At 43.9% G+C, this 111,583-nt stretch overlaps 4 protein-coding genes across 13 annotated transcripts; 2 read left to right on the top strand and 2 right to left on the bottom strand.

Moving 5' to 3' along the window:
* The first annotated feature begins 234 nt into the window (after positions 1-234).
* PARL (presenilin associated rhomboid like) lies at positions 235-12,326 on the top strand. 2 transcript variants are annotated; one of them, XM_086618396.1, is made up of 10 exons: positions 235-281; positions 374-575; positions 804-944; positions 3,148-3,196; positions 4,739-4,834; positions 6,278-6,427; positions 6,899-6,969; positions 8,295-8,396; positions 9,477-9,574; positions 11,407-12,326. In XM_086618396.1, exons 1-10 carry the CDS (start codon positions 235-237, stop codon positions 11,522-11,524), a joined length of 1,074 nt encoding a protein of 357 aa, XP_086474522.1. In that variant the 3' UTR covers positions 11,525-12,326. The 2 variants fall into 2 exon arrangements, with proteins under 2 accessions (XP_086474522.1, XP_086474521.1); XM_086618395.1 differs by having other exon boundaries at positions 235-296.
* A 4,306-nt stretch (positions 12,327-16,632) lies between these two features.
* MAP6D1 (MAP6 domain containing 1) lies at positions 16,633-29,315 on the top strand. The gene is made up of 3 exons (XM_086618526.1): positions 16,633-17,135; positions 26,889-27,006; positions 29,238-29,315. Exons 1-3 carry the CDS (start codon positions 16,633-16,635, stop codon positions 29,313-29,315), a joined length of 699 nt encoding a protein of 232 aa, XP_086474652.1.
* Positions 29,316-32,241: 2,926 nt separating this feature from the next.
* On the bottom strand, positions 32,242-83,765 carry YEATS2 (YEATS domain containing 2). Of its 6 annotated transcripts, XM_086618302.1 has the most exons (31): positions 83,660-83,765; positions 80,456-80,553; positions 80,255-80,347; positions 76,933-77,175; positions 74,595-74,710; positions 73,252-73,413; positions 71,459-71,570; positions 69,818-69,862; positions 68,404-68,590; positions 67,468-67,470; positions 66,484-66,723; positions 64,437-64,595; positions 61,883-61,986; positions 59,208-59,315; positions 57,980-58,153; positions 56,507-56,765; positions 55,555-55,716; positions 53,893-54,005; positions 52,656-52,811; positions 51,762-51,935; positions 50,199-50,397; positions 47,056-47,187; positions 46,707-46,805; positions 45,574-45,685; positions 44,454-44,527; positions 43,270-43,349; positions 42,114-42,315; positions 40,470-40,696; positions 39,210-39,284; positions 37,702-37,775; positions 35,511-36,827 (listed from the first exon to the last, which is right to left on the bottom strand). In XM_086618302.1, the coding sequence occupies exons 1-31, from the start codon at positions 83,757-83,759 to the stop codon at positions 36,719-36,721; spliced, it is 4,191 nt and encodes a 1,396-aa protein (XP_086474428.1). In that variant the 5' UTR covers positions 83,760-83,765; the 3' UTR covers positions 35,511-36,718. The 6 variants fall into 6 exon arrangements, with proteins under 6 accessions (XP_086474429.1, XP_086474428.1, XP_009985682.2 ...); XM_086618303.1 differs by lacking the exons at positions 35,511-36,827; positions 67,468-67,470 and adding an exon at positions 32,242-32,444; XM_009987380.2 differs by lacking the exon at positions 67,468-67,470.
* A 7,059-nt stretch (positions 83,766-90,824) lies between these two features.
* On the bottom strand, positions 90,825-109,617 carry KLHL24 (kelch like family member 24). 4 transcript variants are annotated; one of them, XM_086618685.1, is made up of 9 exons: positions 109,595-109,617; positions 106,789-106,895; positions 105,204-105,287; positions 102,285-103,272; positions 96,976-97,160; positions 95,706-95,824; positions 94,396-94,584; positions 93,785-93,973; positions 90,825-92,577 (listed from the first exon to the last, which is right to left on the bottom strand). In XM_086618685.1, the coding sequence occupies exons 4-9, from the start codon at positions 103,202-103,204 to the stop codon at positions 92,377-92,379; spliced, it is 1,803 nt and encodes a 600-aa protein (XP_086474811.1). In that variant the 5' UTR covers positions 103,205-103,272; positions 105,204-105,287; positions 106,789-106,895; positions 109,595-109,617; the 3' UTR covers positions 90,825-92,376. The 4 variants fall into 4 exon arrangements, with proteins under 4 accessions (XP_086474811.1, XP_086474808.1, XP_086474809.1 ...); XM_086618682.1 differs by lacking the exon at positions 105,204-105,287; XM_086618683.1 differs by lacking the exons at positions 105,204-105,287; positions 109,595-109,617 and adding an exon at positions 107,880-108,302.
* Between the last annotated feature and the right edge of the window lie 1,966 nt (positions 109,618-111,583).

The following is a 111,583-nucleotide window of genomic DNA, read 5'->3' as shown; positions in this document are numbered from 1 at the left end:
GCGGAAACGTGGGTGGATTCAACCCGGCGGCCGGCAGCAGTCGCGGCGCTGCTGGGAATGCCCCCCTCGGCACGGTGGCGGGAGCCCCATGGGCGCCCACCGTGCGAAGCCGTTGTGCGGCGCCGGGACCGAGCGGGCAGCGCCCCGCGTCCCGCCGCCGGGCACCCAGCGCCGCGCCCGCAAAATGGCGGCCGGCTGCCCCGGAAGCGCTCGGCGCTCGGGGAGGCGCCCAACATGGCGTGGTGGTGCTGGGCCAGCGCCGGGGGCCCGCGGCCGCACAGGTACCGTCGGGCCGGGCTGGGCCGCGAAGAGGGCGGCTGCGGGGGGGCGGGCGGGCGCGGTGGTGCTGACGGTCCGCGTCTCTCCCCCGCAGGCTGACGGTGCTGCTGGAGCAGCGACAGGGTTTCCGCCGGGCGCGGCCGCGGCCCGAGGAGCCCTCCGGTGCCGCCGCCGCCGCCGAGGCGCGGCCCGGCCCGCCTCCCCCGCGCCGCAGCCTCTGCCCGCCGCCGCCGCCGGCCCGCACGGGCCGCCCCTCGCCGCGCCGCCTGGTCAAGCCGTTCCTCTTCGCGGTGGGGGTGAGTGGCTCTCGCGGGCCGAGGGGGGAAGCGGCTGGGCGGCGGGCGAGCGGCTGCGTGGCGGGACCCCCGCCGGTCAGCGGTGAGTTCATTGCCGTTTAACGTGCGTTGCTCGGGGCCGAGCGCCAGGGAATGGCGTGTAAGGTGAGCCCGGGGCGGACCCGGCCTCCGAAGCCGAGGCCAGGCGGGAACGGTGCGTTCGTTTTGAGTTTTTCCCGTATCGCCCAGTTCACAGGCTCTGCCTTCGGATCGGCCGCCATCTGGCAGTATGAGTCGCTCAAGTCGCGGGTCCAGACCTACTTCGAGGCAGCTCGAGCAGACTGGTTGGATAAGATTCGGCCGCAGAAGAGGGGCGACTTCCGAAAGCAGGTACAGTCCCGGCCCACCCACGCGGGTGGGTCCCCGCGGGAGCGGAAAACAGGACAGCGCCTTTCCTCCGGTGCAGGCACAGCTGTGAGCACCGTTTGTACAACAGATATCCTGATTTTTACCTTGGAGAAGTAACAGGTTCTCCGCAAACGACAGTAGATACATTTCCTTACAAGAAAAACTGATAGAATTAGTTCTAGAAGACTAACTCACAATATCACTGCAAAAGCTGTACTGGAGAATACCATCTTCACCCTTAAATGCAGAGAGATCAGTAGTAGTAGTTTGTATATCTAAACTAGGTACCTTTTGGGTTTTCACTATAAAAAAAAAAAATCTATTCTTGCTATGTCTAAGTGTTCTCAAAAGTGAACATGAACTCTGGAAGAGGACAGAGCTAGCTTAAATTCTGAACCTTATGCACAAATTTTTTTAATGCTCTGGCTTCTGAAATGCATTTGTATTTTGAACCTTTACTTCACAAATATGAGGGTTGAGGGCTTTTTTCCTTCAAGAGCTAACATTTCTGTACAAATACTTTGGAGTTTGGGCTGTAAGAATAGCGTTAAGTACTGCAAGACTTGTTATACATTTAGTTAACATTCCAAAAGTATCAGTCATTTTTTGTTTTCAATTAAGCATATTTAAAACTAAACTAAACATGCATTTGTGTTTTACGTTTGTTTCAAGGTTACTACTGTGGCTTGTGATAGACCAGGCTTGATTATCCTTTCAGGTCTGCTTGTCCAAGGGAAGTAGGGCTGAGTGTGGAGCTGGAGAAGGATGAGGTCCTGGGTGGGACACAGGAGCTGTTTTTTTAACATGTATTGTATGCATTGTGGTACTTGTTTTGAACTGAGTGTGTATTGTGGGTTCACCTTGGTGGGCAGCTAAGTACCACACAACTGTTTCCCCCACGAACCTGCAGCAGGAGAGGGGAAGAGGAAGGGAAGAATAAAAGCAAGAAAACTTGGGGGTAAAGATAAAACAGCTAAAAAATTGTTTAATAAGTGAAGGATAAGCAGGAGAAGAGAGAGGAAAACAAAACAAGTGACCCAAAGGTGGTCACTCACCATCTCCTGTGGGTAGACCAATGCTCAACCAGTTCATGAGCAAAAGATGTCTAAACCTCCTAAAATTCCCTCTTTTTCCTTTTGTTGCTGAGCGTGACGTTATATGGTAGGGAATATCTCTTTGGTTAGACTGGGTCCTCCGTCCTCCGCCCGGTTGTGTCCCCTCCCAGCCGACTGCGCACCCCCGGTCTATTCACTGCAGGGGCAGAGTGACAAACGGGAAATGCCTTGATGCTGTGCAAATACTGTTTGGCAAAAGCTAGAACATTAGTGTGTTATCAGTACTGTTTTGGTCAAAAATCTAAAACACAGCACCATGTATGAGCTGCTTTATATATTTTCTTTATAGAAAATTAACTCTGTCCTAGCCAGGCCCAGTACAGCACGCTTTCTTGCTCAGTATACGTGAACTGCAGATGAGATTGTGATTGCTGCTTGTTATTTTAAATAATTTTGGTTTGATGCTTTTGGTTGGAAGGTCAATGAGCTATCAATAAAATATTTGTCCAAAATGATTATGAACTCTGAGGAAGGGAAAGGGGAGCGGAATTTGTTTGTGGGCTGACTGCGCTCAAAATAAACTTTTTCAGGGGTTTTAAGCTTGGAGGAGGGCTGGGTGAGCTGGACGCAAGGGGGAATGGATTCCACATCTTGTGAGCCACCTCTGCAAAAGTGACCCTGGCACAAAAGTGGAATCTCTCAAAGGTGGGTGGTGTGATGTTAGAGAGCATTAGAGCGAGGCTTAGTCGAGGTGGGGTTTATGCTAACTTTGGCTAATCTGCTAAAGTGAGCATTATGGGGGTTAGGTCCTTGTTTAGTACAAGCAGAGGTAAACCTGTGGAGTTGCTCAAAAGGGTATAACTCCATTCTTTTTGAAGAAAATCATCGACGGTGGGATGATTTACAAAAAGGAGAGTGGATAACTAATTCTTGAGCAAGGAAATTCCAACTTCAAAATCTAAACCAGTGAGAAAAAGAAAAGCTTGAAGCCAATTTACTTAGCAGATTTCAAACAAGTGCTTTCTGTTCTTAAAAAGGTAGAACTTTCTTAAAAAGGTAGAACTTTACATGGTTGTTTTTGAAATTGCAAATACTCTATAGTGGCATTGATAGAAACAATTCCATTTCAGGTTAACAGCTGGTGGAATAACCTGACTGAGGGTCAGCGGACTGTGACAGGTTTGTGTTAGCTTACAAGTATTAGACATTCACAGGAAGAGAAGTATGGCAAACAGGTACAGTATGTTAAAACAGATGGTTTTCATACCACATTTAGGTTGTTAGGCACAAAGTATATGTAAACTTACACCTGCACATACACCATTTCTGCTACGCTTCCTTCTCACAAACTGTTTTTTGTATGTGTTAAAAAAATGCCTATGCATCTGTGTGAGCGATTGTGGAGGATTGGCTAGAGTCCTCTCCCGGCAACATTTTTCTCAGGAACTGTGAAAAACAGTCAACGTTTTTAGAAGGAACAGGAGTATATGTTCCACTGGTATGTGGAAGTAAAATTTTTTAGTAGTTGCTTCTTGTTTGTGACATGATGTATGTAAAATAGCAAAAAACTATCCTGTGAGCTTTCCTTTGGTTGTGATGTAGTTTTGATTGGTTAACCTAACATCACCAAAATTCCCAAGGTAAACAATGTGTGGAGAGAAATTGATGAGAACTTGATTCAAATCCAAGTAAAGTAGCTGAGCCATATCTGCTGTTATGTATTGTATGTTAAGTATTTACTGAATCTGTATTAGCAGGTTATTAGCATAAAGTTACGTAAATGCTATTTCTATGTCATTTACTTTTCTACAGAAACATTTTAGAAAAAAAAAATTCAACCAACTAACTCTTTGAAGAATTGCCTGTCAGTCTAAGAATAGATTGTACAAGTGTTGAATGTTTTGGTCAAAAATAATCTCAGGCTACTAAATTAACAAGTCCTGGCAAGAAGTTTTGTACAATGCTTTGAATTGTTCTTCAACATGCAAGCCAGGTTGTGATATGGATACAAATATCATGTTGGGATGGGAAGAGGATGGTAAAGATTCTTATTCTGTAGTCTCTAGAGCACCCCTCAACATCTAGTTAATCTAACAAGCAACACAAATTCTAGTTGGTAGACTAACCCTTGATTGCCATAACAAGGTTGGGCTTACTGTACTGAAATTGTTGACAGTTCTGTAACGTCTTGGTTTAGCATGCAGGGAAAATATTTCCTCTAATAAAAGAGCATAGTGGAATAGTACAGAGTGTCAAAAGAAGAGATGTATTGAAAATTTGGGTTTAGAATTTATATATAATGGTTTTTCACAGTTCGTACGTTTTGTTGCAGACTTCAAATAGAGAATATTATGCGACATTTACCATTATGTAAAGGAAGCACAATTATTTTCCCTTTTAATATTTGTAGCTATTATAAAACATTTTAAATACCTAAATGCTTGGATAGAAATAGAGGAGGCACTTTAAACAAGAAAATAAATTTGCATCATTATGTTTCTAAACATTTACATTCTTGTTTAAAGTAAGATTGCAATAAACATCTGTGAAGTAACAAGCTGAGCGTTTGCTCTTTCTGAACTCTATAAATACTGCTTTTAATGGAATACTGAAGAAAAAGTATGATTCTTGTAAATTTACTTTTGAATGCTTGTTTACAGTAAGCATTATGGTGTGTTACATTCATAGTTTGCTTTTATACTTTTTTTTCCCTGTTAATAGGTATTATAGCTGCAAATGTCTTTGTATTCTGTTTATGGAGGCTGCCTGGCATGCGACGGATTATGTTTACATATTTCACCTCAGATCCATCCTCCAGTAAGTGAACAGTAATTTGAATGACTTTTCCACATTGGGATGTAATAGAACCTCTGATCATGCTGCAGAAGCTTGCGATGGCATGTAGCTTGGTTGTAGCTCCATCACCCACAAGCAATCTCAGTCATGCCCAAACACATCATTCTGTCTAGACAGGAAATGGTTTGAGGGGAAAAAAGTTAGAAGTAATGGATCTGATTTTTTTAAAACAAGCAAAACACTGGTGCTTTTCTAAATAGCGTAATGTCAAAACCGTTGCCTATGATCTGGCCTTTTAGTGCATTCAGTAGGATGCAGCTCCTGCCTGTCTAAGGGTGAAGAGCCACTTCCTTCCAGTGATACCAGCCCCTACTGCTCTCCTGGACAGAACGCGAACCATGCCACTCTTTGGGAAGGAGGAAGATAAATTGTGCTATGTACTGCCATTCAAAAACTAGACTCAAATGTTTGTGGGTTTTTTTTTTTTTTCCCTTTTTCCTTTAATGTTCCGTGGGATGCGGATAGAACAGTCATCAGTCACACCCATGTACGCTTTTGTCACTAGAGAGTCATTATCTGTATGTTATGTATGGGGTCCTTGTTTCAAAGCTGTCCTTTGGGTCACATCAAAAAAACAACAGAAAGAAAACAGCCCACAAACTTGATTTTCACTGAGTGAAATGTTTTGAAGAGGTTAACTCAGGAAAGCAAGTTACTAGTATTTAATGGCAGAACAGTTAGTTTTCTGCAGTAAAGAATTAAAAGGATGAGACAAACATGCATTAGATGACTTTCTGCTATCCTCTTAATTTCTGCTGCAAAAATGGAAACTCAGCCAGTTCCCCACACACGTCTTTCCAAAACGAAAGATAACTATTATCCAGAAGTGAGCATCAGTCACCCCAGACACTCCTGTTTGAAATAATGTTTGGACCTTCAGACCTGCTAATTGGCCTTCTTACATTTGCAAGGCTGCTGTTTCAGTGAGGAAAGCTAGTAGCTTTCTGAAAAGCAAACTAGTTGTTCTCTGTGAGTCCATCTCTGTCACAAAATAATTTCATATAGATGCTCATATAATACATTAAAAATATTTCACCATATACATATATAGATAAAATATCCTTTTTCCTTCCCAAAGCATAGGAGACATGTCATAAGATAAATGTTATATATGAAACATTCCCCAGTAGGTAATTAAGAGTTTCTGAAGTAGCTGGTTTTGTACTGTTTGCATATCTCTAAGGTATATGTTCTACCTTTCAAAAGGTGTTGCATGGAATTTGAAGTTTGTTGCATTGCTGGGTTTATTACATAGCTTGTATCTCAGAATTCTAAGCATAGTTAGCCTATAGTATGTCTTAATAAATTTCTAGTCTGCATGACATGTGAGTTGAAGCAAATTAAAACACAGAAGTGTTTTGGTGGTTTGTTTTTTTTTTCATTAATTGTTCTTCTCTTTTGTAGGAGCCCTGTGTTCTCCCATGCTGCTCTCTACATTTAGTCACTTCTCTCTATTCCACATGGCAGCAAATATGTATGTTTTATGGAGTTTTTCCAGCAGCATTGTCTCTCTTCTGGGATGTGAGCAGTTCATTGCAGTGTATCTTTCTGCTGGTAATGTTAAATATTTATGTTTACAACACTTAAAAAATATAAATATGTGTTCATGCAAGTAAAGTGTGTGCATGGTTAATAGAGGTGGGATGACAGATGGCCATTGTTCAGTCCCACACATTGCTCTGTACTAACTGCAGTACTTATTTGCCATCATACAGAATTTTGATGGGTTTAGGACATAGGGCTTCAAAATATCATGACAATACAAGTACTGGTTTTAACTCATGCTTAGCTACCAAAGTAAAATAGCTCTTAATACAGACTCGTGGAAGCTTCGTGAGAAGAGATGAGAGTTAATTCAAGTTAAAAAAAAAAAAAAACCCACACACAAAAAAACCCCAAACCAAATAAAAAAATTACACTGCCTACACTAGCTTCTTTAGGAAAGTGTTCAGATAACGTTGTTGTAGTTTCTCATGCTTGTCTGTGTTGCTGGTATTGTTTCCAATAGTCATTTTTCCTTTCTAGGGGTTATCTCCACTTTTGTCAGCTATGTTGCTAAAATGGCCACAGGACGGTTTGAACCATCCCTTGGAGCTGTAAGTATCGTGGAATATAGGAGACCTTACAATGATCTCTGAAGCCATTTTCAAAGCCTGCTGTGTTCTTTAACCTGCTTAAAAGCTAAGAGTGTATTTGGGGTAGTGGAAACTAGGAAAGTTTAGCAAAACCAAGAAACCAGGCTGTGATTCCTTTGTAAGAACTTGCCTGTTCTTCAAATATGTTAAGTCCTTTCAGCAGCAGCCCAGAACTAATGCCACTTAATGCTAATGACTTGTAAATGAGTACTTAACAGCAGGACCTCTTGTCACTGATCAGGTAGTTCAGTTCTGTAACTTACTTCATAATGTTATTGCATAATTGTGTATCAAAGTCTTCTCTAATTGAAAATAGAACACTTCAGAAAGAGATAATGAGATAATCAAAATCAGCATGCGGTACTAGTGGAGGTTGTAGGGAACATTGCAGAAAGAGCAGCACTCTTGCTGGAAGTCTCAGATAGGAGAGGCAGGCTCAGGGAGAGTTGTGGTTGTCTGGTTTTTACAAGCATTTTTAGTAGGAGAGTGTTTTAAAACACCTAATTCGCCATAAGTTTGAGGTGAACCTAACCATTTGCCAGATTTTAAAGGCTTCTTAACTTACTTTACTAAATAATTTTGGTAAGAGCCAAGTCAGATTCTTATTTCCAATTGGAATGAAAAAAAATTTGTTGAACTGTCCCAAAGTTAGAATTTTTAGTAGTGCTGTCTATGTATTGTCGCTTTATCTTGTGAATAAACTATAACTGGAGCAAGTTAATTTTCCATTAGTGTTATTGATCTGAACTTACTGAAATTGCCACCCATTGCACTAGTTTACTGTATTCACAGCCTTTCCATTGAGGTATTTCATGGATACAAAAGCCCATGGTCAATTTAGTACAGACCAGGGAATTGCTTGTTTCATTGACAAAAGGTTTCTTGTCCCTGTCCATCTGTTATTGTCCTTGTTTTGGTACAAGCTTTGGAATGATTCCCTTCATCTGAGATGTCTGTGTTTGATTAATATATGTTAGATTTCTAGGGTTTACTGGGGGGAAAAAAGCACATTCACATAAATTGCTATCTTAAAAATCAGGAGGTGTATTTCTTATTTACATAAGAGCATCTGAGGGGTATTTTTTTTTCCCCAGTATTTATAATTTCAGCTATTGACATTAAATAGTGTCTTCTTTTATTTTTATTCTGAACTTTACTGTGGTGCTTTGTACTTTACCACAGGGCTGCATTTGAAAATGACAGCCAAAAGGAAACACATGCAGAAAAATAAATCTTACCTTATGTAACATCTCGGCTTACTTTCATGTATTTTATTGTATTTACAGTCAGGAGCTATAATGACTGTCCTTGCAGCTGTATGTACAAAGATGCCTGAAGCAAAATTAGCCATCATATTTCTTCCAATGTTCACATTTACAGCAGGAAATGTAAGTGCCTTTGAACTTCAAAGACATCCTACTCATAAAACGTTTTCCCTATGCTTCTCCATTATCTGAGCATGTGTCCTCTTCGTTTGTGTTTCTAAGCTGTTACATTTATTTTGAAAGAGAATACAGATCATGGAAGTCCTGGAGACAGATTCTGAACTGTTGCAGCCTAGCATGGTCATTACACAAGTGTGTAGTGAATTTATAATGATCCTAAATTCCGTTCTCCATAGGTCTGTTTCGAATCTGATACTAAGAGGTGAAAGAAGTGTAGAGGGTCTCAGGTTCACCTGTCTGAGGAAACACGCATACACGTACTGTTCTTTCTGATGGGTGATTTTTTTTTTTATAGCAGTACTTGATACAGGCTAATCTAATACAGATTTTTTTTTTTTTCCTAACGTTAAGTCTGTTGGTCTTTTTGGAATGAGAGGTGTAGTAAAATGTTGCTTAGTTACAGTTATAGTGGTTTATATCTCCTGAGGATGGTATGCTGTAGCTTGTGCTGGTTTTGGCCGTGGAGTTGTTCACTATCATCCTGATTTTCTGCCTTCCAACAGATGTTTTTCAGGGGAGCACAGTGATCAATATATAATCAGATAAGATGACAGGGATGCTGCCTCACATGTTCCATCCACTAGAGGGTTGCATTTGGGAGGACAGATGCACATAAGTCTAAGCTATGTCAGAATTAGTGAATGAGAATGCTGCAATTCCATATTTTATGGTGTCTTTTATAGCATGTACTCTTTCAGGTAACTTCCTCTTTGGTTTTTTTTCCTGACCTGAGTTTGGAATGTGTGTGTAGCTTTAGAAACGAAGATTGGAAGAAGCCGAGTATTTGAAAAGGACACATTCCTACCCTGCATTATTCTGTAGCTGCTCCTGTCTATATTTTGACAGCACAGTGCAGCTAAGGACTGGCTCTGTTGTTTTAAAACACTTATTTTTTTAGTGATAGTTTTGATATAAAATTTATGGGATTTTTTGATACCAAGTGCCACAATATGAAACTTTGTTATCAGTGGCCATTATATGCTGTGACTGATCCTGTCCATTCCATGTTCTGTTCCTTTCCAGGCTTTAAAAGCCATAATTGCATTTGACACTGCAGGGCTTGTTCTAGGCTGGAGACTTTTTGACCATGCTGCACATCTTGGGGGAGCTCTCTTTGGAATGTAAGTCTGTATTTACTAACTTCAGTTTGTTTAGTATTTAAATTCATCCTGTATTTTTCCTCTTATCTCTGAAGCTTGATTTTTTTTTTTTGGAAAGTTGTCTTAGGTAGCATTGAAGACAACTCACCGTTTTCCTTGTAGTACTGTAAAGTTGCGTGGAAAATACTGTTAACAGCTGCTTAGAACTGAAAGAAATTGAGCTGAACTGCCTTAGAATGATAGATTAGATGTCAGATTTTCCTGTCACCATAACCTAGGCTGGCTGTCTCTGTCCTGCTCTTCCCAGCACATTGAAGAGTCAGAAGGCAGAAAAGATTCTCACAAAACAGAGCATGCACAAACTAAAGTAACTTTAGAATGAAACAGCTAAGAAAATTCCTTTGTCTCTGTTTTTCTCTAATTACCAATTTAGAGAGAGCTACAGAGTTAGTATAAGCTCAGGCCAGAGGCCTTTGAGCAGCCTCTACTGCTGTTTCTCAGTGTTGCTGCATTGTCTTTGTGTGCAGCCTTCCTAATTGGGAATAACTGCTAGAAACCAGCTTGTAGGAAACAGTTCTGCATTGTTCCATGTTTGAACTACATTACCTAATGAATTCTTCCCTCCTACCCAGTTGCAATGTTGTCTTAATTTGCACACTTATTGCTGACACCATTTTTAAACATTTTTCATAGGCATTATAAAGGCCTACCTGACAGTTTCCTAGGCCAGATAAAAAACAGGTGGAGGACACTTTTTTTTTAGTCTACAAACTGGTTTGCCTTTGCTCCATTCTTGGCTTTGGTGTCAGTAAGTTCAGTGCTACACAGTCTCCTTGTCTCCCTTTCTCTGGCGTCACAAAACGCGTTTGATGTAGTGTTGCCAATTCATAACTCCTTTCTGCCATGATGTATCTATACCAGCTTGTTCGTTATGATTGATTCACATATTATTAAAACAGGCTAGCAGTTGCAGTAAAAACTGTCTTGAGTTGACAAATATCTGTCCTTTTCACCTACATGTGTTCTACATATCTGTTCTACTCTGTGATCATTTTGGTCCCTTTGTCCTGAAACAGAATGTCCTATGTAGGACATATATTGAATGGACAAAGTATTTTCTATAGCTTACAGGCAATTGTCCACTTCAGAAAGTGGCTGTATGATTTGGTGGAATGGCCAGTTTACTTAGCACTGGCTGATGGCTCATATAAAAGTGCTTTTGTTACTGAGGCCTCAGTTGTGAAGTTAGGCCTGTGGGAGAACCTTCAGCCTGTTTTCATGCAATTGTTTCCCCTCCCATCTCTCCACCATAACTTCCCTTGATTAATTGCTTATGTCCATATCCATATATCAGCATATATAGTTCTCTGTGTATATAAGTTAAGCTAGAACACTTCAGTAGATTAAATGTTCATTTACATGTTTATAGAAGATAATTCACTTTGAATGGGATGTGGCTGTTGATTATGGGGCAGTCCTATTTACAGAGGAGGAAAATACTTTTACTTGGTGTTGTCAGTAAGGATTAGCACAAGCAACGGTGCTGTTTTAACAGTCTCTTAAATAGAAATAGGTTTTTGCATCTTTAAGGACAAATCAGGAGAGCATGAGATTTAAGGCTTGAAAACCATTTGTTCTCAGGACTGAGACAAGCAAGAGCACAAAGAAGGTAACTATTGGGAGTCAAGAGAACAAGTGGCTTACCTGCCACTTCCCAGGAATGTTGTTCTTTCTGCCTCAGTGTATTTTGTTTCCTATATTAAGCATTTGAGTTACTTAATTTTAGTGGTCAGCCTGTTCCTCAAATACAGAGAAAAGTTGCACTTAGTTTTAACTAGTATTTTCCTTCTCAGGTGGTACGTGACTTATGGCCATGAGCTCATATGGAAGAACAGAGAACCACTGGTGAAAGCTTGGCATGAAATGAGAACAAAGAACACCGGAAAAGGAGGCGGCGGAAGATCTAACTGATCCTAATCCTACAGATTCCTTGTGCCCAAGTGGTGCATTACTTGAAGACATGCAATTGAATTGAAGGTTTTTTGCTACTCCACATTAAGCCTCTAAGGAGCTGAAGTTTCTAATGTAAACTACAGTTACAGAAATGCATATCAATAGAAAATGAACTCTGACAAAGGTGGAACAATAAAGGTTTTTATCCTGTTGCTCTTGGAGGTAACAGTCTGCATTACATTTTTTTAAAGGAGGAATTAAAAAAAAAAATGCTTTCCAATGAAGTGACCAAAAGCTCTGTCCAAAAAACTTCAAGCTGAGATACAACTGGGTAGTACTTAGGAAGACAAACATTTTTGAAATTGAGGAAGTTAATGGATCACACATCCCCTAATGTCTGCCAAACAGCACTAGGTGCTTTCCGAGAAGGCACACTTCAGACAGATTGGACTCAACATAGGGCTAATGTGATAAGTTCAGTGGTCTTTATTGTGGAAAAGATTGTATGAGACAAGCCGAGGGTCTCTTTTTATCTTAAACTTGAAATACATGACGCGATAGTGGATTGTTTGCCAAAGCTTACATACTGGTTGATGGTCCAGCTTTATTTGTCAGCTGTGGCTTATTCAACCTGTGTTTTCATTTCTATTTGCTTCCAAGATGCTGTCACATCTTGTTGGAATTTATTACAATGATAGCTTTTTTTCTGTAATAATTGCGTGCAGTGGAAGAATGACACAACCTGTGGGTTTGGCTATTTTACAGAGAGTTGTACTGCTTTCTGTATTCTTTCACTGCATTAGCGTTTGTTTTTTTTTTTGGGGGGGGGTTGGCTTTTTTTAAGTTGTGCTGTATTGCTAGTTTTCTTTAAGGTTTTTCTAAGAATTTTAAAACAGTAACATTTGGTTCAGGATGTGCCAGTTGTAGAAAAATAAGCAGCTTCAGCAAATATAGATGAGGTGCCCGAGATCAGCAACACTGTAACCAGAAGTAACTACTAAAGTAAACCCGAGGGTAGTACCATGACCAATGTTCCTATTATACAAATAAAAATAAAAAATTGCATTTTGGCTATGCTCATACTCTGTGCCTGTCCTGCAAAGATGATTACCAAACCCTTCACAAGGGGCTGAGTAGTCTGCTCAGGTAGGAGCTGGTGGGTTCAAACCCTTAACTCTTCCCTGTAGGCCAGATTAGTCATTCCAGATGGACTGACTCACCACAGATCACATTGTGTTGGTAAGAAGCAACTTGTGCCTTTTTACTTTACAACAGTGCGTTTCAGAAAACACATTTCCTGTAGGGATAAACAATACATAATGCTAAATGGCACCAGTTGTAATAAACGATGGAGTACAAAATTGCTGTAAACTCCCTTACTGCCACAGGCCAGTGCTCAAGTCTAAATTTTTTTTCTCCCTTGAAAAATGAGACACTTCAGGATTTGTTTCTTTAAGTGCCTGGAGATATTAAACGATTAAAAATGAAAGACTTTGGAGTATCTAATATTCCTTTGCTCCATTCCAGAACCTTTCGGTTTCTAATCTGTCACTTCTCTGGTACTCAGGACAAGCGTGCCAGTTGTTAGGGCTTCGGCTGCCAGGCAGCCCTGCCTGCAGCAGAGGGCAGCCCTGCCTGCACTTACCTATTGCCTTTTTCCTTTTATTTTTTCCCTTTCTCTCCCTTGCATTACCTCTTAAACACTCAACAACTTGCTGAGTCTCTTCAGCTCTTTTGCTGAGGGTTTTTTAGAGATCCCAGCTGAAAGCAGCAGGGAGTAATATTGCAGGAAATGCAGAGTATAAACCCTGAAGGACATCATATTTTACAGGTCTAGAAGAATAAGCTGAGGTTACAGTTAAGTTCTTCACCATAGCAGCTAGTGCCTACCTCAAAGTTTGAAAGTCACGCCCCAGTACCGCTTGCAGCGCCTGGAGTCCCACTCTCATGGTCTGTTAGACCTGCTGAGGGAACATCGTATTGCTGCTCCCTTTTGGCTTGCAGGACAGGAGCAGATGAGCACAGAGATGTTTTTTGGGCTGACCCTTCAGAGGCAGTGCCCGCGCTTCTGCTGGATTCTCAAGAGTTGCAGGGGCTCAAAGCTCCTGAAAAGCCAGCCTGGAACCGCCAGGGAAGTTTGGAAGTCACCATCTTTTCAGTCAGTGGCTATGGTTTGAGGATCTCATGCCTAAGCTTTAAGTTAACTTTAGGCCTAACAGCATTCAGCCTGCTAATGTCTGTTCAATACCCGAATCACCCTCATTTGCAGAAACCCTAGAGGCATTTCACATAGGTAAGGTTGTATAAAAACATTCATGTGGCCAAGCAGCAGGTTTCATATCACTTTGCACCTGAGCAAGCAGCATTGTCTGCCAAAGGTAAAGTATCTTCCCTAGTCCAAAATGACTTTCAAACTGCAATTATAAAGTCAATACTCAAGTCAGACAAGGAGTGGCCTGGAGTTACAACAGCTCACTAGAATAAATAAGATAAATTTCTGGCAAGCAAATACCCTTCTTCAAAACCTGGCATCAGTAAATGCCAGTATCTCAGTATTTAGTCACACCTTTGAATGGCAAAGAAATTAGATAATAATGATAAAAAAAAGCACAACAGAAAAAACAACAGAAAGAATCAACCACCTAAACCAAAACTAGCCACATGGAAAGACTTTCTTCCTCCCGTTTTCAAAGAGCTTAGTATTGTGAATAAAAATACAATGTGGCAATTATGTGGATGCTTGGCAGGGACACTCGGCTAGTGTTTGTGTAGGAAAATAGCAGTAAGTGTAAGTCATGGTTAATCATGTAGAGACACAATCTTTCATCCCCTTTCAATGGCTGTACGAAAGTCTGCTGTGACCTTGCCATGTTTAAAGAGTATTTTCCTTCAGCGTAGTGATCTGCTCTATTGAAGTTTCATTTCAGTATTAGAACAAACTGTCTGAGCTTTCAGCCCCCAACCCTGGCAGCAACAGCTGTTTTGCTTTCTGATTAGATGGCTTGCTTTGTCTTACTGTTGCAGCATTTCCCTCCTCCCTCCCCCCCCCACTCCTTTAATCACAATAAATCTCTTCTAAATGCAGACAACTTTTAAATCTCATCCAGCTTCTTCTGGTTTCCCTGTCTGAGATAGCCTTTGTGCCAATTTCATCCTACAAGCTAGGATGAGCAGCTGCTCAAAGCACTCCCTGATGCTGTAGGTGGGCTCCGAGACGCGCAGTGCCAGAGCTGAACTCAGTACTAGGAAGTGGCAGGCACAGGGAGAGCAGAGACATCCGATTTATTCTCTGATGTATTTTGCCAAGTCAGGCCTAGGAATAAGGATGAGAGCGTCATTTGTACTGTGCCAGGGATAACAGATGATAAAGCAGATGTTCTGTTTTCTCCCATGACTGTAAAATCCATTTCTCTTTACTAAGGTGGTGTTATACATTTCACCCAAATGTGATTTATTTTTAAAAATTACTATGTAGAGCAGAGTAGTTCCAGAAGAGAAGAGCAGCAGAAAACTAAGAAATGTCTCCCTGCATATTCCTAAAAGTAAAATTATGTTGGTGGGTTTTTCAGACAACAAATGAAATGCAGCATCCAATATCCCATATGTTACCATATCAAGACTCCCGTGAGGGACCAAAGTGTTGTTACCTGAAATGTCTGGGTCTGCTTGCCCTAACTGACATGTGTAGGGGACATGAAATCAAAACCCCTATAAGCACTAGCAAGTCACAGATCAGATATTTAGGACAACAGGATCATCTGGAAAGGAATTCCATTCTATCCCTTGATGACTGTGCTTCACAGAGAAGCCAAACACTGAAGGAGAGGTTCCACCTCAGTCCAGATCCACATTTCTAGCCCTCTTCCCCACCAGAAGCATACACGAATCTGGACTGAGGTTGCTAATCTACTACAGGTATAAACTGCTCAGCTGAAGTAAAGCAGTAAATCTTAGCTTTTCGAGTTTCATCACATAATTAATTTCTTATTAGATCTTATCGGATAACCACCTGTAACTAGATTATTACATCCTAAAATGAGCTCCCTGTCTAGTTAGAATATCACCCATTTAAAGGCTAATAGGTGGTGTCTCAGTTTATCTGCATTCTGCACTTGTACAGCCTTATATTTCATAGTTTGGTGACCTGTTGGGAGGTTCAGCTTCTTCTGTAATAACACACTGAATGGAGAATTGTGGAGAAGCATTATGGCCTGTAGCCACTTATTACATAAGATGTCAAATTTCAAAAGCCAGACTTATCCACGATGTAATTCTGTCAGCTTCAGTGGTTTGCAACAGGACTGTTTGGTTTTGAACGTACAAAGAAAAGCTGTGGTTTCCAGTCTCTGGCAAACAGTAAATGATGTGAATCATATACTAAATATATAATAGATGCTTGGATTTCTGTCGATAGGTAGTATGTTAAAAAGTGAAATGGTTAAATTGCTGATGTAAATGGAAGCAGGGGTTAAGGGAGGTTTTGGTTTTTGTTTGTTTTGGGTTTTTTTAACAGCTATGGGAAGCTAACATTGCAAAGCTGCTATTTCTCATCAAGATCACTTATTTTATAAATATCAGGTTTCGTATGCAAATGTTTTCTCTAACTATAAATGGTTACGGCTAACTTGAAATTGTAAGTAAGCGGTCCTAGCCAGCTAGAGCAGAGCAACATTCCCTGCTGGGCCGATGCCTGCGATTGGGTGCGCTACGGAGCTTCCCGGCAACAGGGAGAGAGAGGATCCTAACGCGCTAGAACAGATGCGAAAGGCGCAGGGAGAGCCGGTACCTCTTCGAAAGCGCCCCAGCGCCGGGAAGGCAGCCGGGGCGGCGCGGCACGGCAGCCGCCGCACCGCAGCATCCCTCGGGAGCAGCCTGCCGGCGGGCGGCCCCCCGCAGGGTCGGCACCGGCAGCCCCCGCCGGCACCGGCAGCCGCACGGAGCTCCTGCCGGCAGCCCGGGTCACGTGTGCGGGCCGTAATCCCGGAGAGGGGGTGTCATTACCGGGGGAAGGGGGCGGCGGGAGGAGGGGCTGCCGCCGATGAGGGCTGAAGCCGGGTGCGCGGCCGGCTGCGGGCGGCGGAGCCGCGGGCGCCGCTGCGGGCGAGGCGGGGGCTGCAGCCGCGGCCATGGCCTGGCCCTGCATCAGCCGGGTGTGCTGCCTGGCCCGCTTCTGGAGCCAGCTGGACAAGTCCGACCTCTCCGTGCCGCTCACCATCCACAACTACTCGGACATCGAGGAGCAGGAGGACGGGGCGCCCCAGCGCGGCGGGCCCCCCCCGCGGAGCAGCGCCCGCCCGCCCGCCCCGGCCCCCCGCCCGCGGGACGCCGCCGCCGGGAAGCCGGGCGGCCGCAGGAAGGGCCGGGCGGTCGCCGCCGGAGAGCCCTTCGCGGCGGAGACCCAGTACCGGCGGGACTTCAGAGCGTGGCCCCTCCCGAGGAGGGACGCCTTCCCCTGGGTCAGCGCCAGCAGCGGCGGCGGGAGGGACGGGGCCGCCCCCCAGCCCGCCCCGGGCCGCGCCGCCTGCGCCCTGCCCGGCGGCGGCGGGCGGCCGGCGGCCGACGGCTGCGGCGGCCCCGAGCAGCTCCGGCCGCGCTCGCAGGCAGACGGCGGCCACACCACCTCCTACAGGTAACCGGGCCCAGGCGACCGCCCCGCTCCCCGCCCCGAGCCCCGGGGAGGGTCCCCTGCCGCGGCCGAGGGATGCTCCTCCGCAGCGCGGGGCGGGGAAGCTGTAACCAAGGGGAGGAGGGAGAGGGGGAGACGGGCTGCCGCCTCGCCATCGGGCTCAACCTGTCGCCAAAGCCGCGTTTGCTTTTGGAAGTGCGGTCCCTAAAAGCGTCGCTCGCTCCCCAGGCGGGAGCCGGAGCCCGGCCCGGCCCGCACGCCTTTGCGGCGCAGCCCGCCTCGGTGCGCGCCCTGCCCGGCCTCGCTCCGGCCGCGGCCAAGGGAGAGCCGGGGTGGGATCCATGATGCCGTCCCTAGCGCGGCGGTGCTTTGCCTACCCGCTGCTGGGAGACGCGGGACTTTGACAGCTGGAACTGCCCAGGACCCGTCCGTACCCGACAGTCGCACCGAGCTGCGCGCTCCCCGAACCTGCCAGTGCCATCATCTTATTCCCTTTAAGGCTCCTGGAATGCCGCGTTCAAGCTGTGCCAAATTACTGCCGCAAAGACTAGTCAGACTCAAAGAGATAGGGGATATACCCTCAAAAATATGCCAGTATGGGTGACAGGAAAAATTGTCAAAAACCACCATTTCCAAAGAGCTTTTAAAAACGATTAGGGGACTTCTATGTTACTGATGCCTTCCCTTCCCTGTGATCAGTACGACTGATTACAGACACTTATCTTCTGGAACAAGCAATCAAGTGGGATGCACCTAAATTCAGCCCCTGTTCTCTTTGAGAATCCAGCATGGGAGGAGAGGGGATTTCAGCTCCTACAAGGCTGCTGTTGAATATTGTACCACTTTCACGTTGTTACCACATGCTCCCTAATAATGATGTTTGGCAGGTTTTAATATACCTATGAGGTATATTAATAGAGTAATTATTTTTATTCCAGTAGAATTCCAAGTATTTAGACACTTATTATCTGTTATGTACCTAGGAGACATTTTTCCTCATAATTGCAGTTCATTAGATTATTTATCACAGCACTTTTAAGACAAACACACCAGGGGCCCTGGGCAGGATTACAGCCCTGTGTGAGAGACCGTATTGCTTATCCCACTCTTCCTCACACAGGCAGCCTCCCTGGTACCAGTGCCATTAACATGCAGACTCTGGAAGGGCTAACCACAGTGTTTGAATTTATGCACTGTTTTATCCTTTGTCACACCTCACAGGGACAATCACAGTGAAAAAGAAAAGCACTTTCCGTTTTCCAAGCAGCACAGGAATCACTTCAACAGAGAGACCTGCCTAGAACAAGACTAGCAAGGTTCATCTTTCAGAAACGCATCCATCTTCACACTGTTGTTGAAGCCTTCCCTACTTCTTCAGCCTGACCCCAGAGGAAGGGCACGTTAGCCTGAATTAGAGCCACAGCTTCCCTCCAGCTGTTGCAGCTCTCAGCAGAGTCACTTCTCACACCTTTCTGCCCTCTGACTCACCTGTTCTTACACAGGGCTCTCAACCACTGTCACAAAACAGCAGAAAGTTTGCAGATCACAGGATAAAACATTGGCAGTGGTGAGATACCAACACACAAATCAAAACAAGTTTTAGAAAAAAGTAAGACTTCAAAGCATTTGGGGAACTCCTCAGGGATGATGAGAGGAGCAGGGCAGGAGAAGGACAGACAGACAAGCTGAGGCAGCCATACCAGGACACAGTTCTCACGTAACCCCTTTGAGCTGTTTGAAGGCTGAGTGCTACATGGTACAACTAATGCAGACAGGGCTACGCAAGTCAAACCACCTTTGTCCTATTCCAGTAGTTCCCACAGTTTCTGTGAATTATCAGACAGTGCAACATTGCAAATTTAAGAAATCCCCATATCACTGAACACACACTAGAAAAGTCAGAGGAGTCACAACAAGCAACAGGAGGAAAGTCCACAATAGCATCACAGGCTGTAAGAATCTATTTGGATTTTTTGCCTTTTTTTTTAAAAAAAAAAAGAGAAAGACTAAGCAGAAACGGAGTGGATGGCACTTAGCAGTTATTCACACTCATTTTCAGTGACGCTTGGGGCACTGCAAACCCCTACGCTTGGGTTTGTATTTCAGTCAGCCAAAGCCACAAGAGTGCTCCACTGGTCTGAGGCAGGGAAGGAGCAATCCGCGGCACAGCCACCCTTCAGGAGCTGAGCACCCGCAACCACAAAGAGATTTTTACTACCACCACTACCATTCAGTTCTCTTTTCCTCTTACCTTAGTATTTTCCAACGGCAGCATTGCAGTCTGGAAACATTGATCTCATCTTCAGGCAGCAGCTAAACAGCACTGTTGAGGGTTGATGGTCTTCATCTTTCTAACAAAGGACAGAAAAACCCTGCCTGTGCATTAAGCTGTCCCTTGGCAGCCACGCACAGCTCTGCTAACCTCTAGCAGCAGGGACCTGCCCCACTTGTAGGCTGCACCCACCCACAGGTGAGGAGATGGGAAAGGCAGATGAGCTGTGGTAGAGGCAGAGCAAGGGGGCTTGTTATTGGATACAGCTGGAAGGTGCTGGGTGATAATTACATAATGCCTTTAGGGGGGCTGGGAAAAAGGGAGAGAGTGTCCTGCACAGGGACATGCAGGCAGGGACTACTGCAGGCAGGTTAGAGAGGAACAAAGGTGTGGAAGATGCATTTTTAGTCAGGCCCTTGCATTTTCTTCTAGGGAGAACCTTGGGGAGATTCCCCCTTTTCTGCTGTTGCACAAACATCAGTCCTTCCCTTCGGCTGTGCCATTTGAGCAGACCTGAGGACTGGGCTCTATGTGCGGGAGCTGTGTCTGCTCTCAGAAGAAATGGGTCACTTGAGTGCTATGTGGTAGAGGTGCTTCAGCAGGCTCTGCACCTAGCTGGCTCAGGCATGCACCACAAGGCTCTTGCCTGTAGGATCACCTCCTGCAGCATGGACACTGCCAGTCAGCAGCTTCCAGCTGTGTTTTGTGACTGCCAGGTCTCAGCAGCTGTCTGGGCTTGCTTAAGGTGCCAGAGAAAAGATCAGTGTGCTGCTTCTGTGAGACTTCACTGTGCAGGCTCCTGCTCCTTCTTTCTCTCTGCACTCTTTTTAAGCACAGAAGAAACCTCAGCTGCATGCAAAACCGGCTGTACGTGGTGCAGCCACTTAGCCTGACCTGGTGTTTATCAGAACAATATAAACACACCCCCAGGATCAGTGATCAAGCCAAAAAGACCAGTCCCATTCCTAGTAGAAGGAATTCCTCCTCTGGGGGAGCCTTTCTATGGCCAAAAAAAGAAAAAAAGATAAAGGTGGAGGGGGTGTTGGAAGAATACCTGTACCTCTGAGGAAGCAAATATATTTCTAATTTTGAAAGAATAACTCTCTATAAATGGTGGAAGGACAGCACAGCTGTCTGCCCTCCAAACTGTTGCCCCATATCCCCAGATCTTTTGGGCAGCTCCTGTCTCCAGTCCCCAGATTTCAGCTGGAGATCTGCAGGGTCTGTACAAAGTCAAACTCCAACTAGGCTATGTGGGGGGAGCTCAGGCACACAGGCCGAGGCAGATCAATACAAGCTGCACTTGAAAGGCTAAAATGGGATGTGCTCCAACTGTGAAAAGATCCCAGGGACTGCTGCAGAGGGTTGCGGTAGATTACACCTTACTGGTGCTAGGGGAGGCAGAAGGAAGTGCTGTGGGGCCCCCTCTGCACATTCCCAAGAGTTTGTCCTTAGGGGTCATGGAAGTGGCTTCTCCCTTTCAGCAGTAAGTTGCAGGTGCTGTGTACTTCTGGTTTTGCACACAATTAATTGTCGTACTAGGTCTTGATTGCATTTAGCAGACATTTTAGAAATAGGTAAGTGCTTTTCTTAGCTCCCTTCTACAGTGGGTGAGAGAAGCTGGTGCTGTCAGCAGGTATCTCCAGCTGGGTCTGTTTTCTGGATGTCATCTTCTTACTTTGTTAGAAGCCAATTGGGATGAAGGCACAACCTCTCTGCTGGGGCTGGTATTGCTAGGAGGAGAACTCTGTTCAAGGCTCAGCTGTATTTCTTTAAGTCACTTCAGACCTCCGTTTCCACTTCGGTAACCTGCCAGCTTTTGGAAAACACTTCAAATGTGTAAGTGAAAATGTTGTATCAGAGCTGTGAGCAACCGTTTTGCCTCTTCTTCCTCCACCTATCAACTTTGCTTGTCTTAGCACTCGGGGAAGGCGAAGGATGACTGTGAATTTCTGTACACACACACACACGTAACACCAGCCCCGAGCACAGCCTAATCTCTGCAGTTGGTGTTTCGGCACTATAGGTGTTTTGAGCAGGTGTGAGAGTTAAGGTGCTTGTTCACAGGTGGGAGGCACAGCAGTAAAGCAGACCAAAATGGAGGCCTTGAGATCAGCAGGGTTTCCTGCTCACCCAGAGGGAGCAATTTTGTTTTGACAAAAAGAAAATACGTAAAGAGCCAGGGTCATTAAGGGGAAAGGACCTGATATGCCATTGCTAATGATTTTGGGAATAGCAGGGTGGAAGATCTATCAGCAAACTGAGCTCCCACCTTCTCATGCGAGTGTTCAGCATGTGCCGTTGGTTGCACTGTGACCAGATATCCTCCTCACCAGGGGAGATGCCACAGAATGAAGGGGAATGACACTTATCCCCGTAACTATGATTGCAGTCACAAAGCATGTTACTTGGCTGTCTCTACTATTCACCCACCTTCAAACAGCTGTGGTGCAGAAAGACAAGGTGAACTGTGGTGACTGCTTCACCTTGAAAAGCATCTTATTTCAGCTGTGCAGAAGAAAACGGAGAAAATACCTGCACTTGTGTTCAACGATGTCTGGGATCACAGCACACACCTGAGCTGGCAGGGTTAATAGTACTGTGTATAAGGAACTCTATCCTTGATCCAGCAAGATATTTAAACGCATGCTTATCCTTAACAATAGGAGTAAAGCTTTTATAATTGAGGCTTACAGTTATCTTTACATTCTTAAGTATCTTGCTGCTTGGGGAAATTAATACTGAAGCCCCTGATTTTTATGCTATTTAAGAAGTAAGCTTGCTTGGTGCAGGTGTTGGAATGGATCCAGAGAGACTCCCTGTGCACTACATAGCCTGGCTGGGGGAAAGGAGGGCTTGGAGGGGGACAGAGCCATGGGAGCTGGAAATAGTGGCTCAAGAGAGGACATCTGTTGCGCAAAGTACGCTGCAGAACTGAAATGGGGAAGATTCAAAGCTGTTGCATAAAGGTAGGAGGAATTTCTTCCACTTGAAGTACACCCAAACTTACGTTATAGGAAAAGAGGAAAGAATGGGAAGTGGGATAATGACAGAGGTCAAGACCCTAAGACCTCTCCACAAATGCCCATTCACACAGCTCTGAGAAGAGGGAAGCAGCTGCCTGTCCTATCACACCACTCTGAGTGCTCCTTCCTTGGGGATCTGTCTGGGAGCAGCGCAAGCCCCCAAAACTCACCCTAAGACAACAGCTGAAGGCCTTTTTTTCCCGGCCCTGCAGTCCAGTCTTTTGCTGTTGCTTCTTTTCTGTGAGTTATGAGCAGCTACAAGTACTGCCTGACCTTACTACAGGTGAGAGCTGAGACAGGAAGCAGCCAGTTGTCTTCTGCTTTCCTCCTCTCCAATTCCTGTGTGCTGGTTCCTCTACCCCTCTATTTTTTTCCATAATTATAATTATGCGAAGCAAACCATGACATAAAGATGAGGGTCTAAAACGACAACTGTGATGGCATTGGTAGTACACTACGAGGCAAAGGAATATTATAAATGCTGAAGGTAAATCTGGCTGGAAATGGCAGCCCTAGCATTGCAAACAGCATGGTCAGTATTTCTATCCTCTGCCTCCCCATGCCCAACAGAAATGTCCTCTATCTCAGTGAAATTAAAACCTTTCTAGCTTAGACTTTCACTAGGTCAGTGAAATAAAAAGGATTTCGCAGGCAGCTTTCTCTGCAAGGCCAGAAAATACTTGTGGAGCACACGAAACAGGGGAAGAGCTGGAGACAGCACACGGGCTGGCAGCCGTGTGGCTCGCAGGACCCAGCAGCTTGAGCTGCTGTGTCTGGAAGGAACAGAAGGACCAATCCTGAACCCATCATTCCCAAATCATGCCCTGAAGTCTGCGAGGCTACCTGGGGAATCATGATGGGAGCATCCCCCCCACCTGACCCCCTGTCTAGGCTGTTTGACAGCCCTGGTACAGGTGGTCCTGCTCACCTGTGAGGGAGATGGCACACAACCACCAGCCCACTGAACAGCTCTCTTCAAAGCTGGGCTTTGTAGTAACCCCCTGGTAGTTAATAGCCCAACACTTTTTATTTGTTTCTAGCATTACATTAGCTGTACTCCCACTTGCTCCATTTCCCCTCACCACTGGGAGGTTAAACTGCCCCAGCAGGCCAGTAGCCTCCAACTCTCCACACTGCATTGATCCAAACCTTGCCCTTGACGCATCCCGACACATTACAAAAGAAATGCCTTTCCCCAGGCTCTATTAACCAATTAGGAGAAAGAGCAGAGAAACAATTGACGAAGCAGTGATTTATATGATCAAAGCAGTTCCACAGAGTAACGGGGCAACCGCCTGCAAAACCCTGCTGCTTATTCCTTCCTAGAGTGAGTCGGAGGTAAAGAAACAGCAGTACAGAAAAAGGTGCCCTTCCCTTTTTATCTCTACTGTTTTAAAGCCTCTGTTCAACTCAGGAGGCCTTTTTCTTTCACAACCCCAGTGCTTTAGTACTTATAAGTACCAGTGGGTCATTTCTATTTATGGAGATCAAAAATCTCACCTCTAAGGTGCAACAATGCAGAACAAAACGGAACCTAAGGAGAGCCTGGACACTGAGTTTCGGGCCTGGAGGCTATTTCCCCTCCACTGCAGGTCCTTGCAGCCCCGAAGTAACCTGACAACTGCTGCTGTCTAGGGACAAGGGGAGGAGGAGGAGAAGGGGTACAGCCCAAAGGATGAAGATGACTGTTTCCAGCAGCAACAGTCAATGTCTCTCGTGTTCGTCCCCAGCAGCAGCTGGATGTCACACCACACAGGGCTCTCCCTTTCTTCATGCCATTTCTGTAATTTCTTCTCCCACTGTGCTGTTCTCTTGCTAACAACTGCTATTTGTGTGATCTTGGACTAGACACCACCTGCGGTGACAGACATGGGGAAGGGAGGGATAGGTGATGCACTGGCTGAGCTGGACGTGTTGGCTTCCTCAAGCACAGGCAGCAAATGTTGCACCAGGGAGTACAAGGAGGAGAAAGACAGTCACTAAATCTTGACACTTGACATCTTAAATTGTTACTTTAAAACCAGGTCGTTCCTCTTCCCCAGACTCTGAGTAGCTCATGCATTTTGACTCAACTCATGGCTCCAAGATTGATTTCTAGCCAAGTCAGCAAACTGGTATTTGGGCTCATGTTCCTTCTGCCTCTTGGCTATACAGCCAGAGACGGGTGCATGTGCCCTGCAAGCTGAAAGGCAGAGCGAATTTAGTTAGCTGTACTTTCTGGACCAAAGGTTATGATTTTCATTTCTTGTTTTGCTTCAAGTACCCCAGCTTGCAGAAGAGAAGTCATCTTCATTTTGCCCAGTCCTTCCTTGTGGCTCAGAGTCCTGGGTTCCCCCAGGGGAAGAACCAGATTCCAAATAAGAAATGCTGCTGTGGGTCTGAGCCGTGCCTGCATCTGCCCTCACGTTTCTCTTTCCATGGGTGAAGGCAGAGCATTTCCTCATGGCATGTAGGTGCCTCAAAAATAGTTTTGGCTATCCAGGCTGAGAGGAGAACGGTTTGGCTTCCGGCCAAAACGAGGGTCCTGTCATCCAAAAGGGCTGTGTTTGGGGGCCTGCCAAATCAGCAAATGATCTGCTGCAAAGCAGCGAGACAGAGCTGGCTGCAGAGACAGGCGGCACAGTCATTCATTGAAAGCTGGGGGACACACTCCATTGCAGTGTAATGCAGTGGGAGACCAGCTGGCACGAGGATGAATGGGTAGGAATCGATGGCACCAGTATTCTTGAGGCAATCTGGCTTTATACGGGGCGGTAGGTTCCAGTTCCTGGAAACTGCTGGGATGTAATTGATGGCTTTGTACCATTTTGCTGGGATTTTGCCCAGTAGCCCTGTGTCCTCCCTCCGGCTGCACAGCAGAGCAGGGCTCAGATTTAACTCGGCATTCACACATGCCTGGGATTCCCCGTTGAAAGGCTGTCTTCTTGGGGCATCGCTTGGCCAAAATCACCTTTCTGCAAAGGTGCTTCCTTTTCCCTGAGGTGCCAAAGCAGCAGGAACCGCACCACCAACACTGGGAGAGCTGCGCAGGCACTTACCTGCTGCCTGAGCGAGCCTCAACAGCAAGATGCAGAGAAGGCAGAAGGTGGCAGCTCAGAACAGCGAGAGCAAATCAACTACAGACAAAATTTGCAGTGCACACAGGACAGCCCTGACAGGGGCCTGAGTCTATGTTTAGAAATCAAGCATAAACCAGGCAGTGGATATTTTGGTAATATATACTAAAAGGATCAAGACCAAAGTATACATTGTGAAGTAATACTCCACACTTATAAACTTTAAATAAGATTTTTAAAAGAGGAATTCACAGCTACTATCAATACAGCAAATAGCATGCTTGGGAAAAAGGAAAATCAGAAAGGCTGCGGTCAAAGCTAAGCTCGGCACGTTGAAACTCAGCCTATTTCCCTAGTCTGGACATGGCTCAGGACTCAGTCTTACCCCTTGATCCTGCGTATAAAGCAGCTAGTAAAATGCAGTTATTATTTACATATGCCAAGGTATGAACATAAAATTGTCACATCTTGGTTAGCTGCCTCTTCTTTGGCTACAGAAGCTATTTGAATTGGTTGCCAGAGATAAGTACTCAAACAGAGCAGACTTCTGTCTTCTCCTGAGAGCAAACAAGCCAGCATCCAGAAAATCCTAATGGGGAGGGCATTAGTGAAGCCTGGTTGTGACGCGGTACAGAGAAGCAGAAGGAAGGCTGCAGAAGGCAGCTGACAGCCAGGCTAAGCCAGACCCTGCCATACAGTTCCTCACTGCTCTTGAAACATCTGCTGCCCCTCTCTCAGTGTGCACCCATTTCTCAGATGTCATTGCTCCAAGAATATGTCAGCCAAGTGCCTTCTTCTCAGACATCGTCATGCAAAGTCAAAGCACTTGCCTCCATCTGAAGGAAAATCATCAGCACAAGCATCTTCCAGCTGTGATGGTGTCTCCCTTCGGATGCACTTCAGACCGAGTTGCCACAGAAGCACAGCACACATTGGCAAAGATGCCTGCTGTTGAGAGAGCTAAAGTCAGGTGAGGGAACATCAGCAGCCTTCTCCACACACGTGAGGGCTAGGCACCCGCAGCCCCAGACCAAGATGTTTTACATTGTAAGTGGTCAATGAGCTATTCAAGCAAAAACTCACCCTAACTTTTTCTTATCCAGGAGGAAAGCACCAAGCACCTCTGGGAGAGAGCACATTTTGCCAAGGATGAAAGAAGGGTTAAGTCAGGGCAGCCAGTTAGCCCAGCCTATGCCCTGATGCATCTTTCAGCCTGAGCTTTCTGAGAGGCAGACCTTTAGGCTCAGTTCTTCTTGTATTCTCAGTATGCCTTAGACAAGTTCAATCTTACAAGCTGACTGTAACCAGCCTTGCCTTCTGGCTTTGCAACCACTCTGAGCAGAAGTCCCCTGTGAGTATGTTGTGTTTTATGGGTTCTTCTGTCTTGACATTCTCATTTCAGACAAGAGTATCGCCCATGGACTGGAGCAAAACCATCCAAGCCTATAAAGACAAAGCAAGGCTTCGTTATCCCAGAAGACCATTTTGTTCAAGAGACAAGCTACAAGGCAGATTTTAAGGTAATTAACATTTTTTAAAATCCCAAAGTCAATGTCAGTAAAGCCTAAAGTATGCATCAGGAACTCCCGATTTGTCATCAGTGTGGTGCGTGTAGAATAAAGCCATGTCCTCATTGATGACTCTTTCATCACTGCCCGTTAGGTAACGTGGCCATCCCTTGCTTTCAGAGAGACTTGCTAGAGAATGCCACACCGTACTTACAATTCAACCCAAGACCAAGATTTTAAACTGCATGACAGTCAGGAAGTTCAAGCTTTGCCAAGCCCCACAGCTCTTGGGCCTCTGAAACTTGCTTGTGAATTTCCTGCGAGTTTCTGCAACCCTCCACAGCAGCGTTAAGATAGTTTTCTTGGTGAAATACATCTAAGTGGTACTGAAAATCCCAGGAGGAAACGTTCTCTCTGTACTCAGTGTTTTCCCTGGCCAGGCCCCACACGCTCCCCGTCCCCATGAGGAACGAACGCGCACACCGACCAGGCTCTGGTTTAGCTGGTTTTGGCATTAGACCACCGAAGAGAACAGCACTTCACAACCAACCACAAACACCATTCACAGGCTGCAGAATGACTCGGAAAGCAGAGGCGAGGCCAGGGCTGAATTCCCCAGCCGCAGCGTGCCGTGCCGTTAGAGGAAATAGCAGCTACTCCAGGGCCACACGTAAAAAGTAAATCTTTGCCTTGGAGGAGACGAGGAAGAAGTGTTTAATCAGCAGTCAAGTGCCTCCTCCACAGAGGATTGCCGGCACACTGCTGCGACAAGGCACACGGGGTATATATCCAGCTCCACTGAAAGTGGGACAGTGACCTCAGGCAAAACAGAATTTGCAAACCTCACCAAAACTTCCTCCTTGGAAGGAGGAATGGAAAAATCTGAAAAGTCTAGGCTGCTTACTCAGGTGCAGCAATGAGGATAGAGGGTATTCAACCCTTAAATCTTGTATTTTGACCCTTGTACTTCGACCCTGGAAGGGCAAAATACAGTCTTGCAGACAGCGTGGGAAAGGTCTAGTCTGAAGATGGTGCCAAGGAGCCACCAGTTCAAACAGAAGTCAGACTCTGCCCGGTCTACACTTGGCCGTTTGGACTTTCCCTCTTGCCTGAAACCCATAGCTTTGTTGGACACGTGGGAGTTAGGTTTACATTGTGTCCTGACAGCCTCCACGTAGGACTCAAGACTGCTGGTTCTCCCCAGCTACTGAGCTGCGCACAGGCTGTTGGTGACACTCCTCTTGTTCCTTAGCGTGCCAGATGCATCCCCAGAGGAATGGAAAAATCAGAACAATGCAACAACAAACAGATCGATAGCTTTCCCTACACTCTCTTTGCCTATGGTCTTGCTCTTCTTTCTCTACTCAGCTGGTGCCATCAGAATGCTCAGCATCCAGCAAAGCTTTCCACCTTGTCATGTTTTATGGCCAGGTTCACCCAGAGTCCTATGCTGGACACATGACAGTGCCAGTCCAGTTTCAAATCCTTTGGGTTTTAAGCATTAGGGAAGACTGAGCATCCAGGCGTCCTTCATGCTTCAGTACAGCCTAACAGCTACATATTGCATGGAATTCTGACTCCACAGACATCGGAGAGAGGAACCTCTGTTATATCTACCTTTCCTCCAGGCCTGGGGAGTTTGCATCTTTATCAAAGTCCTTGCAGTTTCAGAGCCTGGCATGGCCAGTAACCAATTTTTCTCCTTCAGGTACTCCAGGTCTGTGCTTCTGCTCACAGCACACATAGCTTGTGGCCCCATAAAGCACTACAGTGGAGCATTTTGATGGAGCCTGGATGGCATTATCCAAAAGGTTAAGGACTAGACACAAACTACTGTTAATTCCTTTCACTTAAATCCAACACCAGCCCAGCAGTGAATTTGTTGTGATGTCTGTAGAGTGTGTGCCAGTGGGCCTTTGTGAGGAGGGCAGCTCTTTATCTCGCAGAGGCTGGCTCCTGCCAAGGCCTGCCCAGCCATGGTTACTCCCCATCGCACCACACACCTCAAGGTCCAAGGGTTGGGTAACAACAAAGCCCCTCCTCAGTGGTGCAGCATCAAACTTGCCCTTGAACCGCCCGGTACACCGAGGCCAGTCTCATCAACGCCCAGCCAAGAGCTAACGCTTGTCAGGTGGTGGCACATTACAGGGGAGAGCAGATAGGTGGTCACAACACTCCAGACCCCTCAAACTCTCCACACAGTTGCACCCTGTGTCGCACTAACATTTCTCTCATCCCACTAGATCCCAGAGGTGAAGACCAGGTTCTCCCCCAACCCTTCTGCTGTTTTCCAGGCGCCGTCACGGATCCTCAACGTGTGAACCTGGACCCTCATCACACCCAGGCAGCTTAAACGCGGCGTTTCTGTTAAGATGTATCACTATGCAATTTTCATGAGGAGTGTTAAGATCAAAGAGCCGGTATTATCAAAAGCAGCTCCAGTGATTAATGACATGCACACACGCTTTCTGTTAACACAACAAACGGCGAAGCGCTTGGTTCGGAACTGGCAAAACACGCTGCGAGGAGCGACCTAGTTTTTCCACAGGAGCAGGTTCCTTGCTATGCCAGCTGGCGTCACGTTAGGAGATTGACTTTGGGCAGCAAAGGTGGCATTGCAGGCAACAGCCCTACGCTTAACCACACAGGGTGGGAGGGAAAACAATCACAAGCGAGATGGATAATTAAAACCAAAAAGAGTTTTATTTAGCAGCACCCTCTAAGTAGGCCACTGAAAGACAGGGAGTGTCTGGCTGACTTCTGAACTTCTTGAGGGGTTTTGGAAATAGGACTTAAAATGGCATCACCAGAAAGCATAGCACCAAAGGGGATGGTCTGAACCACCAGGGTTGGTTTAGAAGCTGGAGGAAGCCAGCATCACTGAACTCTAAAATAAAACTGGCACATGCAGCGTCTTGGGGCTTTAAGGCTGGAAAGCTGGATGTTGCCAAAATTGGTGGGCTGACGCAGGAGCAAGGAGGGACTGAACGTCAGGGGACAGCCCTGACAGCAACACACTGGCCCAGTTCAGAGGGATTGCATGGACAGAGTCAGCTAGGCACCTACCAGACTCCAGAGGATGTAAGATATTTATGTAATTTGTATAGCTGTTAGGGTGAGTGTAAATATTGTACATGGATTTTACCTAAAGCAATTTCGGATCCTTTAATGAAAAGGACACGCTTGTACTCCGAATAAATGTTAACTCTTTGCATATGCAAGGTGGAAAATATTGCCTTGAAACTCCTTAATTATTGCCTGTATATTGGTAATGCTAATGCTAGGAACAACCAGAAGTGAATGTTACTTATAAATTCTTCTTAAAGAAAAATGTAACGTAGAATGTAAGACATCCTTCATTTTTAAGATAGGCCATTTCAAGCGTCACTGTTCTGAAGCTCATTTTTTTAGACTGGTGTGCATTTAACTTTTGCTGAGGTACATGTGTTTTAAGAAACCATTTTTCAGCCTTTGCCCATCGAGGCTGTAGTGGGTTTACAGTTTCTATCTCAACAACTTATGCAATATAATTAGTCTACTACTTATTTAATGGTTTTACTAATTATTTTGAGGAAAAAAAAATTAAAAATAATTTATGTGTTTGCAACACACAAATGTGTTGGCTAGAACAGAAGGAAACTCAGTGACTGGATATTCATTTGTTTGTAATGAAACAGACTTTAACACGGGGATTTTTTTCTGAACCTTCCTACTAGCTGTAGTCTAAGGCAAATTTAACGAACTTTGGGGACTCTGCAAACACGTATGCATTGCTGACAATTCCCATAAGAACAATTTTTGAACTGTTGGCATGTGGATTGCATTTGGAATACATGCAGACAGCATCTTCTCACTGCATTATGTGAGAATTTAATGGTGCCACCTCTGTTTGCTCCACTAGCGGCACCGAACACAACCACGAGAACAGGTAACATCTGCAGTAAGTGGCTGGCAGGGACAAGGGATGGCACTTCCCACACTCATCCTTGGACCCAGAGGAACATACAGTAATACCAGTGCTTGCCAAAATAATTTTTCGGGACATTCATTTTTCAGGAAATCCATTTGAAACATTCAAACTGTACTAAAGGTTTTGCATGTTAGATGTTTCTAAGAATTCAATCTGCTTGTTTAATCTCTTTATAATGTTTTTAACAGTTTTGTTCAAACAGTTTAAGTTCATTTCAATTCTGGGCTTTATTAACAGCAAAAAGAAAAAAAAAAGAAAAAAGGATAAATTGTCTATTCAGCCTCTCTTCTTAATTCACTGTATTTCTTAAAAAAAAAATCAACCCAGTTCTAAACAAACTGGTAATATAATAAGCTTGTATTTTATCAAATGGACTGGATTTAATTTAATAAATTAAAATGTATTTTGGCTATTGGTTCTTTCTCAATTTTTTTTTACATAAACCTTGGGTATTCAACCTTGCAGGACAATTTGTCACTGCATTTGTCTCTCACACAGCTGCACGTGCCGGACAGCATGGCACATGGGACACCAAGCAAGGTGTCACAGAGATGCCCAGCTGCATTCACAGCCGTCAGCAGTCAATTCCTCACTCCTCAAGCTTATCTGCAGGCACAGCCCCCCGGCCAGAATGGCTTCCAAGGCACATTGCAAGCTGTAGGTGATTGGAAAGCGCAACTGCTTTCCAAAGGAAAGCTGCTGCTCTGCAGAATTCATAATCACTTAAGGGATTTTTCCCAGCCATTTTCAAAGGGAAAGCAAACTATTCGGCAAACAGTCCATCAACATGAAGGAGAAAAGGGGATGAGCCAATGATACCAGTTGAATGCATTCACCATCAGACACATGGAGGCTAGATCTACCCCGAGGCAGGTGCCACGCTCTCAAGGCCTCCTTTAGTGGTGCCCACAGTGCACCTCGTTAAGAGAAAGGTGCAAGCAACTCGTGTTTCACCTCAGTTTCACCCTGCCATCTCACACAGATCACGAGAAAATGGTGCTAGCTTTGAATTTTAACACAGACCATCGCTTTACAGTTGCTCCCAAGAACATTTTAATGAGTAAAGGTGCCAAAGGTACAACCAGCTTCCCGACAATGCGATGCCAGCTCTCCTAGCTATGCCTCAGAAGACTTCCAGGAGAAAGCCAAAGGCTCATGAGCTGTTGCCTGGCTCCAACTATGGGAGTGACAAACGGAAGGAAAATCAAGCAGGTACTTACCCCCGCAAGGGACAGCGCGATGCAACTGGCCGCTGACGTCTCCAACATACCTGATTTTGCACGGAAAGTGCCTGCCTCAAGCAAATTGAAAGGTATCACACCAAGTTCCTCTGAAGAAGGCGAACCTGCAAGGTTTTGCAGGCTCCAGGGAGGCACGATGCCAGGACTGCTTCCAACATCACGCTCACAGTAGTATTTATCTTCCCACTTCCTCTGGGTTCACGTCCAAGTCCATAAAGGCTTTCCCACTGTGAATCACACTGCAAACAAGGGTTATGTGACACATAAAGAAATGTCCTTTAAAAGGAAGGTTTTATACCTGAAGCATTGTAATTTACTACCTATAGAGTGATACTGTTTCATTCCATCTTGCTGACACCTGGCCTGCTGGGATGCTGAAAGGGAGTTTTGTGCCAGCTGCATCCACTATGCCAAGGAGCTGCGAACACCTGCGCTTCCACATGCTCAGGTGAAGCTCCGGTGTGGGGAATACTCCACTGCTCAGGACCGTTCTCGTTACCTGAACTTGCAAAGTTCACAAGCAGCACATCAATGATTTGCCTGCTTTCATGAACTGCACGTTTCTCTCTGCATTGCACTAATATTTTGGCGGGTGAACAATCAGATGCAAACCCATCACCTCTGCCTTGTTCATGCTGATTTTCTCTATCTTGGCCACTGAAGTAATGTACGATCCTCAGGACCAACGTGGTTCACCACAAATGGATGTTGGTGCCATGTAGCCCCAAGAGGCTGTGTTTCAGGGCTGTGCTTCATTTCAGGGCAGAGATGGCACAGAAGGGATGGAGGAGCCAGGGTGCCTCTGTGACAGAAAGGGAGGGGGAAGGACTGGCAAAGGGACTGCCAAGGGCAGCCCTCCATTCCCCTGAGCCGATTGCCGGTGGAGAGGAGGTGGGAATGAAGGGCTGAAGTCCAGTTCGAGGAAAAAAGGGGTGGGGGGAAAGGTGGTTTATTTGTTTTCTCTTTGTTTCTCACCATCCCACTCTATTCTAATGGGCATAAGTTCAAGTAATTTTCCCTGAGTTGAGTTAGTTTTGCCCACGATGTTAACTGGCACGCGATGTCCCTGGTTTTACCTTGACCCATCAGCTTCTTCACTTTGTTTTCTCCCCCTGCTCTGCTGAAGGGGAGTGACAGAGAAGCTGGGAGGGCAGCTGGCAGCCAGCCGACACCAACCCACCACACTGTCCAATCTTCCACGCAAACCAACTACTTGATGTTTAAACCGGCTGCTCTGGAGGATGGAAAGCTGGAGGAGCTAAGCTTGCTGAGCTCCTGGCTTCCCTTCCCATAACCTCCAAAACCAAGAGTTTTTTTTTAAATTACTAGAAAAGGGAAAAATTACCTTTTCCTTCAGATGAATTTCACCACTACCAATTTTTATCCAGAACGCACAAAATTTTTATACAGAGCGCACAAAAGTCTATGGATTTGGAGAAACTTCTCTGAGTGACAGGTGACAGTCAAGACAATCCTATCACAGCTAATAAAAGAATTTATTGTAAACATACGTATCTTACACAATTATACAGTATAATACAGATAACATGAAGGATTTAAACACTCAGCATTACAAATAGGCGCAATATTTGTAAAGAGATCTTTAACTTGTATCAAGACTCTTTAGAAAGCCAGAGAAATATACCGTAACATTTCCACACACCGTATCGTCTGTAGTGTTCCACACACCTGAACGGGTGCGTGAAATCCCACAACCTCTAACTTATCTCCAAGCAATTCCCACAGGAACTTCTCGCCAACAAATTTTTCTCCCACCACTTTTCAAAATTCAAAGAACTTCTTGCAAACGTTTCCTACATTTGAAGGACTAAACAAATGTGTTATTTTCTATCTGCTTTTAACAGATTTTATTTTTCTTCAGCAAACTTTATATATTATTAATAAAGCATCTCCTAGGAGAATAACCTGTGGTTGCTCAGAAATGTAGCAATAGACCTCCACTGCAAGAATACCGTTGAGAAGACAGGGCATTTACCTGCCTGCTTCAGGGCCAGGTTCAGGACTCATTCTGAAACTCCATTCCTCACAGAAAAGCAGGACACAGGCAAGGAAGCCACAATTTGCAGACAGATGCCCAAAGACGAGCTCCTGTATCCTCAAGAGCTGCTCTGGGTGTACCAAAATCCCAGAAACTAAGCCCACAAGAGACGGGGGCTGGAAACACATGTGTCATCGCAGAAGATCACAGCACGACTGAGTCTGCCCAAAAGGCTGTTCCCACACAACCTGCAGGCTGTCATAGCGATAGTGACAGATATCTTGAAAATGCCCTTCTCTTTTGTAAAAGCTGTGTACAGAGGTGCCTGAAAGCAGTATGGACTTGGAGTTCACAACAGCCGACAAACAAGGTGCGGGGCCTGCAGTTCCCCAGCTACCTGGATTCCTCCCGACTCTCAACGCTGAGCTCCAACACAATCACCACTGCTTGACTCCTGCACACCGACCTCAGCTGAAAATCTCATGTCAGGGCTAAGCTGTGCACTCGTGCAGGCAATCCTGCACTCAGCTCACCCGAACAAGCCAGGATTATCTTTTGAATTCAGAGCCTCTGAAACGCCCTTTCTAGGGGGCATTTAAGTCCTTCTCTGAATGCTGTTTGGATTTCATCCATTGGTCCCATTTCCTAGATTGAAGAGCCAGGTTCTGCCACTCTGATTCAAGTGAACTGTAACTCCCTGTTAGCTCTGATGAACTGAGAGGGGTTTATCTGCAGACTGAGTTTTATTTAAGGTGGAGAAGACAGGCGGCACCCCGTCTGAGCTACATAGTACCTTCCTCAGTTTAAGAACTGCATCGAACCTCTGCCACTCTCCTTGGAAGCCTGAAACCAGTCTCTAACCAAACCATCTTTCCACAGTTCCTGCACACTACTGGAGATACCATCACCTGTCTTCTAGCCCAAAAGAGCACCAAAGGGTAACATTTTTAAGATTTCTGTTCCTACCCCAGGCCAGAAAAGACAACTGTAGTTTAATGTTTATAAAAGGCTTTGTATTGTCAAAGCACGGCACCAGTAAGAGCGAGGCCTCAGCACACCCCAGTGAGGTAGGTATCCTGCTCCCCATGCTCAGAGATGGGGAAACTGAGGCACAGAGTGATTAAATCAAAGGCCATGCAGCAGATCAGAGACCCAGTTGAGATCAGCATGTTGGAGGTTCTGGCTGTTTGACCCATGCTCCACCCACGTGACAGCACTGCCTCACAAAACAAGCACCTTGAAAGCATGACAGCCCAACAGGAGTCCCACCAACTTTACAATGGCTTATTCACACTACTAGCAAGCACCCATGGGTCAGGACAGAAAGGTGATGGATATGAGATGGGTCAGGGTGTTGTCAGTGAAGCCTTCCTCAGTGAGGTGTTGATAGCCAGGCTGCAGACGTGTCTCCTACACCAGCGACGTTCCTGAGACAGTTAAGTGCTGGGGTTAGTAGCAGAACTTCTTTCTGCAGTCAAGACATCAGAGGAGCTCCCTGCAAGCAGCACATCTCTGAATTTTTGATCCTATCGAGCAGAGCTTAAGCTAAAGTGGTGCTGCTCCCACAGCACTTCACAATCCAAGCTGATCATTAGGGAATGCTGCCAAAACATTAAGACTTGTACAACAGAGCTAGTCACCTGCCCTCCAGCACACTCCAGAACTTCTGGCAGCCTGGGGAGGCACTTGCTGGGCAAGCAAAGGGTTTCAGCCAGTCCAAGCCCACCAACACTGAATACTGTCCTTGCTCCTCTTCCTTCCCATGCAGGACAAGTGGTCAGTCAAATCTTGCCAAGCCTGACCACGGCTTATTCATCTTGATTGAGCATGTGCCAGTCCACCCTTTCTGAGGTGACTAAGAAAGGTGACATCTGACATCTGATGTAGAGAGGCAAGGAATTTGGTTAGGTTACACTTAGCTGAATAAGCTAATGACAAGCCTACCCAGCTGTGTTCTCAGTCACATACATCGTGCTCAGCAGGACTGGCAGAATTTGCAGCCATCAACCTTCTGCTCCTCCACACCCAAACTTAAACAACAAACCCTCCCATCTACTCTAATGACCCATCTTTAAAGGTTGCCTTTGACTTTTCTCATATTCAGTTCCAAAGATACTGTTCTGCCCACTGCATGGGGAAACCAACTCATATGTAGACTGCATCAAAAAGCATAATTTCTTTTTTTTTTTTTTTTTAAAATGTTCAATCTCAACAATACAGCTGTCATCAGAGGGACCAGGCTTGTGGAGTCTCTCACAGCTAGCACGTTGATGCAAACTGACAATGTTTGTTCAGCCACTGAACATACACTTACCAAGTAAACACTGACATTTAACGACTTGATTTGGAAAAGAGCATCATTTTGTTGCATTAAGGTGCATCTTTAATTGGAGGTAACAATCTAGTAGCCCAATGTTATAAATGTATATAATAGTGTCCTACAGAAACACTGGATTTGTCAATCCAACTTCAGTCATAAATCCACCTTTCCTGTAGCATCTTCTCTGCTCTATTTCATTGTTCCTCATTTAGTATCTTCATATGTTTGTTTGTGAGGAAGTCAAGAAAGGGAATATTACAGATGGCTTTGTGAATATTCATCACTGTGATCTCTCTTGGAGTCCTGCAGGGAATGCATCAGAGATGCTATTATAATACATAAAAAGATACGTGTCCACAAAGCAGCAAGTCAATAAGTTTACTAACAAGGGGGGAAAAAAAAAATAGGATAAAAGAGCAGGTGTTACAAAAACACAGAAAAAGCATCGAAATGTCACAGCACAGAAAAGCCAGTCTCAAATGACTGAGGGAAACATCTTGGGCACTGGCAAGGGGAAAACAAAGTGCTTAAGTATTAATGCTCAAATTTCTATAGCACACATTACATGTATGTATTTCTACATATAACAGATGTATGTTGAATATATATTGTATAAATATTTATATATTGCATACAAGTAAATATTTAAACTAAGCATTTTCTTGTATTGTGAGGTTTTTTGTTGTGGGTTTGTTTTTTTTTTTTTCAATTTCAAGCTATCCCAAATCACGCTGCTGAACAGAAATCAAATGTGGTCTAATTGTTAACCATAAAAGCCACTTGATACCTGAGCCAGAAAAGAGAATATCAGTAAAATAAAGAAGATTATTTAGGTTAAGTTCTCTCTGGCCATGGGTAAGCTGTCTATATGGTAACCTGAGATGGACAAGAGTGAGAAGGTCCTTCCAAGGTGGCTCTGTAGAAACAGATCATTTGCCTTGGGAGTGTGGCAACACCAGAGAATCCTGTCTCAATTTTACATGTTGTCTGTGTTCCCACTCCTTTACCACTATGAAGCTAAGAGATGATAAACCTCCTCCTAAGGCTTGGATCTTCAAGGAATAATAGCTCATAAATTCCCTCACTCACATGGTCTGAGCAAATCTGACTAAATTCCTCAAGCAGTTTGGCCCTTACTGCTGGCATAAGTGGTCTGAGAGGAAGCAAGCTGCTGTACCTGTTGTGAGGAGCTGTCTGGTATGCCACAGCCAGCGCTTGCCGTAGGATATCACTCATAAGCTGTTCGGTGGCCTGTGACAAAAGACAACATTAGGAGACAGCATTACGGAAAGAGGAAAGGAACATGCTATTTGCTTGAGTATCAGTGTAAGAGCAGCTGAAATTCTGGCTCACTTCAACCCTGTATTCGATCAGTAGGGGCAGTTCAAGATGCCCAAGTGAGGTTTATTGGCACAGTAATAAGAACAGAGTATATTTAACAGAAAGAAAGAGACCTATAGATGCACAGAGCCCTGACTGCAACTGCCCAGTCTGGTTTCTCTCCGGACCTGCAGAGCAGTATGTGCACAGCAGAGTGGATCCTCTGTTCCAGAGCCTGTGGTTCAAAGAGCATTTTAGGGCTCTGCCTCTTACACACCAGAGGTTGTTTTGTACATGGCACATTCCAGATACTCTCCTGGGAGTTGGTATATGCTTGTTAGCCACTCTCTGTGGTCACCAGGCTTATGCCAAGACACTTTCACAAAACCTCCCAGCCTGGACAGCAAGTAGTTGTCAGCTGTACACTCTACACACTTGGCTTAATCAAGGTTCAATCTAAACCTAATTAAGGCTCTTGGCTTTCTGTGTCTGTATCAAGACTAGAGCAGAAGTTTCTGGGACGTTCAGTCAGGAAAGCTGGCATTACTCTGGCAACTGGAAATGGAGCAATCTGATGGTTACAATCTGTGTCCACAAATGGATGTATCTGTATCTGAGTTCAACTACGGTAAGTAACAGAGAGCACAGCAGAAGTGTGCATGTGAGCAGGGGTAACCTGGAATCTATTAGCTTTTGTAAAACGGATCTTCTGATAAGCAGCAGTCTGTATAAACAACCCCAAAAATTGTCTTTGGCTTGAAATACAGCAGAGCACAGCTAAAAATATTCTGTGTCAGTCTTCAGTCCAAACCCAAGAACTCCAACTTCATGCTGTTGAAAGCTTTGGTAAGAAACCGTCTCTGTTGTTCCAAAAGTGATTATGACAGAGAAATGGTTTCTCATACAAGGCAGAATTGCTACTGTCTGCAGGAATTCAGCAGTATCCCAGCAGAGAAAACCCAGGCAAAAAGGAACTGAACAGTATTCAGGAAAAAATAGCTAGCCTCGTATAAAATAAACAAGTCCTACAACACTTGGATTCCCTCTCAATTCTGAAGGGTCGGACAAAGTAAGGGGTACTCTCAAAGATACAGAATGAGTCAGCATCTTACTGGTGGTAAGAATCTACAAATCACTGTTAGGCGTCCAAGTCAACAAATCAGTTGGAAAGCTGGAAACACACACAGAAGTATATGACGTTCTTTGGCCAGCTATATATCTTTCTATACATGCACAAAGACAGACAGCAGACGCTGCATCTCCTGATTTGATAAATACATATTAATAAGGATATTCCAACTTTTTTTCCATGTTACTGAGTTAACACAGTTACACAAAAGTTCTTAATGGGAAGTGATTTCTTACCTTTAAAATCATATCTTCTATTACTGATGCATAAACATTCTTTTGTACTTCAGCAGGCTGAAAAGAAATCCCTATCTATAAAATAAGAGAGAGAAAAAAATCACTACATCAAAAAACATGACCCACATTGTACTACAGATTAGATAAGAATAAGATTAACAGGAAAAAATCTATTACAAAGCGTAGCTAAAAAACAACCAAGCAGACACTGTAGGACTTTCAAGCAGTATAATCTCAGGCTTAATTTAAAAAAAATCTGGAGAAAATGAAGCTTGACCATTAGAACAGCCCACAGAAATGTCTCTAAAACACAGAAGAAACAAAAGCAGGTTTTAATTTTTGTTTCAGAAAGTTCACACAAAAACCAGGCTGCATTGGATACTGTTGGATTGAGAACGGAAGCTCCATTTTAAAACTATACATATATTCAATTCATCTGTTCATCGCCTTTCCTGCACCTATGGCAACACAAACCACTTTAAACATCGCTCCTGGCACAAAAATTCCACATCAAAGAGCATTTTATCTCAGTCTCACTCTCATTGTGCCTGTGTCCTTGTCACCTGTGTAACAAGAGACTAGATACACTGCAGAACCACAAACTTGCCCCTTGATGTCAGCACTTGAGGTGGAGATGGAGATCCTCTCTTTCTCCCACCACTGCTGTGTACAAACCCCTCCCGCTGCTCCTGTCCCTGTCTCTGCTGGTTCGATGACGAGCACTCTTTCCTACAAGACAAGTCAGTCTCTTCTCTTTCCTTCCTCTGGCTGTGATAGCAGACCGCTTCCCCTCCTTTCTTTCACCCCAATTTCAACAGGGGGAAGAAATCCAAGCAGTAGAGAAGTTTGCTGTGGCCTGTGCTTTACCGCAACCCCTTTTCAGGAGCTGCTATTAAACAGCACCAGCCCATGCAACGAGTCTGAATCTTTCACATGATGGGACAGGAAGAATTCAGTGCTAGTGCTTCTCTTCCCTCATTTTGCCTTGCTTCTATAGCCTTCCAGAATGATTTTTCTGGTACTAAGCCCTGCAACACAGCTACTCTGAAATGACCTCCCAGCTGGCATGCTTCACTTACTCCTGCCAGCACTGGCCAGCTAAGTGTCATGAGTCAGAAGGTCAAATTTTCCCAGGGCATTTATAAAAACTTTAATAAAGCATCCAGAGGCCCATATAAATGAAAGAAAGGCAACTAAACAAATGTAAGACCACAACTAGGTGAACAGCAGTTCTTATCAGCTTTATGATTCACTTATTACCTTCTCTGCAGTGTCCCTCACAAACTCTGATGCAGGCAAGGAAGCCAAGTAGAACTTCATCTCCTCTTGTTTCTCCTCCTGTTCTTTCTTAATGTTTATTTTTAATGGCTCGCTAAAGTTGAGAACATCTACTTCCTCTTCGTGTTCTGGTTCTCGTTTCAGAAATTGCTGTAGCTCCTCGAGTTTTCGGCACAGCTCCTCACCACTGCTGTAAGATGAAGGGCACTCTGAAAAAGAAGCAACCAATTAGACGCATGATAGGTTATGGAAAGCTGTTTATAAACAGAAGCACACTCAAAATATGGTTAGAAATTAAGGTAATTGGAAGCTATTTTTGTAGTTCCTACCAAACACAAGGACAAACAGAAATGCAGACAGTCATGGAGAGCCTTCTAATTATATTTTCATGACACTCATGGTCCTCTCCTGCATCTGCCCCTACACCAGTCAAGAAACTGCATTTGAAACCAAACCAGGCTAATGCGAGTCTCCTAAACATTCTCACAGAAGCTTTCTGACAACTGGCAAAGCAGTCTGATGCTCTTCAACTTGCTTGAAGAAATGGAGTTTTTACTATGTAGGCACCATGTCACATTAAATCATCTTGTACACTGTGACAAGTATTTTTTAATCCTTTTTTTTAATAAGCTTTTAAAGAAAAATCAGAAGACAAATTTGCAGTGAAATTACAAAAGGGTAACCTCTTATCTGAATGCTTGACATGAACCAGTAAAATCTTTAGTGGAAAACTGGGCAATAAAGAGATTCTCAGACAAACACAAATTTGTGTTATTTTATCTAACACAGTTATTTAGATAAAAATATTAAAAGTGGATGTCAGCTTCCTTTCCACCTTCAACAACTGCAATGCAGGGCCAGACTTAGCAAAGAATAATCAAATCCACGCACTTCTGTGAAATACCTTAAATCCCTGTATGATCAGAATAGAAGAACATTCAGCTTTGGGAAAGGGATTATCTGAAGGTGAAACACGGGAGCTTAACTGTGAAGAATGGATGAAATTAAAGATGTATATGTTTAACACATACTGAAATGGACTGTGGAGATTCCAGAGCTATGCCTAGTGGAACAGTGTAGCAGCTGTGATAACACCACCTGAAGCTTCAGACAGGCCAGTGCACCTCACCTTTAGAGGTGAATTAACCCCCGCTGAGCGCCACACCGCTGCTGCCAGGTTTGTTGTTTTTCCTTTTGTACCTGAACTCATTCACACTGTTTGAACAGTAAGTCTTAACAGAGGTGAAGCTTCCCAAGGGCAGAACTGTCACTACTCCCTATGCTTAGTTTGTGTGCCCACTCATAAATGATTATAATATAGGGCAAGAATCATCTCTCATAAGATTTATCTATACTGAGCCTTCAAGGGCCCCAAAGCACAACAAAACCCAAAAGAGGCCCCAGAAAACATGAGGACTGGTAGGGACAAGGGGACAGTCTCACTTGTAGGCTTGCCCTTATGATCTCCAACTTTTCTTATTCCAGAGTGAATTAAGTTAAAAACAAAGAAAGTAAGAATCCCCTTCTGCTGACGAAATAGCACATGTGTGCACATACACGCAGTCTTGAGTCATTTAATAAACAGCATCTTTGGCAGAAAGGGGCTTTCTGTCCCTCCATACTAACCTGGCTCACTGTCTATCTGCGTCAGCACGTCTTCAATCGAGTCCTCATCATTCCGCAAGGTCTCAGGGTCAGGTGGAGTGTAGCCATGGCAGCGACACCAGTGCACCACGTGCTTTGTTTTCAGGGGTGTAATATTGTGAAACCTGGGGTGCTTCTCTATGATTTCTTGTAGGATCTTTCTCACTGTCATTGCTCGTTGCCACTGTAACAAATCAAAGGGAAAGCTCGTCACACTGGCTAGAACGTTTAAGGATAGACTATGGCCCAGAACAATAATCCAGGTTGCAAGGAAAACAAAAGGAACATGATTTTCGCAGAAGTCAGAATGATGAAGAAAAACAAGTGTGGAAGATGGTCCTAATGCTGATACTAGGCAGCTGTGGGCAGGTCATTTCAACCCTGTCATCCAAACAGAAATCTCAAGCAAAAGGGACACACATTTTCAGGGGCCCAGACACATTTGTCTTGACTTGAAATGTCTCAGCTCCCAAGTAACACCTGAGATGGCACAGTGCAAGAAATCCACTAGAGCAAAATATGCTTCTCAAAATTTTGGTTAAACTCTTCAGTCATTTAAGTTGGCAACAGCAGAGTTAATGTCTTCCCCGTAAAACTCCATAGCAAAATGACAAAATTATGAAGAAATAGGAGGAAATTTAACAACCACAATACCAAAAGGTCCAGATTAACTGAAATATTTCTCTCTGGTGAACTGACAATCTATTTCAGCACTAGCACTGCTTATGCCAGATCCCTCAATTCTCTTCCTACAGAAAGCAGACACAATCCCATGAAAGATAGACAAAGTAAGTTGGGTAAAATGCCCATGACCGTAATATGCCACAAATGAGTGATGAAGATAAAGTACTAACAGAACAGTTTGCAAAAATTCTGATTTTTAACACACTCCAAAAACACCTTACTTTCAATCAACCAAAAAATGACTTTCAGAGTCCCTTCTGCTCGAGAAAGTCTCTGAACAATAAACTGGATCACTACCTGGACACAAATCAGTGTGGCTTGCAGTAAGGAGTGCTGCCATTTAAAATGCAACAGACTGCTTCAAAAAGCATACCAGCCAACAACAAGGAAGGTTCCATAACCCAGAAATCCTTGTGCCCCTAATGAATGCTTACAAAACACAGGAGGAGATTACCTCAGCTGCCCTCCTCTTCCCAATATTCCAGCTGTAATACTGTTCCACTGAACTGGCACAAAAAGAGCTTGCATCTTCACCTAGAAAACATAAAGCCAAAACCAGTATTAAATTTTTAGTAAGTGAAGTAAGATAAATTCTGGTTTTGATGTTACTTAGTGGAGTGGAAGAGGGAAATCAGTTTCATGCTCACAGGATCAAGGACTGAAACTCTAATTCTTACAAATGCACAGGTAAGTTGAGCAGACACTGTTTTTTGCATCCCTCTGGGTCACATACACAGACATCTATGGCTATGGGCTGTTTTAAGCCTCTTCTTCCCCTCAAAATTGTAATGATGTAGACCTGTAAGCCTGTCTTACTGATAAAAGTCTCTTCCTTTGGAAGATTGTGTTGTTTTCTTTTTTTCTCAAACAAATTACAACATAAGAATGAAACAACAGTGAAAAGGTTTCCTGGCAAAAACATGAGGTGGGGATATGAATCCTAAGCAATGGATTCAGGGACGCTACTGTAGGCCAGAGCACTGTATGTAACAAAATCTTCACTGTGCCACCCACTCTTACTTTGCTCACTGTGCTTATCCTGAGAGGGTCTGCCCTACCCAGTTTCCAGGATCACTAGTTCAAAGTGTGTTAGTTACCAGAGAAAGCTGATATATTTTCAGCTATGTACATAAGTAAAAGGTATGCCATTATAAAGTACCACAAAAGATTAAAATGTTTCTCTGCAAAGCACCAATTTTTTGTTTTGCTTCGTTTGTTTTTTTTTTTTTTAAAAACACCAAAAACTGCAATAACAAACACATTCCAGTGCTGAGTTATGTTAGCGTATTTGCAAGTGTTTTTGAAACCCTGGCATTACATTAAAATAAAAAAAAAGCACATCTTTTTTTTTTAAAGGGTAAACTAGGGAAAAGAAGACCTACTTGCAGCCATTACATGAGGAAGTACAATCTATTTCTAATCAAAAAACAGATGAAAGTTAGAACTGCTGACAATGTATTTGGCTCTATTGGAAGAACCTAATTCTAACCATCTTTAGAATAACCCATGGAGTAAGCTCTCTAGGAGAACGGCTTCATTTCATTCCGCCTTTTAATAATTTTTGTGGCTACAGAGTACACAAGGCATTCTGTTGATACACTGAAAATAGAAAGCTAAGCTTTTTCATTTACTGCTTACTTTTTTCAGCAATTAACGGAACCTTCTTCACTATCGCTGTTAAAAGCTGCTGGATGTTCTCCAAATATTCTATGCTGCAAGAGATAAAAAGAATCACAATGAAGAATACTGTTGGAAGCAATCGATCAGATGCAAAAGGTTTCAAAACCACTGCATGGTTTAAAGTTCCCCTATCCCCAAGGCATTATAGCAATAGCAGTGTGAGGATGAACTGTTATGCCCTAATTGAGAAGGTATTTCAAACAGCCCTTCCTCTTGCCGAAGCATCTACACCCGAAGTTGCGTTTGTCAAGCTGAAGAAACTGAAGACAGGCTTTTTTGGGCAGGCTTTTAAGAAATCTCTGCATCATCTTGCAAGCTGCAGCACTACTCTGAGGGAAAACACACACCTATTAGTGCGGTTGTCCCAGTAGGAACATGGGATACTGCACAGGAACCTTTTTACTTTCTGTTGCTGCTCATCAGCTTGTGATCTCCTACAGCAGTACCCTCCACGTTACAAGAAATGGGCAGAGAAAATTTTGCAGACTGAGTTCTGGTGAAAAAAACACTAACAAGTGCTTGCAAAAGCATCACAACAAGGCACCAGATTTTACAGCATCCAGTGAACAAATATTCCAATGATCTTTATTATTTAATTCCAATTCTGAACCTAGGCAGCCCTCATACTAAGTAATTACAGAAGTAGATGAGCTGAACAAGGCTACAGAGGCAAGAAGAGACAGTTGTACTTATTTCACATGCCCCTTTTCTGACCTGCAGTTCACTAGGCAGTTTGACCTCAGTAAGGACATACAATGGCAATGGGAATTATGCAAGCAGTGGATGATAAAGAGGTTTTAGCAGCATGAGATTTTAGCAAACCTCAAAACAACTGCAAATCTCCAAATAATTTGTTCCCCTTTCATGAGCCCTGCACATATTTACAAAGAAACAATTGCATGGTCTGAAGCAAATGCCACCCAACCGGATTAGTACTGATACAGCAGCGTACGGGACACAAGATTTGATAACGTATTTCTAGGTCAAACTTAACACTACTGCATGTATCCCTGGAACCTCCTCCCTCCCGTCTGCTATTTCAAAGATCAGGAATCCTTATAGAGAAATGAACAATTACTTGATAACGTAATTCCCAAGTTCAGAGCTCTCTTCTGTTTTTACTGCTGCTTGGTCTTCTTGGGTACCCACAGAACTGCAGTTTTGTCCTGTTGAATCAGGCTCCATCTTAACTTCAAAGAAACAGAACACATTTTAAGAGACAAAAAGTACCAGTCAGCTTGATAAATAGTGTCTTGCCAGACTCCAGTAAGACTAAGGGTTTTACATAACATCACTTAATTTGTAGTTTCCATTCTGATTGTTAAGCATGAACAACTTTGGCTTTCAGTTCTGCTGAAAGCAAGCCACCAGATCACGTTTTCCCCCTCCAAATCTCAACGTGCTCACAGCTCATCCTTTTTAGAAAATCTGCATAACCAATTGATGAAGTTTTGCATATGACTGCCTGATCTAAACTGAACTGCCTGTAAGTGTATCTTAGCCTTTCTGTAAACAAAGAGCTGGACTGAAAACTAGTAACAGTTTTAGCAAGAAGTGACGTTTCAAAGTGAAAACTTTTTTGAAGACACCACTAATTTTGACATCAGTGAACTTTCTCACATTTAGAACAGAACTCTGGAGAGACAGGAGGCGGGAAAGAGAGATGTTCCCAACCCAGAACAGCCAGACAGTCTGTTCATTCATCTGGGAAGGGAGAGACGCGTGGCAGTTCTGCAAGAACTGGACTTCGAGTTATCTCAGCTCTGGCCTATGCATTATTCTGGGAAGTACTGTATGTACATCTTTCCTGTGTGCCATGTGCTGCCTACCCCTGGTGCTGCTGGAAGGGATTCTTCAGTACATTTCACCACAGTCACTATTCCGAGGACAGCAGTAACTGTGATTAAATACGTACTGCTCTATGCATTTCTGCAAAGACAGACTGAAATAACGAATGTTTCAGGTACTCATGGTAGCTTTGTAGAACAGCCTCATTTCTCTCTGTACTTGCCTATGCTTTGAGATTTGTTAAGGAAGAAGTCATCATTAATTTCCTAGTCCCCAGGTGCCATTTTCACTTGATTTATATCTGACTAACAACAGAAATAATGGAACTCACAGTCACGGGGTCTATTTTCACAGTCAGGCCACTTGCATAAAGCAGCACCAGCTAATTTCTACTACTTATCTTACTGAGAAATTCCTTGTTACCTTTAGTGATGGATGCTGTAGAGGGACTAGGGACAACCGTACTTGCTGCTGTGACAGCTGAAATAGCTGAAACTTTGCTGGTAGAAAGTGACTGTATCACTGGGAAGGAAAAAGAAAAAAGGAAAAACAACAACAAAGAGGGAAAAAAAAAATCAAATTTCATACACTTTGACAAATAACCGTGTTCAGAAGCAACACTGTTTTTGCAGCACAAAGTTTAGGGATGAATTTTCTTGCTACATTTTCTTCTATCTCTAACTTTGGACCATGTATGCCAACAGTGACCAAGAGCTACCCTGTGTCAAAAGGGATTTTCAAACACCATCTGTCATCCTCCTCTGCCCTTTACCTTTGTTCATAGGCATGAGTATTGTCTGAACACCTCCAGAAGCTGTGTTTACACCGAGCTGTTTAAGCTGGCTGGGAACTGTCAGAACAGCCTGCTGTGGACTAGACTGATTTGAGTGGATTTTTAGCAACCCTGCAAGAAGAACGGAAGACAAAACGTTAAATAAAACACACCATTTTGTTTACCTCCAGCTACTTCTCTCCCTTTCTGCCCGGACTAGGATGGCATGTAAGCTACCACTGCCACCCTCTTAAGAAGCCACAGTTCAGTGAGCTGTCAGACAAGTTTTTACCGACACAAATGACTGCTAAAATACTGGAGCGCTGCACCACAGCGTGCGCAGTATTACATGCTGCACAGCACTCCGATATTTGTGAGGCAGGTTTCCCAACTATGTAAGTAATCTTAAGCAAAAGTTGATGTAACAAACCTTTCAACTGAAGCAGGCTCAGCCCAGAATAAAACACTCTTGTCAGAACAAGACCTTGTGCTCAAGGGGCCGGTAAGCCAGTGGTGACCAGCAGCCCTGTTGTACTTGCACAGTCACCCATGCTGAGGTACCCGAGTGCTGCACATACCTCTGCAATTCAGCTTAGCAGAATTCACTGCAGTCAGCAGAGCACAACCAACCATGTTCAAACTAAGTGACAAGCCCAAGGCTGTGAAGCAAGTCTGCTGAAGGACATACCTGAACTGCGTGTCCTGTGTCTTTCTGTAACATGCACTGAATACACCCATAAGGATGGCTAATCAAGCTATGAAGAGTATTAAAGTGGGAACTCAATTAAATAACTGATTTTAGTCAAGGATAGAAGAACAAGCAGGACATTCAGATATTAACAGTGTTATCAATGGCAGCACCTAGTGACTTTGGCAGAAACCTGCACAGCTCCAAGCTGCCTCACAGTGCCATGGGCAAGTAGTATTCATCACCTGTCCACCAGCTCTCTCCTCCACAGTGATGACACCTCAAGCCACCACAGCCAGCACTCTAACACTGGGATTTGGGCCTGTGCTCATCCATTCTACTGGTAAAAACCCGCTATTTTCAATAAAACTGTATGCAATGTATAGCTAGCTTTTTTTCAGATCGTGGAAATTTAATAGGCTTCTATTTAAGAACATTGACAACAGTAGACTTCTTAGTTTCATGATAGTAATTTCATACTCACAATTTGTTTTGAGATAGAGTTTCCATCCTCCTCATATTTTATTACTATTGTTTAAGAAACACAGCTGCCTTTCAAGTACTAGACATGCAAGGTCTGGTGAAGATGTCTCTTGGTTTTGAAAGATGCACAGCACTGGTCAGTTAGGCTTTCACCACCAGGTAAGGTCGCTAACCTAGTATTACCACTTCATTTTTAAAGATCATAGTGCATCCTTTTTATACAACTCATTTAAATAAAGGCCTGTATTTTTAGAATTAAAAATATAATTGTACACATCCTGTCAAAACCTTTATTTCCGCCTCCAGCCTTCTCAAACACACAGCCCCAGGATGGCCAAGTTCAGTGGTGGCTGGCTCCCTTTCATATACTGACCCCCAGCAGTTCTTCTGGGGATGTTAAATGCTGAATCGAAGGTCTCTTTGGGCACAAAGCCAGTCTGCAGCACACGAGAAAATCCTCATGGCTTTGCAAGTCTCCTTCCAGAACAGTTTACTACACTGTGAGAAAGCGTATCATTTAAAAGAGTGCCTTGGGGGATATCCCAAGTGTGAGATGCACAGATGTGCCAGGATAAGACAGCAAGGGACCCAAACAGCAAGGTGAGCAAGAAGATGACATTTTCAACTAATCCTATTAGCCTGATGGCTGGGAGACACTGTTTGTTGCAAAAGAATGGGAAAATCCGAGATTCTTTTCAAAAAGTTGCCTTTAAAAATACAAATCTCCAGAATCGTAACATTGTTTTGTTTTGTTTTACATTAAAAGAACATGTTTTATAGCCACTGCTTCTTTTGAAGAAACAGTTTTTCATGATGGTGTTAGTGCCTCAGGTTACAAAAAAAAAAAAAAAAAAACAAACCCAAAACAAAAGACGAACCAAAACAAAATCTAGGTAATCAAAATCTAGGTAATATTCTCATACCTAAATGGGAGTTTTAATCTAAAAGGCTATTTAGAATGGCATATTTTCTACAAAAAAACCCCTTGGTGCTTTGTTTGCACAGAGGAAAATACTCAACTGCTTATTGCAGAATTGTGGCAGTCTTAACAGTCTATGTTGTTTACTTTCTGGCTCTAGGAAAAAAGTGTGATGAAAAAATGAGGAGTTTGGAAGACGGTGTATAGAGGAAACAAGAAGAGACACTTGAAAAAGACACTGTCAGATGAGCTCAGTGTCACTCACTTTCTCTTTCCTGTATTTTTACTGTTTCCACTTAGTAAGAAGCCTCTTCAAGGGAACAGAATACACCAGCAGGTGAATTAGTCAAAAGGAAAATTTCCAATTTCAACCCATAATACTCAAATTAAACCTGCTATATTTGCTATGATACAAAAGATACTGGAAGACAATAAGACTAAGTAAAGGAAACTCCCCTCTACATAAGGGCAGTCCATCTTTATTACCTTGTCTTTATTAGCTTGAAACATTCCAGATCCAACCTACCTCCCTGTACTTAATAGATTTTGATTTCAAACCCTTCACTTCCCCCTAATCAATGTCTCTCTCCTTTCCATTCCAAACAGAGCATATGCAAAGCCTCAGAGCCAAATTCTGCTCATGCAGCTTCTCCAACTTCAGTAGTTTCACTTCCACAATTAAGTCCGTAGTATCGCTGATACCTGGATAGTTCCAGCATCCAGTGATACACTGTGCCCTTGAATGGGCAGAACGCATCTTTTAATGAGAACTTGGCTGGAAAACTAAAATCCCTCTCCAATATCAATGGGCAACTGTTATTTGTAACAGATACAGTCAATGAACTGATGTGGTAGGATGCCAAATTATTTAGACATCTCTTTGGCTAAGCCAAAAGTTATGCTAATAAGATTTGGTTTAGAAAGCACGACTTTATTTTTATATATTCATAAATTCAGGTGATTCTATGTTCTTCCATTTACAGTGCAGATAGCTAAAGAACTCACGTCTGGATTCTAACTTTCTATAGGAAAGGCACAAAAGGAGTTTAATACCTGATACTGCAGCTTTTCCAGTCACGGGCGTTGGGGTAGTCATCAGAGAAGCAACACTTACAACAGTGGAAGTTGCAGTCTTGCTCACTGCTGATGAAGTTGATTGGCTCTGGCTTATACAGATTTGGTGTTGTTGTCCAGACGTCTTTGCTGTAGGAGCTCCAGAAGATGATGAACTGGAACCTGGGTTATCTATTTGCTGCATAAAAGAGGCAGAGAGGGATAACAAATTCCTTTTCATGTCATAGATGATTCAACAATGAGAATGAGGAAATAGCTATAAGTAGCAAAACTGAACGTTTATCTATCAGTACTTAAGAAGCCAAAGGTTCCCAAGTGCATATCCAAAAGCTCATACACAACGATGGTACATCTAGAACAGAGGCTGTTTCAAACAGAAAAAGTGAAATCGCACACGCAGGAACTGCTACAACCGCTTTGACAGTATCTGGAGCCAGGTCTCTTGACTTCAGCAAGCAGAGAGGCCTCCAGATGAGAGATTTGACCTAGGAATGTTTTATATTTCCTTGCTGCTCAGAAGTCTGGAGGTATCCATATCATCAGAGATATGGAAAAAAGTTTGGGATAAAGAGGCTGGATGAAAAATTTCTATCTTTGCAGCTTCACTGAGAGCTGTAAAAATAGTGAGGAACATTTAACACAAATTTTAGCACCTTCACCTATATATGCCCTGTTTGCCAGCGTTCAGTCCTCTGAGGGCAGCATGATGTCAGCTCCTCCCTGGTTCTTTAATCTTTGCCTCCCCACAGGCAAAAGCAGCAGGGCTGGAGGAATCCTCCCAGTGAACTACACACTGTCCTTTCTGCTGCCTCCTCGCCACCCTGCGAACTCCAACCCTGCTCCAGATGGACAACCTGCATCCACGCACAAGAGCATTTACCCTAGGAATGCAAACAGCTTACTTCCAACCTCACTCTATGCCAAAGCACCTCGTTCCAAGATTGCACTGTTACAACTCCCTCGGGATACAGGCGAGTGACATCCTTTGAACACAGTCAGGTCCAAAGCACCATGAACCTTGGCCACTGCGGGCCTCTGAAATCTGTTGACAGCAGGTCAGCGCTAAGCATCACAGAGAGCCTGTGATCTCAAAGAAGCAACCTGCTAGTTACTGCTGGCTTTCACTGGCCTGCTGGACACAGAGCTTCAGGCACTTCACATTCTTCTGCACGTTTTTGTGCCAGCAGCAGATTTGATGTTTGAAAGCTGCATAGCCCCAAAAATCTGATCTGTACGATTGCAAAAGCTGTTTCAGATAAAGCCTTCCCCGCCTACCAGAATTTTAACATTAAAAGCAACAAAGTGCAAGTTTCAGTTTCTTTTCTCCCCTTGTTTCTTCACAGATACTACTTTATGCCAAACAGCAAACAACCCAACAGAAAAGGAGTTTTGTGTACCATGCTGGTACACAAACAAGAGCAGACCCACCAGCAATGCTGACCGAGAAGAATACTAATAGGAGAAAAAAAGCAGAAGTCCCTTCCTGGGGATTATATTGGCTCAAACATTATATTACAGAATATTGGCAATGTTGTTTCTCACCTGGGCCACCCCATTTGTGGGAAGGGCCACGGCAGGAGCAGCAGCCGTGGTGATAACACCTCCTGATACTCTCAGCACAGTGGTGCCAGGTTTGGAGAGCTGGGATGAGGCAGGCACTGATTTTATAGACCCATCTGATATTTTCACCAGTGATGTCTGTCCACTGGGTGCAGCCTTTGAAAGGAATTCAGCATAAGGAAAAAGGTGTACTTGTCTGGATTTGTTTTAAATGACGTAAAAAAAACAACAAATCACAACAGTAATAAAACAAGACAAATGCTTTTTATATGACTGAAAAATATTTTCAAAAGACTTTTGAAAAAGGCAAATTGTGGCAATACTAGCTAGAACAAAATTATCACCTCAGAAATCAACTTTATCAAACTGTTGACTTTGCAAAAATATGCCTATCAATTTTGAATTCTGGATGATCAATTACAATTGGGAAGTTTGAATTTCACAGGGACCATTTGGTAGTTTTTAAAAGGAGGACCTTTGAGGGATACCAAAACCAAAAATTTGGAAGAGCTTTAGCAGGTGACCCATTTCTAAGGTTCAAATATTTAAGCACATTTTTGCACCTGACTGTATTCACTTCTATAATTCCATTTCACTAAGAAATCCCAGAGCACATTTACAAACTAGCAAACCAAGCTTACATATGACCTGCTTTGAGAACAGAAATAAAACTGGAATACAGCGGTCCAATATTTGCATAGGAAAATAGGCCTTCTTGTGCTTTCCTTATCATACTACAGCCAGCATCTTAATTGTACAAAAACCAAACCAAACAACTACAAAAGGAAAAGCTTTCATGACCTGTAGCTGTGGTTGCTATACTTCATCTGACAAAATGCTGACTGGTAAGAGAAACACACGTCATTTGTACATTACCTGTGTAAACAGAGCTGTTTTCTGTCCAGTTATCACTTTTAGTGCTTGTCCTTGTGTGGAAGATGCTCCGACTCCTACATTGCCCTGAACCACTGAAGCTGGAGTCAGCTGCTTCCCAGAACTCTGAGGAGAAGGCTGGCCAACCAGAAAGGTGCCCTGCTCCAGAAATAAGTTAGGGAGGTCAGCACTTCGAAACACAGCTAAGAGTCAACAGAAATCTAGGAGTGTCAATACAGGATACAAGCCTGTAGCTGTAGTGCAACAACACTTCATCTTCTAAAACAAGGCACTGCTAATTGCAGTAGATGCTTCTGCCCTAAGAGCTGGATACAGCCTTCTCTGTGCAGAACTGTGCAGAATACAACTTTCCGATGCAAGGGATGGGGTGTAAAAGCCACAATGAGTTTCCTCTCTTGTCAGAGGCATCTACTACAATCTAACGCACTTTATGCTCTACAAGTTTATTCTTTGTGACAAATGCTGCTCAGCATGCAAAATCAGAGAGGTTACTGCTGGGCTAGGGAAAAAAAAAAAAAAAAAAGAGAGAGAAACCGAGACATTCTGTCACCTTCTCACTTCAAAATGTATTTAGTCCCCCCACGGAGGCTACAGATTCAGAGCTCAGCATGCAAAAATCACAGCGACAACTGGACGTGTGCACTCTAATAACCCACCACCTGAAACCTTGCCAGTCTTCCTGCTTCTCATCAGTATTCAGCTGCTGCAATTTCAGAGGCTTCATTCACCCACTATCACACATGGATCCCTTCACACAATCTTCTGTTTTTTTAATTTTTCTTCCTTACTCAACCTTGCTGTTTCTCTCCAATAACTCTCCTTTATTCTCCTAGCTCTTCTGCCTTCCTCCAACTCTTACATGTTCTACTGTGCAAGATAACTCTTCATCTCTGTCCTATCACCTCTCTTGTTTCAGAGACCCTTTGGAGACTGTCTCTTCTCAACCCACTGCTTGCCCTGGTCTTACTCACTGCTGCTCTCCTGTCTGCAACAAGCCACGAGGGTACCATCCTGCAAGGGGAGGTGAGGGGCAGAGATGTGCCAGCAGCAAGTGTAAAGCAGGTGCTGGTGGAGGGGAGAGAGGCAAGGGTTGCTAGAGAGCATCTAGATCCCATAGTCCAGGAACATTTCATGTACTACAGAAGCATAGGATATCCACATACTCCCAATGAAGCCTGAAAAATCGATCTGCTTCAATTAAGATGTTCACACCACTGACCTGGGGCGTCTGCTTCAGGATGTAGGATGTATAGGTGAGATGCTGTGATAAGTTACTGCTTGTGCTTTGGGTTCCTCCTCCTCCGCTATTCGTAGAAGAACCAGATTGGAGACCTGTAACCAGAAGAAAAGGCTTGACCCTTTGGTAACCAGACACCGTCAGCTGCTAAAGCATTCCTGCATATACATGTAATTGAAAACACTTTGCAAGGTGCCTGCTGCCACGTTTTGCAGCTGCATAATATTATTGAGTACACCACAGTTCAGACGTGCTGCTGTGCTCTCTTATAGCTCAGTAAACGCCATGAATGAAAGGGGCTATGGTGGAAATAAGGAGGACTGGTGGGCAATAAAAGCTCCTTTCAGGCTGTCTTGAATTTTCTATCAAAACAAGATGCTGTCCAACAGATGAACAGTCCTTTCAATCTTCTGCAGGTTATGAATCTGCAGAAAAAGCCCTAGAAACACTCTGAATCCCACTGGCTTCTTAATTTTACTTTTGTTGGCTGTTCCAATGCAATTTTGTTAACGGAGTATTAAATCATGGATACCAAGCAGTGGTAACTTTAGAGACGCTTTGATTTTGCTCTGCCTCCAAAAAGAACAGCTTGAACCCTGACTTTTTTTGCAGTCTCTCATTGAGAAACAAAGGTAAAAAAACACTTATGGCTCTGTCATAAAACCCACATACTTTGCTCTTCCTCAATGCCTATGAGATTATTTCCTTGTCAAGGCTAGACTACCTCAGATGCCTCTCTAAATCTCAGGCAATGGGGCTCCCATCACAAGTTCTACAGCCCAAAAATACCTTCACCAAGACTATCTACTTTTTGAGTGACAGGTACTCTAGTGTCATGCTGCCAGTATTTATAGTCTTATATATGAAACTGAATAGTACCTATTCCTCACTGCCCGTATCAGAACCAGCAGCAAAAACATTTACACATAATCCATCTCCCATCCCGTCCTCCAGCTCCAAACAAGCATTCTGGAGAAGGCTCAAGACAAAACTCTTGGCCTACACAGTCCAAAACCGGCAGTATTCTTTCCCTACAGCAACAGCACACTATAAACAAAGTATCACCCATCAGAACTATTTTAGCAATGTTATTCTCTAGGTACTTCCCAGCCAGTTTGATTCAAAAGGCCATTAACAACAAAGTGTTTCTGCTGCTCTCGACAGCTTGGGGCCAAATCTTCTATCAATGTTCAAAAGGATTTCTTTCCCCTCATACCAGATACAGTATCTTGTGCTTTTCGAAGTTAGTTTCTTATGTTTCTAGTTTCTCCAGGGTGTCATTCCATTATTTGTTAATAGCTTTCTCAATTACATTCAAATCTACCTCAGTTCTACATCACGAAAATGCAGTTATAAGAGTTAAAGACAACCCTTCTCCGAATTTTGAGGAAAATTACCATTTGCTTTCAGCACAGAGAGAAAGATACTAAGAGCACTGCATGAAAAGCAGTTTCATCTAAGACAGAAGACACTTGTGAGATTTCAGTCTTAAAACGAACCACGTACTGTGTTGTCATGAACAAAGAAACCCCATCCTGCTATTGACTTCCTCAGTACCAGGATGCTTTATAGCAAAAACGCCACACATATTAATTACGCAGTGATTACGTTATTTAACTCATTAGATTTCCCTGCAAGACTAACTAGCATTATTCGTGGCTCGCAGTATGGCTCCTTGGGGTATCAGAAGCAGTTTTCCTTTCCCAGAAGGATTCTTGCTGTTGGTGGTGAGGTACAGTTTGGTGCCTGGTGGCAAGTTCGCCAAGTTTGCCAGGTTGGTGGCTGGTAACTGTAGTGTGGCCATCACTAGGGAAAAAAGAATAAAAAGAAATAAAACTACTGCTTGCAGAAGGTAGTATGCATTGAAATCTGCACAGGAAGGAAGTACTACGAGTGACATGCAGCGAGCCTTTGATAATCCATACTTAGCTGGCCTAACTGCAGATTAACTCCACCAGTGATGCAAAGACACTTTTTTGAATAGTCTTTAAAAAAAAATAATAATCTCTGTGTGCTGTACCACTTCTGGCTACCGGCCAAAGTGACACAGCCATGCGGTTTACAGGCTTACTCCAGTCCAGAGGCCACACAACACCTTTCAAACAGTCCAGAGCCTGAGCTAACATGCTCAGCTAAAGCCAGCTGTGTGCAGAAGCAGGCAGGGTGCTTCTGCCCATACTTCTGTAACTGTAAGCACTGGGGAAGACAGGAAGATGCAATAAGGACGTTTTGTTCTTGTTGGCTGGATTTATGTGGCGCCCTTGGAGCATCTAAGGGCCACAATGCTGGGCAAAAATGTAAGACCTGGCTCCACAAAACTCTACTAGGTCTCCAGCACATTCCCCAGCATACCTGTCTGATCTCCACTCACAGAAGACTGCATGTTTTAAAGTACTTGTGCTCCCTCCTACCCCTTACAGACAATGACTTAAGGTTTTCTTCGTTATTAACCTCAGTCAACCTAAATTTCCCTACGCATCTCTCCACTCGTTTTTAAGTTTTTCAATCACATAGTTATTTTACAGTTGAAGAAATCATTACAGAGCCCCAAAGTCTACCCATCATGAGCTATTAACAAGGTGTGAAGTTACTCTACCTGAGCCTTGAGATGTACTTTTCTGAGCACCTGTGGAAGAAACTTGCGCCTTTGTTATAGTCTGCACAGGCTGAGCAACAATTGTCCCTCCGCCTCCACTCACGATGGCTTTGGCTACACCTTGAGTCACAACCTGCTTTGGACCAACAGCCTTTGCTACCGAAGAGCTAGATTTTGCCACAAGTATCTGGCCACCACTGATAGCCACCGCTTGTTTCACTGTCGACTGTAAAGCAGAACCAACTGGAACGCCAACAACCTGCAACAAATAAGTATTGGATGATGTGCTGCTGGCAAGAGCAACCATGTGAATTCTAGCTGGCACGCTTCCTCCATCTCTAGACATTTTAGGACACTTTATACAGGTCTAGTCACGTATAAAAGCTATTAATTCCAAAACAAAATTAAACTGGCAAGAGGCCCATCCCAAGTAAAAAGATAAACTGTTAAACACAACCAGGATTTCAGAGCACCCACAAAAGATTAAGTACATTCAAATTACAGGGCACTTTCATTTTTTTCTGATATATAAGCAATGGTTTAATTCCAGCTGAAGATAAAGCTTGCCCTGGCAAAGCACAGAGATCCAGATATTTAGTTTCAACACATTCATGGGAACAGACTCCCTGGGAAAACCATGGCCTCAAAGCAGAATCCACAAAGTGCTTCAATTTTATGTGTTGACAATAACTGCAGGCAAACATGAGTTTGCAGACCTGCTCAAACAGGAAAATAAGGAGTAAAAAGGACAACGAACTGTTGCAAATGCAAATAAGTATTTACTTATGCAAAAGTGAAAGCTCCCTATGTAGTCTGTTGTGCTCGGCACATGATTTGACTCTATCCACAACGGAAACGGGCAAGAACAGAGACAACTTCTGACACATCTGTCATCTTGTCACCACAGTTACTGTGCCTTCTCAGAAGCTGTGTCACTCCTGTCATAGCAGCACTGCATTGGCACGGACTCCTACAATAAAGCACTTCAGCTGGCTCTCAAGTAGGACTGCTTCCACCTCATGCTAGTTCTGGCTCAGCCTCTGCCCCACTCCCTATTGGTCCTGTTCTGTTTTGTTGCAGGCCTGCAGTCCGAAGAAAGAATTTGCCTCCTCTTACAGAAAGACTTGGACGAGTTTCAGCAAGAACTGATGATGGCAGCCAACCTTCTGGGTTGACAGGCTCCAGTTCAAAACCACCCCCACCCCACTGTTGCAATAGGTTAGACAGAAACGGGAGATGCCCCTTCTACACAACGAAATGTCATAGCGCCTGCTCACCCTGCTCCCTTCTCAGGGTCTACAGGTAAGCATGCCATGAACTACTTTGCACTTGGGGAAGCTAGCTACCCACGGTGCTGCTGCCTGTGCCTGAGACAGAAGCAACCCTACACCTGTGACAGAAGCGTGAGGTGTTGCAATGAAACCACAAGAAAGCCAGCTTACATCACACCAAAGATGCCCAAGTGCCTCATACCTTAGACTGCACCGTCCCCTCCCCTGTGCTCACGACCGGCTTCTGTGGTGACAGGGCTAACATGTGGCTCCCTTTTACAGTGACATACTGCTGCACAGAGGTCTGTGTGGTTGTCCCTGTCGCTGGTAGCTGGGGTTGCTGGGGCAGCTCTCCTGGCTCCTGCTTTATTATCACCTTTAAAATAGGAAGAAATAATAAACAATAAGAAAACCAAACTCTTTCAATCACTGGGGATCATTACTGGAACAGCCTGTCTGCAAGAAAGGTCCAGGTAACAGTAAAACACCTGAGGTGGACCCTGTAACTCAGCTCCAAGATGAGGGCAACTCCCAACATACAAGTGTGTGATGGGGCTGTCTGTATTTGCAATGCATTCCAGATTTGAGAGGTGCTCATAGAAATTACAGAACCACAGAAATTGCTAGTAATATTAGAACTACTGCTCATACTAATGGTGGACTTGGCCAGATCTGACTTCTTCAGGCCCTGTATCTCAGAAAGGAGCCTGAACACTTGAAGGTTTCAAATTTCTAGGCACCTTCCTGCTTAGGACATGTTCTAAACCTCCATTTTTTTTCTCTATCCTGCAAAATTACAATCGATATTACAGATACTGCAAATTATTATAGCTGACATTATTCTCTTGCGTATATGTTTTATGTTTCTCTGCAACAGGCCCTAAATCTAATTGCTAAGATCAGTGACTCAAGGAGTACTGTTTTTTTTTGCGTAGATTGCTGTAGGTACTGTAACTGGTAGGAAGCATTCTTCCACCTTTTACTTGGATCACCTAATATTGCCAGAAACAACTTTAAATTCCAGTTGGTAACATTTAAGGAAATGTACTCACAAGTAACATCTGACATTCAGAAATCACTACAGCAATTTTTAAGAAGCTCCTAATAAATCCACTGCCGTTTACTTTTACTGTATCCCATTATAAAACAGCTTTAAAAAGATTAGCTTCAATATGACAGTGATTCAAAGAAAAACAAGAAAGGATGAAAAAGGAGATAAAAAGAAAGATCACAGGAACAGCAGAGCCACAGGAAAAGAAAAGAAAAGAACGTATGTTTTTTTGAGAGGTGCTAGACAGCCTTTGGCAGCGAGACATATTGGTTCCAGTAACAGTTTTACATGCGCTGCAAGTCACAGAGTTTGTGGCACAAGTCAGCATGAAATGGCATTACTGGGCATCACGTCCCAGTACAAAAGCTGAGAGGAATACCTTTGTAAAAGCTCCAAGTCCTCCAGTGACCGATTTTGGGCTTTGCACCTTGGAATGACTCCCGATAGGACAAAGGGGTGGCATGGTGGCAAACAGAGAATCCTCCTGCTGTGAATAGAAAGACACAGCACAAAAAATCAGTGAAATGTCCAATACAAGAAATAAAACAAGTGACTGCTAATAAACGGTAGCGTGGGTCATCTGGGCAGTCTCAAGTTACCTGTACAAATAAGCCATTTCCAAAATCAGTCAACACTTAAGTAAAAGGAGCGTAACATTCTTGATACAATCTACAAAGCAAGTTTTATTTGAAAAGTTACATCTTCAACAGCAGTAACAGTTTCTTACTGTATCACACACAGGTGAAAGAAATTGACTCATGTTTCCCCATCATCTTTTTAGACAAAGCATTTCAGAGCTGTAAAATTCAAATAGGCAGAGGGTGGATTTTACCAATGTATATAAATCCTGATGGGAAGGTGTAAAGAAGAACGAGCCAGATAATGCTCAATAGCGTCCAATGAAAGGACAAGAGACAATGGGCACAAATTGAAACAAATGCTGTTTAACTATAAGAAAATTATTATCTTATCTTCTTTTTTTTTTTTTTTTTTTTTTTTTTTTTAAATTTAATGGTGATCAAACACTGGAACAGGTTGTCCAGAGATGCTGTAAACTCCCTGGCCTTGGAGATACTCAAAATCCAACTGGATACATTCCTAAGCAACCTGCTCTAGTTCACCTTGCTTTCAGCAGGCAAGTCAGACTGGATAATCTCCAGAGGTTCCTGCCAACCTCAACCATCCTGTGATTCTATATACAATTTCAGAGAGCGAAGACAATCTAAGAAGCAAAAAGTTACAGAGGAGAGAAAAGTGTTCAAGCAAAATTCTCTCAGACGAATTTTTGCTCTCCTGTAACTAGAAAGACCTGATGGCACACAGTCTTTCCAGGCAGAACTCACCATTTGGTAGAAACAGTGAGGCCACCTAACTAAGTGGAGTAAACATTTCCATGCCTGCAAAATCATGCACCTGGCACTACTGGATCTGAGGCTGGTAGAGATGTCAAACGCATTTGAGGAAGTCTGTTACGGTTCTGTTTTGTTTAAGTAAAATAATGTGAACTCCAAAGGCATGGTTTCACAATCACTAGGCCCATCCTTGGGTTGGGCCACGACCAGAAAGCAAGCCCGCAGACTCTAACCTACTGCTCCTGCCATCTTCCTCGTACTGACACAATTGGCTGAAAACAGATTCGTTTTCAACCAGACTGGCTGTCTGCTCTGACTCACCACATTGCTGCACAACTGGCAGCGAACAAGGGGAGGTGTGAAGACAAGGCTAGAGGCATAACCAGTCCTCTCAACAGCAGCCTGCATATCGGTTATTTTAAAGTGGCTGAAGGAACACAGCCTCATCCAAATGATACAGAGAAAACCAGCAAGCAGTGAAGAGATGAAAAGTGGTGAGTTAAGCACAATCTGTAACATCACACGGAACTACTAGACACCCCTTCCTCTTTTTAAAGACACCATAAAATTACAGCTTTTCCACCAACCAGAAGACACAAATAAAAATTAATTTCTATTTACAGACCTATGATTTCTATGTATTTTTAAAAATATCTTCAGTTTTTAACTTTGCCTTGGAAATACAGAATTCAACTGATACTAATGACATGTGCCTACTTTGACTCACTGAAAACCTTTCAGAAAGAACTGTCCCAAATCAGTGAAAAATAAAGACTAATGAATGGTTTTCAACAGTTAAATGAAATCCATCTGAGCAGACAGGCTCTTAAAAGCTCAGTAGCTAGCTGTACACTTGACACTTAAAATACTATTCCAAACTAAATTAATTGCTTCAGACAGCAATCTTCAACACTTTTTCTCTAACAGACATAGGAAGCATTTCAGTTCCAAATGTAAAGTGATTTGCTCTCCCCCCACCATATCCAGAATCAATATTCTTGTGACTTGGAGACAGGGAAACATTACTGTTTTCAGCAGCACACCCACTAGCTGCTTTCAGAAAGAGCCTCACTGACTCCACTTGCCTGCCAGAAATATCCCTTCTAGGACAAGATGTGGGAGAGATTTTATGTGAGACAGTTCAGCTCTGTACCTTTTGGGCTTTGCACATCAGAAGCATTAAACCTATTTAGCACTGTTTGTTTACACATTTGGTTAGTCCACTGTTTACACAAACATTTTTCTAAGTGCAGTCAGTTGTAAAACCACTAAATGAGTTATTTTGAGGCTGTTAAGAGCAGCTGCTGTACAAAAATAATGAACAGAGTGAAAATTTTGAGGTAGTCGCCTCTGTTTCATCAAATACTGTCACTAAGTGGAGAAGATCAAAGTCAGCCACAGAAGAGCTTTTTTGAAAGAGAGTTTGAGAGCTATTCCCTCCATGGATTTCCTTGCAGAAAAGCAAAAGAGCAGTGCCTTTAATAGAGGTATAGGCAAGTCTAATTAGAGCTGCACAAAGCGACACTATCATCTTGTACAACCACCATGTTCTCATATGGCTCCATCTGTTAGACACAGTAAACCTTCATGTGAAATGACAACCGAAAACTTGCCCGAAATGCAGAATTTGTAATACTAAAAAGCCCTATTTAACAGGAAGCTGGATATTAAATGGAAAGTACGCACCTAAGGAGAACATTACCTTGACAACTGAGGTGACAAAACTGCTCCCATGGGTCTTTGATACAGGAGATCCAGTTCCGTGGGAGGCCTGACAAGCACTAGTCAGTTTGCTGGTTGGGCTCCCTGTGCATCAGGAAATAAAGCAGAGGTCAGGTGAGGGATGGGGAGCAGCACCGCTGAACACATGAAACCTCTTCTAAAAAGAAATATGGCATTTCATCTCGACTCTGTATTCTTCAAGAGGTACGTCAGTGGGAGCTGGCATGAGCACAAAACAAATCCACTACCAAATTTCCACCTGCAGAATCCATGCCCCAGAGAAGGTACCCTCCACTCAGAGCTCCGTTTGCTGCAAGCGAATGGTCAGGCATCTTCCAAGGCCACTGAGGATATCAGCTACCAGTGCAACTACGTGAAATTAGGGCAGCAAATGAGCTGCCAGTCTTGCTGCTGCAGATGCAATGTCCTCCACTGCTCAGAAGCCCTCTGAACCTATGGTAGCCTCGGACAATGGCACAGGGGAAGGCTTGGAGGAGGCTGGAGTGGGAAGGAAAAGGAAGGCCATAGAAGGAGGGAGACAAAGTGAGAAGTAACAAGAGGAAGGGACAGAGTGAGGCAGGGAAAAGGAAGAAACAGAAATAGGTAATGGAGACATAGGCTCCTCTGTCTGCAGAAGACTGCTCTTGCAAAATCATCATACAGAGACACGTGCCACAGCATTCTCCTGACCCCTGAGATGGATGGGGGTTCAGTGCTAAACTTACCCTGCACTATCAGAGCACGTAAAAAACACTGTTGCTCAGCAGCAGTTTTGTAACTGCTGTTGGTTCGGTTTGTTAGTTTTGTTTAAGAGATGTCAAAGCCATGGATTACACACATGAAAACACAGTAATAGTCTCTCATGCAGTTGTACTACAATCTGCACTTAAATTTAAAAGTAAACGAGCAGCCATTTCTTGCAATAATGGGGTTTGGGAAGGCTGGTTTTCACAGAGCATGAAGTTTCAGATCTCACTCCTCTTTCAAAATACGATTGGTGACTCTGTGTGTAATATTACATTACACTCAAACCAGCCTGGCTGATGTTGCCAGAAAGCCAGTTCGACATTCTCTCTTGCTCCCTCATATGGAGAGGGGTCTGGTGATGAGGCTATCAGACAAAACTCAATTTGGAGAGGGGATGGCATTAATCTTCTGCTCTGCCACTGATCTGATCTGACTTGTGCAGGATACGGGGGAAGCGGCAGGAGTGCAGGGGAGGGAGAGGCAGCAGGCAGTTTCTTCCAGGCCAGTCTGTACTTACATTACATTAACGTGGTGGGAAACTGCACCTTTAGTGGCATTAAGACTTGTATGTCCAAACCATCTGGTGCATCTACAGATCCTATCCTCCATGTACAAATCTCTACTAGGAGAACATGAAAGTTACCCAAACCACGATAAACCACATATGCAGAGTAGACAGTCAGGCTGGAGGTAAAGAAAGAACAGAAAAGAAAAAAGGCAGAAAACAAAAAAAGCACCCTATTGGTGAAACAACTTCAGTGTTACCAAGAAAGCCCCAAAACATACGTTAAAAAATTCTGCTGCGACTATGTTCCCTCTACCAATTCCCTCTGTGAATGAGTTAAAATGAACATGACAGCTGTGTTCCCTCAGATAAAAAGAGGAACCGTTATTAAGAGAGGAATTATTGCACTTTCCAGTCACACCCAGTGAATGGTTTGTGTTACACGGATGCCGCAGCATGCTCATGCTCTGAGCATCCTTCTGAGATGCTGGCAAACACGCACACATACACAAACAAACGTGTTTTTAAATAACCAGTGGTTCTTGGCCACAAATCACAACAAATAAACGACTTTTGACTGACCTTTCCTCCAGCCCTGATTACCAATTGACTCCCATACCCATCACCCGTCACTCCTGCAGTTCAGTCCCCCCCCCTGACCCCAGGCTTATGTCACCACTGAAGCACCAAGGGAATTCAGTTACAGGAATCTAAACCGGCTGGAATCAGACCAGCTAGAAGTTGGGAGCAGCAACAGAAACTAACACAGCAGTAACAGAAATTAACACAGCTGCTATCCCAGTAACCCAGGTCTACTCAAGCACTTCAACACATCTAGAGCATCCAACAGTACACTGGAACTTAAGACTGATCTGCGAGTCGTTGCAAGCTCTCCATGCTTTCAGCCCGTTTCCACAATAGAGTCCTCACCCAGCCACCTGTGCACCGGTTCTGTTTGAACCTGTGCACCACAGTCTACACTACTTTCTGCTCTTACCGTTTTTGCCTGCAGAAAACACTCTCTCTTTGAAGAGGTATCTGTTAATTCAACTCGGCCTTACAGCATGTGCTGTTCCCTAAAGGGAGTTACGTTAAGTCTGAGATACTCTTAACCGTGTCACACCAGCCAGTTGTGCAAACCAGTAACACCTCCCTCTTTATTACCCAAGTACTTTTCCATCTTCGCAACCTGAAATACTGTTATTATACTAATAATTTTAAAGGGAGAATAAACTTGAATGGGTAAGACTAAGCCACTGTCTTCTGTGATCACACTACACACCTGTGCTTGTGGCTGCTGCTCCAACCATCTGTCCAGGCTTGTCCACAATAATGTACGGATTATTAATGACTGAACTAGCAGGGCCTTGCTTCATGTGCACCGGAGTGGAGGTTGGGGTACGAGGTAGCGGAGATGGACTAGGGGTCGATATTGGAGAACCTTAAGAAAAAAAGTCCAATGCTTCTGTCTTGTAAATGTTGTGAGAACATAAAAATACAGCAATAGTAGTACTTATTTAAATGGCTTAGAGAAGGAACATTTTTTGAAGATGCAGTTCCCAGCCCCAGCGAGATCACAGGACTTGGAGAAGGAAACAGGAGACAGAAGGAAAGGAAAAGGCATGTTAAGCGCCACGGTTCATACCTACCCAGGACAGTCTGTGCCTATCAGGACAAGCAGGGTTCAAAGGGACCTTGAGAAGCCATCTAGTCCATCCCTGAATCCTGAGGTACGTCACCTAAATCATTCTCACTACCAAGACCAGTCCATCCAAGGAGATGAAGAAAGAGAGCTGAGCTCCTTGATAGGTGCTCTCTTTCCCTTGTGGAGCCCACTCTACAGGCATTCAGAGCCAGGAACCAAGCAGTTCACATAAAAAAGCTGTGTGATACAGCCACCATTAGACAGGCATAGATGATCTTGTCTCTTCGCTGCTCTCACTACAGCAGAAGCCCTTGAAAGCAAACTCTAAAACATGCAACTTCTTGGTAAGAGGTCCAAGAGAGAGGAAAAACCAGAGAAGAAAAAAGCTGCATGAGGAGGTAAGCAAGAAATGCAGAGAAGAGGACAGGCAAGGAAGTGATCAGAGAAAGAGATGGCAGCAAGCACACTAAGCTTCGACTGCCTGTTAATCAGCTTTCTTGGCTGTGACTGACAATTAAAATGGAACATAAGTGCTGATCGAATAAAATCCCCATGTCTTATAAACTGCTTTTGAAATCTAGAAGGCATGACACTTCTCAGCAGACAGCAGAGCGTTGGAAAAATATTTAGCAAGGAAACATTTAAATAGCAAAGATCAACACAGAATAGTCCAAGGATTTTAAGAAAGATAGGATGGCCTCTGTAATTACTGCTTTCTGGAAAGGCTTGGGAAAAGATCAAGAGAAGAGCTTATTAAGAAAGAAGAAAGCACTTGGCATAGGTTGAAATGTAGATCAGCCTGAGTATAGTTTTAAGATGTCAAGGAAAAATACTGAAAATTAATAAGAAACCCCAACAAACCAGACACACTTGAGGAAAATTATTTGGCAGCAGATCATCAGAAATCACACAGACTGATAGCTGGTGCTTCATCCTCTCTACCCTGAACAACAGGACACAAAAGGATGTAATAGCTTCACAACATGTGACGTGGTGAGCTGCACATTAAAACCTTCTGATGTAAAACACCATCCAGTGGATGGCATCATGCCCAGGCAGGGAAGGGACTGTAAGTGAAATGAGTAAACAGCAACTTGAACATGTTTGGTTCGGAAGCTATCAAAAGAGCATCACATCGCTCACTGCGGCCAGCTGACAATTTAATCCAACAGAGGATGGACTTTTGGAAAAGGAAGACCAAAGTTGTTCTATCTGAGGAGACATCGCAAGTACAAGAGGGACCACTTGAGTCTGCAACACTGAACCTAATTATTTGCCCAATAATCAGAAAGAAAATTTCTTCTTAATCCATCCCAGTTGTCTGAAAGCAGGAGGGAGAAGAATAGCTTCTTCCCACATACAAATGCCCCACATGGAAGATGCGTCCTTGCCTGGGCCTTCCTGTGGGTAGCAGTCCAGTTAAAGACTATCATTTTCACACTTAAAAGCACTGGTGAAGAGGGAGAGAACAGCTCTCATCCTGCTTTTGATCTGATGTGAAGCATTTCACACTCATAATTTTTTTCCTTCAACATTAAGTGTGCTTAGCTCCTTATTCTAGTTTCCTACTGCCTGATGTTCAAATATTGGCAGGAAATCAGGGGAAGGACACAAACCAACCCGCAACTGGTTCACTCTCTTCTTTTCCAGGGTGAAGCACTCGGATAGGCAAACTAACATTCACCTGATACAATCTTGCAACTCATGGTGATAGGCTGGAAGGATTTTCCTGGTGACTCTGCAGGGCTTGGACTCTGACCTTGAGGCACTATTTTACAGCTAGCTGCAATGGGTTGAAAAGCTGAATTTCCATGAGAGCCAAAGGCAACTTTTTGTGTGGCTAACTTGGTGGGAGTCCGTTCTATCGAAGATGGCAGGGAATAAAATGCGGCATGTCTTTCGGTTTCAGCATTCCCAGGGAATCCTGATTAAAACAGGGAAAAGAAGAGAAATAGTTCTTAGGCTGAGACATCTAATTCCTTACTGTGCTTCTCTACACAAACAAAACTCAGGTACGACAAACACGCTCTTGAAGGAAGGAAGGAAAAGCAACCGGTGGGCAGCACTGAACGGGAAGAAAGTGGGGTAGGGAGCTCCTCCTGTGCAAGCCTGTTGCGTTTATCCCTGAACTGAAGAATAAAATGCTACCGTGCACAGATAGTTCAGCTGTGGCAGGTGATCAGCCACTTCTTACACATTTTCTTGGAACGACCTTCCATTGACCAAAGGCTGCTGGTAGTTTTGAATGTCCTCGGTTAGGGCTCCACAGGTCTAAGGCTGGATCTCCTTTGCGGAGAATCTCGCAGTGTGTTTTTTGGAGTAAGAGCAAAAGGAGACCACCTACTGCCTTTTGACCTGGGTTAAGGAATCCACCTTATCTGATGTAGAAGGAGATAATTAATCTGGAGCTGACGAGAGAAGCCACTGCCTGTCAGTGTAAGAAAGGGGCAGGTTTACTTCCTTCCTGCTTGCTGTCGCACTGCTTACATAAAGGTGCTGCGTATCTTCCTGTCTGAAAAAGAAGCCTGAGCATTTAAAATTTGGTTGTATTTCTCCTTTTCTGGCCGCAAGAAAACACCGCCTTTAAACAGCGGACATTCTTCTTGCTGAGTCAGAACACTACCAGTGGCATTACAGCACCTACCAGAAAGCCCACCACGCAAGGCACCAGCTTAAAGCCATTCCTAGAACACAGGAGTGTCAGGATAAATCAAGGCAGGCATCAGACCATGTTGCATGCCACCACATTTTGAAATATAAAGTGACTGTTTCCAGCAAATTTCTCACACTAAAATGTGCAAACCATAAAAGGCACCCTTGTTTCTCAGTCCAGTTAACCGAGGTCTATCATGTAAGCCTTGACATCGTATATTTCAGAAAATAAAGCTAAATGCTAACAGAGGCACAGTGTTTCCTACTTCACACAAACTAAAAATCAGAACAGCGTGCCCAAGGGGCCAGCACTAGCTTGTTTCAGGCAACTCAAACGATCCTAAGGCATCAACTGCTGGCCCTCCGCAACGGGTGCTGCAATTCCCCATCTTCCAGGGGAGGGCGAGACTGAGACCATGACATACACCAATGCCATCCCTCAGACAAACACACACTACGTCTTTTTCACTTTATATTTGCAAATACCATAGTTAGGTAGTCATTTTTTTTCTCCCACAGTCAACTCATGTTAAGCACCAGTGTATGTAACTGAACACATACCACTAGACCACAATTCCTTAAATCTATACATAGCCCCCAAAATATTCAGAAACCTAAAAAACTCTCCTAAAACAGTCTGCCAGAAACAAAACTACAAGTGCTATTCAACAACCTTTTTTCCAGCTGCATAAAGCTCCATATTCACTACGTTTAGCAAAACAGAGCCCACTCACAAACTCCAGATTTAAAACAAACAAAAAACCTCAAAACTCAAATAAAGCATGATAATTTATGAATTGCATTTCAGAGTACATTGAGGAAATAACAACCTGGGGTGAGCAAGGAGCAGGTAGCACTGGCAACTTTTAAGCCAAAAGAGCAACTAAGAGGAGGCACCCAGAAGAGCTGAAGTTCCAAGAACTTGACTTTCACCAATACCCATTCGCTTTACCTTTGTCCACAGAAGCATCTGGGCTGGAGTCTCGCAACTGTTTAATTGGTGAAGAAGCTTTGACTGGTGCTGGGATACTCAATGGCAGTGGTAAAGATGTAGGAATGTCAGAAAGGTCAGATTCCGAGGACTGGGAGAAGAGATATGCCTCGCCAAGGGAATGCCTGTGTAGCTCCACATCCACCACCTTCCAGAAATAGGAGAAAGGACGACATTAATACTTGGTAGCTAGGTAAAGATACAGAAAATGAAAACAACTGCGCCTTTTCTATTTATTTTAATGTCTGGAAACCTCTCCTTCTCCTCCTCCCACCTCTGCACAAAACTTGCATTTGTTTCAGGGAGAATTCCCAGAGGTCCAGCAGTACCTGAGCTAAGACGAAAATCTTGCTACATTTAACTGCCATGGTAAAATAGCACATTTCTCAGTTCATGGAGAAATCTGAACAGTGAACACTGTACGAAATACGGAGCCTAGCTCCAAGCATCCCACCAAGGAAAGGACTGCATATGCTCTTCGGGACAGGCACAAAACTGCAGCTTGCCTTTTTTGCCTTTTTTTATAAGGCCTTGAGAAACACATCACATTATCTACTCTTCAAAAGTGTTCTTTAATCACAGTAGTAGACATCTCACGTTAAAGTTTTCCCCATGGACTGAAAAGCTGAAGTAATGCAATTTCACCATAAAAATTTCCATTCACTACAGTACAACAAGGGGAAAACAATACAAAAAAAATCTTCTAGGGATATAGAATCATAGAATGGTTAGAGTTGGAAGGGACCTCAAGGATCATCTAGTTCCAGCCCCCCTGCCATGGGCAGGGACACCCTCCACTACATCAGGTTGCCCAAAGCCTCATCCAACCTGGCCTTGAACACTTCCAGGGATGGGGCAGTGTTCAAGGCAGGTTGGATGAGGTATAGCAAACTATGAGTTATTAATTCATTTATTTTATTTTAAGAGTTCATTTTCCATAAAGACACTAAATCTTGATAGACGCATAAACTCAGAAGTACCTAATATACTGCAAAATTTCAGCAAGATAGTTAGGTGATCCCTTTAACTTATATTCTTTATGTTTGACATCTGCAGCACATCAGAACGTAAATCAAGACATTTGGTACCAGAAGTTTCACAAAGAAATAAAAATCAAAACTGTAGAACAAGTTAAGTTCCTTATGAAAGAAGAGCTGGAAATAGTCTCCCCTGAACTAGAAAGAGTAAAAAATGACTGTTGTCACGAATAGTGACAAGATGTCATAATCATTTAACAAGAGAGTAAAATCTACATTCCAGAAATTGTGAAATCAAATGGGTCTGACACTGTGCTTAGTCCTGCGTACCTTTTTCTTTTTTAAACATCCTTAAGGGAATTAAAGTACAACATCCATCCCATGACCCGCCGACTCACCGTTTCTGCGCCAAGTGTCTGCAGGCCCGTGTACGTCCTGTCCAACTGGGTAAAACAATACAATATATTTATATTAACAAGGGCAAAGCCATATATTAGCCAAAATTTGCAATACAATTTGTTTGAAAAGGGCTGAAACTATGTAAGTTGAGCAGCAGCGCATCAAATATTTTGAGGCCACAGGGTCGGAAACCTGTGTGCTCTGTTTAGTACCCTCTCTTCTGCAAAAAAGCCAACCACAACCCAAAGCCTACACTAAAGTAGAAAGCAGTAAAAGAACTGAAGGAAAAGAGACTGTTGGGGTGATAAAATCATAGAATGGTTTGGGTTGGAAGGGACCTTTAAAGGTCATCTAGTCCAACACCCCTGCAATGAGCACGGACACCTTCAACTTGATCAGGCTGCTCAGAGCCCTGTCCAACCTGGCCTTGAATATTTCCAGGAATGGAGCAATTATTATTATTTCAATCTAAGAGGAGCCGTCGAGGATTCCTTTTTTTATTCCTGAAGTCAATATAAGGAAATAGTAATAAAAAAAAATATCAAAAATATTTAAATAACCAGCACAAAGGCTATGTTTGCGCTATACTTTTGATCAAATAACTGTTCACACCAAATATCAACTGATGGAGAGCCAGAAAACCCCAGAGGCATTTATTAAGACATCTGTAGAGATCACCTCACAGCTGCCATAGGCTCAGTACACAAACAGCAAAGATTTGCTGATTTGAGTTCTTGTGCGTCACAGACTGGCTCAGTTTTCTTCTGTAGGCTGGGCTTCCTTCACTGCAGAACATCCATCATACTGTTATCAATTTCTCCCCAAGTTATCTCTCTCCAAACATATTTTACTCATCATCTGCTTTAAATGTCTCTAAGTTCCAGGGGGACATTTCCAACCTTTTCTGCTGACTATACTTGGGGTTGCAATGAGGTATCTACATTGGCAGGAAATTCATTAACGCAGGCAGGGTTTAAAGAAAACTAATCATATTGCTCAAAGAAACAGGAAACTAAACCAGCTCAGGACTTAATTCCACTAACGCTAAGGACTACTAATTAAAAAGAAAACAAAGGCAATGGCCTAGTTTTGCAGGACTGCTGCATGCTATAAATCCTATTGAGTGCCACAGGACAGGTGAATGAGTTGGAAAAGAATGCTCTCTTCAAAAGGAACACGGAACAAATAGGGAATCTCAGCCCCTCCCTGCACACTCTACCAACAGAGATAATCTCTAGCTGACACGTGCAAGTGCTGAAGGAACAGAACAGATACAGCAATCACTTCATCAACAGAAAGATAGCCCTGCAGTACCCTGGCACGTTAAAGTCAGTGAGTGCACCATAAAAATCTCAAACTACAGGGAAACAACAGGTAAATGCTTTGCTGCTCCAAGCAGGATCAGTTCCAGCTTCTGCAAGGTTGTGTTCCTTGGCTACGGCATCACCTCCGATATACTCAAGTTAAGAGACTTTTCTGGATCTTTTTTGATTCTCCAGCTCAACTGCTTACGTGCAAATAACCAGAAGGATGTACACACAACAGAGAGAGGCAGAAGCACACACACAAGCAGAGCCTCTTCTAGATTATGCAGGAGAGCTCATTTAATTGCCTTTCTCCCAAATATGTTGTTCAAATACCTTTAAATTGTGTATGATATCAATCCTCTTGTTCTGGCTATCCTTGAAGTGTATCTGGACTCTCACAGGGAATTCTCCCCAGCCTCTCCTGGTCAGGTGAAATGGAGGTTCTCTGGAAACAAATGGTGATTCACATTTTGGATGCAGAAATGGTATACCTCTTTTTCAGAAAGCCAAAGGCTGCTTTTCTAACTGACAAACTAAAGCTATCTTCAGGCCTGCTCTCCACCACAGAGAGAATGTAATCACAGAAATGAGAATTTTATGGCTTTGGACGTTTCTATTTTGCACAAGGGGACAGGGAAGAAAATGGTAAAACACTGTTCGATGACAGAATGCAGGAAACAAGCGCCTTTGGCAGGTGGGGAGGAAAAGACTGTAATGCCAAACGAAAAATACTTGTTTCAAAAAACTCCAAGTCATCTCCTAGGACACAGTTGCAAGGTAAGGTTTCAAGGCAGCATTTTGCACTTTCTGCCATTCCCTGTCTAGTAGCAAGAAGGCACACGCTTCATGTAACACCAAGAGAACAACATACAGACAACAAGGGAAAAGCTAACTCAACCACTCCATTCTCCAAGCTGAAAAAGAAGGGCACACTTATTTCTAATATTTACGATTACTCGAGTATTTCAGCTCGTTGTTACTGTAAATGTGAAATGTAGTTTTGCAATGAAACAAAACACAAGAGGTTTAAAGGCTATTTCTAGTCCAGAACATTAATGTTCACTACCATGACTGGGACTGTGTGACACAAAGAAATCAATTAACTAGATGGGATTAAAAAAGAAGACAAACAGCACTGACATCAGATACTGGAAACTGAGAAAGGCACAAAAAGACAGCAGTCAAGTGTAACTGAGTGTGTTACACTCAAAATACAAAGGAGTTTGCTTCCATCCTGCTCAGGGCTGCCTTCTCAGAAGCATTAGTGAGCCTCACCAACACTTCTATCTCAGATACGCCTTTCTGGAGTTGCCTTTCAGTGAGCTTATTTTTGCCAGAATTAAGTTGCCATTCTGTACCTAGGCAGGCTCCCCACCTTCCTCCAGGCAGGCAGCTGAATGTCCTGTGGAGAAGAACTTCTTTGGGAAGACACAATATAGTCTGAAGGAATCCTCCCACTGTCTTGTCCAAAGGAGCAAGAATTAAAGACTGATGAGGCATTTCCCTGCCGCAGCCAACAGAGAACCAACCCTGCTCATCTCATTAGGGTCACAGCTTTGAATACAGGTTTGGGAGAGGACAGAGAAGCTGCCCTGTTTCTGAAGCACCAACACCATTATACCTACGGGAAATTCCTTGAAGCATGTGGCCAACATCATTGATCTTGCTACAGTAGAGAAATATTTGGGAGAGATACAACTTCTTGGCCAAATGCACATGTATGACGAAAACTCAGGGCAAAAGAGCTTTCTGAGACTGCTCTTTCTTTTCCACACTGGACGGAGTAGGAGGTAGAGAACACCTCTTATAACAGCAAAGTCTAACCTGCACAGCAGACAGTGTAATGCATACAGGAGACGCACAAACTTACACAAATAACACAAAATGCAACAATTAAATGATTGATTGTTTTCCAGTAGGAAAATTAAAAAAAAAAATCCATCTGTTTGGCACATTTGCAACATAAAAACGCATTTTTTTTTACTATTATTTTGGAGTAAGTCAAGCCAAGCCAGAGGTTAAAGACAGACATGGAATACAAAACCAGGAAAATAAGTTGCTGACTTTCTAGGAAACTTGGCATAGTAAGCCTGGCAAGCATAAAGACTGGAATTAATCCTTATTACCTCACTTCTACCAGGTCATTAGGTTTGTAACTGGGGTGGAGGAAGAACCAAACTTTCTTGACAAAATGATTTATGCTGGGTTCTCTCCGAGAGCCACGGACATACACCATCCATTTATGGGTCGACTGATCATTTTCTTCTCTCTTGTCAGGGGGAATGTACCTGGCAAATAAATTAAAAAGAAACACAAGATAAAAATCCCAAATAGAAAAATACCACGAGAAGTATTTCGGGAAAGATTAGGCAAAAAAATTAGAGATGGTAAAATGCCTATGTGCACCTTGTGCCCTGTACGGTTCTGCTCATTATTCCTTACTCTGACGGTTCATCCAGCTCATCAGAAGAACTCCAGAAACACATACAGGTCCCATAATGTGCTCTATGCTTCTAATACATTTCCTCAACTTTAATGCACAACTGCCATATGAAATCTGTCCATTTAAACATTTGTTTCTTAATTAGGCTTAACTTTACCATTCTACCACTGTCAAATCACTTTCCTTCTCTTTTCTGAGATATCAAGAAGTCAAATCACTCCAGATCACAACAGCAGCAACTCTGCAACCATAAATACAAAAAAATAACAATTCTTATAAATTTTTAAGAAGTTTCATAGTTAATGTTTGGTTCCAGGTTCAGGCTTAAGTAAATTTTCAAGATGCATTTCTAACATCGTAAGTCTCATCAGCGAATGTTTGCTACTTTCTGTGCAAGAGGAAAAGACTGACTTGAGTGGAGAGCTAAAACCTGGGCTCGTCCATAGCTTCCTAAGATGAATGCCTTTCTTCACTAACTTCCTCAAAGTTCAAAAGTTATGTATATTTACTTGTCTTAAATTTGTTTTTGAAAAAAAATATAAATAAAAACTGTACAAAAAAATTTCTTCAGACTATTCTGAACTTTCACAACTTTCCTAATTCTGGTAGTTTGTGGTTGGTTGTGGGTTTTTTTGTTTAAAAAAAACACATTTTCCCTGTGGACCCACAGAACTAGCCACTAGGACAACTTGCTTTTCCAAATTTTCATGGAAAAACTTGGGATTTCTAACTGGCCAGAGAAGGCTGAAAGACTCTCCTTGAAAGAAACAGATCTTAAAACCTCTCTCTATATATATGTATGTGTGTGTGCGTGTAAAAAAATTAAAAAAACTACTAAAACACCTCTTCCTCCCACAAAAAAAACTCATGCAGACACTCAAGGAGGGCAGCCTTGGGTACACTGATTATTCAAGGGCAATACCTTGAGTTGCGACAGCTGAGCAATTTTATTTGTCTCCTAATTTAAACCTCTTATTCCATTTGATCCTGAAATAAAGGCCCATCCCTCAGACTCTGGATACTAACTTGGAGACGTTGCCAACCACAATCGTTTTCTTCACATAAAGCCGTGAAGTCTCATCATTTGACAGTCCGGCATTGCGTTGTCCTGGTTTTTGAGAGCTTGAAACACTCGAACTGTCCTGAGGGTAGAGGAAGAAAAAAAAAAAAGAAGGCAAACAAAGAAACCAAACATTCCTCTTAAACATCATTTTGTTTGGTGCTAGAAAAGTAAAGTGTTGTTAAAAAAAGTAAACCTGCACAGTTAAATGAGAGATCAGCAATGAATCATCCCTAAAAATACGGAAATTGCTATCCAGGCACGTTTAAGCAACCCAGGCGCGCAACAATGATATACAACCTAGCCAAGTGTTCCCTGCACGGCTCAACTGTGCGCACATCATGCGACATACCATGGATCTGAGCCATGATTTCAGCTTGGGTTTCAAAAGCACTGCTGCTGCTGCACTATCTGAAAAAATCAAGCATTGCTAGAGAGTCATCATGTTGGTCACTAAACAGAAACAAAGCTGAATCTCCCATGAGTGGCTTCTGAAAACCTAAATCTTTCTCATTCCCAGCCTCTGCTGCTTTGAGGGACTGCAACATTGCTTCACAGTGCAGAATTGAGGCTGGGCTTGAAACAAGAATTCAGCTCCAACTCAACAGGGACAGCGGTCAGCCATACCACGTCACCGACGTCTAGATAAGCCTACAAATCTACTGCAATTCTTGGGCATAATAAATCCAGTCTAAGCAACCTTATAGCATAACCTCAGCTATTCAGCAGTGGCCAAATCTCCCTGACAAAACAATGACATGACCACCCGCAGTGCCAACGTAGGCTGCACTGTTTGCACAGGAACGAGAGGCTTTTCGACGACTGTTGGATAAAGAAGCTGTCCAGAGAACAAGGGACTGACAAACTCTCGTGAACAACAGAAGTTGGTGCTGCAGCTTCCTGGAGCATACTCCACTGAGCACTGGTCAGACGAGGGTCAGTGTGGGGAGCAGCAGATTCACCAGGAACTGCTACATCTGCCCTGTCAAGTCAGTGATGTCCCAAACTGGTGCAAGGAGCCACAGAAGGCTGGGATGCCTCCTGTTCCTCATCATTCCCTCAGCCACCTATGGGCCATGGGCTGCGTTGGCCAAAGCCGTAACAACATGCTACAGCCAAGCAATACAACTGCTCCACCAATGTCCTCAGCGCAGAAACAAGTTATATTAGTCTGGTGGTTTACAATATAGGTGGGTCCACATTACATATTGTGTACCTGCCCTCTGCTACGGACCCTGGCCAGGGCTTCAGCAAACTGCAGCCCTGTCATCAAGGCTGCCATGCTGCTCAACGGAGACCGACCCATTGCTCTTTCTGCCACGTTACTGCAACTTGTTCAGTTGCAGAACGTAGTCATATGCAATGAGATACACCCATCCCCAGTTCGGGTTACAGGCTGTACTGCTCTGGCAGGCCTGACAGCTTAAAGGAACTGAAAGGAAATGGTAGAGTTTCATCTCACCTAGCAAGCTGCATTTCACCTGCAGCCAGTGAGAGAGCCTCCCCAGTGGAGCCAACCACAACCAATAGGTGAAGCATTTCTGTAGCTGCACAGTTAGCCATAAAGGGAATGGATCCAGGTCAAAAATAACCCAGAAAAAAGTAGGGGGGAACAATGAAGGAAGGTATTTTTAACCTGAGTCAGTCTGATTTGGTTAAGCAAACAGCAATATTAGCACAACAGCAAGCAGCACCACCAAGAGAAAAACAGCTCCAGCTACGCACCCAGGCGCTACCAGCTCATGCTCCCAGGGTGAGCTAATCCACCGGAGTCACTGTGTTTTATCCACAGGATGCTGAGGAGGCCAAACCCCAAACTCCAGTGGTTCAACCATTCTAAGCAGTGCAGTCTCCATGGGCACCCAGGGCCAGGCAGCAGCATCGCTTCTTAAAAACACTGCTGGAAATGACACATCTTGCTCTTCACACCAGGCTCTACCCTTCCTGACCTGACTTCCATCTGCAGAGCACAATCCTTTGCTCAAGCTGCGAAATAGCTCCTTCCCCAGAGGCTACCAACCATGGCAGCAGCAGCCAGACCGGCTAACACGAACGCTATCACAGCTGCCTGGCTGACCTCACTGTTGGGCAAGATTGAGTTAAGAGGAGTTATCCAAGTTACATACACTTCAGTTAGCCTTACAGCAAAGCCAGGCTGAGAGAGTGGGAGCAAGCAGTTGGAGAGGGTAAGAAACAGATCTTCAGCAAGGTGGGTGAAAACATGAAGAGCTCCTGGTGCCAGCACTGAGTCCAGACAGAGCACACACCTCCAACAACTTGACCACCACTCGAGTTTTACTTTACCCGGCCAGTATTTCTGCTCTGTCTCTGGTCCAGGCTGTTAGTCAGCCGCTCGTCTGCGTCCAAGTTGCCATTGTCTTTGTCCAGGAGAAAGTCATTGTGCTGAGAGAGCGAGTCACTCTCGGAGTGGTTGGCAGATGGAGTGTCTGAGCCCTGGTTAGCTGGAGATGACGATCTGGAGGGCGATTCCAAGAATTTCTTGATTGAAGGGTGATTAAGAATTGTTGCATCACATGACCTGGTCCCCTGCAACAAAGAGGTCAGGCAGATCCGGTCACTATTTCCCTGCAGCCTAGATCAAAACGAAGCTGTGCCAGCAGAGGAAAAGTCAACGTTATGAAGAAAGTGCAAATATTTAATCAGTTACTTTGCAGCAAAAACATACAACACAAAAGATAAGAAGCTCACAATGGTTCTACAGAAACAGCACCCCAAATCGAATCTGTTCTTTTAGACCTTCTGATCCCAGAAATCCACCTGATTTTGGAAAGGAGGACTGCAGCCTACTGTCCCTCTGAAAATAACAGCTTCCCTTCCTGCACAGACACCTACAGTCTTTTACCATACACAGAAAGGCCACAGCTGTCCGATTCTTTCAGGCACGCAGGGTACGTAAATGCATCAGACTGTTTAATTTTGATACTGACTGGCAGTCTTGCCAATGCCTATGAGACAGGCCACGCTTATGAGCACCCTGTCTGCTCCCAAAGCTTAACGGAGGATAAAGAATAATGTGCTTAGGCATGTTAGCAAACTTTCCTCAAAATGGACATCCTAGAGCTAATCTTGGATCCTCCTAAACCTGCAAGGGGGAGAATGGGGCGGGTATGCGTGTGTTTAAATATCTTTGGGTTTTTTCATTACTGTGACAAAGGCCCAAAACATTTTTTTCCTACGCTTGCTTTTAACCTCAAAAGTAGCAAGGAAAACACCCATCACTCAAAGCAAGCGTCCCTCGGCCACTTCTTCCAGCCATCAGTCCTCCCTGTCACCTTGGTTTGATGATGAATCAACTGAAGGCGGCAGAAACACCCCTCTGCCAGCAGCAGAGCACTGACAGATAAGCTCACTCCAGCTCCCGAAGCCACAGGCTCACACTAGAGTTGCACTGACAGCTTTTCTTGCAGGCATTACCAGCTGAAAGGCTTTCTTCTTCCCTGTCCAAACCACCCGGATCAGCCCAGCTGGCACAAATATTCAGGGGGAAGGGGCAGGTCGCAAAGAAAAACAAATCAAGAAAATTAGTTCGGATCTGTTTGGTTGGTTTTTGTTATTTTTATCTGGGGTTTCTTTTCCTTTGCAGGGTTATTTTTAATCCGCAGAAAATCCTTGATCCAAAATTCTGCCAACGTGATGGAGGGAGTGGCATGAGGACAGATATCGGTCTCTATGAAGTAGCAGAACTGTCCTCGAGAGGTGGCAACGGGAGTGGAGTTAAACATTGTCCCACCTTGGACTTTAAAGACTCATTTGAGAGCTTTCTTTCTGATTGTCCATTAGGTACGTGAGCGAAGCAATTACCAACTCTCAAGAGAGAGTTACATCCATATATCCAACGGCTGGGACACATACACAATATGACCAAAAAAAACCCCCAAAAAACAAACCAAATCACTACCAAGAACCTCTTTTTTTTTTTTTTTTTTTTTACCTCTAGTCAAGTAAAATGACCAACCCCTTGTCTGCTAATTTGTGGGAAAATGTAATAAACTGTAATCATATGGAACCATAAGCCTCAAAACCCAGCAGCACTCGGTTGAAGAACTGTTTATATTTATGAGAACAAGTTAGGAATTTGCAAATCATCTTCCTAGAAGCTCTGAATTAAACTACAAAGATTCCCATTCTACCAGAAGCAAAAACAAGAGAGTCATTCACTGCCAGAGTCAAATATACAATAACCATACATTAAAAATAGACAACAAAGAAAACTGAAACCAGTAACAATTTCAAAACAAAAAGAGAACTGATTTAGTCTGCATGCAAATCAGGTCTTTTAGAAAAAAAATTAAAATGCAATCGGATATAGCTACGCTAGCCATAAGCTCACAGCAACTTCAGGAAAAGTATACAAAGCAAGGCCACACCAGTAAGTTTTGTGAATACTTCAAAACAGTTACACAAGTTAGCATTTCTGGACAGTGTGAAAACTGGCAAGGAAAAAACTAACACCCTGCATGGCAGAACAAGTACTGAACAGGGGCCAGTACAAGCTCTTGCTGACACGTGGTGACATCGGATAAATACACTTTCAAAGACCAGAACCTAGCTCACATTCTTCAATCGCCTGCACAAAAAATCTGGGGGGGAGAAAGGGTCTCCAAGCCTCCCAATATCACCACAAGCTTTCTCAACTCCAGTTGATCAACTCAAGTTCACTGAGGGAAAACCATACAGGACCTTTTTGGTTTGAACCCCCTCCAAGTCTTCTGGAAATCACAACAGGAAAACAGGAATAGAAACGCGAGCCCTTGCTTGGAAGAGAAATTCTCATGGCACTAGAATGAAACCCAGGTTTTCAGCACCCATCTGCAGCTTTCAAAATCAGCTCAGATCTTTACTGGCAATCAGATAAACTCCCTGAACTGAAACGATGGTAACTAAAATACTGACATGTCGTTCACTACCAGCTAATCAGGAGTCTGCATTCAGCCTCAGTGTGAGTTACGAACACGCTGCAGTTACCAGGCCATTAAGGACAGCGTGCTTGGAACTGGAGTTTAACTAGTAGGGTGGTTGCAGCTTTTTTCTTTTTTGTGAACTTCTAACTTCGTTGTGATATCTCCTTGATTTATCTCCTGCTTTACTGTGGCCATCAGTCTGTTCACGAAACCATTAACAGACTGACTGCCAGGGTAAAGGGAGGATGGTTTCATGGCACTGCCCAAGACTCAAGAAATCTTGATTATTATTTTTTTTCCTGAGAAGTTCCAAAATCCATCTGCTTCCACTCTCCTCCTGTGAAATGAGAAAACATGTTTCCCACTTTTTGGGGCTCTGTGAGGACAAATCCTGCAGTGTGTGAGAAGCAAGGTGCTCTCATGCAAGAACTGATGAAAAAAACCACAGAGTATTTTAGAAACCAAAACCAACAACTGCTGAACGACTTCTCCACTGCTCAATGGAGACTCGTCTTGCTGAGTACCCGAGGCCTGGTCAGTGACACACAGCTCACCTCTCCCACTGCCACCCCATTTGCAGTTCGTATTCCACTGCTTCAGAAAACCACATCTCAAAACCAAACACCAGCTGAACAGCCAGTGAACTACACATCTTCCTTTGCAAGCATTCCCAAAAGTCGTCTTATTCCCAAAGTAATTTTTACCTCTCCAGCTTTAAGGAGACCAGCAGAGGCGTAATAGTTAGCCACAATACAGGCACGCAGCTTGTCCATCATCCTTCTTGCTTCAATCAGGCGCTACAAAAAGAGGAGGTAACATATAGGAATGGATAACCACTGCAACAATCCCCCAAAATCCTCTATACACCAGGATCTTATCTGTTTTTCAGAACAAAACATTTATACCTGATCTATAACTTCGATTTCGTGCTCTTTACTCTTCATTTCCACGGCAAATTGTTCTTTTATAATTGTCTCAATCTTCTGCACAGCAACATCTCGAGCTGTACAAGGCCAGACATGGAAAATAAAGAAGAAGGAAGTATTTACATTTCGATTTTTGAGGCTCTGTTTGAAAAAATACAGATCAGAAATCATTATGGAGTGAGAAGTGAAGGGATAATAAGTTCAGCACACACAAAAAAATGGGAAGGATCATTTTTCTGCAAAAGAAAGTAATTTGTCTTAACAAAAACCACATGTATCTTTAAAAGCTGGCTTATGTGGAGAGCTGTTTTTTTCCTTTTTAGGTCTGAGATGACGAATAACAGAAGATGGGAAGAACAGGACCAGTCTGTTTACTTCTGTCTCAGTAAAGCTGTAAACAGTAAAAGGAAAACTCAAATGTGTTATGGCCAAGTGCAGTTACCGCTGGGATGGCGCAGGAGTACGCTGGAACACTACATACGTTTTTCTGCTCTCTTTGGCCCGATTCACATCCAGGAAATTTACACCACATCATGCAGCAATAATAAAGCAAACTAATACTTTATATGTTTAGCGCTGGTAAGAAGCGCAGCCTGCTCTGGAGCGCCTACAAGCCTTTTATTACCCACAAAGGAAACTACACTATTGAAAGCTGGTCCACCTCTCACAAAATCCTCTTGCAGCACGGCAGTCAAAAAATTTTAGCCTTTCAGCAGCAGTTTATTGACCTTGGTGGAAAGCATGTAGTTTAATATTTCAAACTGTGCGAATACTTTACTGCAAATTAGCAGCTAAGAACTAAGTTGGCATCTTACTGTGTTTCTCCAGAACATGTACAAACATAGGAAGAGTAATTCTTTTTGCTTTACACCTACCATAGAATTTAATATTGCCCCTCCTTTAAGTCACCTCCATCATATCAAGGAGGTTCAAACAACATCTGCTTTTAGCAAGTTCTAAGCAAGAACTTGGAAAAGCAGGAATTGCACTTCTAGAGGAAAGTCTGGAAAAGGTCCTCCAGCCTGAGTCAGAAATAGTGACACCACTACAAAGCAGATCAGAGAAACAGTCTGGCTTCCTCTGAAAAAAAATTCTTACGACACTGTTTCTATGAGGAATAGGAGACAACAGCACCAAGACTTTGTTCTGAGCTTCAGAAGAAGCATTTCTTTGACTAAAGGGTATGTATCTACTTGAAGAGGTTTCTAATATCCCAACAGAAAGAGTAAAGAAATCAAAAGTGAATCAAGACTTTGCTGGTATGTTCCAGCTAGTATACGTAATTTTACTGCCTGATCATGTACCAACAACAGGAGTAAGGCAACTGATGCTTCCACTTGCAACAGGGGTATCCTAAACATACGTACTTATTTGCAGATATCCATGTATATATATTTTAAGACCAGAAATAGTTCAAGCCTACATTAAAACAGAATTACTGTTGAATCTGTATGACTAACGCAAAATTACAAAACTGAGGCATATAATTTTCCTCAAACCGTGAACACGATGCCTAGGAAATTCACATGTAAGGCTACACTTAAAATAAACCTAAACAGATTAAGGTATGAGATGTACAGTTCAGACTGGGACAGCTACATCTCTTCCCAAGACTGATGCCACGCACCACCAACATTATGACAATTAAAGCACTTTAGGATTTGTGGTTGTATTACAGCGGCCTTTAAGAACACTTTGTTTTCATATTTTTCCCAGCTTAGTGTCAACCACAGCCCCTAATTAAGATCGTGTTAGTGAAATTTGTATACTTAAGGAATTCCTGTATCAAAACTTGGAGATCTTCCACGAGAGGAAGAAAGCAGCCAGTTTGAAGGAATCAACTGAACACAAAGTTCACTTTGGCAAGGACAGTTTTCCAAGGCCCTGAGACTCTGCCTGCTAACTGTTAAGGCCTTTTGAGAACTTGCTTCAGAAGCCGATTAGAATCCTGTCTGTGGTCACCAGGACACCAGCACAGAGGGTGGCAATTTCTGGCAGCCAGGCAGGGCAGACAGCTGGGAGTGGTGACACTCTTCTGCCACGGCCAGTTTCACTGCCATGGCCCCTAAGAGACCTGGCAGACAGGATCAACCCAGCAGCACGTTCAGCCCAGAGCTCAGCTTCCTCAGACCTGTCCAGCTGCACGCTGTCCTCCAAAACATCACCCACAAAGCCATCATCTGTCCATGCCATCTCCAACTGGCAGCTCCGGCATCCTGCGCTGTTCCTGGATCTTCTTCAGATCCCACAGCCAGCTTCGGTTTTCTCATCTCCCTGTTTGTCAGCTCCTCCCATCACGATCCTCTCACTAGCTGCGCTATGCCAAAAATCACTAGCCTACTCCCTGTCCCAGGGGCAAGAAGCTCCACTCTCATTTGCCCAGAGACGACTGCAACCTGTCCTAGGCACCCAGCCAACAGCCTGGCTCCCAAAGTAAGCATAACCAAGCGTGCCAACTGCAAACCTACTCATCCAACTACTCTCTCTGCTACACTTCTTTATCCACCTTTCCTTCAGTCAAGTAGCTACTCCTCCTCCTCCTCCCTTGCATCTTTCCAAACCCCTTCCTTCTCCCTGACTTACCCCTTCTACACTGCTCCATTTCACTTTATCTGCCTACTCTTGCAAACATTTGTCATCTTCCAAGAGCCAGCCTACCTACCACAGAGTCATGCATGGATTTCTTTTACCCCTACTGCAGGGTTGTGGATTTCTTCCCCCCTGATGCTGTACTGTGACCTGTATCCCCCCAACAGTAAAAAAAAATGCCAATCCTTCCAGAAGCAGACTTCAACTGCAAAAGAGATGCACAGGTTGGAGCACATCTCAGCAAGAGTAACTGCTGGGAAGATGCACTGGCAAATACATCAGCAAGCACCAGGAATCAAAGTAGACAGGTAGGGCCCTAGAGAACTTGTGCTTTAGCTGCTATCATGCACTAAGGTCTGCATCCTCATGCCCTGCTGAAGCTCAGTACAGTCAGCAGGTGGGAATGGCTCCGTGTATGACAATCACATCTTCATTTGGCTGTACACAGGTATCACTAGCTCCCTTGATCAATTTCGGCCCTTTGACCTCCAAGCTCCTACCCCGGTCCTTTCCTGACCTGTCTGCAGACAGCACGCACATCCACAGCATTTCTAATTCCACCCAGGAGACCCTTTCAGTTCTGACAGCTCCTACCTGACTGTTCGGCTGCTTTGTGACGCTTGTTGGGATGGGTGACGGTGATCTCCTCATAGTCGGGGTCCTTCTCTGCGATCACTCTCTTGATCCCAGACATGTTCTCTCCGCTGCTCCACTGAGAGGAAAAATAAAAGCATTAGCGTCACCCGCAGCGACCTCCTGGGCAGGCTTCAACCTCTCACGGCGGGCAGGCCTGCGGCGCGCCTCCCAGCAGAGCTGGGACACCTCCGTCCCGGGTTGCTACAGACTGGCCCACAGCCGCAAGGCCCGGAGCCGGTCCCGTTCTGCACGGTCCGGGAGCTCCGGCTACCCTCGACCTCCGCAGCTCACCGTGAGCCCGCAGCCCCGGCGGTGCTGCTGGGGCAGAGCCCCCCGGGGGCGCCCCGCCGCCAGCGGGGTGTGCGCGGGGAGACAGCGAGGCACCGCCGCCTCGCCCGCCCAGCCCGGTGCCTCCGCACTACCCCGCGCCCTCGCCGGCTGCTCGGCTCCGCCGCTGCGGGATAACACCCCCGCGCCCTGGGAACTGTTTAAACCGAACCGCGACCCCTCCCCGGGGAAGGGGCAGCGTGTCGCCGCCGCCTGCGCGGCCCCTCGGCGGCGGGAGGCCCCGGGCGCGGCACGGCCCGTCCGCACACCGGAGGGACGGCGGCCCCAGCCCCCGGCGCGCGCCGCCGCCACCCCTCGCCTTCCCGCCGCCGCGGGGCAGGACCCGGAGGTGCGAGGGAAAGCTGAGGCCGCGCCAGGCGCGGCGGCAGGGCAGGGCAGAGCCGAGCCGGGCCGGCCGGGCCCGGGCCCGGGCGGTGCTGGTGCGGTGGCGGGACGCCCCGGGTGGGCGCTGGGGGCGGGACGGTCCCCGCGCGGCCGGGCCCACGTGCGCGGCCGGAGCCGCTCCCCTCCCCCCGCCCGCGCACACAAAGCCGCCGCCGCGGCCGCGCGCTCCTCCCCCTCCCTCCCCCTCCCTCCCTGGCCGGCCCCGCCGCTCACCCGCGCTCCGCCGCCCGGCCCGGCCCCGGCCCCGCCGCCGCCTGCACCCGCCGCCCCGGGGCGCTCAGCGCCGGTCCCCGCCGCCCCGTCCCGCCGCCAGCGCCAGCAGCGCCGCCGCCGCCATGAGCGCAGGGCCCTGCGCCTGGCTGCCCGTCAGCGGCTGGGGCGGGGCCCGCGCAGGCGGACAGCGGCGAAGGGGCGGGACGGAGCCAGCGACCGCCCCGGCGGGGGCCCGGCACCTGCCGCGGCGGGCAGGTGCCGCCCGGCCGCGGGGCGGAGGGCAGGCGGGGCCGGTGCGCTTGCTGAGCGAAGGAGGAGCGGAGGGAGCGGGAAAGGCTCCTCAGGCGAAGGCTGCCGGAGCGGGGTCGCTGCTGTGGAGACTCGACCGCGCCGCTCTCCGGCGTTGGGTGCGGAGGTGACGAACGGTTTGCGGCAGTAATTTACCTTCCGCACCAGAAAACTAACGAGATTAGCGACGCTGCGACGTTTCCGTTTAGATATGTTGACGTATTGGCGTAATCCTGATTTACTGGGTGAAACAATCTTACTTTAGTAAGTAATAAAATTTGAGGAAGGCATTTTAATACAGAAGATAATCAGTGAAAGGATGATGATTAGTGAAAAAATCCACCAACCCAAGAAAGGAGGCAAGGGCTGACTGACGTGCAAGCCACCGACAGCCCACAAGTGTCACCTCGTGGCTGGGATGGCGGCCCCGGCCTGCCTCGAGGTCCACTGAAGGGAGATTTTGCACTGATTTCACTAAAGATAGGCTTCAAAAAAGTCTTATTACTTACTGTGCTTCGTAGTCTCTCAAATCAGAGCTAAAATTGCCCAAATTAGTGCAGTTAACACCACAGTTTGTTTGGTTTTGGCCAGACTGTAATAGCTCTGCCAGGTGTGGCTAATGGCAAACTGTGCTTCGGTCTGTGGTAGTCCCATGGTTCATGCAGTGAGCTGCGAACCACCACAAATTAATGTCCTGCTCATACATGTATTAGCAAACTTATTTATGAGGCCACTAATTAGCAAGCGTATGCTGAATGTTCAAGGCTTAGCTATTAAAGTGCTGTTTTTGTTTTTTTTTTCTGGTTTCAGGACCACTACTACAACTGCTTTCTGAATTCTCAGCAAGCAACAAACATGAGCAATGGCAAATCGATGGAGACGGTTCTTAAACCTGAATTTGCATCCTGCTCATCAGGAAAAGTATGTGTATAACATAGTTCAATTTTATTTGTTTTTCCTGCTTAATGGAAAGAGGGAGAGGAGGCTGTTGTTAAAATACTGCCACCAGTTGACTATGTTGAAGACTTAAAATGTCTTAAGATGGCCTTCCAGCTCTGAAAACATGTGCATTGCTTTGCAGTCTGTGGATTCCCTTTCAGGCAACGATACTTCTTTCAGGAAAGTAAACTTCTGCAAGCATTGAACTTGGTTGTAACCTACTTTTGGCACTACAGCAACATCCACTTGATTGCTGTAAACCAGCCTGGCCACACTGTAGAACTGCAGCAGATGCTGTTAGCGCGCCAAGTTTTATTTCATGTTAGGAGGTATTTGAAAACCACCACATATCTCAATAGTGCAACACAGAGACCCTCTCATCTCTGGGGCTCAGGTTTGAAACCGTTGAAACTAGGGCAGCCACTCCAGTTTTCTCCATCTCAAAGCTGCAGTAAAAAACATGAAAGATGCAGCAGTATCGTCATGTCCATTTAAGTTAGTTATATTAAAACACAGAATGTCTGGCACCGTTTCTACAAAGAGCTTCTCTTTCCTCATAATTATTTCTCTGTGTCAGAGACATGGAGTATATTGAATCCCAGGGCTCCAGTGCCTTGGGCTTTATTTTGGTATCTACAGAACACCCCATGTCAGAATACAGCACACAGGGAATCGACTTGTGATGCAGATAAGATCTCAGTCGGCTACGGGGCAAAGCTATGGAAGCAGTATTTGATTGCCATAATATCTAAAAGAAATCTTTTTGGAAAGAAGGCAAGATTAGGATTGCATGAAGGGCAAGTTCTGAGTCTGAGATCCAAAATACACGTTACAGGGAAGAGGAAGTCAGGAGTATAGCTAGTATTCCACTAGAAAATATGTGAAAGACCTATGTAATTGTAAAAAATGGGCTATTAAACCAAATACTTTGTTTGTATGAGTTCAACAGCAGTAGCACCACTCTGTCACAGTCCGAACCCTTACTTTGCCTCTGCCAACTGGGACCTTGAGATGGCCAAGTAGCTAATTTTAGGAAAATAAACTTTCTATATAATTCTTTCCAACCTGTATTGTTGCCAGTCACTTTCCCAGCATTATGTTATCTTTTCCTGATTTCCCATTCTAGTTTTGTCTTCCAGGTCCATTCACATCCTCTCCCATCACAATACCCAGAACTAACCACTATTTCACATCCCAGCCCTCTCCTTTATAATTTTTCCTGTTTTCTTTAAGTTTACTCTTCTGCACAGTCTCCAGCTTGCCTTTACTCGTGTCAGTAGTAAGTTCCATGATGAGGACAGAAAGACGAGCAGGGAAGAGACCTGCAGTGGGAGACAGAAGAACGGATTGAGGGATAGACGTAGAGCCTGGAAAGGGGCAGAATCCAACAAGTTCAAGAACCAGAAAAAACAGGAAGGAGTTTCCTCCTCGCACTGCCAAGCCCCACCCTGGAAATTCCCATCGCTTTAATAAAACACAGCGAACTCTTCAAAAGGCAAATGTTTATTAGATACAATGAACTTTAAAAAAACTTTCAAAGAATTATGCAAGGAATATATTTAAATATAACAGGTGTTATTGCAATTGTGCTACGTTACAAAATCACTTTTCTACTGTCAGCACAATCTGAAGACCTTGATGTTTTATGTGAGACAACATTACATTGACTCTGGCACACAGTAAGTGGTCTGCACTTTTTTTGTTCCAATGTCATTTGTACTGCACCAGGTCGTTCTTGAAGACAAGATCAGCTCTTCGTGGAACTACGCCTTTTATGTTTCAGTAAATAAAGGAACTGGCAAGGAACAACATGAACTGCTGTTTTTCCTCAGAAAAAAAAAGAAAAATCGAAACATGATTTCAGGTGAAGATGAAATATCGTATGAGTAACAGTTCAGGAGGTAAACTTTCCATGGCCAAGTAGCTCCTGTTAATCAGACTCCAAATTGCTACAGGTGCACCGAAAGGAGAATGACTCATAGGTCCAGCATTTACACAGATGAAATTAGTAACAGCACATTACATTCAAGTCTCTTGATTTGCTTATTGCTTCATATTACATATATTTAACACGAGGCTCATGACTGACAAGTCAGAGCGTTCAGAAATATCGTAGAGGCTATTGACTAAAACAAGAAACTGTTGGTGTTAAGGACAGGAAGTCAGAGACTAAGCTCAAATCCTTTGTCACTGAGGAGTGCTGGAAACAAAAAACAGGAAAAAACAGATACTCATTTCCTTAGATTAAATCTGCCATAGCACTGTAAAAATGGAAGCATTCTAGGCATATTCTAAACAAGAGGTTTAACTTAGTTAATGAATGGCAAGATTTATTTCTCTTAGAAGGACATCAACATTCTGGACAGTAAGACCGATCCTAATAAAGATAAACTGGGAGAAGTAATCCAAGCTCTTTTTCACAATAGATAAAAATATAGGTGAATTCAAGGCACAGGTGTTTTCAAAATGAACAAGCATTATTTTCTTTGGAACTAGTAATACAAAGTAAGCCATAATTACATTATCAACATGCTGTACACAGGGGCTTTTATGTGCATGACTTGTAACAGCACTACTGGAAAATGATCGCAAAATTATTCACATGCACAGACGGGCACACATAAACATATGAGGACAGACTGGAGCACTGCAGCAGGAAAAAAGAAATATTCCTGTAAGAAGAGTTCTTGGACAGTAATGTTATCACTTTAGTAGTATGAACTGTGTAACATTCGTTACGGACGAGAGCTGACGCAAGGCCAGCGCGCAGAGAACGTGTGATTCACACAGCTGGTTTGGGGCTGGCAGGAGGCCGCTTGCTGTTCTGTGGCAATGCTCATAGCACTGATACGATTGTGATCAACTGACAGCGAGATCCATTTCTGTTAATGGAAACTTGTGTGCTAGACATATTTAAAAAAAAACCCAAACCAACAAAACACTGCTTGGCCCCCCACCACCAGATAACAAATTTCTGCTTAAAAATCTCATCTTACCTCGTAGACTCCTTTTCTGAGTGTATGTTGTTCAGATTTTTTTAACCAGGCACAACAAACCATTTCATTTTTATCTTTTTGCATGCACAAGACTACATTCAGATGAAGACATTCATTTTATCTCACAGTGATCAAGTCTTGTGAGTTTCTTAATGCTCTTGAATTGGCTTTTGCCATCTTCAGGGGTAGGAAAAAACCCACCAAACACATATAACTTGCCTAGTTGGGCAATTAGGAAAAATGAACCTTTGGCTTTCCTGAACATTGCCACTAGAAGACTGTGACCATAAATGCATCTTTATTGCTCCAACTGAGTTCAGTGAGTTGACAAACATGATCTATTTTTACCACCTGAGTTTCCGCATCTGGAATTGCAAACTTAGGAGCATCCAGAACGGCTTGGTTTCAGCAAGCCCAGCCAAACACACAAACCCCAAACGCGCTGTGTTTCCTTATGCCATCTCTCAGTGAGTTTATCTCTTGTCTCTCTTTGGAGCTACCAAACCTATTACCGTTTATGACAGAAATCTTTTGATTATACTAGACGACAATCTTCTCTTCTGGCTGAGACAACAAGCCACTCCAACTTGCTGCTCAAGCCCATAAACTGCAAGTAGCTAGATATGCCTAATAGTGGGAGCTTAACTCTTTGAATTAATATATACCTAAGTGAAATGCATTGGAGAACAGGTGGCTCAGGAATGCAACTTCCAAATTTATGCATCCTTCTGGAAAAATAGTATGTTTTAATTAAACCAAAGTTGAATTGTTCTTTTCTAGTACATCTAAAAATAATTCTTTTAACAGAGCAGGCCATAAGTGCAAATTATTTACAGAGTTAGTGAGTTAAAAAAGAAAAATAACTCACTGCTTGTTTTAAGGAAATCATTGCATGAATAACTGTCATTTTAGCAATGTTCCACACATGTAACTGTTCAGCACTGAATACAGGTTCTCAAGAATTTTAAGCAGAAGTTTTCTTCTACATCTACATTTCTGCATTTACTGGTTCATTAAACACTGTCATTTTCAAAATAATAGGTAACAGTACATAAATTGTTAAGAGAAGACAACTAAACTATAAGATGAATCTTCAAAACCGTAGAAAGCAGTATTTTGTTATTTACAGAGTAGTGCAGTATTATAAAACACGGATTAAAAGATACCTATACATCAATGACATTGCTCTACACCTAGAGAATAAAGAATGTTTCAAAACAGTTTAGCATGACAATCAACATTGTAAGGCTTAATACAAACAAGAAGGAAATCAAATGAAAGGCGAATATTTTCCAAATTACATCTCTAATGAAGTGCTCCTATAATTTTTTACATTTTCATTTACAACGATGGCACAAGTTATATACAGCGTTAGTACATACTATCAGTTACTGGGCAATTACCATTGCTATCAACAGACCTTATGCACAGGTACTGAAATTATCTTTTCAAAGTAACACTTGGTGAGCAGAAACACAAGAAACTTAAAAAAGGATTAATTTATCTGATTCATTTGTCTTACATTATAAGGGACTTTCTTTTTTAGGGCAATGTCAATGTACATGCTCAGGGACTGACTTCCCCATTACATCACTGATACGCAGAGATTTGTATTTTATCAGTATTCTTAACATACATAAAGCAGGGTTTGGTATTCAGCCAGAAACTGAAATTTGTGTCCTTTCCTGAGGTTAGAAGTTAACGCATCACAAAGTGCAGCTCCCAGTGCTCTTTAAAAGTCATGACTGTATGTTACTGAAAATGACAACTCCCAGTTTGGCATAGCTTCACTGAGGGTCAGAATTTCCATCTCATGAAGAAATACTCTGGGAAAACAGATGAAGAAAGTCCAGTGGAACAAACGATGTTCCAGAGATGGTGCTTGTTTTCACCCTCCTGAGCAAGCACGGAGACCAGAACCCGGAGGCCAGGTCTGTCTCTGCAGGGGCCTTAGGTTATTTTTTTTTTTTTTCCTCTGTCCTGGCACTGACCAACTTCCCTACTGGCTGCTGTCCTCAGAATTCCTTTGAAAGGCAATTCCTGAGGTTTTTGGTGATTAACAGGAAATTGGTACACAGACAATCCTATTCATTTTCCAACTCTGAAGTGCTACTTCAGTTTTTACGAACTTGTGCCTTGACTATACAACTGTGTACTGGAAATAAAGTGACCTACTACAGAAATCTAGGGAGGACTTAAAAAAATACCTTTACTAAAAAAATTTTTTTAAAAAGAGGGTCAAATACAGGCGCTTCCTAGGCTTCAACATTATCCAAAACATGTTATGTGGGAGTGACCTCATATGGCTACATGGACAGGTCCACAGATATTTTTCTGGTGACAGGAGGGACCTTTCTAGAACTTCTTTATCTGTGGCCAAGCAGCTTATACAGTAGTTTAACTGTCCCAGAGTAAGTGATTGTCTGAAGAAAACCCAAGAAATACTTGGTGGGTACGCTGCCATCTCTGCAGATGAGACATCCGAAAGACCAATTTATAAGCTGTAGGGTGCAACCCAAGTCCCCACCTCTATCATCAGATAATTTATAATGTGATTCAGAAAAGCAGAAGAATCCAAAGTTCAACATCCTTTATTCCTTGAATAGTTTAGAGATACTTTGCAGTGAGCAAAGAAAGAACCCAGTAACTTTCAGACTTTGGCCATACTATTCAAAGTCAGGAACCAGGACTCGAAATTTGCCTCACAGACGCACGCCTACACCCCAGCAGTCAGCAGTTTTCCATGACGTGTAGCCTTGCACTTCTGATGAACATTTAGCAACACTATGAATAAGGTCCACAGTGTTAAGGTACACAATCTGACTGCAGGGTGTTGCAGTGGCTCACTAACAGCCAGTTTCTCCTTCAGAAAAAAGCATTCCTCAAAGATTCTACTATTTGTCCTATGTAGCTTGCTTTGTTTGTTGTTTGTTTGTTTTTTTTTAATTCCAAACCATGCATGACCTAAAGAAAGATCTACTTGGTTAAGCCAAGTAATCTGCCTGTAAGAATGCTGGGTATACGAATTATAATTATATAAGCTTTTTTAAATTGTAGGTTATTATCCTAGGTGATTCTTCAGAATTTACTTGCCTATGTTTTTTTTTTTCCTTTTTCCAATCAGCAGAACCTGAAACACCTTGCAGATATTGCTTCTTAGGACACAGGCACAAATGCTTGTGAAGGCACTTCCCCCAGAAAGCTTCCAAGATTTTAATTACTAATCACACATAGGGCAAACTTTCCGAACACTAGTACAATGTACTATTACTGCTCTCCTGCCAGAGCCCGCAGCAGATATAACTGAACTCTGGTTACTCGATAGATTTGTAGACTCGTTTTGTAAGGTAAATTAACCCTTTTTCTAAAGGCACAGGATATAATTTTCATATGACACTTAGGTAGGGAAAGGGCATTTTCCCACTTCAGGAATCTTTAAAAAGCCCGTCTTGCAGCAGACCACTGGAGTCATTCATGCCATCATCTTCTTTTTTCAAGAAAAAAAAATTACAGTTTAAAGCCTTTTTCATTATATCTATGAATCGTCACACAGCCGTGATATGATACTGGCCTGGGCATGGCTGCTACTCCTGTGATAATGCCCGTTGCAGGGTCGTAACAAAGAATAGTGTCTGTGGCTTCACCGTTTTCTCGTCTTCCACCAAGGATATAGATTTTTCCATTACACACAGACATGCCACAATTCTCCTGTTTCAAAATACACAAAGGAATATATGATTATTTAAAAAACAAGACTTCAATTCCTGCCTGTCTATCCCAGTATAGAAAGACAGCGTTGTGACTACCGTTTGTAACCAGACCGGCCTACGCTATTCCCGCCTGAGATGTCCGATGCAGAAAGCACAGTAACTGGGGAAAGCAGCTGCACAATCCTACAGAAAAGACTATTTCAGGTCTCAGCCTTCACTACAGCTCGGACAAGGGATACAATGGAATACAGCTGAACACTGTACTTACCGTTACCATCTGAGAAAAGGAAAGGAGGACAGAACAAAAGGTTTTCAGAAGAGTGACCACAGTAGGTACTATTAATGCAAAAAAATGGGAACAAGGAGAAGCACCTCAGAGGAGTAACAGATAATGAAGAGGAATGTTAACAGGGGAGAGGAAAAAAAGCCATGAGTAAGAAAAGAGTGCATCAGAAAAAGACAACTATATCTTACTTGAAACAAAGAGACAGGATTTTATTTCTTCCTTAAAAGCAGGCATGGAAAAAATATTCAGTTAAATAGGGAACAGATCGAAACCGAGGAATAGAGGGAAGGCCAGGAAGACGACCAACAAACTTCTATTAAGGTAGATACCGTACAGTGTGTGATTGATGTTTTAAAAACATAGGGAAAATTGGGAAATTAACTGATGTACACACACTTTACTGCCGAGGCGACACTTTTTTAAATTCAGCTCAGTGTCCTGACTGTGGAAGGGATACAGCTCTTGCTGCTTAAGTCAGATACTTTCTCTGCTACACAGTGAGGTTTTTTCCCCCACTGTAAGAACAGTTTTCAATATTTTTGTTACATTGAAAGGCTTTAATCAATTATAAGGAAATTACTGTCTTCAGTCTAAATTAAAACATGCAGAAGAACTTCACAGAGATCAATTTTTATACAGTTAAAACATCATCCATTATACTGTTACACTGTTCTCCAACAGTAACTGGTCTCAAACAAAAAGTCTGGACTGGCTAACAGTGACATCCAGCTGAAAAGCTACTGGTTCAGAAACTTCCTCTTCTGTGAGGTTTTGAATTATACAGATGAAGAAATAAAGCAAGAATGGAGTCCAAGATGCAGTTTTAACAGGGTTAAGCAAGTGTATACTCATTTCTCGCCAAGATAGCAACGTAAAAAAACACCTTTCAGATGCCTACACGCCTTTTAGTGTTAATTACCTGTCTGCTGAATGTATTCTGTACATGCATCCAGTAGTCCTCGACTGGATCATAGCAGTATATCGCTTTGGTGAGCCCACCAGCAACATAGATCAGATTGTTTAAAGACACGGCCGTAATACATCTTTTCGCAATAGGGATGGTTGCACGGAGCAACCAAGAATTAGTATCGGGATCGTACGACTGAACCTGAAAACAAATACATGTATTTCAGATTAAAAGCCTAACTGAAATAATAACCTGGCACACCCAGACAGGTTATACAAGGAGAGCTGAAGCAGCAATACCTGGTGGGCAATATCTCACCAAGAAAATGAAGTCAATATAAATACAGGTCCATAAATAACGCCTATATATGCGCTATATTCAACATTCTTTTCCTAACACTCAGGTTTAAGAATTCATGGAACTTTTGAAGTCAATGACATTACCCATAAGAAAAACCATAGTAACTATAAATTACTGAGTTAAAGTTTTCTACTTTTTCCTATTATAGTAATTCCATACTCCACTCAGCAAAACAATTAAAGCAGATCCCTGTATGGTCTGTTTTTAAACCAGCAATACTGGTTACCATAGATAGAAGATGCAATCAAACACCATTAACTGACCTTGTCAGAACACGTGTTGTCATCAGGACCACCCCCGATCACAAACAGTTTGCCGACACAGCTGGTGACAGCTGGAGAGCTCACAGCTTCTTTAAGGGGAGCCACCTCTGTCCATCGATTAGAAAACGAATCGTAACACTCCACGCTGCTGAGGCGGTTTTGCCCATCATATCCTCCAACAACATATACCTATGCAAAGTGGTGAAAACTATCATCATTTCATTTTTAGAGTGGTTACTACATTTAAGTATGAAATTAAATTAAAGCTGCAAGAATCCTAATTTGCCACTTTTGTGAAGATGTACTTTCCTCAAATTTTTAATTTCTACACAGGAGGAAAAGAATACGGTCTAAAAATAATAGGTAAAGACTCCCTGGAGAGTTCCATTCAGTCACATGTGGAATGACACTGCAAACACATGTCCAAAGCATAGTATTATTAATACTGAGATAGAAACTTCTATTCCAATGGCGTTTGTTAGAAAAGGCACTTCTCTGCATTTCTCTTTTTACAGATTACATTCCGCAACAGCAGCTGCAAAAGTCCATCTGAATTTACCTTTGCTTTTCTGTGTTTTGCTTCTTCCCTGCTTGCTTACAAAAATACTTTCAGTTTGTAAACTTTACTTTCCTGTTGCTTCTCTCATTTAAGCAGAGATCATGATTATTTGTGTCTACCTTCTTCCCCGTTTGCTCCAGCTGCAAGTCTCATCTTTAAGAAGTCCAAGGGACACCACATGCACATCCTCCCTAACTGTCATTAATGGAATTCCCATGGGCAGTTGATCCCAACTACTGGGTTTGTGTTAAGGCATGCATGCCTTCAAAATACAGCAAAACCTCCCATTTCCCCCCAGCATATATTTGGTTAATTTTAATATAATGCATTAAATAAAAGAGCACAGAGCTGACATTCAGAGCAGTACCAGTTTCTGTCAATAACTGCATAAACGGTAAAGCTTTTGACAGCACTTCTGAAGCCCAGGAAAATCCAGATGCTTCTTTGCTTCCCAAAAAATTGCTTCTTGGGGATAAGACACTTTGATGACAAAAAAAAACCCACACAAAAAACCTGAGGAGTAACATGACTTTCATATCCACAGATAGTGTCTGACTGATACAGAACCTAATTGTTTAAAATATTCTTTTATTTGAAAATATGTATTTTTAAAAATATTTGATAGAAAGTATGAAGTAATACTAAACCTGTACGTGTGTTTTCTGCACCTTTTTTTCAATTAAAAAAAGAAAAAAAAACCCTACAGCAAACATCCCCACTATAAAAAAAATGATGAATATACTTCTCTTACTTTACCAAGAAGAACAGCCATTTTATGACGCCATCTGCCTTTATTTAAGGAGGCAACTCTGATCCAAATATTAAGTTGAGAGTTATAAATCCAAACATCTCGGCTATTGATTCTTCCACCTTTAAAAACAAAGATATGCCAATTCGAATAAATTCATTACGGAATGAGAAACGTTAACCATTAACATGCCTCTCTACAGTGGGCAATGAAAACTTTCTATCTTTTCTAGGTGAAATAAAGATCTATTTATATTTATGTGTTAGACTGAAAAAGTCAGTTTCAGTGGATCTCAAAACCAAAAAACATACTGTAAGCTATTTTACTTGTGTGTGCCTTTCCCAGTAACATGCTGAGATCACATTAGGTTATTTCTTGAGACTGGAACGCATTTTAATGGCTTTTGCCCATGCTATTCAGATTTCCTTTAGTGTCACTACCTGCATGAGACACTTGAAATCTTAACCATTTGTGTGCCTCACAGCACAGCCCTAACACTAGCTGCTCCTCTGGATCAGGCACCGATCTCCTTCGTTCACATTTTGTTCAAACGACACAAGTACTACACATCTGAGGAGATGACTTCTTTGGTTAAACTAACACATGGGGCTTGGTGTCTAAACCGTCAGCTGTACCCTAAAATTTACCCTTGCCACAAGACTGAACAAGAGATGCTTAAAAACCTGTAACTATTGCTTCTTTCACAGTCAAAGGCTAGTATAAATGGATCCCCAACTCAGGTGCTAAAAGGAATTTGTTTCCATTTCACATTCCCACCGTGAGAAGCAGCATAACTGTTTTTCTTTAGGAGTCTAAGCAGCCATACAGTAGAAACGAGTCACCAGCAACGTACTAATGGTGCTCCTAGGTGTTTTAAACCAGCACACAGCACGTTCTGTAGCAGACAAAATGCTGCTGGGAGAAGACTGCTTGGGATTTCCTGCTTTTAATTTTTCCAACTGTTGCTGCAAACAGGCCACTACTATATTTTAAAGCAGTGTACTTAGCGAGCATAAGCCAGTCTCTAAATACAACTTACGTCCCGGAATGAGCTGTAAAAAACTACCGGTTAATACCAAACAAAAATCCCAGAAAACATTTTTGTCTACAATAAGATTGGTTTGAGCCCAGTGTTCACCATTTACATCAGAAAATGACTTTCAGTTGAGCTTCTGGAAGTTCACAGTACAAAAATCTGCCACGCTATAAAAGCAAACAAAAAAACCCACATAAAAAAACCCAAAGAAATCTTATATTTGTTAGGATTATTCACCTGAAACAAGAATATCATTCCGTAGAGCACACACTGCATACTCAGACTTGGTAAACTCTGGAAGTTTAGCCAGTGACTTCCACTCTCCTGTTACAGGATCGTAGCACTCAGTATAGGGCAAATTAAACCCTCCAACTCGTTCACAGCCTCCAACAACAACTATCACCTCAGAATAACCAGTTGATCTAAAAAAGCGAACACAGAAAGCTCAGATGTAGAATATATTTATTAGTACATGGAGGCCAAACAACATTGTCTTCAAAACTGTGTGAAAATTGGAAAACTTACTATTCAGCATTCACTTCTACAGCAAAGAAGAAAAGAAAAAGAAAAGAAGAAAGAGCCATTTAGCAAACAGAGGTTTTCACTGTTTCCAGCTGTCTCATTACACAGCAGGTTACCACACAGACAGGTGCTCTGTGTAAGTGGTGGAATGGCACTGCACAACATTCTATGTAAAAATCAAATAATTTAAAAATATAGAAAGCTCTTAATCTAATATTTTTTCTTTTGACTTTGTATGTAGACATATCAGAAACAGAGTTGAAGTGAGGCCTGAGACAATGAACAATCTGTTTTACAATGAAACCAGTCCCCGTGTCCCCCCTCCCCCAAATTTTACAAAATTCTTAGTACTTTACATTGCTTCAATATTCTAAAAGTTCAGAATGTTTTAGGTTATTTCCTGCAAAAAAAGCTGAAGGCGTATAGTCACCAAAATAAGGAAAAAGGAGACCATAGAGACAATGCACAGTTTAAAAAGTGGAAAACAGACATCTTGATAGAAGGAAACATTAACAAATGAAATAAAAATTCAAGCCTAAAACAAACACTAAAACTCAGCATGAAAAAATTAAGCATTAGACAGTCTGCAATGTACACAAATAAGCCTTTAAATTCTATTCCACACACTCATTCTCCTACTAACCTGATGCTTCTGCATTATACATATTCTATATTCACAGCAATAATAAAACTCGTGAATCCACATTTGAATGTAGAGAACCAACCACCCATCTTCAACGTGCAAATTAAACTATGACCACTTTACTATGCCTCTCATTTATAAATTCTCGTAAGCCAAAATCCTTTCTTTTCAGGACATTTTTAGACTAAAGGATTTTGCAAAGACATAGTTATTTCAAGGACTGTTGTCTATTAATTAAGTAGAACTGAATGAAGATTGATTTTTGGTAAGCCTTTTTGTCGTGTTGTGCTTTAACTTTGATCCCAATATGAACAGACATGTCATTTATACCATTGCTGAGTACCGTGGTCCTCTGAAAAAAAAATTGCTTATGACTGCATTTGAGATAAAAGTTGCATGATCTGCTCCCAAATTTCCTAACGTGAACATATGCACATATTAACTTACAAATCCTGATGACATTTTCCCCATTTTGAACCATCAGGAATAAAACTAGTTGACGCTTCTATCTCCTCGTCACGATACACCATAATTTAAATATACTATGTATTTCTAGTCAGAATATTTTAAATAGGCAAAGGCAATGCTACATGGTAATGTACTGCAAGATCATCTAATGAAGATGTGCATCTGGGGAAGCATACGTACGTACCTGAACTGGTCAGAAGAAACACCCTCTTCAGCTGCTCAGCTGACAGAAGTCATGCTCGTTCCTGGTTTCTATGTATTTACTGTTACTGGTTTTTGCTTTTTTGAGGAACAACTCTGAAAAGAATCTCTCAAAGGGTAAGAGAGGGGAAGTTCCTGCGCCAGCAAAGTATTATCCAAGAAGAGAACTTCCTTAAAAGCAGGATATTCATCTCAATTTGCCTTAGAAGCAAGCCCAAATACATCAACTAACTGTATGTACAAAAGAGGTTTAACTGTTGATTACTTTCCAGATTAGAGTCAAGGCCTCCACTTACTTAATGTACCAGATTACCAATCATTATTTTAAAACTAAATGAACCAAAAATCTTTGATTGGAGAGAGCTCTCTATGAATTGCTATAACGGAGTTTTGCTTTTTAAAGAAAATATTAATTTAGTACAATATTTCAAATCCACAGAAACCCCCAAAATTTTCCAATATTTTACTACCTATATAACCATATTCTTTCTTCAGTTCAGAAACATTTTCTGTTACATTTTCTTGATTCGAAGTTAGTTCGAAACGATTTTTTTGCATGTGACAGAGGGCACATCAGTTTGTAAAAAAATAAAAAACGTGGGAGTACACAAAAAGAACACACAGGCAAAGGCTAATTCCAGAAAAGAACTAAGGATATGTTTGAAGGGAGATTAGAAAAGCTGTGATCTCATTCAGCAGTATGGAAAGTCCTCCTTGTAGCCCTGGAGAAACGGTGTGTGCAAGGTAACAGAGGTGAGGTAAAACAGGCACTGGAGAGATTCCAGAAGCCACCATCCCACACCAGGAAGAGGTGCACGAAATAGGAAAGGGGGAGTGGAAGACGACGGACAGTATCATATAATCCCATCCATCCCCAAAAGCAGGTTTCCAAGGAGTCCTGAGTTACACAGACCTCTAGACAAGATGAGAAAGCCAACCAGCACAGCATCAGCTGGACAAAAAAACCTTCAGTAGTTCAGACAGATTATATCCAAAACCACTGTAAGTCTGAGAGACAAATTACAGGAATTCTGGTAAACCACTACTTATTTTCCCCCCTGTTCATTCACTTTTGGTGGTAAATGGGATAACAGTTAGAAATGTAAAGTGAAATAAAAACTAATCTCCTTGAGGGGGGAAAAATAAGGGACTACATTAAACCTTTCTAAAAGCAACCAAAAAGGATGTGTTAGAACGTATAAATGTAAGTAACTTCTAACTAATTAAAGAGAACACTCATATATTGTCATCAGACAGCTTAACAGAAACTGTGATTGAAGAATTCAGAGATACACGAAAATCTGAAGATAATTCAAAGCATACAGTACGAAGGGCCTGTTTTGGCTTGTATATGGAAATGTATTACTGCTCACTGCTTGATCTCAGCTTGGAGACTTGCTGGGCAGCACAACCAGTGGGGACAAGAGAGACTAAAAAGGTGCATCAGAGCGAACCTCAAGATGTCACTATGTCATTGCAAGGACATAACTGAAAAGCTCTTGCAAAAAGACCTGTGTTTGTCAACAATGCCTAGTGGCAAAAGAACGGAGGCAACCGTTACGCCATGTTTTACACTTTTATTTACTTAGGTAACTCTTCACTGGCTTCAAAAAGAGGAAAAAAAATCAACTGCAAATTGCAATCCACACTATTCTTAAAAAAAAAAAAAGTAACCCACTTCAACCATAGATGTATACATACCCACCCAAGGAATCGCAATTAATTTCCACAAGTTTCAGTAAAAACACTGGCATGGGAACTTCTGTTCCTGCAGCCTGTCTCTTTTAGAAACAGTTTATGTAAAAAAAGAAATTGGAGGAAGGCAAGAAAGAAGGAAACGAGCTCTCCAGTGCCTTCTCCTCAACCCCCCCGAAATGATCAGAAAAGGTGTGATGAAAACATGGGGGCCGGGGAACCTGGTAACTGTTTTAAAACACCATCTCTTTTTGCTATAGGCAACAGAAACAAACAGGCAACAGAAACAAATGACAAAGAACTATTCCATGAATGTAATATAGAAAAGGGGGAAAAAATTCCTGCTGGGAGGCCAGCCAGTTTTTCTCTTTGTAAATTACTTCTCTTGTTCTGCCTACTCAAATTCACAGTGCAGTTTAATAAGCTCAGCAGTAAAACCAACAAAATCCACAAAATCCCCAATCAATACTCCCCTACCCCCCAGCTTCAGAAGTCACCTGTATGAGGCAACTTACTTCATTCACAAACTGGAACCTACACTGAAGCTGTTCAGATCCTCAAGTACATACACACTATGCACTTGGACAAAACTGTCAGGTCTGAGTGTATTTGCTTGCTTTATCCAACTGCGTGCAACAACAATGCACAACAAACACCACACCGAATACCACAAGATACAGCCCTCCTCCAACGGCTCATGAAACAAGGTGGTCTTTGGTCTGAATTCCCATGGTCCCTCCCTCAGGCCCGGACCCAGGGTACAGAACACCTCAGAAACTATCACTGCACCAGATTCCAAACTGTTATGAACCAAAAATCTCCAAAGACCCTCCATGTCAGCATACAGCTTAGAAAACCTGGCAGCAGGGCTGCGAGGAGTTTAAGAAGAATTTCTTCTCTCATTGTAGGACTGAAGACTGGAAAGCCACTAATGGGGCAAATGCTCGCCAAGTATTTCCCCCCTCCTCCCATAAGTTAGCCTTTAACACATGCCAAAAAAAAAAAAAAGGTTCCCTGCTCCCTGCACAGTCACTCTACCGCAACCACACATGACTAAGAGTAAACAAAGAGGAGTAACTCCTAAAACAATCTGTTTGTCCAGACCAGATCATTGCATCACCTCAATATAACACACGATTTTGTAACTCCAGTTTAATCGGCTGGAGTGAACAATAAACTATCATGTCAACTATCATGTGGAGGTAAGGCTTTTACTGGGAAAATATTTTTCAGGGGAAAAAAAAAATCATAACCACCATTGCTCATAAATACCACTAATGGACTCTTCCTCATTTCTTCTCGCAACTTCAGTCACCTATTTGTGTAACGCATTATTAAGCAGCAGCAATTCTGAATTATTAAAATGTCATCGAATAAGCATGGAACTCTTCAGGAACTGTTTCCTAATTCTTTAAAAATGCAAGATTTAGTTTCTTTGCAGTTAAGAACCTGTTGTTCTGCTGTCTATTGTCTATTACAAATCTGTGTACCACTCCATCTGTAAAGTATTTGTGATGTAGCAAGTGAATGCTCTGAGTATATATCCCCATCCCCATCCTTTACAGTGCGCTGTACATCTACATGACTCTGTTGTAACAAGAAAGGAAGCTGGGACATGGAATGGTTTACCTGCTACAGCACAGTAAGTTCTTTTCAAGACACTGCTATTATGAGAAATAACTTAAGATCTCACCAAGCAAACATTAACCTTTAGAAAACATTTTACTTGCAAGGTAAAAACATTTTACTTGTAAGGTAACTTCACTTACCTGAACAGTCATTTATTTCATAGCAATAAAATGATCTGTGCAAAAAGACTCACTTATGTACATTTTCAGGACATGCGTGAGCTTCACATGTTGTGGAGAAGTAGAGAAGTGCAACTGTAGTGGACCCAGAGTGCAAAATAAAACAATCTGCAAAAGACTTTTTTCTGGGCATATGTATACCAAACATCTGTACATGAACTATGTCCTTCTCCTACAGAAATAAGGGAGGAAAAAAAAAATTTCCTCACCTGCGTGGCCTAGTTCTAGGAGACATCATCTCATTTCCAAGAATATGATATCGCCTGGCTTCATGCAGCAGCTGATAGCACTCTGGAGAATTCTGAATCAACTGGTCCACTTCCACAGTCTGAACAAAGTAGTTCGGGTGTAACAACGGCAGCCTGACGTGCGTCAAAAGTTCATGTAACACTGGTCTTCGCAACTCGACCGCCCGGTACACCCAGCGCATGACAGCTTCAAACACCAGCTCTTCCTTACTGATCACCAGTTCATCACTGCAAATGTAATCAATAAGCTCGTCCTTCCCCAGCTCGAGGAATTCTTCATGCTGGGACACATCCTCAAATGTCTGCAACGCAAAATTCCTGCACTTGGTGAAGAGCGTCTTGAGCGAGTGTGTATCTGCAAAGCGCTGGATTCCCAGGCAATTGCAAGGATCCAGCTGTTCCTCCAGGAACTTGGCACAGGCGTCACGCAAAACACTAATCTGAAAGAGACTTGATGTTTCAAAGAGATACTGCACGTTCTCGGTAGTGATTTTCACCTTGCCAGTGTACACATACTGTAAAAAGCAATCCATGGCTTCAGCAAAAATGCCATTGATCTCCACTAACATCTCTCTGCTTTCTCGATGATCATTGCAGAACATAGCTCTGAAGTAGCTGCTGCAGGCTGAGAGAACCGCTCGGTGGCAGGGAAACTCCCTTCCTTCCACACAGATAATAACATCTGTGAACAACCGGCTGTCTCGAAATTCATTGAAGATCTGGAGAATGCTTTCAGCGTGGGATGATCCCGAGGAGAAGTCGAAAAACTCAGGGCCTGACAATGATTTTGGGTCCATTTCAAAAACTTTCCGCTTGGTTGCAGGGGAATCTCGTATCCCACTATCCTCTCTATTCAGTCTGCGTCCCAGTATTAGTACCATTGTTACATCAGTTGGCTATAGAGTCATTGAGAAAAGTTTGCAGAGTTTCTTCTTCGCAGTGCTACGGTCTGAAAAATTAAAACACTTCAGTATTCAATCTGTTATGTTCTTAACTTCAGCATGAGAATTAGACAAGATACTTCTTTGGTCACTCTGAGAACTGGTACAAGTTTTGACCTTTTACTAGAGGCAACACAGTATTACAGAGCAAATGACCGTACACCTTGGGCAGGGCAATGCAGCATTATCTGCTGCATGTTAAATACAAAATATACCCATAGAACAGCTGTCTTGGGTGGCAAGTTCTGAATGTCCCAGCACCACTGGCATCACATTAGTGTTCAAGATAAAAAAAAACTGAGATCTCGGTTCCAGTAAAGCACCTGAGTGACAGAAGCCAAAGATTTCCTGGATAAAGATCCAGAGCTTGGGCTTTCCTCATTTTTCAGTGTAATCCTCAGTTCAGCTGGAGTCTCCAAGTACTACTATGACAGCACAAGACAGAAAGGGGGCAAAAAAATACCAAAATTTTCCAAAAAAAAATTCAGTTGAGGAATCTCGCTATTTCCATTAGAAATTCTATCATAACTAAGTCTTGTAATACAAGCGTTTAATAACATTCAGTTACCTCAGTGAATAACCTTGGCCGTAAGTTTTTACCTGTTCATTCCTGGCATCTAAAAATTAGTTCACTGATAAGCTAAGACTCAATTAAAAACGAACGTAAACTGCTAGTACACAAAACAGAATGAAGAAAGAATCACATCTGTTTGTATAAACCTACTGAAAATGAGAACCAAGGGCAAATTACTGAGAACAGGGAGACTTTCTGTTTTCCAAAGTCTTACTTGCAAATAATTATCAGCAAAACTTTTTGCTCCAGCACTTTCTAAACACACAGTGTACAACACTCCCCCCAGCGTGCAAACACACTTGCATTATCAGAGCACTGAAGTTGCAAAAATCGAGTACCCAAACGTTAGCATATGCCAATATTAAAAGTTTGCAGGTGAAGAAAAAGCAGCTGATTTTGCAGATAGTGTGTCTTAGGGGTAACGCCATCAACCAGTCCAGCAGCAGTGAGGGGTTTTTGCCACTCCCAAGCTTTAAAATGAACTGGATGAACCTCCACCAAAAGATACTGAGGCAGCAAGAGGCTGGGCAAAACGCCCTCTTGGCTCTGACACAGGAATCATCTCAAACGCACGTCATGTTTATTTGTATGTCTAGAAGGGCATGCAATGAATTATTCTGAAGTTCATGGAAATTTTTTTCATGCTTCCAAGAGGTTCTTTTCAGTTTCCCTCATTCCCTGCTTACACAGTCAGTAAACACCAGCTCCTCACGGCAATTTCGTTCCCTGACACACTAGCGCCTTTAGAGCTGCAATTACCCAAGTCTGGCTACATCATCGCTTAATATAGAACACAATGAACACGCTTTTTTTAAACAGGCTTTTTACACAGCACCTTTAAAAGGCACCATCTTGACAAAGAGCAAGAAAAGAATGCGTGCTCTACGTTTGCTCATTGAGAAAAGAAGGCTCTAAAACTATCATTTTCCATATTGAGTTTTTTACAGATATTTACAAGGTAGATTCTTGGTATGGCTCATTTACCCTAAAAAATACCTAATTTTAATATGAATTAAAGTAGAATCGGTTGTCACTTCAACACCTGAAAAACACTTTTGCAATGAGCCTATCCAATAACTGATTGCTTCAGAAAGATTTTAACAAGGCATAAACGGTCAGTCTAATCTGGCGCTGACATTCTATCCCATGTATTTCACAACCATTTTGCCCTGTACTGACGCAGGCTGGATAAAAAACAAAACCACCAACCACCACCACCTCACCAGCTCTGTTCCTAACACCCTAACCCCTTGCATTGAGCTTTATCTGCAACTAATTCTATACTACTCGGCACAAGAAAGAGGGCAGAAATGAAGCATCAGCAGTAGAAAAGGGAAATCTAACAACGAAAATATAAATGTAAACCTTAAAGGCTTGACTCCAGTGTCAGGGATTTAAATCAGAAGAATTTCACTAAAACTAATGGAGCTTTTCCAAAGCAAAGTCAACCTGAAATGAGAAACAAGACACTATTGCATGAAAGGGCAAAACACAGCAACTGTGTAAAAAAAGCTTCAAGATTAAATCTCTCTCATTATGTGACATAAGAAGACACTAATAAATGGAAATAAGGGCTCTGGGTTAAGACTGCTCACCGAAGGAAGCAATGTCTTCTTTATGCTTTGAATTTGGAACAACGCAAAATTACTGGTCAGCAAATGACTTTTTTTTTTTTTATGTCCCAATGGTTTAAGGAAATGGAAGACTAAAAAAAACCAAAAATCCATGGAGCAAAAACAAATCAAGGGGATAAACATTGCAAATTCACAAATAACAGAATGGAAAGGAAAAAGAATTACGCTTCATTGCAGATATTACTGCTATTTAACATACTGTGCTTCAAAATTTCTATCCAGTTAATTACTTCTGTAGGCTTGCTTAAGCAAAGTAAATTTATAAGCCTACCAGTTACACATGTTCAGCTCTATCAGACATACACATGGCCACCTTGCAAATCTTGCTCTGACAGTTTTAAAATGTCACCACCTCCAGCTGCCTGCCCCGTGTTTCAGCCCCAAAGCTGGAAAGGCAGAGGAGAGGGAATCTGTGCCTGAAGCTGAGCTGTTCAGCATGCAAAGGACAGAATCACTTACAAAAGGATATACCTGTCTGAACCTTCGTGTATGTAAAGGTACTTACATCATGCCTACAGACTCTGCATTATAGAGCACCAATCATTTACAGAATTTAACCTTGAGATCTCTTCAGGAAGTTTAAACAAAGCAAAAGAAAAACAAGAGAAGTTTTTCCCAAAGGCAGCTATTGGAAATTGTACTGAAAAAAAATACAAAATGCACTGGATTCCTTGCCCGAGCTAGTGCCAACAAGGATGGACCTTAAGCAAATCAGGAAGTCTACCCGTTCAAAAACTGGAAAGGAAAAACAAATCACACTTTCTATCAACAGGTTTTAAAAATACTTTACAAATACAGACATGGCTCTGACATGGATGTTACCTGCACATGCGCATCTCTAAATTACGCTGGGTTCACCAGAAGGTCAGGTTCCTCTATTTCCTTAATCTATATTGTCTGTAGGCTTGTCTACACAAGATGTTCCTCAAAAATAATCTAAGAGCTCCATTCGGAGACTGGTAAATGAGGTGTATAAAATGTTTGCCTCGACACCTTGTATCAGTAAATCCTCCTGTGCAAAATGCTTTTATGTTGCATGCAACTCCTCCTTCCCCCACTGCCAACACCCTCACCTATTTCACCCCTTTCCCCCTCACTGGCAGCTGTGCCAACAGCTGGCAACTTTCTGGTAGAGCTGTTTTTCCGTCACTTCTGTGCCACAGAACTCCCCGGGTCCGTTAGCAGGACTGGCAGAAGGCAGGAGAAGAAACACGCTGCCAGGGTCAGGGCGAGGCCCTTCGGTAACACCTACTACTCATGAGGTGCGCCCAGCTCTACCTCCACAACTCGCCCTCCGGGTGTAGTTTTGAGAGTACCTGAAGCTGAGCTGGGCTTCTGCTGCTGCTGCTGCCAGGGGAGGTGGCTTCCAACCTGCGTGCCGTCAGCACCAGCACTCGCGTGGCCTGGCCGGAGCGGTGACCGTCTGTAAAGGGAGAAAGGAGGCACTGGAAACGGGCAGCTGCCCTGGGAAAGGGCAAGAGCCACTGGCACGGCCCCAGTGCAGCCCCACAGCAGCCCAACACGCTCGGGGCACAGGGCACACCTCCGGCGCGGCCGCAGCTTGCAGACGAGTCACGTCTACTATTACCTGGTATGGTATTAGTAACAGCACCCCAAGGTAACACAGCCAAACTTAGTAAACCAAGTGGTATTTTCATCCTGCAGCATGGGAACTGGAACTCAGGTTTGGCCAACTCTAGTTATTTTATTTGCGATTTCAGATAACACTATCTATCTGCAGGTGTGCTTCATCGCACGTGTCTGGTTACCGCAAGTCGGGAAACAAACTCCCAGTTGTATCTACTGCAACACACTGGCTAAACCCCAACACGTGCTCTAGGTTTTTTTTCTTTTAAAGGAGGGGGGGGGGGGGAAGCATAATCTTTCCCCGCAACAAAATACTACTTTTCCTCCTTCTTTCTTTGTGACATAAAAAGAGACCAGAACATCGCTGATTTTAAAGGACTTTTTAAAAAAATAATTATTATTATTTTACAATAGAAATTGAGGATTTGAATGCCTTTAAGATGAACGAAGTCTTTAAGAATACTGAATAACTAATAAATAAGAATTCAAAGTGAACAAGCTGACTGACACCATGAGGAGTTGCACTGCAAAAGTTTGGTTTTTTTTATTTTAATGTAAGACACTATTTTCATAACAAAATATACTCTGAATGCCAGAATTCAATAGTAATCAATGACACAGAAAAAAAAAGCCCCAAGCGCCTTCAAAAATGACCCAGTAAAACCAGGAACAGATTCAGACATGAGACTCATTAAGGAAAATAGAAGCAAGCAGCAAAAAGGAGCACCTTTGAACCGTGCAGAAGTCTTTAGGTAACCTTTTTGTGAGTGAAAAGGCCACCTAAAAAGGGCACACACCCAAAAAAAAAGGCACTACATACTATCATCAATCTATGAGGAAGAGACCGTGAAACAGTCAACATTCTTCCACATTGGTTTCACTGTCATTTTACACATATTCAGGTTTTGTTTAAAAAAAGCAGAACAAAAGCCCCAGGCACCGCACACATCCCGGCTTTGTGTTTCGAGGACTTGCAGGGGGGTCAGCCAACTGCTTCTAAATGGGAAACAAACAAAACATGGCAGCAATCGAACGGCGCAGGAACAGCCAGGCTGGCAGCGCCACGCAGGAAGGTCACTCCTACACACTCACAACTCCCGTTCCTTCAGGAACGGTGTGAAAACGGGATCAGTACATACGCGTGTACATCTGAACCTGCGTGCGCTGCCACGGATCCCACAGAGCAAGGACGCGCGCAACAAACCCAGCAGAAAAAGCCAGGGAATTCGAGGCCGACAGCTGTCCCGAGCGTGCTCCGTGGCCGCCCCGGTGTGCCACGGCCCGGGCCGGCCCCTCGCCCCGCCGCGGCACGGCACGGCCGCTGCCGGGCCCGATTTATACTGGTGCCCCGGGGGCAGCTGCCTACGCGCACGGTTTTATCCCAAAACATTCCAAGGCTGTTGCCATCCCTTTTTGCTGTATAAGCAAACAAAGCGCCATCCAAACAAACACAAAACCCCAACCCAGCAAAACGAACGAACCGAGGAAAAGGCCGGCGCGGGGGGGCCGCCCGCGGGCCCCGCTCCCCGCTTGTTTACTACCGGGGCCGGAGGCGGCTGCACCGGCGCAAAATGGCAGCGCCTGGCGGGAGCGGACGCGGTTCCGAGCCGAGAGACTCAACTGCACCGAGCACGGCGAAACGCACGGGAAACAACCGCATCCGCGGGCGCCCGCGAGCCCTGCACCGCCGGTACCGGCGGGGCCCGGGTTTAACGCCGGTGCGGTAGCGGGGCGACCACACAGCCGCGGGCCAGAGCCCTGCGGACGGCAGAAGCCCGGGACCCACCGCGTGGCCGGCCCCGCCATGGCAGGACACTGCCCCCCGTTCCGAGCCGGCGGCAGCCCGCCCCTCCCGGTTGGCACGGTACGCATGCGCAGTGCCGCCGTCCTCCCGGCCCGCTGCCTGCGCACGGAGCCGCCGCGCGCACGCGCGCCCTCCAGCTCACCTTCACCCCGAGCCGCCTTAGCGACAGCCGCCCCCCCCGCACCCTGCCCAATCCGCGGGCGGCCCCGCGCCGCGGCACCGCCTCCCCCCGCCTGCCCGCCCAATCCGCGGCCGCGGCGCCCACCGCCGCTCGGGGGGCACGGAGGGGCGCGGGGGAGACCCGCGTTACGAAACGGCCGCAGGAGGGCCGGGGGCACCGGGCACCCCCCGGCCCCGCTCCGCCGCCCGCGCCCGGCGTGGCGCCGGGCCTTACTGCCCGCATGAGGATGGGGGGGACGGGACGCGACACGACACAAACAACCGACAGGTCCCGGGGCATCGGCGCTGCCAACAGCCCTTCGCCGTGGCACCGCCGCGGCGGCCGCCCCGCGCTGCCCCGCAGAGCTGGGAACGCGCTGTCCCCACCGCGGCGGCTAACGGTCCCGGCCGGCCCCGCGTCCTGCCCCCGCTCCCGCGACAGCTGAGCCTCGGCGGAGCCCTGCGCTCTCCGCGGGGGCTCCCGGCCCGCCGCGGAGGCCCCGCCGCCGCCCGAGCCCCGCGCCCGCTGCGCGACCCCGAGCCCCCGACCTGTCCCGCTGCCCTGCACTCACAGCCGGGAACGGGCCCCGCCGCGCCGCGCTGCGCCCGCGGGAGCCGCCGCCCGGGGTGGGTCGGGTCGAGTGGGGAGCGGAGCGGTCCGATCCGGTGCGGTGCGCTCGGGCCTCTCCGCCGCCGCCGGTCGCGCTGCCAGCGCCGCTCAAAACAAAGGGGCCGGCCGGGCATGTGACCTCCGAGCCACCGCACATGATGTCACGGCGGCTCCGCGCGGCCCTGGGAGCTGTAGTCCCGCCGCCCCGCCCGGCCCGGCCCCGCCGCCGCCGCCCGCAGGCTCCGGTCCTGCGGGCGCCAGCGCGGGGGCGGCTCGAAAAGCGACGTCCGCGCTGGATTCCGTCTGCGGCGGCGTCCCGGGAGGAACCGGGGGACGTGAGAGCCCCCGGCACCGGCAGCTCTGGTCGCTGGGAGCCGCTGCCATTAGCCTTGCCGTGGCTGCGCGCCCCCCGGGGGGTGTGCGCCCCCCGGGGGGTGTGCGCCCCCCGGCACTGCTGACCCGACCCGCACCGTGAGCTCGCGGAGGGTGAGGTGGTGCTTGGGGATGGCGCCTGCCACAGTGACGCTCCTTTGCACCAGCTCTGGGTGCAAAGGCGAAGGGCAAAAACCCTCAACAGGAGCCGTCTCCCAGGCTACAGGTGTAAGGACTAAACCACCAGGTCTCTGTGTAGCTTTTCGGTCTGCGCCAGAATAGAAACTATGAGTGTACGCAAGAAAATCCATCAAAAGAGGATCCTTGTCTACCTGAGCTGCAGCTTCACCTAATTAATATCGAGTTTCCCCCCGACAAAGCTTTTCACTGGTTCCTGGTCAACAGCAGCACAAAACAGGGCGCCCCTTTCCCTGCTCACCGGAGGAAGGCGAGGTCAGCGTTAAGGTGGGACGCGAGGAGCGCTGCTGTCGCAGCTGGAGGTCGCAGCGGTGGCAGCCAGTCAACCGCAAATATAAAAGCAGGACCCTGGTGTCATCGCCATGCAATTTCAAGAGCAGGTCTGAGCCTGTCCTGGAGCCCAAATTCGCTTCATATCCAAACTATTTGGACACGGGCCCATGCTCCGACACAGGCTGATGGAACATGCCTGGGAGTATGGAAATTTATTTTTGCTCTGCCCTTTAGCATAAGCAAACTTGCAAGTCCATAATGCAGAGTGGCGAGGCAAGGGCAGGGATGTGTATGCTTAAATTAAGTTCATTACCAGGTACTAAATGAGGCCTTATGCAACACCATGGAGCTGATGTAGGCAGGTAACTGGCTGCCTTCTCCTTCCTAGAAGGACGACCTCTCCCTCCTGCCCCTTACCACCGAGGGAAGGGAAGAAATATCAGGTCTTCTATTAGCTGCCACCTACTTTGCTCTCCTAAATGTTAGCTATCAATCCCAGGCATAATACATCTTTATCTTTTAGTGAACCTGCACAATCTTCTGACCTCAGAACATTCCTCCTTTTGCCTCCTTAGGCCCTCCCCGGGAAGCGTAGGCAGCCTTGCGTTCCTTGCAGTAGCTGATTTGCGTTTTCACTGAAACTATTAAAAAAGCAGCATGTGCTCAGGACTCCAGGATTGACCCCCTCTGGAGAAAACCAGTCTCAGATTTTCATTGGCTAAACGAGCCCTGTGCTTCCCTGGGGTCAGGTAAATTGCAGCTTCACAAACCAGTTAGAATTACTAATTAAAAGGCTAAGTTTCTGAGAATGTACTGAAAATGTCAATTAATTTTGGTATGTAAATTGTTTTCACAAAGATCTTGCTAAGTTGAAACCTTTGACCATTTTCCTGCTGAGCTAAAAGTCAGATCTGCTTAACAGATTTAATTAGAAGTGAGATCGTTCAGGCCATTTTTCATCTTCTGACTGGAAAAGCAAGAACCACCCCAAACAGAAACAGCAAAGAAAAAATCAACAGACAGTTGTGTAGCACAGTCGCCTTGCAATAACTTACTTCACCCGCTGAATAAAAAAAAGATCAATAACTTTAAGTGTCACTTGTTACCA

The sequence above is a fragment of the Tauraco erythrolophus genome, chromosome 11, assembly GCF_009769465.1.
Source record: "Tauraco erythrolophus isolate bTauEry1 chromosome 11, bTauEry1.pri, whole genome shotgun sequence".
NCBI classification, from domain to species: domain Eukaryota; kingdom Metazoa; phylum Chordata; class Aves; order Musophagiformes; family Musophagidae; genus Tauraco; species Tauraco erythrolophus.
The sequence above is the reverse complement of the archived record's forward strand: the minus strand, read 5'-3'. Positions and strand labels throughout refer to the sequence as shown.

What these genes read in the sequence shown, in the direction of transcription:
- PARL (XM_086618395.1), top strand. Translation starts at nt 235, where the DNA reads ATGGCGTGGTGGTGCTGGGCCAGCGCCGGGGGCCCGCGGCCGCACAGG. An exon ending in GGGTCAGCGGACTGTGACAG is followed by an intron (nt 3,197 to 4,738) that starts GTTTGTGTTAGC and finishes CCCTGTTAATAG; the next exon opens with GTATTATAGCTGCAAATGTC. An exon ending in GGGGGAGCTCTCTTTGGAAT is followed by an intron (nt 9,575 to 11,406) that starts GTAAGTCTGTAT and finishes TTTCCTTCTCAG; the next exon opens with GTGGTACGTGACTTATGGCC.
- MAP6D1 (XM_086618526.1), top strand. Translation starts at nt 16,633, where the DNA reads ATGGCCTGGCCCTGCATCAGCCGGGTGTGCTGCCTGGCCCGCTTCTGG. An exon ending in GGCCACACCACCTCCTACAG is followed by an intron (nt 17,136 to 26,888) that starts GTAACCGGGCCC and finishes TTCTCATTTCAG; the next exon opens with ACAAGAGTATCGCCCATGGA. An exon ending in GCTACAAGGCAGATTTTAAG is followed by an intron (nt 27,007 to 29,237) that starts GTAATTAACATT and finishes TCATCCCACTAG; the next exon opens with ATCCCAGAGGTGAAGACCAG.
- YEATS2 (XM_086618302.1), bottom strand. Translation starts at nt 83,759, where the DNA reads ATGTCTGGGATCAAGAGAGTGATCGCAGAGAAGGACCCCGACTATGAG. An exon ending in AGAGCAGAAATACTGGCCGG is followed by an intron (nt 74,711 to 76,932) that starts GTAAAGTAAAAC and finishes CTCTACCCTCAG; the next exon opens with GACAGTTCGAGTGTTTCAAG. An exon ending in GGAAGAGGAGGGCAGCTGAG is followed by an intron (nt 42,316 to 43,269) that starts GTAATCTCCTCC and finishes GATTTGTTACAG; the next exon opens with TGGCAACGAGCAATGACAGT.
- KLHL24 (XM_086618685.1), bottom strand. Translation starts at nt 103,204, where the DNA reads ATGGTACTAATACTGGGACGCAGACTGAATAGAGAGGATAGTGGGATA. An exon ending in CCTAGAACTAGGCCACGCAG is followed by an intron (nt 97,161 to 102,284) that starts GTGAGGAAATTT and finishes TCGCTTTTTTAG; the next exon opens with ATCAACTGGTTATTCTGAGG. An exon ending in AGAATACATTCAGCAGACAG is followed by an intron (nt 92,578 to 93,784) that starts GTAATTAACACT and finishes ATTTTGAAACAG; the next exon opens with GAGAATTGTGGCATGTCTGT.